Genomic DNA, 144,179 nt, shown 5'->3' with positions numbered 1-144,179 from the left:
GTAAGTAAGGCCCTATCTCGTTATTATAAGGCCCCATCGTGTAAAGCCTTGTGCCTTGGCCACAAGGCTTCACACGATGGGCCTTATAATAATTGTCTTAACTCTCAATTTTTTGAATTTTTTTTAATCATACCACTATGAATAAATTAAAAGATATTGAATTGAAGTTTCTGAAGTCATTAAATATCGATTTTCTAAATTTTTCTTTATAATATATGAAAAAATCCAGGCAATTTAAAATTTAATATTTGATTTTATTTTTAATTAATTTAATTATTATTTCAGACTTACATCATCATCATCATCGCGATCGATTAATATGCTATTACATCATATTATCTTCATATTATAAGAAATTGAAACAATTATTTTTACTTATTTTTTAAATTAAAATAGTTATTTTAAAGTATTAAAATTTATAAAATAGTCATGAAACTTTAACAATTGATGAATTTTTTCTAAGTATATATTAATAAATGATCGAAGCTGTGCATTCGATAGGTTTCGTCTGTTATTAGATACTTTCTTCGATAAAATTGCTTTTTTATTTTATTCCAGTTTGTTTTTTCATTGTTTCTAAATTAACTTCAGTAATTTTACTGTAATAAATTCACTAAATTTTAATAAATTTTCTCTATTTTTCACTAAATTTTATCAAATGTCGCTGCTCCTAAATTTTATTTGAAGCTAATTTTCCTGTTCTAAATTTTCACTATATTTTCCTTAAATTTTCCCTAAATATTAATTTTTCCTGTTCTAAATTTTCCCTATATTTTCCCTAAATGTTTTAAATTTAGTTGTTCTAAATTTTTCATTTAAGTGAATTTGAAAATATTCAAATAAATATTATCGAATTTTATTTTTTATTTTTTTAAATATAATTTTTACAAACGGAATTAATGAGAATAAAATATATTTCCATTTTTTTAGTTCTATTTTTAACCAAGACAATTATTTTAAAGTGGAAAATGTTTAATATCTTTTGCTAAAGTATTAAAGATCCAATTTTTAATTCTTAAGAGATTCGAGAGATATTGTTATTAAAAAATAATTGATTTAGATTTTGTGATTTAAACCAAAATTTTTTCAATTTAATTAAAAAAATTTATTTTACATCATTAAAATTATCGTTTCTTTCATTATAATTTTATTTGTTTTATGTTCTAAAGAACTAATGTAATATTATTTTCTTTATTTTTTACTCAATAAATATTTTAAAATAATTTTTAGTCGATATAATTTATAGAAATTTATTTTTTAAATAAGAATCTGAAGTTTTTGATGATTCTATGTGGTTTATTGAGGTTTTGCGAGAATTCTACAAGGTTAGTGAGGCCTGTGAAATTTATGTAAGAATTATCGAGGTTTTGTGAAAATTCTATGAAATGTAATGGGTCCTACAAGGTTGTTGCGAGAATTCTGTCGTGTTTATTGTGGTTCTATGCGGTTTATATAAGGATTATTCAGGTTCTGTGAGGATTCTATACGATTTATTCAGACTTTATGAGATTCTTTTAAGGATTTCGTGAGGAATCTACGAGTTTTTTGAGGTTTCTACTAATAATATCTTGTCTTTTAAAGTAAATCATTGGAAAAGAAGTAGTTGTATATAAAAAACACGACAGGAAATATAAAAAAAAGAAATGAAATTTCTCTTGAATATCAGAGAGGAGATTTATACAAAGAGGAAAATATTCTTGAACAATAAAAAGGAAAAGAATGTTATTTTGGGAAATATATTTGAAAATATTCATCGATTTTGCATTCGTATGTAAAATAAAACGACAACATGTGGAAATGTATATCGTTTTAAATGTCACCGCAATATTATTATCTTATTTTATCGATCCAATCATCTTTATAGCATTATTTTCATCTGAAATGCGCCTCATTTCTTTTTCGAACTGTCAATACGAAATAGAAGTATATCAGAAAAGCAGAATGAAAATGTCTCGATTGATTTTCTGAAAAAAAAATTGTTTACCTTTCGATTCTATTCAAACTCGAAACTTTTACTCGATTTATGGAATATTCTAAATAGAAGTATGTTTACAGATGTGCGGCTTTAAATGCTGAATATCCTTTATAAAGCGTTACGGATACTTTAAGGCGATTGAATACCTTCAAATATACGAAAATAATATTTTAAATAATTTTATTAAATTCTATACATTAGCATTTAATTATTTTCATTGAAAAATTGTAAGGCATTCTTTATACAATATGTAATTTATGCGATTAAAGTGAAGGTTTTACCTTCTTTACGCCAGCTGAATTACTGTAGATCTCGGACAAAATGTACAGAAAATTAAGAGAAGTAAAAATAACGCCAATAAACAAGGTAATCCAATTCAAACGAAAACCTATCGAGGCCTGCCAGACATCATTTTTTGGGTCTCAGACTGAAGCCCGCGCTCAGAGGGGCCCCACACTATCGAGGATTGATAATGAAAATTTTTGTTTCCCGTGACTCCTTGTCGAGTATATAACTATCGACTTTAATATTAGTAAATTATGCCCAATAAAATTATATAATTTTTCGATTAAAAAATTCTTTTCTGCAAATATTTTGGGGCGTATTAATAACTTTTTTGAAGCCCCGCAAAACCTCCAGCCGGCTTATTGACCCTGTCCTTAAACCGCTATGCGAAAGCTAACCAAATGAAAGGAATTAACGAAAAATAAAATGAAATAAAGAAGCCCCATAAAATAAACTAACACTCTAAATGCACGTCACTAGCACCGGATTAAAACTTACAAAAAGTCCTAAATCAAGAAAATCCTTTCACTATTCTGACTTTAAACCCGAAAGAAATCAAATAAAATTACTAAAAACGTATTACTTTACACCAATTTTAATTAATATTTTGTTTATATTTTGTATACAAACTTAATTAACAAACGATAAAAGTATTTATTACTTAAAAATATGAATGAGATAAAATCTTGCAGCCGTTAAATGTTTGATAAACACCGCTATAAATTATAGATATATTTTATTAGATGTCAAATAAACGTTAAAAATTATATATAATAATATATATAAGATTTATATGTGAAATAGTAGAGCCGACTCACCATAAAAACTTAATGGTGATGACAAGATATGGAAGTACATCTTTGATGTAGATGTAATGGATATTCTTAAGTAGTAAAAGATGTTACACGCACCACCGTATGATTAATATAAAAGTATCACGAAAGTTAAGCGTAAAAAGTCGCAGAAGAATCCTGCTGTATATCAATAGTTCTTAAAGAATAAGTAAAATATTTCATACGTTGCCTCACTGGTAATTTGCATAATTCGCCAATTACGAGTTATTTATGAGAATTCATATAATAAATATTCGGGAAAATTACTAAAATATCTTTGGTTTACAGATAAATAAATACATTTTTTGATTTAGTTGAGTGAATTATTAAGTGAATATTGCGCTTTTTACGCACTGATCTGATTTGGTTTATTTGGCAACGCGAAAAGTGGGCTTTCTGCCGAAAGAGAAGGGCTTTCTAAGGAAAACTGTTTCCTATTTAGGTTGGTACACACGTAAAGAAACCCGGAAATCTCCACCTAACCAGCCCGTTGGCGAGGCGCGAACCCACGACTAACCGGCGTCCTGTGGTCCACTCGACCACTGGCGGGCCTTTTACGGATTGGATTAACGGGATAAGGGAACACAACATATGGGTAATCTGCCTCCCGAGAAGTCTTTCTCCTTACGGGAAACTGGTCCCTATTTGGGCGTTCGACACACGAGAAAATCCCCCCAAAAAAAGTCCACGTAGCCAATCCGGTGATCACTCGTCAACCCGCGAACTACCAATGATCAGTGCTTTTATTCACTCGGCTACTGCTGGGCTTCAGTTTTTTAGAAGAAAGACATTTTATTTTATTCCGATTTTACCACAAAATTTATGATTTTTAAGAAATGCATTCAATTCCAATACTTAAAATAGAAACGGTTGAATGACTAAGACGGTTAAAACATCGGCCTACCGCTGTGAAAGATTCGGGATGAATCCGGATGGGCATCCGGCTACTTTTCATGGGCGGTCTGTTCTGGCTATGTTGGCCCCGGACTGGCACGATAAGACCCTATCGTCTGCACATGTGTAAAAAAAGATGCCTTTTTACTGTCCCAAAGAAAAGAGTTTTAAAAATATATTTAAAATAGAAGAATTGATAATGTAAATTTCTTTTATAAAAAATATAATTGATAGGTATTATTACGTATAGGCATAATATAATTGATGTTTTTTGAAAAAGAATCACTAACTCTATAAGAAGCTTTTCGAATAGTTCGAAAAGTGCACCAGAATTGTCAATATTTTCGTGTTAACGCTTTTAAATGAGAACTCGTTTGAAAGGTTTGTTTGTGCAAATATACTTAGAAACTACCTTAATTTTACATGAATAAATTTTATCGAAAAAATTAGCAAATGAAGATGTTTCAGCAAAACTTTTTATTTTTTATTTTTTAAGCACGAATTCTCCAAACTTTTTACTTATTTACTTGATTTTTAACATGCAAATATTTAAAAACTTAGTTTCCTTGTTTTTATACTGTATATAAATTTCATATATTATTATAATACAATTTACAACGGTTTTCTGAAACGTTTAACGATCTCGAGATTTTAAATTTATTTAGACCTTTCAGATTTTAAATAAATAATTTTATCGGGTCTTTAATACATTTATGTACAAAATTTATATTATCAACTAAATTTTATGCGAAATTTGAATCTTTTAATTCACAAATTTAGAAGAAATATATATATAAATGAGAATGTTTGTTTGTTTGTTCGCTATACACGCCTAGGCCGTTCGACTAACTCCCACGAAGCTCTGAAGTTGCGTTCATATACTTCTAAATTAGATAATGACGTATATCTCACCCCAAAATAGCTGATGGATTTCTATATATATCGATTAATTTTTGTCTACGTCGACTTTTTGGCTTTACACGTAGCGCTATCTATTGGCAAATAATTTACAAAAATAATAAACTAAATATAATTCTTACAAAAAAGATTATAATTAAATATATAAAAAATGCGTAATACAGATTACCGGCATGCATAAAATACGTGTTATATGGTTTTCGTGGCCGCCAAATTTAAATATTATGTCTATTTTTCGCGGAATTTGATTCGTTGGCAGATTACCACGTGATATTCGGCTGTGAATGGAACAGTCTGTTATAGCTAACATTAGAAAAAAAATATGATATATTAAAAAAACTTGAGATAACCTATTTTCAATTGCTGCGTAACTTGATCACTGAAATTGTGCCATTTCGTACCATCCGAATATCGCGATAAACGTGAAAATGGTAGGCTAAAATAACCCAACTCTTTATATGGTTTTTGTTTTAATGTTCGTTATTTTATAATATTTGATTTATATAACTACAAAGGTATCTTACGCAAGGATTTATCACACCGAGTAACCACTCTAACACATTTTAAATTAGAAATTCTTCTACTGTACACAATTTTAAAAAATGTTAAAATGTGTTAGATTGTTCACTCTGTGTGGTAAACCCCTAAATAATAACCTTTGTAGTTTTATATAAATCAAAAACTATAATATAATACAATAGAAGGGTTAGAAGTACGAAATAATCTAATAATCTGAATGGTTGTTCTTATTTTTTGTCCGGTCAACGCCAGGTTTACCTGCTAGTTTAATTAATATTAAAAATTATTTTTATTGGTTCTTTTCCGTGTAATTTACTTAAGTTTTTAGTTTTCCTTGTCTCTATAGCTTTAATTTATTGAAAATAAAGAAATTTTAAGCTAAAGATCTACACTGTGTAGGATTCACTGTATAAGAAATCATTAAAGATAGCTTTGTTAATCATTTGAGAGCCTTCTCAGTACCAAATTTTATGTATATTTGTCATACTTAATCACTTATTTTGTTATATATATATTAGGGCTAGGTATAAAAGGAATAATTAACCAATAGTAGTGTCATCTAATAGTAGTCGTCTATACTTCACACACACACACACGTGTGTGTGTGTGTGAAGTATAGACGACTACTATTAGATGACACTACTATTGGTTAATTATTCATTCTATTTATAGGAAACATTACTTCTATTCATAATTGTTTTGAATATAGTTAATCCAGGAAATACATTGAAATAAATTATATTTTTATGGAAATATATCATTAAATTTTATGCTTTTAGTTATAATAATATTCCTTAAACATGGCAGCTTAAAAGGATGCTATATTTAAAGTGTTTATTAATTATGACATTATTCATCCCTATTTGCAAAAATATTTATTAACGTCAAAGACATGTTCCAACATGTATTTAACAAAGTTGGAGAGTTTATTTATTTCAATATTGATATATTTGCAATAATAATTGTGAGATAACCTCATTTACTACTAGAAAAAAAGTCAAATCGTAAACATTTTTGAAACTATAGTTACGTTTCAGACATTAATCAAATAACATTAATGTGATATTCTTAAAAACTTTTTATAATTAACTAACATTAACATAAATTTTTTTTAATTCCAAAAATTTTCTAATTAACCTTTGCTTTTTCGCCATATTTATTTCGTTTTTTTTCACCTCGATGCAACATTCTGGTTGAGATAAAATTTATCGATTAAATAATTATATTACCTTTTATAGAAATTTCTTTTAAGTTTTATCTTTACGAATTGATTTTATAAACTAAATAACATTATTAATTAATTTTTCAGACTTTTTGTTTATTGGCAAGAAATTTGATTATGAAAGCATTATTGACCATGTTTAAATATTTTTATACATTAATAATTAAAAAATAATTTATTTTAAGAATTATTTATAAAGAAGAACTTAAAATATATTCAGTTATTATGCTATTAATGAGAAAAAAATTTAACCCATTATTAATGTAATTATCAATGTACAGTCGGTTCCAAAGCAGTAATATTAGTGAGCAGTCGCTTCCAATTAAAAGTAACTAACAAAATTGCACGTAATGAATTAAATTTTAAAATTATTATTTAACTTGCTTTATAACATGTCCTCAAATCTTGAAACTCAAATAACATTTAATAATACTAATTAAAATAGAAGGCTAAAACTTTAAGGACATACTTAAGTCAATGGAAAAGCATTATATTGATGTTTTAGGAAGGGGTTCTATTCTCATTTTATACCCAATTCCAGAAACTGATAAGCACAGTCAAACGTAGGATTTAATCGTACGTAAATACATTGCAGTGATGCATACGGTGGAATATGGTGAGGTATCTGCCACTATTTATTTTCGAAAAACATCACACAGGAAGAAATATAGGAGAAATTTATTAAATTTTTACTGGTAATCTTCTTCAGAATGACCAAATAAAAATTACGTGGATGGTCATAGCTGAACAAAATTACATGAAATATTATTAATTGGTGTGTAATAACAATTAATAATGTTAGACTTTATTAGTCTAATATTAACTGAAGACTACATTAACATTACTTTTTGTTAAAGACGTGTAGATGACTTAGTCTGTAATAAAGTATTTTGAAGTCTGAATTTCGGTACGAATCGTAAGAAAAATCTGTATACAAATACTACAGAACTTAAAACTAAAGCCAGCTTTACGAGAGATCTGCAATTAACCACACATGATAGAAGTGCATTAAAGATAATTCTCACATAAATAAATAAAATAAATGCCAAACTTTATATTTTACTTTATAATTGCTTTTATTCAGAATCGAAAGTCACTTTAAATATATTCTGAATGTCTTCGCTGTAGATCAATTTGTAATATTTCGTGCCTTTATTTGGTCACGCTACGATTATTTATTATGTTATTATAAAGAAGTTATTGCGAAAAACATAACAGATCTAATAAGTATATGTTCTAAAATATATTATAATATTTATATGATGTTATATAGTAAAATATAGTATTTAGTGGTAGCGATTAAGCGTACTTCATAATGCTTTTTTCTCGCATTAATAAATCTTTAATTCATCATTAATATATAATACTTATCTATGCTTTACGTAATAATTAAATTTTTATTCAATATTAAGTTTATTTATTACAATATTTAGATATTTCAGATCAAGGTTTTTGAACTAAAAATGTATTTTAATCTGTAACAGGGCAACGACGATTCACGCTTTATGTTAATTTTTACGCATTTTTTAAAACGTCCACCAAACTTTTGTCACACGAAAATGTTGTAATTTATGGTAAATGTACTGTAAAGAAGCTCCGCTAACTGTTCTGGAACCGACTATACATTTAAAATTATGTAATTAGTTACTGCTTTTCAGTACAATACCTTATAAACTATTGTGCCAGAAGCTGTTATATTTAGCTAAATAAGCATATTCTCACAGAAAAACAGAAGACCGTTGTAACTTAAGAATGTGTCTATTGTTTGACATTTATTACACATATAGGGTAAATTTACGGAAAAATAATTTCATTATACCAAATCACCAATTAAAAAATATTTGTTGTTGTAAACATACTGATTAAATATATATATATATATATGTAGGTACAGTAGGTAGTATATATAGTACAGGTATAGTAGGTACAGTAGTATATATATATATATATATATACATATATATACATATAGTAGGTACAGTAGTATATATATGTACTGTACCTACATATATATGTAATACATTTGAAGCTTTGTTATAAAATAATTAATACTGTTTCAATTTCTGATTGTACGTGATAAGGTGTTATACATCATAGCAATGTATTTAACAATACAAGTGATATTTCATTGTAATAAAAATCTATACAAGATAATTACTGTTTTAAAGGGCCACACAAAAACATGATGGGCCACGGGTTGGACATCGCTGGTCTAAATGCAGTGTTAAAAATATAAAAATAAATATTTTAATTTTATGTAAAAACAATTTTTATACCTATATTTTGGAACAAAAAATATGAAACTTTAAAAATATAATTTACGTTTCATAAAGCACTCGCTTATAATTAGATTTAATGAAATTCATAATTGAAGTGAGATTCTAGGCAATTTTAATCACAGTTTTAATAAATTTACAAATTGATTGATTGATTAATTAACGCGGCGCATCAGCGCATTGCAAGTAATTGGTCATCCACAATTACCCCCATTACCGGTGGCCTGACCTGCAGTGATATCGATCATTGTGGGTGAGGGATGAAGAACGATGTTAAACCACTTTTGAGACGTTATGGACCGAATTCGAACTCGGATCCCCCACAGCGATAGGTTAATTCTTTACCACGTGACAACGAAATTTATAAATTAATTTCTTCCATTTATAGATTTATTTATTTCCAATATTTTATATTGCTCTGTAAGATAAATTTTATAGTTAAAAGTGAATATCAAGTATTCCACGGTGAATAATTTAAACGTTATTATAAATTCAAATTTTCTCTACTTTTAACTGGTACTAAAAATAGTGGAGGAGGTTATTTTTACATTTGATTTATAATTTGTTTAAATCTGAATAATCGATAAAACTATTCAACTTTGGTTACGATCTCAATCAATAATGAGAAAAATTCAATAACTTTCTCCGTATAATGTATAAAATTATTTATTTCGATTTAAAATAGCTACAATTTTCTTTAGGGTGGAAATAACTGTGCTACTTACTTTAATCATGTCAAGAATTGATTAACGATCTGAATACATTAAAAATTTATCTGATTGCTATTTTTATACTTAAACTTACTTGTATACCATTGAAGTGTTTACATTTTAATTCAATTTAATGATATTTAAATTTAAAAAAAACTAATGATATGAAGAAACAACAAATATCTGTTTCTACGTTAAAAAATAACCATATATTTATTATGAAACATTTTTCTGAATCTTAATATGATTTTTTCTGTGAACACCTAAAAGGCTTTCTCATATCCATTATATATCTATTTAGGCCCACAATGAGCCGGCTGTGTGGTGAGGGACGATGCTCGACAGATTCGGGACTTATCGCGCATGAAATTTATGAGCCCGGATTCAATCCCGGGTTTCCAGAGCGAATAGGCACTGCTTTGACCATCCTGTTATCAGTGGCGTGTTATATGGGGTCATTTTGAAATAAAAGCCACCGTGTATAGTGTTGACTTCAGATATTGTTCTTCGGGGAATGTTTTCGGGAACCATCGTCTTATAAAAGATTGTTTTGGGATCTCCTGTTGGTAGGTGCTCTGGGCAATTCCCCTTTTTGTCCATAGGATTACGTGCCACTGCCGACCATCGATCTTAATGTATCAAAATAATTCTTTATGAGTAATTAGCTATTTCTTTTTCTTTTCTTATTGTTGAATACTGTTTTGTCTCGCTTTTCTCTATTTATCATTAGTTCATTGCATTTCTATAAGCTTTAATATTCTTCCCATCGCACAGGCAACATTTTATATATGACCTTTTGCTCTTTCCTTCGTGTCATACTTACTAAATACTTTAAAATTGAAAATGACTCCCTATTTTCATACATTCAGCTTAAATAAGCTCAACTTTATAGTAATAAAAAACTCGGAATTCATTGCCCATTGTCAATCTAGCCGTATCTTCATTGCTTCGAGATAAATTCTTTCATTTAAAAAATTCATTCTACTCCAAATTAATGTCTTTTGCATTTTATCACTTATCCTCTGACATTTCTTAGTACAGAAATGACCTTGTCTCTTATCATTCCCTAATTCTATAAACATGTCCTTCGATGCTCGAGTAAATATCTTGACATTAATCAAACTGGAGTGACTATATTTTTTTATTCATATCTGAAAAAAATAATTTAATAACTTTTTTATAATAATACATGTAATTCACTCGAAAATTGTCCACCGGTGGCCGAGTGAATAAAACATTGGTAATTAGTCGCGGGTTCGCGCCTCGACCATGTGGGGTGTTTTGGATTTTCTTCACATTTGTAACACCAAATAGCGGCTAGTTTTTCACACAAGTCCTCTCGGGAAGCTTCCTTAAAAACCTGTGAAGGAACAAATAATATGTATTTATTGTATGTATTTTCAATTTAAGTAACATAATGAGAGAATAACCCGTAAAACTACATTATAAGACTTGTTAATAAAATATTAAAAAATTGAATGATATTATTTGAGCGATTAGAATTTCGAATTATAGGTTACTGTAAACAAAGATACGAAACAAATTCGTTTTTAAAGTACCTTTACAATAGTTACAAAACAATATTTCTTACGTTTTTCCTTAATAGTACGAACATTTTTTATAAAGTTTTAAGACTTTTTGACGATCGTTACATGATGGAAAAAAATGTAAAACTCATCGGAAAAAAATTTATTGAGTTTGATTCTTGTACGGATGAACTGATCAACTGACGTTAGCAGATACCGCACTTCAGCATTAATGCTGACGATGCAATATATATATACAGTTAAATCTCTGAACGGGAACATAAAAAAATGGCCATTAATAGGAAGTGGACTTCGTTATTTTATATGCATTTTAAGAAGAAAAAATCACCGCCGTTTAGCAATGGCCGTAATTGGAGGTTCAACTGTTGTATCTTTCTATGTTTTTTTTATTAATACACTAAATATTTTATATACTATCGATTTTAATTCAATTATAATTGATTGATTTTCTTATAAATTAAGAGGTATTACATTTTAAATCATACTAAATTTACCAATAAAGGAATTAAAGTTTATTCAATAGGAAAAATTTTAATGTCAATTTATCCAAAAATTAGTCTTTCATATATTCAACATCAATTAATATATTCCCTTCTTTTAAAAGTGTGGCTTATTTTTTTTTACGGGATACTTGTCAGATAGGAAGATTGAAGAGTCATTTCACACACTGTGACCCCTTAAATTTTAATTTCACCTAAATTACTTTTTATTTGGATTAATGGGAAAGGCAATGCAACACATGGGCGATCTGCCAAGCGAAAATTCTTCGAACAAACGGAAGGACTTGGCCCCGATTTAGGTGTTAGGCACACGAAGAAAACGTGAAAAACCCGTTGTTAAAGAGCAAACCCACCATCGTCCACTAGTGTTTTATCCACTCGGCCGCTTGTGGGTACGCTTTACTTGACGAAGTTTGACTTTTTAAATAATTTTGTACGTCTCACACTTCTGAACAACACTCAATTAATATTGTTGAATAGAGACATCTCCATTTCCTCGCTAATTTGTCACGTATAGTAATCAATCTTAAAGAGGGCAACATTATTCAACAGTGTTAATTGTCGCCATTACGCTCTCGACAAGTAGAAGATTACGTAAATTACAATACCATTTATGTAAATTAAAGTTTAAAACGGCGAACGTCGAATTATGAAGAACAGATAATGTAACTGAGATAACGAACAACTAAAGTTTTAAAGATAGTTTCTCGGTAATTCTCTTTCAAATAATTCAATAAAGTCTTATTTTTAACAATGTCTTTATTTGATAAATCCAAGAGGGCGATTACAAATTACGTAAGTCGAATTGATTCCTCTTTAAACTCTTTTTATCTTTTTAAAATAAATCCTATTGTCACATAACTCTGTTACTTAATAGAGAATTCTTCTTTTGTAGAAACGTTTAAGCCATTCTAAATTTAATTAGACATTTCTTTGGAAAACTGAACTAAGTAATGAAATTAATCTTAATTTCCTAAATTCAGCCGATCCTGACGTAATTTCAGTTAATACTTAGTATTGTGTATCCAAAATTATATACTTTGTTGCCAGCAAACGGTATGTACTGTACGAGCGCATTTTTAGATGTTTTACGCATAAAAAAGGTTTTTAATTTTTAAAAAAGTTTTTATTAAATAATTGCATATTGCAAAGGAATCTAACACTACAAAAAATTTAATTATTCTAATGAAAAATTGTCTAGTATCTAAGATATTAAGAATGTGAAAGATGAGTAAAGTGACATCCTGAATATCTTATGTTTCAAGACGAATTGTTTAAGTTGAGGGGTTTGTTTAATATGAATAGATAATTAACACTTATATCATAAGAGGAGGCCCAAGAATCGATTAACCATTGTAAAGACTAATATTTGTTGTTTTATTCTTTGTTGTGTTTCTATCAAGTAAAAAAATCATTTCAAATATAAGTCGTAAAAAATTTTACGACTTGTATTTACTAGAATAATTGGAACACAATGATCGTGCACCTTCTGCTTCTTAATATTTCTTGAAGCATCCTATATATGATGTTTAACTCACTATAGTTCGTTATTTGTGTAATGAACAATTGTGCTTAAAAATATAATTTTTCTGCAATTGTTAAAAATATAGAAAGGTGATTTAGATTTGTTTGATAGTAGGAAGGAAGGAAAAATGGACATTTTCTAAAAAACTGTTCGTTGTTAAACGACACACGCACACACGCACACACGCACACAAATCAATAAATTAGTCTTCGCCATTTGTTCTTTTTAACACCACAGGAACACAAAAATAAAAAGATGTTTTGTTTATTTATATGAGTCTTCTAACTTCCAATTGTTTTTGGAAATTTCCACACTTTTTTACTAGAACAAGTGGTAAATTTTAAAAAGTTTTATCCAATACTAGAGGAACTTTTTTAAAAATCTGCATATATATGTGAAAACGGGTGACTTTTGCTTAGAGACAGAGAGTTACAGATATATGTTCGTCAATATTTGCCCTTGATCCAATACTAGCTACGATTTCGGATCTTATGCAATATCAAGTATACTGTGATAGAGGTTTTTACATCATATAAACTTATATAAAAGAGGCCTTATAAATCCACACTTGCATCCACGATCTAAACCCACCAATGGACGGAGAAGAGCTTTAAAGGAAACCTTTTCTGTTCGTGTGATGCTAAAAGTAAGGCGAATTATACAAATTCCAGTTTATTTATTTGTATGAATTTACTAATATAAATAAAAATATAAAACGTAATTTAAAAAAATATTTTATATATCGGATTCCTTATTTATGTATGTATCCGGGGACGGACTTATTTATATAGGGGCCCTAGGCCCTTACAATTGTGTAGCGACTAATGCCCGTAACTCGTTGTACAGAATTTTGTTTCCTAAATCAATCCACTTTTTTTGTTCGTTAATCTCTTTATTTTTATTATTTTTTCTAAGGGTGCCCCACAGGCACGACCGTCTCCAGTTAAAGTCTAATAAAAAGTTATAAAATTACAAACAGTTGTCGCTCTACAGAAACTAATGATCACAAAGTTTCTGTAACGTAAAATCGAGAGCATATTTTAAATATTTAGTAAATAACTTTATAACGAATAGTCTTTCCCTCTATAAAGCGAATTATATTTCGAGAGAATTTTATGAACTCCTCTCTCACGTTGCCTTATACCGAGATCGTTTATCAAGCTTTAAGTAAATTAAGATAAAGAATAAGTATAATTTTAGAGTTGTATACCATTAGTCGACGGCGACATCAGAAATTAGAAACCATAAAAGATCATCCGATCTCCTTTAAATGACAATAGTTAAAATAATAGGTTTAGCATCTTCGATGCTTTAGACACGGAAGTTTTCTAGAGATAGAAGCTAGAAACTTTCGAAACAAATTTGATTAAAATTCGAGTATACCGACATAACAAAAGGTCTTATCTTATCAAAATAGACGTAAATCTATCTATTGTAGTGGAACATTTCGTAATTGCGAATGAATAACAGATGGTATCGATTGTGCACTTTTAAACGATATCTCTTGAGAAAATAGAATAAACCCACAAATAAAAGTCGAGTTTTGTTGTTTATCTATCAGAATAGTAGAAAGTTCTCTCTAGTTTATTAAATTTCCACTGTAAATGCCAGTTAAATCAGCGTAAAAATAGACTAGAAAGAATCTATAACCTGTATTCGTTTTAAATACAAATCATGGACTGCCCGTAAAAATTCGATTTAATTTATGTTTATAGAACACTAGTAACCCGGGCCAACGATGAAATTCGTATTAAAAGTTTAGTTATTGTATTCTATCATTGATAGCTTATCACCGAGTGTGGAGGGGATTAAATCGAGAAGAGTGGATTTTATGGTAGCCCATATTTAGAGAGTAACTATGAAAAATTTGTTGTAGGTCGGTCAGAAATGTATAGAGATCAGATAGACATTCTATTTTATGTATATAAAATAAAATATATATAAACCCGAATCGAATATTTTTTCCGGCTCGGCAGGTTTCTGTTTTGAACGGCTTTTTCTTTGACAGAAAAATTGCTTCGTTTTGAAACATTTTTCTCTTTTAAACAGGTTCCGTTTAGGGTAGGTTTAACTGTATTTTAGAATATTTTATTTGAATCTAATTACATATGTGCAGTTACATAGCAGAAGTTACGTAGTGACTACCTACATGATATGTACACACTTTACATAAATGACATAATTGCATCGATTATACTTGACACTTATCTATTTATAATTGTTATCTATTAATACATAAATAAGTAAGATCCTTAGTATGATTTATAGGACAATATTATCAATATATTGTATAATGCATATTGCTAACATTGAAATTGTTAAATGTTCTACGGTTTAGAGCGCTGGGTTGTGAAGAAACTACACGTTCAGCGAATGCATATTGCAGAAATGCCGAGATGGATGAGTGGTGTCACAATAAGAGATAAGGTGAAGGATAGCTATATCGGGGGAAAGCTTGGACAACACGGTTACAGAAGAAAACCTGAGGGAAAATCGACTGAGATGGTTTAGACACGTGCAACGTCAACCAGTAACAGCGCCAGTACGAAGAGTCCTGGGAATATCAGTGGATGGGCAGAAAAGAGGAAGACCTAGGAAGACATAGAATGACACCTTTAAACGTGATATGGAGGACTGACAGAATGGAAAAGAAAGAGTCGAAGTGCCAACCCCATTTAGTTGAGAAATGGCTAAGAAGAAGTTTATACATTGTTAATACTGATATTCGTATACATTATACTTCGATAAAATTGTTTACTTAAATATTTTAGTAAACTAAGAATATAAGTATTGTTCCCCAATGACCAATATATATAAATTCGCAAATAAGTTAACTTTTCTTATAAGATATTGTTTTTAGAGCATACGATACTTAGGTTAGATGAAGACACGACACTTGCACTTGTTTAAATATTAATTTAATTATTTTCTTACTCAGTAACGGTGTCACGAATTGTGAACAGAATTGCCAAGTTTTTAATGCAATTCTTTCTAAGAAAGAAATAATTAATTATTATATGCAGTGGAGCCATGGGCTTCCGCAGAGAGGGACAAACGGGGTACTTACCACCTGGGACCGAGTAAAAAATTCCACTAATTATAATCTTAAACGTGATCGAGATAAGCTTATATATAAGCTTACTCCTTCGATCACGAAACGCTTTGTCTATCTTTTTGTATTGATACAATACTATATTCTATAATCTACTTTTGAAAAAATTCCCCAAAAATAATTAAATGTAACTATTTGTCTCTAGATTTGTCTCTCCATGCCCATGTTTTTAGTAAAGTTCTTTCTTAAGATATCTGGATAGTTTTCCTTTCTGGTATCCAAGTACTGTACCAGATACCAGAGGATGCCTAGATATCCCGAAGGCTATTTTAATATATTTTTAGTCTTAATAATGATTTTACTCATTATATAAGTCAGACCCTATTTGAGATACACGCGATTCTCTTTATCTTCCCACCCCGTCGACCCGTAATTACCAAAATTTAACAGCGTCAATCCTCTCTGCGAAATTTTAGGAATTTTCGACAATAAGCACACGAGTTATTAAGCTTCAAAGAGGGTGAACAAAATAGGGCTCCCCGCGCACACATTCAATAAACAGAAAATAAAACCCCAAATTTCTATATCGTATATTTAAAAATATACTACTATAAAAATTTAAATTAAATACTGTATATCTAATTCTTATTATTATTCTTTTAAAACATCGTAAATAACTTTTTTTTTAATAATAAAACAAATTAAATTATTTCATTTAATTTTTTGCTGCAAAGAATGTCAAATTATTTAATAACCCAAGTTTTAAATAAAATTGTAACGAGAAAGTATTATTTAATTAGCATTAAAAAGTGAATTTTTAAAAACCTCTTCATTTTCTTTGTATTTATCTTACATTTTCAACGTTTATAACGGCCGAATCAATTTAATTACTGTTTAAATTTACACTTTATTTGTAACTTTTCGAGTCAATTTTCGAAAATGCCTTCGAGATATTTTACAATCGAAATGATTTATATTAAAAATAAAATTCAATTAAAATCTAATTTTCTGGAATAAAATCTGGAATTTATTTAATCATTTTAATTTAATTTAATTTTAATAAATTTATCGGGTTACGAAAAATCTTCCCGTTGAAATAATATGAATTTGTAATAAAAAAAGGGGTAAATAATTACAAATATATTCGCGATTAAGAGCGACAAACAAGTAGATCGAAGTCTTCACAATTTGTGCTTTTTTAGTCCATCTAAAGCTGAGTGACCTTCTATTTAGGTTGTTTCTCTCCTAATTATGTAAATTTATTTTAACAAGCCCCCGGAGCCTTGATTAAGTTATAAAATTATAATTTGTATGTTAATAAGTTGAGCAAATAATTGAAGAAAATTTGAAAAAAAGCTTCTGAAGCTTCGGTTCTTTTCCACAACAGGCTGTTATATTTTGTTTTATGCCTTCCTTTTCCTAGTTTTAAAAGTTAAAACTACTAAATTATGGTCGCAGATTCGTGCCTCGCCGACTGGCTAAATTTTTTTCACGTGTAGCCACTTTTCAAGATAAAGTCCTCCAGGGAGGTACCCTCCTTGGCATATCAAAACCATACGCCTTTGAAATAGGATGCTGGAATAGGATATGAAAATATCCTCAGTAGAAAGAATGAACTATTAAGAAACAATGAGGTTAGAGAAGCTAAGAATGATGGAAACAATTAAACAGAGAAGGAATAATATAAGTGGACGTGTGTTGACACAGAGCGTGTACCACACTTTTGAAAGAGAAGTTTAAGAGAATTAGGAAAATGAATAGCTGGAAATAAAATGGTTGAATGATGTCAAGGAAAGCGAATCTTCCTTTTCCTGTCTTTCCATCGACTTATATCAACTGCTGTCCAATCGTATTATTCTTCTCTGTTTGAATGTTCCTATCAGTCTGTTTCTTTTCTAATCTCAATATTCCTTCATTAAGAAAAAGTTATGGAAAGTAACAGACATCGACTCGTTGATTTAGGATTAAGAGAGAGAACCTAAAAATTAAAAATTAACTCATATTTAGCTTTCTATGATTTGTTAACAGAGGTAAATTGAAGACTTCAATTTATTTGGCCCGAGTAGAAACCACCGAAAAACTAGTATCTGTTCGTGGTTTTCCCCTCATAACGGGTTTTATTCACGTGTCTAACACCTAAATAGGGACCAGTTTCCCACAGAAAGTATACCCCGGAGACATCTCATTGCCCATGTATTGGATTGCCGATTCCAATCAAATTAAACCAAACCTAAACAATAGAATAAGTTTAAAAAAATGTAATATAGTAATTAAATTCATTAATTAATGTAACATAACTTACATTAAAAAACCAAAAAATGTAATTTAAGAAAGAATTTATAATATTTTATAATTTTATAAAAGAATAAAAAAAAACCTAAAGTAGTTTCCTCGCAGCAGACAATTGATTTAGAGGAATCTTCTTGTTGCTGTGGAAACAATTTCTTTTCTTGAACGATAAAAAGAAGAAAAAAATTCGAAATAACAGTAATCTCGCATATTAAAAATAAGATATTTTAGTGACCTTCTGCAACATTAACTCTGTCATTTTGTCGTCTTCCTTTTCATATTAAATCTCTTCACACCGAGTAACAAAACAATCAGGTCAAGGAAGACTCTTGTTCCAATGGTTTACGACAGACACTTGTCAAATAAATATCAAAAATAATGGTAAAAAAATTTATTTTAGAAATAATTTCTTATTCTTTATTACGTAAATCGATTCTAGAAGAACATTATCAAATAACAAAACGATTATTCCAGAGCGTAACGACTTTACGAGTTACCATTCTAAAATATAAAGAGCTTTCGACTAATGATCTTTACGGTTTTGAACGGTTAAAAAAAAAGAAAAAAATACACAAAAAGATAAAAATTCACAATTTTTTGAAGTTATTTATTATTAAAAAAACAAACTACAATGGATTTTCTCCCTCGAAACCTTACAACTTATGTAAGTGCATTGTAAGTCCTATAAAAATAGAGTAACTTTTATTGTATTCTGTATTCTGAATCATCCGGTTAACTGCTAGAACTTGTGATGTAAGCTTACTTTTGAAAGGATACTCGTGTATTTAAAAGTAAATATATCTTCTGTAAATGTTTAGAATATGGTGAAAAATGTATCAGAATATCGAAACTAGATTGAACATGGCAGCTTCGACAAATATTTTCTATACTTTTAAATGTATCTTATTTGTAGCTTTCGCATCTTTTTAGCATCCGACCCACCAATTCCGAGTGGATAAAACCATTGTAGTTGGTTGCGGATTTACACCTCACCAAAAGGCTGGCCACGAATAACCGTTTTCTTATTTTTGTTATATGGGTTTCCTTGGTATATCTAACATCTAAATAAGTAATTACGATACGTATTTAGATGTAAAAGTCCTTCCAGAGGCGCAGATCGTCCAGGTGTCGCACGCCTTATCCCATCACTCCATTCCTATCTACTTCAGCATTTATTAAAGTATTTTTTTCAACTATAGCTTGCATATAGAATAGGTCTATTCATATATATATTGAGTAACAAAACTAGATATTTATAACCGGAAAGAAAATATTTTTCCTGTAAAGATCACCTTGAGATCACGTAAAATGTATTAGAACTGTTTATTTAAATTTTATAAAGGAATATTTACTTAAACAAGCGAAGATCGAGAAGTGATGCGTTATTTATTATTCTGATATATAAGACTAAACGAAGTTACGTTCGTTGTAAGATAAATATGCAACATTTATAATTGATTTGTAGATAAATATTACTTAAAATAATTTAATTTCTTTTAAATTTATTTTAATATTAGAAACTAAACAGGCCATCAAAATATTTATTTTAGAGAAATAAATGGATAAATCTTATAGGTCTTCCGCCGACATACTGCTTGAATTTTTAACGTGCTGTCTCATCCTCCCAATTTTCTTTTGTCTTATTTTTTATTTAAGGAAATTTGTAATTTTCTTACGTAAATTTTAGCTTAAATTTAAGTGCAGATTAAGCTATTAAGAAAAAAATTCATCTATGCCTATTGATCAGTATAAAAGCAACTTCTCCTTGGTTTTCCTTCAATTTCCCCTTCGACAAATGTCTACACCAGTCTGAATGATTCTTCTGTGTTTAAATATTTCTATAACCCTTTGTTTCTCTTGTAATTTCAATATTCCTTCATCAGGAAAAATATTTGTAAAGTAATAGGATGTCTACTAACTCGTTGGTTAAGGATTGAGAGAAGAAAAAGTCCTACAAATAAGTGCTATTTGTTAACCTTACGTTAGAGATTTACAGCAGAAAAATACGCAATTGTGAATATAAATTTGATATTAATACAATTTTCTTAAGACTTTATTTTAAAAAGACTCAGTTCTCAACCTTTAAGACTGAGAACAATCCCCAAGGCTGTCTTCTCTCCACAATAGAATCAGTGTTGTAGTCTTTTGTGTGTGTGTGTGTTTTTTTTTTTACTAATGAAATATGTAGAATGTTTCCTTATTAACTTAATAAGAAGTAGTTTTAAAGTTTTTGTGTGTTTTAGTAAAATCAACACTAATTTAAAGAAATAGGAACAACTACGACCCCATAAGTTTTCTGCGGACTTGAGGGAAAATTTCCTTCTCGAAACAGTCCTTATTGTAACGTGGTGCTGGTCGATTGTTTCTTTCCATATGCATATAAATTTTTCTTAATTTTGTTTGAACTGAAAATAAAGTTTATTCAACTCTAAACCAATTCATTGTCGGAAATTATTATGCATGCAATCAACTTTTACACTTTTTATTTTTATTTTTTATTTTTGAATTTTTTTATAAATATTTATTTTTTATTTTTGAATTTTTAAACAATTTTTTATTGATTTCACTTATAAATAATTCTTCTTTCGAGCCGAAAAAGTAAAATTTTTATAATTAAAGTATAAAGAAAAATATTTTAATCGATATTTCTGAATAATATTCTGTCAATTCGTTTTAATTGCATTAGATAAAATTAATACTTTTAATTTTAATTGTAAATATAAAAATTTTTCTGTTATTATTATTATTATACAAAATGTATAGTTTGTAAAATAAATATATAAAATAACTAATTATGATATTTAATGGACATTTAGATTTTATTTTATAATTTTACATATAAAATATATACGTATATTGAGTATATGACTGTCATATTTTTATGGGGCCTTACGGTGGCAAGTTTCATTTCAGTTATCTCGAAACGATGGTTGTTTAGCCCTCTGTGTGTTTATTACATACATAAAATATGAAATTTCTGCTTTTTGCAACTATCTACAACCATCTATTCCTTAATTTCTGGACGTACTCGATGGTCTAATGAGTGAAACCACCGAACACTAGTAGTTTGTCGGGGGTTTGCGCCTCAACTACAAGAGCCTGCTGAGTTTTCTTCACGTATCTAACACCTAAATAGAAGCCAATTTCTCATAGAAGGTCCTCCTGGAAGAAACCCCCCTTGGCAGACAGCCTTAACCAATAAATCTAATCTAGTTCTTAATTGCTGAGAATCCATCAGCGTTAATGGATATTAGTCCTCTTAAAGTTAGTCGTGAAAATAAGTCTTTTTAGTTATCGGCTGGGCATCAAGATTTAGTGATTGGTAAAAGTAGAATGCGATAGTTATGTCAAAAACTTTACAGTATGACGGGGCTCGCGACTGTGTGTAGTGGATTGATCCACTACAATGAACCCCTGCGTAGAGTGGAACTCTGTAGCTGCAGTATATATTCGTATCTGTATGTATGAATATGTGTTTACATGTGATATGAAGGGTGATCCATAAGTCACTTAATTAAAAAATCCAGAAACGAGTTAATTTTTCACACCAATACATGCACTCTGGGTTAAGAACCACTGTCCTAAACATACATTTATGTACATTTGTACAGTGTATGTATTTTCTTATATTTACCCTTCAATTATAAGGGAACTTTTTAATTTATTTTTAATTTTTATACATACAATAGACCTATATTAAATGCATGTATAATAAAGTGGGTAATTTATATTCAATTCTTAATTTCAAAATTAAAAATACAAAAAATCACCGTTGTTTGGAGGTTATTCTTTATGGTTTTTTTTAATCAAAAAATAAAAGCTTTTAATAATATGGCGGCCATTTTTGCAGCTTCGACTGTATTAAGATAATAACTGGAAAACTATTCGAATACGTTTTGTGTATTTTTGAAAAATTTCTACATTTTTATTGGTCAGATAATTCTTCGAAAGTTTTATTCATCGAAATTTGTATCGAAAAAGATTATTTTTAATAAAATAAGTAATTTTAAGTACGGTTACAGGTGAATGAAATGGACTGCAGAGAAATAAAAATAAATTATTGAATTCAGTAGAGTTAAATTCTTTCATAATGCATCGAAATCGAATATAGAGGTACATTTACAAATGGTAAATTACTTTTGACAAGTTAATCTTTTATAAGAATATTTTAGAAAGTAATTAAACTTAATCTCATGAGTATTATACGGACAAACAACGAAATACCCGATGGCTTTTATTCATTAGATTTAAATACTAAACTGTTACATTTTTTTATTTTTACAAATTCTAGAAAATTAAATGTATTTTGTAGTTAATTTTGCTGATAATTTTAATAATAGAAAAAATAAAAATATGTTTGGCAAACATAAACCTGAATATCATTTTTCCTTTTATCTTCTTATATCTTAGTAAAGAATAGCATGAAAAGTTTTCTCTATTGGTAGGCCTATTTACCCCTAAAATAATGTAAAACTGCTTTTTGAAGTCTTTGCTGTTTGAATCTTGTATAAAATTAATAATATACATAATTTTAAAGCAAACGTAAACTTAATTTAATCTTTACGGTATTTTCATATCGCAGGGATACAATTAAACAATGGTGGAGTTCAACCCTACTTTTACAGATGGTTCCCATTAAAACTATTGTCTATACACGCACGTTTTTTAACGAATTTTAAAGATCTGAATCGAGTTATGGTTTATTTAAAAACAAAACAGGAAAACATAAAGACTTTTGGCATTTGTTCCTGTGGATGCGATGGTTTTTGGCTGTCTCCGCTGTAGTGAACCCATAATAGGTATTAAATAGGCTCTTTGTATCTACATGGCGAAAACGATCAAGAAATAAAAAGTGTAATTGTTTTATTTTTGTTTAAGCAATTTACAGCAGTATACAGAAACGTCATATATGTCATGCTACAAGTATAAAATTAATGTTGTGTTATTTCATTGTAAATTCCGACGCAGCAGGTTGTTTCAGTGAGAGCCTACTCAGAACCAGAGGCGTTTAGTACTGGTACGTTACCATTCGGAAGAAGACCCTCCATTGTTCTCGTATTCTTCGTCGTCTGAATCATCTTCCCACAAAAAATTGTCTTCTCTTTCGTCTAAGTCATTGGTGATTAATTAAACATTTCTTGAATGGGTTAATGACTCATTCACTTGGTCCTACGCCGCTTTGATCCACCCCACCTCTGCTCCAACTGACGCGATAGTCGGGGCGAAGGCTCGCTGAAATTTTCCTCAAAGTATCAACGTATGATGTGCACCTTCCAGCCACTTCTCGTACTACTTCCTCGCATTGGCTCTGAATGGTTTATTGATACTAACGTTGAGTGGATGCAACACCGATGTCATTTCCCCGGATCATTACTAGTTTGGTGCTTTTCTTCCTAATTTCACTTTTTACTTCGTTGGTAAGGTTTCCTCTGACACATTTAATGGAAGCCCAAGAGTGGAGTCTCATAGGCGTTCTTTAAGATTAATTCTGGCGCTTATCACACATAAACCACCTCATATACAAACTCTAAGTAATTTGCCTCTGCTCCGCCAGGTGGCATTACAGAGTACGAAGATCTTCGGTCGCGGTGGGACACCCTGTTACAACGGGCGGATTGGACTCTTTTAGGTTGAACCTGAGAAATCTCAAGTCCAACCCTCTTACATGGACATACGTTTTATTGCCTGCTGCCTGTTCTGCACATTGAGTTTTCTCCCAATGAGAGATTTGCTCACGATAACGGTCGGCGGGGTCCCCTCCCCTAAAAAAGAGGCCCTGCTCAGTGCGTCCACTAAGCTTATAGGTCGAGAAGACCTATCACTTTTTCCATCAATTCCTTTAAGTTTCCTTTACTAGCTGGTAGCATTCGAAGTACTTGTTCAGGCAACTTAGACCAGTAGACTTTGTCAGCCCCTCGGGGAAACTCTCAGTAAGAGAACAGTCGAGTACATAGTACCTCGCGTCACCGCGATGGCACCCACAGGAGCAGCTACCACCTCCTTGTCGGAAATTGGAGTTAAAATGGAGAAACCATCCTTGTCCGGTCAGTATTTGCGTTGAATACCAATCACAACTCACTGGAGTTCAGTCAACTTCAGGCACAGGTCGATCTATCTATGATACTTTGAGTGCACGCTGTTGCCAGTATGTCATTGATCGTTGCGGTAGAATACCTTTTATGTAAGTAGACGAGGGTTTGACCATCCTCGTTATAAATGGTCTCCTGGCCCCCACGTGCCCTGAGGTGGGTCCGAGGCAGTGGCGTAGCGTGGGTGTCAGTCGCCCGGGGCGGAGGAAAATTTCGCCGCCCCCTTAAAATTTCGTCCCCGTTAAATAAAATACGGGGAATCCCTACAAGTCAGTACAGACGGTATTGTCAGTCGCTACAATGATCAAGATGTCATTATTATACATTCATTTAAAGAAAGGGGAATCCCCAAGTTCGTCACATAATAAGTAATGAAAAATTCTGTGCTCATTTCAATCGGTCCGAATCGTAAGTGCGACAAAAATATGAAATGAAATGGTTCAAATTTTTACAAGATATTATTATTATTTATTGTGAAATTTTGCCGCTCCCTTAAAGTGCCGCCCGGGGCGGGCCGTCCCTGCCGCTCCCACCACGCTACGCCACTGAGGTCCGGCTAGCGAAGCTTTTCGCGGCGACGGTACTATTACGGCCGTATATGTAATATATCGATATAAAGACAATGATTATATTCTACGAGATTTTTCTGTACTGTAATTGCAAATGTAGTAAAAATAATATCTCTACTTTCATATATTAACGTTTATTATTGTATTACTAAGATAATATACAGACTTATAAGCTTAGCATTTTTATTATACAGTATACTCGTCGAAATGAAGTATTTTCCTTTGGCTGTCCATATCTCGTGTTTTAGGCATCCATTATTATAATCGGGATACCTCTTGTCGTAAATATATGAATACTTTCCGATGTCTCCGATAAATCTTTCCGGATCTATTCTAGTTCTTTTCCAAGTAACCACGAGAGAACGTGCACAAAAGCTCGTTTTCGCCATTTTCGCACGTGTCACAATGACCTAGATTTCACTGAATTCTGATTGGTGGATGGTCCCGTTTTACGGCCGTATTTGCGTCGAAAGTTGAACACTGCTCAACACGCTTTTACGCTGGTTTTACGACCTGCTCAGGCGTAAAATATCTTGGTCACGTGATTAAAAGCTTTTACGGCCTTTTTGCGCTAGTGGAGCCATGAGTGAGGCCTGTCCTTTCTCAAACACTCCTCAGATGGGGCATCCAGCATAGTATCGTAAGGTTTCTACCATCACCCATATAGACAAGTGTCTTAGTGACTCTCGGTGTTCACTGACTTTTGACTACTTCGCTCTACATCATCGAGGTCTACCATCACTTCTAATGCACAAGACTCAGTATTGACTTTCATCAGCGATTGCAGTATCCAAGGATAGTCTATAGCGCTAGCCAATCTTCTTAGTCCAGCGCGCCGGCCAGGCTTTTTATTAGTCCTTTAACTTTGTGTGTCAGGCTCTTACTGTATTATGGGAGATAAACTAAAGAACATTTTTTGGAGAAACACATTAGGTGGTCGATGAAGTAAAAGGATATTTTGCATCGAACCGAAACGGTAAACTACAAACCAAAGAACATCTGAGGAGTGTCACTGAATAATTTAATAGAGTAATAAATAAATTTAGCGGTGGTTGCTTTTGAGTGTAATAACATCTCTGCCAGTCTAGAACAGAAATGAGTTCCAACATCTAAAGAGGATATAACAAAGCTGGTGTCCGAGCAAAATGAGAAAGTTTTGACTTGACCTCCATATCGGAGGTTAAAGAAGATATTTCTGCACTGGAGAGTAATATTTCTAGTGACACTCAAAAACGGGAAGAAAGTTCGATTCCTACTTATAGTGAAGCGTTAAGGCAGGGAATTGGCTCTACACAGTCCCGTATTACACCCCACCGCCGTGCTACGCTGTTCTTGTTTACAGCGATAACCCCAAGAGCACCTCTGAAGAAACAAGAGAGCTCCTCACTACAAAAATAAAGCCACAGTCACTAGATTTTGGAGTTAAGCGGCTGCGAAAAATCGGTGGAGGCGGAGTGGCGGTGGATTGCCCCAGCATGAAGGATGCAGACAAGCTTGACGTAGCTATTTCTGAGATTGGTGGGCTGGGCTCAAGAGTTACAGAAAAAAGTTGGCCACTAATAAAAATCGCGTCTGTCCCGAAGACCATAGACAGAGAGAATCTTCTAGGCTTTATTTACAGACAAAATGGTAGACTTCAGGTACCGTACACTGAGAAAGAATTCCGGGAGAAAGCAAAGATCAGATTCCCAATGAAACAGGAATTCTGAGTACGAATGTTGGGTTGTAGAGGTGAGTCCTAACCTCAGGAGTATCATGCTAGAGGAAAAAAGATTAAACATACAATGGAGTAGATGTCCAGTTTACGATTTTCTACCTATCATCCAATGTTTCAAGTTCCTCTGTTTTGGGCATCGGGCAAGCACCTGTACAGAGAAAAATAGCGCTTGCAGCCACTGTGGGGATCATCACCTTTACAAGGATTGCCCAAAGAAGCATGAGGCACTTACATGTATTAACTGTCAAAGGGGGAACCTCCCAAGGAAGGACCACAATACGATTCTCGGCGCTTTTGCGCGATAAATCTGATATGTCACGTAGGTACGATTACATCCCCTAATAGTCTCTACTCTTTTCGTCCCGCGTATTGTCGTTGTAGCCTACATCAAGTATCTTCTTGTTCTATGGTTTGTTCATCACGCAGCTATTGACTTCTGCTTGTCTGTATTTTGTCTTGTATCAGCTACAGCCTTACTAATTGTATTTCTCAGTTAGCCATTGTCATCTTACTGTGTATTTCTCCACTGTGACTGTCAATTATGCTATTAATTTGTCATTTTACTCACCAGTATCTGTACTGCTTTATTTTGTTTATTGTATGTCACGCGATCAATCTTCACGTTATCATCCTCCAACTTTAAGAGCATTTTATTATTTTGTTTAATATTTGTTATCTGTATTGCTTGTCCGTTTCATGTATCCATGAAACGGACAAGCATTGCGCCATCTACTTGTATTTAATTTTTGTATCTCTATGTTTATTTGTAGTACGTGTCGTACTTTCTTCTAAATTACTCAATAAATGCGATGCAGGCGCCACGACTTTTTCTTTTCATCTTTCTTTTATCTTTCTTTATATTTCACCTTCGCCCCTTCTGTTGAGCTACTTTTCTCTTATTTTCACACTCGGGCAATACCTTTGAGTAGTCCCGAGTTTTCACCCTTTATGCTACCATACCATACCATGTACGACTTTGGGCGCCTACTCTTATGAATTAACCCAAGACACGCCCACTTCCACTGCACTAAAAGGCGACCCAGGAATAGACACTTCCGATATACGTCACGGAGCAGGTCTGGCTGTATCATGCTGCAGATCTTGTACCATTTCGGCCGTGATCCCATCCACGTCAAGTGCCTACTCTTTCCTAAAGTCGCCAATGGTGTGGGCTACCTGAGAATCAGTCACTGCTCCAGGTCCCCAACACTATCAACCTTAGAGACTTGCGTGACTATGTGGGCCGGCAAAACATTAATAAATCAAATATGGTTTCCGGCAGTCAGCTTCTAACAACTTTTAGGCCAGTCATCACCCTTATAGATAGGTGTTTTAGTGACTTTTGGTGTCCACGGACACTCGGCTTCATCATTCTATGACCACAAGCTTACGTTTATCTTCTGATAAATCTATTATTTCAAATCATACAAATTAAAAGGAAAGATAAAAGTGCCGATGAAATTAGCGCACGAGGAATTGCGTCTGATGGCGACATTACGTCTGAGTTGTCGAAATCATTAAATTAAATGCACACAAAGTAAATAAGGTTTGGAAATTTTTAAATATAAAAATCTGTAAGAAATTATTAAATTTTTCAGTGATAAATTATAATAATAATACAGGGTTAACCTTAAAAGTTCGCGCGCGCGCGCGCACACACACACAAAACAGAACACGGTCAATTAACTTTTGGGCCACCCTATATTTAAAATAAATATATAAAAGTACGTCATATTCGAATGTTTATATTATATGGTATTTTTATAATATTACATGATGTAATGTATTCTTTTTTATTTATTATTAACATCATCAGTATATTCTATTCTCCTATCTTTCATTTTTCTCTGTATCTCTTTATATTTAATCTTAATCTTCTCCAACTCGTCATCCTTATTTCACCTCTCAGAAACTTCATTAACGTAGCTCTTATTTTGCTTCTTTTCCGGTGAGAATTAAATAAATACCTGGTATTTAAAAATTTACTGTCTATTTCGGTATTATTTTTATTTTATATTTCACGAATTTTTTGCTTATTTTCATTTTTTGTTGTATGATAACTACGCTCTATTCCAATATATACAGAATACCGAAAAATTACCTATAAATAAACAATGAAATGTATTCTAATGTCACGAAATCAACATTGATTATATTGAACACATTGAACACAAATACGTTCAATACGATCTTCCTTAATGTCATACCAAGGTTTGTTATCACATTTTCAAAAATATTTCGAAGATTCTTACTCAAGAGATGATGGAAATTCTTGAAATTTTTTCGTTTGACTCGAGGTATTTTCCACAAAAAGAAATCTTAAGGTTTCAGAACTGAAGAACATATAGGACAATCGATTCCACCTCCCGATGTTTCCTTAAAAATTCTTATTGAAATAATCATTCAAAGGATAAATGAATTCGAAAGAAAGCAGATGATAGGCAAATGGCTTATGTATTTAACTGTATTAGAAGAGTTTGAAAAATTTATCATTCTGTATTTACAAGATGGATTAGACTGAATTGATGGAATACGGCAACACAACACGTGGCGGTCTGTCAAGAGGAGATGCTTCCCGGGAGAACTTTCTATCGAAAACTGGTTCCTATTAGTGAAAAACGTGAAGCAAATCCGGAAAACTTCATGTATCCAACCGAGATGAGGCGCGAACCCTCGACCAACTATTTAACCATAATTTTTTAATTATATAAAGTTTGTGAAGTGCGCGTAGGCCGCGTAAATTACAGCGCAAAAGACATTTTAAAACTAGCAATTACAGAAATGTGAGAATTTTCTGCTTTATCTCTATCTATAAGTAAAGTTTCTGACTCAGCTGCATCTGTCATCATTCCTTCCATCTATTTTCCAGATTTACAATTGAAATTAAATTTAATTCTGTATAACTTTATTCCCCGCTCTAAATATAAAGCCACCGGATGCTCGATTCTTATATTTTCTTTTAACCTCTTCGTCATCCATTAAAAGATGCCCCAAAATACTAATTAGGAACTTTTGAGAGATGCCCGGATTTTACTCGACATTCGAAAGGCCTTGATTAATACCAGAGATATTTTATATATTATCATTAACTATATGTTTTCATTCCGTAAATAAGTTGTAATGCTACTGTATATAAAACATCACATATAAAATGTGTGTATATATAATTTTGATTTTTCTCTCTTCTGTTATCAACGGATTTTATTGAGTTGAACTCAATACAATTGCCACTATTCTTTTCTTTTGGCAGTTTGATGAAGTCTTAGGATCTAGTTTGAAACTAAATATCACATCTCTTACTTCTCTTCCTTTTACATTGACATAAAAATCAGAAGTTATGGCTTGTTTCTTTCTAATAGAAATGGATAATGCCAGTGGACAACGTGAAATTTAATTCATTATCCTCCGACTGTTAGACTATTTACTGGATAGAGATTTTGTACACTTTTTAAGCATTTGGGAATAATAATCACAAATGTCTTTATGACATTTGTGATTATTATATTTCGAAATATAAAGTAATTTGAGGGTATTACCTTCTTTTCAGTTAGTGAAAAATGAAATCAGCACAATCGTATTGAAGATTTGAAATCTTCAATACTATTGTAATTGTATTATGATTGCAGTGTGTTCTTTTGTTGTATCATACAAGGAAGAACACATTACAATGTGTTCAATACAAAAATTATTTCCTATAATATTTCGCATAAACTAATCGCTGGACTCCTCTCTGAGGTTAATATACTGGACTTATTAAAGTGTGTATATGTCTCGCCTCAACCATATTTCTTTATGCTTACAAACGTTCCGTCAATAGGGGAACTAATTGGATGCGGAGGATTTCAAATCAACATTATATTGTATATTCGATATTATTATTTAGTTTGTACAATCTTTAGTCTAAGTTCTTTTCCTTCTGAACGTATGTTTTGTTTAATGCCACGAACTTCAATCAATCTTAACAGTGTAGTTGTTTACTGTATCGTCTTCAGACTGGTTAAAAAGCGTGCAAAGCAAAGCGAAAGCGTACAGCAGTGTACAGTACAAAATGTACAGCAATGTCTGCACATACAACTTTTGAAATTTTGCGAAAATACAAATCGGAATTATTGATAATTTGGCACCACTCTGGCCCCGTAGGTGCCGGATTAACGAACTTCTACTGTATTATGATAACTCAATAAGATAAAACGAATGGCTGTGCTTAACTATTATTAATTATTCAATACGGCGTTTAAAATATTTGTAATTTATTTTAGATGTACGAAATTTTAGATTTCGTTTTTTTCTTCTTTAGTAAAATCAATTAATCCCCATACTTGAATGCGAGTCACGTTTTAAGATATGAAAGTTGAAATTTATTGTTGTAGATCACAGCTAAATTTTTCTACAAGTTAATCCCTTCGACTATAATTTAGAATTTATCTTTTTAATTTAGTTATATTCAGTTTCAGCATTAAAAATGTAGCGCACTGTTGCTGATATTGGTGGATCTAATTCGTTTAAATAGGATTTTTCGGGTTAAAAATAATTTAAAGTCAATTCAATTCTATGGAGCTTCGTAAATCTAATTCTAAGCTTCTTCGTGTCACAAATATTATGGAATTAAAGTTTCATCGTTAATGGAATGTGAAACCGATCGCAAACATTAAATCAGTACTTAAATTTGCTGTTAACGAAGCTTTCATTATAAAATAATTTGAAGTTCGGCATACTTTATGGATATGTTACAATAAGATCTGAGAAGTGGCTTATGAGAACTTCAACAATTAATTATACTTATAATTGCACCTTTGTTGAAGAACAACGCCATTGAAGTCTATAGTTACTGTTTCCAGGTTGAGAGAAAAAATGTCCTCTGGTAGATTTCATCTAAAAATTTATTTTAATAATTATAAAAAGTGTTTCTTTTGTTGAATAAAATTGCTCATTTCTAGGGCATTCCTCATCTTCATCTAATGTTCTTCATTTACAAGAATTCTTCGATGGACGACTGAATTTTCTTCATTTCTTCTATATACATTGTGCGTGACACAGAGAAGTTCGTATTTTTGAAAACAAAACCTGATAATCCGCCGTAATTGCTGAAAATAATTAGTTCAAAATGTATTGTCATACTTATTGGAATGTGGCTATCAGGTGGTCCCGACTGTAGTGCACGTGTGTTACCCAGATGTTATATCTAAACAATTTTAACTGGACACTTGGACTGGACATTTGGTTACTTACTTGACTGGTTGTTTCCACGTAGAGAGAAAGTGTCTACACCATTGCAATATCTTTTCTCGTCTTTTTCGTATGTTGTTTTTCAACCTTTAATTTTGTTAATTGTCCCACTTTAGGGGATGCGACGTCATTATGGCTTGCGATAATCTTGATAATGACGGAAGATTCGTCTTAAAAATGATATCTAGCCTAAAACTAAAGTTTTATAGTTTTGTAGAATAATTAAGATATTCGAATATCCACAGTCGTATCTCTAAAAACTGTATAACTTCAGATCTTTTATCTATATACTGTTTTACACACAGCACCACCGAGAACTTTTATGGGTCTAAGGATAGAGTGGACCTTTTTTGCCTCTTACTAGATCCCTTCAAGCCTTTTTTTCTTTGGTTTTTGTTTTGAACAAGTGAACACGTAGAATGTACCTTTATTAATAAATATTTTATTTTTTGTTAACAAAAATAACAATAATTTTTTAGAGGTATAATAGGAATCAGTATGGGTCCAAACATTTATCTGGACTCGGGGGAAAATTCCCAATTTTTTCTCTCAATGGTCCTGCTTACACAAAAGTACAAATTAAACAATTCATAATTTCCCCCATAATTTAAACTTTATACAATGTCTTCAGTTTTATGCTCCCAATGAGAGTGGATAATAAAAAATAAACATTGTTCTTGTTGTTAATGTATTTTGAAGTATCCATTACGTTAGAAAGTCCATCAGATATTGTAATTGACTGATCCAAACTATGTTACAAAGTTATAATATTTTTACCTAATTTTATTATTCATTATTTAAGAATAAAGTTTCAAAATTTTGATGATATAAACGTGAATATTGATTCATTTTGATTTCAATTTAATTAATTAAGTAAATTTTAAAAATAGGTTTGATTGATGGGAATGTAGGGGCAATTTGCCAAGGGGATGCCTTCCGGGTGGACTTTCTAAAGAAACTTCCCCCTATGTAGATGTTAGAAACGTGAAGAAAATGTAGAACTTTAAAGAGCTAGAGTCATTTAAGAGAAAATAAATTGTACAGCTGGATTTATAAGATTTTATTTAGATTAATCTGAGAATTTTGTAATTATGAAAACGGATGCTTATCTGCAGGGCTTCAGCAATAGTCCACAAAAACAGGCTTCTTAAGGGTTAGTATATTTCAATTTGAAGAATTATTTCATCAAAAATAGGAGTTTATACTATTACAATTTATAATATGCCTAATAATTATAAAGAAAAAAATTTGTTAATGTAAAATCTACGAGTTTTGTTTCCACTTCTTTATCCTATCGTCCCCGTCACCAGGCCTGGCCGAACTTACTGTGGGCTTAATAAAAAGGTCCTCCTAGTTTCCACAAGGCAAAAAGAGCTTTAAGAAAGTTCAGAAAGATTAAGGTAAAATTATTTTGTACTTTTATATTGAATAACTTGAAGAGGACTGAAAAATATTCGTTAGACGTTTCTCATTCGTAAAGTTTCAAGACCATCCTACGAGAAGAGTGCCCATCAATGGCCGAGTAAACCCCCGAAGACTAGTAGTTCTGGCTTTGCGCCGGATAATGGTCTGGCTAACTGAAGTTTTTCAGATTTTCTTCACGTATCTAACACCTAAATAGGAGTAAGTTTCACGTAGAAAGTCCTTTCGGGGGCAGATCACTCTTGTGTTACGTTGCTTTATCCCATCAATCAAATTCACTCTTACGAGATCGGATGGAATTAATTTTACACAATTGTGAAAAACTTATTTATATCTCGAAAATCTTAATAGTGCATTGAAATTTGGTAAAATCTATAAAGAAATTCTAACTGTTAAGTTGATTTATGAGATTTTTACGTAATAAAATTAATTCAATACATATTTTAATTATTAATTTATAACGTTTTACATTTATTTAACATTATTTAAATGTATTATTAATTAATAAAAGCAGACGAGTACAATTAAGGTAAAGCTTTATAAAGGAGTGTCTTGTTTTCAAGAGAAAATCAATAATGTAAATATGAAAACCGTTTCGTATATCCCACTTAATATTTTAAAATGCAAAGATATGTATGGATTATGTATAAAAAGTCTACTTTATCACGAGAAAATATAGAACATTTTTCATTATTTAATGTCATATCTATAAAGATTAGCTTTACTGTATATAAAGAGTCAGTATCACTGTATATATATATATTGTATAATATCATATAAATTTTCGGTCAGACATACTATCGAATGCAAGATTTTGTAAGGTTTACATTGTGGTTTACTCGATTATTTATTCCCTTCAGACACCCACAAAAGAGCAAAATATGCCAAAAGCCATAATCGATACGGGTTGACGAGAACTGACATTTTCATCAATTTTCTGCTTCGAAAACTTTTTGAATTTTTTCTATAAAAAATTGTCTAATACGGCAGATTAATAATAATAATTTCTCTACAACTTTTACACGGAAATTAAAGTTAATTAAAATACGGGGTGGGTCAAGAGTCAGTTAATCGTTATAAAAATTCATTGGCTGTCTTATTCGGGTAGTTAAATGCAGTCGAACCTCCGAACGACGACCACTGACAGGAGTTTTAAAAAATGCCCGTTGTTTGAAGGTTATTTTGTATGTATTTCGAAATGTTTCCGAAAAACTGGCCGCCGTTATTGAAGGTTCGACTGCACCGAATATATTTTCCACTAATTTCGTAAAATAAACCCTACGATATTCTATATCGAGTGTACGTACGATTCATAATAACTAATGTACCCGAGCACACCGATAAATTAAATGTGGTTAACTGGCTATATTCAGAATATAAATTAAACAGGCAATGAATGAATTTTTTGGTCTTTTTTTAAATTTTATTACACGTATCACAGACGAAAACATTAACGATCATCAAACAAACATTTCGTACTCGACAATAATATAAAATATTTTCATTCTGAACCCGAATATTTAAAGAAAAATATATAAATTATTATACATCAATGAGGAATTCAATATCTGACTTAGAAGGAAACGTGTATAATAATATATTGATGTTAAAAGTAATTAAAATGCAGGGTGGCCCAAACGTCGATTAAACGTCACTATCTTATTTCAGTGGAATATTTCTGTCATGTTTTCAATAATCTTGTGATAGAAAAAAGGGCTTTATTCTAAAGTTTACGTACAGTACATAATATAATTAACAGGTCTTTGGGCCACACTACGTATTTCAATTTCAAGCAACATCGGTAATATTCAAATAAAGACATAAGTAGTTTTTTACAATAAATAAATAAATAAATAGTAATTGATTTTCTCTAATAAAACTTTTAAAATGATTTTCAACTGATTGAAATATCGTTTACAATAAATGTTTTTATATATAGATACAATACTTTAATAGTTTTTTTGCTGTTCAATCTTCTTTACAAAGTCTATAAAAATAAAATATATTATATTTCGATGTATTAATTTTTTTTCGAAAATTAAATTTATAAATGTCTTTCTAGATTTAGATATATGTTAGTTTTTATACACAAGTTAGTCCAAAATTCAGTCAACCATTGTAAAGACTACTAAATTGTCATCTTATTCGAGCACTTTCCATAAAACTTATTCAATACGCAATTACAGCACTTTAAATTATTGTTTGCTCGAGCAGTTTTTCGTGATTAACTGATTTTTAGGCTACCCCGTATAAAACTTTTTTTAATTGTTAAATTACCGTATTTCTGTGCGCACAACCCGCAGAAAATTGCTAGAAAGGAAATAAAACTTTCGCTTACTTCGCCAAAGAATTAATTACCACCCGACCCTAAGGTCGACCTCGGGCTCCTTCTGACCTTTTCTTCTGCCTACCCTTCGTCGGGCTGCAGTTTTCAAAAATTGTAGACCAATGTCATATGTCTGTCTATCCTTCCTTAATCTCGATAACAGGGTTAGGCAGATAAAAGGTAAGACCGAAGTTGCAGGTCCTGATTAATTACATACAAGCTTCCGGTTTGGACCGGAAGTCGCATTATTTCGATTCAAACTATATCTCCAGAATGGAGTTGGTTGGATGACTCCGTTGTTAACAGGAAAAGTGTGATATACAGGGGTAAGATATTACTAAAATTAAAGCATGGTGAAGATGTCGTAATAAATAATTGCTCGTAAAAATTAATTATTATTTTTTATTTGTTCTCGTCTCCACCCTTATAACTCGGTTTAATGATTAATCCGCTCCCGCACATGCCACATATAGGCATGTTTCGTAGTTGCAATTTTAAATTGTCCCGTAATAACCTTTCAGTTTACCTTTTAAACACAGATGACCCGCGGGTAATACGCACGTGAATACAGTCAATAAATTTGACTTAAATTATCATTGTAATTTATAAATATACTAAAATGATAAGCACGTAACATATACGTAACTAACTAACTACAAGTTATAAATTATTTCGACTAATTACAGTACAATACAAATGCTTACTTGTTCTACGAAAGTTTTGTCGAATAAATTATTTATCTACATTTTACTTATGACTATTCATCTAACAGACAAACAGACGTTCAAAAATTGATAACTTGCTTCTAAGATCTTCACATGAATTATGTGCACTTAAGAATTAACAATTTAAACATAAAGCACGTCGATAATGCGGATGATCTTTTTTATTTTGTACAAAGTAAACGTGTTCGTAAGTCTTCACATATGACACATTAAAGCAAAAACATGCGAGGAATGTTCAAATCAAAAGGGTGTGTGTGCCATATTGATCTAAATCTAAAAATAAATTCAGAAAAATGAACTAACTTAAATCATTTTCTTGAGTTTTTAACTTTCGGAATTGCCAAAATTTTTATTTTTTTAAGAATTGAAATTTCTTTTAAGTAGAATGAGTTTTATTAAAATATTCAAATATTTTTATCAAAATATTTGTGGGAATTTGTATAAAGTTTACGACTAGCTTAAATTGTGTGTTTTAATTAGAATATATCTATATAAAAAGCTTTATGTGGTTATAAATAGCATTTTTTTAATTCTTACAATGCTCACGACAATTAAAAAATTGTTTTATAGCAATTTTATTAATTATTATTGTTATTTTTCCTTGCTAAAGTGTTTACAATTTCAAAGCTTAATATGTACTATTTTTTAAATTGTAAATTAAGTTTATGAAATATATTTATTATATTTTATCCATTAAATATGGAAATTATATTAATTTAAAAAAATAAATACAGTCAAACCTGTAAACAACGGCCACCGACGGGAACGCAAAACATGGCCGTTGTTCGGAGGTTTTGTTTTGTATGCATTCGAAAAAGAAACGTTCCGTTTACGGGTGGCCGCTATCGGAGGTTCGACTGTATATATTTTTCTGTATATCGATTGTATTTATTTTTATGTTTTATATATCAACAATAATACCCAATTTATGTTTCGTATTAGAAATGAAATTTTCCTCTTTCTTCCATGTACAAGATTTTTCAAATATAATTTTCTTTCGGTTGATCTAATTAACTTTTTAATCTAATAAAGGCAATTATTTTCCATTAAGTGAAGTATAGCGCATAATCACCCGGCTATGCACTTATCATCACCAGTTGTGCCACGTCACCACAAACGGAATCTTCGGATTCTAAGAGGTCGGTCGTGAAGGATCTTGTCATTTTGCAAGTTCCATCGCATTGCTCCATGGATCCTTCCGCAGGAACGGGGTGTAAAAGCTTAAAAGGAAGATGTACAGTTATCGGTTTGTCCATGCATCCTAAGATTGCTTTGACTTTGACTTCGTAAGACACGACGACACCGTACGGGTTCTTGTCTTTCGGATCCACCAATAGTGTTGAAGATGCCAGAAACTTACTTTCTTCGTGAAAGCTACCTTCCAGCGCTAAAGCTACCGGATATTTTAAACAACTCATGGGCTTTATGCCGAAATCACGTGATATACTGGCCCCCGGTGGTATCGGATGTTTATCTTCGGTTTCCGTGCTTCCGATCAGATTCTTGAACCTCCCGTTGGTAAACATGCAAACGTTAACGTGTTGCAATGCGTATACTTTAACTTTGTGAACCGTTTTGTTGCTGTTATTATTAACAGTGACGTGAATATGCATGACGTCGTCGTGATGATAAATCTCTCTGTCCAATAATACTTCGATTTCTAATCTTCCCGGACTGAAAATAAAAGTTTTGCTGACTGAAGCACAGGGGGAAGCGGTCGAAAGTAGAGTTTCGGGTGCAACGTATTGCATGCAACGAAGAGTTATACGCACACTACTTCTTTTGTGTGGTTTTTCTTCGGGTCTTTCACCTGTAAATATAAATTAATAAAAATAAATTCAACAAAAATCACTTATAATTATTTTTTTAATCTTTTATATCTGGATTTTTCTCTCATTTTTGGATCTTTCCGCCCTGTGGGCACTTAGAGAGCCTTTTCGTCCATACGCTTTTAGTTTTAGCCAGACCTACACTGGGTAATGATGGAGGGGAGCCCAACATAAACTTAAATAATACATAAACTCAGATAAAAAACATTAATTGTAATTCTACAAAATTCATTATTAGGTAGCAATAGAATACATAAATCGAAAATTTATATAAAATTGTGACACTAATTTAAATTACATGAAATTCTACATTAAATTAACTGAACGTCTGGAAGAGAATGAAATTTAATACATCGTTTAAACAGGATATAATATAAACATTTATAGAGCAAAAGCTTTATCTTAAAAGCCGTGTTTATTCGAGAGATTTTTCAATTATTCAACGTACCAACAAACACTTTCAGATCGTAAGTGACTCCCAAAGGACTTCCATTATAAGGTCGAGCGGGTTGTAATCTAACAGAAGGAGGTGCGTGGGACGATATCCTCAAGGTCAAAGGATAAGCATCCTTTCCCAGTTTCCTGATAAGGTTACTCTGTAATACGCTCAAGTCTTCTTCTGAGGGAGTTTCGCAAGGATACACCTGAAAACGTCACCAACAATCTAACGTCATTCAATGTATACAAATATATATTTTTATTTTTATAAATTTTTTAAAAACTAAAGGTTTTATTTGCTACTTTTTAAATTTAACAATAAAATTAGAAATTCAGTCAAACCTCTGAACAACGGGCACTAACAGGAACATAACACACGGTCACTTTTCGCAGATTATTTTGTATTTACTTAAAAAAAATCTCGCACCGAGTTGCTTAACTTTTCCGGTAATATTTAAAACCGCGCGTGGCACCATCTATTGTGATATTTTATTAACAAAATAACTTTTATGTTTTTAAGTATTATAAATGGTAAAAAGCTTAATTTTGAGGATAGGGATGGGTTTTATAAAAAGAAAAAAAAATTGTAAATGCGGATAAAATCGTCATTAAGTCCGACTCTACTCCAGATATGACCCCCTTTATCTCCCCATCCCCTCGACCTTTAACCACCAAAATTTAACAGCATTAATTCCCCTAATATACAAACTTCCCTGCAAAATTTCAGAAATTTTTGACGCAAAGCACAGGAGTTATTAAGCTTCAAACAGGGTGAACAAAATCGTGCCCCTCCACATACTAACGTCCATACATATTTTAAAAAAAACCGAATTCTTTTGCATTTCTCGGCGTTTCAAAGTGAAATGCTTCGAGTCCAAAAATGTAAGTCTCGGGGTCATTTTTGACCAATCGCTATACTTTCCCTGTGTTATATATAACAGAGTCAGGAAAGTAAGTGCCTATACAAATGGACTCCATTTACAGGTGACCGTTATTGGAGGTTGGACTGTATTTAATACGTTCATATTTTTAAAATAATTTTGTACTAAAACATGACTAAAATTCGTGAAATATATTTTAATTACAACGTAAAATTCACCTCATCGTTAATTCTAAACGAAATTCTTAATTATAATTAATAGTCAATACGCCAATGATAAATAGCTGCTCATAAGAATAAAGAAATATTAATTAAAAGCAGTAATTAACTGATAATTAGGAAATCTTACTTTTAGAAAGCACTAATTGTTATTATTAAAATTAATTATTATAATTAATTACGAAGAAAGTATCCTTGTTAAAAGCGCAATTTTCATTACTTCCCTTCTCCAAAAACAATAGAATTATTCCGAATAGAGAATTCTCCTCGCTAAAATATTATTTTAAATTTAATCCCATTTACGTCTACAGACAGTAATTAAGTTTGAGGATTATTTATTAAAATATGGACGAAATATTTTTAAAATTTAATTTAATAAATAAAAAATTTAAAGTAGGAAAGTGAAATTATGTTATAAATCCTTAAGTTCCATTAATTTATATTAAATTGAAGAAATTCGCAGTGGCGTAACTACACGCGAGTGGAGCCTACGAAACACACCTAAAACGGGTTCTACATTTGGGCCTAATTGCAAAGTGATAATTAATGGCTGCCTAATTTTTTTTCTGGACTTAATTGCAGTGAATATGTTTATTGTCTTAGACAAATCCGGTTTCCTCGCTTCTGAATTTTCGATAGAAAGTAATGATAAACCACTTAGTCTGTTGATCTCAAATAATTCTTTATAATTGCGACTAGAGTGAGAGGACGAGGGCCCTAGCTGCTTTGAGCCTTCTTCCTCTCACTCGTCTAAGAAATTTGTAATTAATGTCAAGTAACCCTTTATTAAACTCCTTTTATCACAAATCCTCGTTGCTTTACTTTGATCATACCACAGGATACTTCATTATCATCGCCTTCATTTGATCACGAATAGTACATTTTATCCTTACAACAGACTTTAATTTTAGGTTTGTAAATTATCAATACGTTGTAATTGTAAATTTTTCAGAGCGAATAAAGTAAAGGTGGAATTTGTAATACCAGTGGTCGACGTATAATCTAATTGGCAATTAATCAGTTATTCGTATTAGTTAATGGAAGATTAAAGGGAAAACGCATCAACAGAATTTACTTTTCGTTCGATGAAAGCAAATTTAGTGATTAATATAATGATATATTTCCTCATCTTATCGATTTATGCCAGACTTTTCCAGTGGATCTAATGCCTTTTCTAGAAGTTTCTCTCTATCGATTTAAGTTATGTTGACGATGACGATGTTCATTTTAGTAAACATTGAAAAAACCAAGAAGCTTTTTTAAGGAATAAATTATAAATAATTTCTTTCGTTCTTAATTAGAAAATTATATTTAAAAAGCGGAAAAAACAAAATTAACGAAAAACGTGGCAAAAACGAGCAGAGTTTTCTGCCAATTCCTAAAATTTTGCTTATCCTTAATTAATTTTTAGAATTTTAATCACGTTTTTTAAATTAGATTTTATAAAAATTTTCAAGTTAAATTTTACATTTAATATTAAATAAATTGTAGATTTTCGTTCAATGGTAATGATTATAATTAAATATCTGAAGACAAAGTCCTCCCAAAAAGGAATGTATTTTTGTGTTTTTAAAAGGACTTTTTAGCTTTCTGGAGTCCAGTAGCCTAAAAAGAAAGGTCAGTCGCCGAGAATATATAATCGGGGATACGAAGATAATAAATGGCGCTTCTTTTTTGGGAGGACTTTGTCTTCAGATATTTAATTATAATTATTACCAATTTCTTAATTATGATAAAATGTTATTTGCCGAGTGATCAGTTAAACACTGCGATTGTGTTCCACCAATCTTTGCGAATTTATTTAATTTTGTTTTAATATAAATGGTTTTAAAAAGTTTTTGTTCTTTTCTAATCTTTTACATATAAAGAAAAATTAGCGTAATTATCTTCCATTGCCTTCTTTTCAATTACAAGAAAACTCTTCAGTACTTTTGTTGCTGACGTTGCGGATAAAAATAATTAGCGATTTCGTTTAACGTAATTTAGAATAAAACTATTGTAGGTAATTTTCCTGCTATTCCTCAAAAATTAGCTCATTTCTATTTATTCTATAAACAATAGGAGTCGTTCGTGCGAAGGATAAGAATTATAATGACTTCGGCAACTTGCTTCGTGTGTTACTTCAATAGTTAATTCATCTGTTCAGTAGTTGTTCAATTATAGTGAACTTTATGAACTTGCATCGGATTTCCTTCCCAAAAGTTAATCGCATAGTAAAATTCGCGTACTAATTTTCTAATTTACACCATCATTAATCCAGAACTGAGCATCAAAAACTGTGATTTATACGACCACGTCTCATCTTGCGCTTAAACAAAGTTCAAATACAGGATAGAACGTAATCGATTCTACCCTGTGTTTAAAGTCGGACTGCACATGATACAGATATGAATGAAACTTCATTCAAATTCAAAAAATTATATTTTTTTCATGAATTCTTTAAATATTCTTTAAGAGCTAAGATAAACTATAGCCAATTTGTTGCTACAAACAAATCACTCGAACAATATAATGTCCGACTTCTGTCTTCATCGTTAGGTAGATTGGAATTATCAGAATTTATTAATATTGTATATAACTATTCCAGCCATCGGGATGCCTTCTTACACTATTCCTACATTCTATCATTACATTCTCTACTGAATACAACTAAATAAACTTTAGTTAAATTATCAAATATATTAAGGAATATTTCATCATTCATTTCAAATGCTGCTGTAGTGTAAAAGAATGGTTTACTGCGAGTGCGTGGATTCATAAACGTGCATAGTGTCGAATGATAGGGCTCGTACTGATCTTCTGGATGCTTAAGCAGCAATGTAATAAATATAATAGCAAATAAATTGTGCATTACCTCGTATTTATTCTACTGCGCTACATTATGTTATTTTATTCAGGAGTGACGAGACTTTCTGGCTAATTGATTATAATGAAGGTATATACGTTATAAATAAAGTTATACTTTTTTAGTTAAAAATGTCTTGTTTTATAACTTTTTATTCAGATTTTTATTTTATATTATTTAAAAATGCGCAAGCAAACTGTAGAAGACTCACGATTAGCATCTTCAAATAATCCCAGACTTATATAAAAAGAAATTATTAATTTTATAATAATTACGATTGTATTATTGCTTAGAAGAGTATTCAGTACGTATTTTTATTTTTATGAGCAACGAATGAAAACTTAATTGCAATAATTAATAAAACGTAACTGAACTTTGAGAAATGAGTTATTTTTTGAACTCGTTTCATTTCGAGTCCTTGGAGCTCGTTGCTCCATTGTATAAGGGATGGAATTAATCTTCTTCCTTGAAGGATTGCATCGTTTTCAATGGATCTTTTATAAATTTATTCAATGCATCCTTTAAGGAAGCATGCAATTAATATAAGTAAGAAGTCAAGAATCCTAATTCTAGAAACGTTAAAGAAACGTTTTATTAATTTTTACAAAGTTTCATGCATATATTTTAAATTTGTATTTTACTTAATAAGAATATAATGGAATAGTGTGTACTTTTTTAATTTTTAAAGTAAAATATAGAATTTTAATAATAAAAAATTACCATTTAATTTGCATTTTGTAGTAATTATAATAATAATTTTATTTATAATAACGTCGATTACTTGGAATGCAAAAGTATCTGTTACCATACGACAATCCGAAATAATAGAATATATAATGTATAATACAGCAAAACCTCGGTTATACGGTTTTTTTTTAAAATAAGGTGTAACTAGAAACTGCCTTGATGAATGAACCAGACTGGATAGTCAATCCGTATTTAAGGGGTGGCAATGTACACTGCTACTAGAGATTAGAGTGCGATACACCTCTCAAATCTATTGCCGAACAGTCTGCAAAGTCACTCCACCAGAAAACATAACATATTTTTCAGAATTAAGAGAAGTACAGCAGCAAAGAAGAAATGGATAGAGTGGAAGGAGGAGATCCACGTTCTTCTTGACTGGCATATTATATAAAATAGCCGTATCAGCCATAGGTATAGGCAAACTCAGCCTCCACACCTCATGAGAAAGTAGACATCGAAAAATTGAGAAGAGCTTCAACGGCCTTCGGGGGGAAGTCTCGGTTGTTCTTATTCTTTTAGATCTAGAATTTAATAAAGTAAGTTTAAAATACCCCATTTGTCAAAATATTTTAAAACGCAACTGAAGGGAAATTTGGTCACTGCAACGTAAGTGCGATCATCGATCCGAAATCGATAAAACGTTTATTCTATAGCAAATATTTCCTCAAAATAAATAGCCTATACTTTCCGTCAGAACATAAAACAAATATGACCAAAATTTCATCTGTATTGGACAAATATTGCAGGAGTTGTAAGGAATTCACACACCTACACAGACCACGGCTTTTATATTAGTAATGGCTCCTCATGTATACTTTAAACATTTTTTAAATACAATATTATGTAAAATTAGAATTTAAAAAAATTCGTAATAGTGAAAAAGTAAATACAGTAAATAAAATTGTTTCATTTACATTTATTCCAAGTATTTATCAGGTTATAAATAAAAAACACATTGTGACAAATAAAATTTTATTTATTTACTATATTTATTTATTATACACATATAATGTAAAGCCAAAATGGTTGACGATTACATCCCCGAAAAGTAAAAAATAAAAAAATAAGGTAAAAGTAGATAAAATACAAAAATTCGATTGTCGTTATATCCGAAGATGTCGTGATCAACTACAGAACAAAACTTATATGAAATATAATAAGAGGTACAGTTTATATTGAAGTAAATAGGAGAGGAAAAAGCACTAAACTTCCAAACAGAGACGTAAACATTAGCTAATGGACATTTACACGAACTAGCAGTGGCTATTTGATATTGTACTCTACTGTATTTTCACTTCGCTAATGCCTCGAAACAAACAGATTTAGTTCGTTATATCAAGGCCCTTAAAATCGAGGGTATATAAAAAAATAATTTTTATTGTTATTTATTGTATATTTTGTAAAATTAAATCTGAATACGTTTCTACCAGAGGTCGAGTGGATAAAAGTACTGAACTTTCGCGTGTTCCCGCCCGATTAATGGTCTGGCCACGTGGCGTTTTTCCCGTTTTCTTTCCGTGTCTAATACTTAAATAGAAACTAGTTTCCTATAGAAAACCTTCCCTAGAGGCATCTTCCTTAGCGGATCGCCTGTGTTGCACTGCCTTATTCCTCCAATCCAAATCTGAATATCATCTACATTCACAATAAAATTAAGTGTAATTGATTGTAGGATTGATGAATAAGTTAATGCAAACCAGGGCGATCTATCAAGGGGACTGTCTCCCGGGAGGACTGTGGGAAACTGGTCCTTATTCAGATTTTAAACGTGTGAAAGTAAACCTGGAAAACTCCACGCGGCCAGCCCGTTGGCGAAGTGCGGACCCACGACTAGTGTTCGGTGGGTTTATCCAATTGGGCACTTTAAATGATTACTTCGTCCAGTGGTATCCAAACTTTCCGATCAACGGTCGCGAGTAGGCGAGCACCCGTAAAACCCATAAAAACGATCAATTATGAGGGATCATATCCAGATCAAACCAATCAGGAAAATTTGGATATTCAGCTCGAGCTTAAACTTCGGTCCCCGAAGTAACAATCTAAATCTATAATCTATTCGTCAAATCATCCATGTAATTTATAATATAGGAATAATTTAATTCATATACTAATTTTTATATAAAATTACAATTCAACCAAATAAAATTGATCTTATACACAAAGATATTTGTTATTTTTTCTCAATTTGGAAGTTTATTTTTAGATTTTAGTTCAGTAAATAAATTTAAAATAAAATATTTTTCATAAAAATATACAGATTTTTATTGAAAGAATATAAAAGGATTTTCTTATAATAAAAGTGTATTTTTCCAATAACTATCTTTGTACAAAAATATAAAATATTTGGAAAGTATGTTACAAATAATTTGCTATTGAAAGTTCAACCAAGAAGATGACAAAAGTATCGATACATTTCTCTGTATTCTGTTGTTAAAAGACCATTTTCTATGTCGTTTCTTCCAAATTATTTACATTTTTCTTAAAGAAAAGTTTCAATAAATCTATATTTTACAATCTTACGACAATAAAAATATCGGTTTTTATTCAATATAATAAAACTTTTCCAGCCACAAAGATGTGAATTTATGTAAAAATTTCTCGATTTTCAGTAAACATTTGCATCTTATCAACAAATAAGTTTATAAATTTAGTAAAATAATATTAATTTCAGGTTTTTTTAAAAAAATATTTATATATAAAGCTGCAACTTAAGCCGATAATGATGTTGATGATTATTAGTGGCAGCGTTTAACCTAGATATGCCGTCAACCCGACGATGATAATTTACAATCTACTTGTGACAGCGTTGATCCTAAACGAGCCGTTAAGCTGACGATAATATACATTTCTTTTAGGCGGCATTTCACGTAGATAAGCCGTTAAGCTGAAGAAGAGGATGATGATGATGATTTGCATCTTTTATACGTAGCATCGTTTAACCTAGATGAGTAGTTAATATATATATTATTATTTAATTAATGTGATGAAAAAATATTCCAAAACGTGAAAGGAGTTAGTGTTTTGGAATGTTTGTATCGCATTAAATAAAAAAGTATTTTATTAAAAATAAAAAAAATAATGGTGCAGAAAAGTAGGGAATGCTCGAATGAATATTCGTTGACGTTTATGATATTCTATAAAATGAATAATGCATGAACGGATGATTAAACGCATACGTAGAGTCGAGTTTCGTGATATTGAAACTTTTTTGTGGTTATAACAAAAAAAGGAACATACAAACAAATATGATTTTTCTTTAAATCTCTCACGAATAATCAAATATTGCAATTTATTTATTTATTTTTTGTCTCTTCTTCCTCTTAACCTTTCAATGTGATGGAAAATATTCCAAAACCTAAGAAAGGAATTAGTATGTTGGAACGTTTGTATCGCATTAAATAAGGAAATATTTTATTGAAATCGTAATTTACGAGGAAAAAATTTAATTAAGTTTAAATTATAACGATTTAAATGATGATTCGTTTCTTCCATTATATAATAATTTACATCAATGTGACAGCTTTGGACTTTTGAATCGTTAAACTTGGTGATGGCGATGATGACGATTTACATTATTTGTTTGTGGAAGTATTGAACCTAAATGAGCGGTTAAACTGATTATAATTGCGATGATGGTCAGCATTGAATATAAATAAACTGTTAAGCGGATGATGATGATTTACACTCTTCGTCTACGGCAGCTTTGGATGTAAACGACGATAATTATCATTATTTGCATCTTTACATATTAAAATAATCAATCCAGTTCATTTTTATTTTAGAAAAACTCTAAATTATTGTGTAATTTTTCAAAACATTCGATCTTTACAACAGTAAATGATTAAAGTGTACAAAGAATCGAAGTTATTATTATTATTATGCATGTTTATTCGTTACACGCTTTCCCGCAGAATCGATTCTTGATAATGGAAGGCGCATATTCGATGGAAAGTTACGTAAAATAATTTGAAGATTCGAACGTTTTTGGAAACAAAATGCAAATGTATTCTACAAATGCCGTACACGCGTTAAAAACATTAAGTTAAGTACGTATTTAAGTATCATAGAATATTTTCAATATAATCCTCGGACAATGACACAGCTGCGTGTTTTCTACTCGCATCAATTTTAACTGACGTTTATTAACATCCCTTCGTACAAAAGTCTTTAAACCTTCGCAGAGAAACTTACATTTAAATAAAGAAGAATTAAGTAAAGAAAATGAAAGAAAAATAAAGAAAAATTATCCTTTAATAAACTAACAAAACTGATCGTTCTTAATGCTTAATATTGAAGGTTTTCAACCTCTCTTTTTTGTCTACTCCCTTTTATACTGATTATAAACGCGCATAAAATTTAAAATTGTGTTTTATTTTAATAAAATTTAAAGAAATGTCAATTATATATTATTATTTCTATTACATTATTTTAATGTAATGAAAATAAATGCATCTAACGACCTCTAAATAACCTCTATAATTTATCGACCTCTCGGCTATATCGACTGAACCTTCGAAGTCGTGAAGATTAGACTAGGAATCTTTGCATTATTAAGAAATATACATTGAGCTATACTAATGAATATAATAGTATTTATCTGCAGTACAGTGCGTATCGTGAAATCCTCACCATGCTCCTTTTGCATTGAGGAAAAGCATCGGCACCGAACGAAGGGGGCAAATCTCAAACCGTTTGCATTAGTTGGTTTTTGAACCATTGCAAACAGTTTAAGAATCCTGCTGCTCGTATATAAACGAAGCGAAACGTTAAAGATTAGGCTTTTATACGAAAAGATTAAAAATTAGCATTTTAAAATGATTTTCTATAGCTTTGTGTCATCTCTACGAGGAGCTCGTGACTGTTCCGAGACATACGGGATTAAAATCACCTCCAATAACGACCATTTTTAATATTCCTTTCGATGTCCGTTGTTCAGAGGTTTGACTGTACCTTAAAAATATATTATTCTCGATATACCGTACTCTTAAGCGAACGATTTAAGCAGTATTTATTAATTTGCCTTTACTTTTATTATATATATTTAAATTATAAAATGTATAACAGAATAACTTAATTAATTTATCTGATAACTTATTTTTATAAGGATTTATTTGTTTGTCTATTCTTTGAACCCAGCTTCATACTTCATCTGATATTAATGCTATAAATCTTTCATAGCAGCATCTATCGCTCTCGTACAAACAGATATGATTAGTTCTATACACGAAACGTCACAAAAGAATAAATATAAAAACAGTTAATAAATGAACTTATTTAGGGATTATATATTTTTAAAATACTCATTTTTATAAACTTTATTCGGAGAATTTATTCGTCGTAACAGCTCTTTACTCCTCATTTGTGATTGTGTTTTCTATTTATTTCAATAACAGGTGAGAAATCTTTAAGTATACCGAATAGATTTTATCATTAAAAACACAAATTAATGTCTGAATACTTTAAAAAATTCTGTTTTTCCTTCCGTTTAAAGAATAGAAGCCTCACTTTATTTAAATTGGTTCTTGAAGACTGAATGGTGAAGATAACCAAAATCTTTAAATAAGTGAATCATTTCTGTGTTTTCTTCTGACGTTTTACAAATAAAATATCAAAAACTACTTATAAAACTTAACTTTTTTATAAATTAAATTGTTTTTAAAGCTAAAAATACTTAAATTACTCGAAAAACTTTGTACACACTCCGGTTATAATAGGATGTAGCCCCGTATGGTTCGTACGGGAGTAAATACAAATAAAATATAAAAAACATTGCAAAAATTAGTTTATTTTTTAGCTTAGAATACTTAAATGGTACTTAAATTACTCTTAAAAAGTTGTATACACTCCAGCTATAACAGGAATGCGTGTATGTACTTCAAATGACGGTATTAGAGTAATTTTTGATGGACATAAAATTAATGAAACCCGACTGAAATATAAAAATATTAATTACAGTTTCCTAACTATTCAAACGTATATATATTCACTTTAAAGTCGAAAAAGAAATGTAATTAAATGGACGAATGAAGGATATTCATGCGTTAATTTAATTTATAAAATGTCGAATTTATTTAAACAAGTAAAATTTATTCCAATATTTACGTCAAGAACGTAAAATATATTAACGTTTTATTTTTCTTACATGTTCTACAAGTTTTCGAAAGATAAATAAAAAAGTTATAAGTAAATATTGGAGTGTATTTTGTATATTTTTGAATAAATATTCATGTATTTAATTATTATATGTTCTAAATATATTTACATTTCTTTCAGTTTATGCGTTGGCATAGAACACACAATTACACAGCAAACAAAGCTCTATTCATTAAATTATGACAACCTTTAGATTTAATTATATAAATTCAATGCATAAATATCAAACCGAACCGAACTTTAATTAATTCTTTTCATTTATTTCTTATTTTTATTACTATTCAACGTTTACTAGAATTCAATAATGAACCAGTTCATAATCAACTTTAAAGAAGATGGCCTAAAAGTATGCATTATCGTGTAATCACTCTACATGTGCGTATCGATATAGCGCTACCCTTCGGCAGTCTCGTCAGCAAATCGCGCGACTTTCAAACTCAAATATGTATGCAGATACCATTATTATATTTTTGGTGTAAAATAGTAGCGAGAAGTGTCCTAGGTTGTAGTGCTGTAAGATTAGTTCGGTGGTAAATTCGGGCCATCTGCCAAAGGGTGGTGCCTCGGGAGCAATTTATACGCGAAACTGTCCCCTATTTAGGTGCTAGATAAGTGAAGAAAACCCGAAAAATCAGAAAATACGTGGACAGCCCGTTGGTCAAATGCGACCAACTACAGTGTTCGGTCAATGGTAAGTGAATGGTGGTACTAAATCGAAGTTTGGCTCTATGTACGTCTTTTTTCTGCTAATAAAACTGATTCTAATGCTTCGAGATCATAATTTTAATATATTGTAATTATTTTGTTAGATAAAAGGAATGTAAAGTTCGAATATATAAATTAACGATCTTGTGAAAACTATCGCGGCACTCAATAAACGTAAATAAGAACAAAGTTTTTGTTTCTTTTAGTAAACAATGTCGTAAATGTTTTTGTAATAATGAAATTTTGACTTTTTAAAGAGTAAACAATTAATAATCAAACACGCAAAATCTGATTATCACGAAATTCAGACACGGTCACGAAATGAATTCGATCTTACGAAGAAGGATACAGAGAATCGTTTCCTTACATAAATAGGAAATACATATCTTAAATAAGTAATTTAAATCATAATTACGAAGAAGTTTTCTATTGTTATTTATTATTACCAAAATCACTTTTAAAAGGAAGTATATAAAAGAGAGTCCTTTATAAAGGAAGTTTAGACGAGACTATGTCACTTGAACTTTTCTTCTGTTAAAGGAAGAGAAAGCCCGTGTTACATAGTTCTAAAAGAAGAAGAATCGCACGTTATAAAGTCTTGAAAGAAGGGGAATCCTACATTTGAATCCTGAAAGATAAAGAATCCAACGTTACAGAATGATGAAGAAATTCCTACAGAGTCCTAAAAGGAAAGTAGCTCTACGTTACAGTCTTATGCGAACTTTTTTACGAAGGACTTGCTTTTATATTATTTCTTTTTAGAATAATTTAGAATCTTGTATACCTTATTAAATAATGCAATAATTATATTATTTTTGAACATATATCTTTACAATATTAGGCTATATTACAAGTAATATCTTAATATAATCATATTAAATATGTGTCAATATCAATATATTACTTGTAATATAATATAGAGTAAGATATATTAAGAAGAATGACAAAATATTTTCAATATTTATAATTATTTTACGCTTTTTCATTGTATACATCTAAGGAATTCTTATTATTGTTCCTAATCTTAATTTTATACCCTTCGAAGCTTCCAGCTACATTCCAGCTACACTACCGTCTTTCAAGCTGTGTCGAATGCCGTAATGATTGAGCTATTTTAATTTTTAAATTTCAAGATCATTCTCTGGTAGTAAATGTTTTTTCTAACCCCGAATCTACACTGGAGTATGTTAAATACAGACAATCAAATCGATACGACCTCTGCTGTTTGGACCTATATCTGTCGATCTGTACTTTTGTTCCCGATCACCCAGGCATCCCAGAACAGTGATTTCGAAGTAAAATATTGATATACGCTCTCCCAAAGCCTGCCTCAAAAACTATGTACTAATTCATTGCTGGAACACACGATGGCTTCTTTCTACTTTCTCACTGGTCATCGTTATTTCGGCAGCTACCCGGATAGGTTGGTAACACAAATACCAACACTCCGAACACTATTCAGCATAAAATTTTTGACTGTCCTATGCACTGCGCAGTTAAGTGACTCTACAACTGGAGCTTCAAGAGCTAAATTATAACTGGACTGGATTAGATTGAGGGAATAAGTAAACACGACACATTGGCGATTTACCAAGGGGAGAGCCTTCCTGCAGGATTTTCTACGGGAAACCGATCCCTACTTACTGTTACACAGGCGAAGAAAGCCCCAAAAACTCCATGTGGCTATCAGACTTCAGTAGTTTTATAAGGCTTTGCATCTTTATCTTACTGACGATGATGCTTTACCAATAATATTGAACTTTATTAAGGCTGTATTCAGGAGAAAATGCACCATTATTTGTAATTAAAATCTAAAATTATTAATCCATTTTACGTATTATTTTACGCCGCGTGATTACTGATGGCACCACTCGGTACGAGTGATAACGTCAAAATCATTATCTACGTGTAACTAAACGCGAAACGTGTTTAAGTACTTTAAAAGGAAAATATTCCCATTAAAATCTTTTATTTTTGAAAGTCATAAATTTGCAAGAGTTATTTATAAGAATAATTATCAATTTATTTTAAATTAGTATTCTCATTAACGTCAAGACACTTTTTTCTATATATTTTTGTCTCGAAGAATACGAATTTCTTTTATTTGGCATTTTGTCGAGGATTTTTTTTTCATATCTTCCAATTTTCTCCACGTTTAATTTAAATTTCTAGCATCAATTTGCTATTCATCAACGAAATAAGCGCAAGGCCGTGTTTAAACGATCCTATTTTTGGAACTAATTACAATATCATAATGCATTCTTCTATTGAAAATGAAAACTAAGTAGCATTTTCTAATGCATTTTAAATCAGTTGAACTTTTTACGAGTATAAAAATGTAAACACCTATTTATTATTTTTAAAAAAATGTGTACACTGTATACTGTATATACATTTCCATAAACCTCTGTAACCCGAACGTCCATTAAACGATCACCTCCATTTTTAGGAACTTTTTTTTTAATTAAAACAAAACTATTTTACGAAATAACCTCCAAACAACGGCCACGTTTTCGTTTCCGTTAGCGGTTGCCATTTAAGATGTAAGCTTTAATTATAACTCGAACTATCGAAGAATTTCATTAATTTCTGAACATTTTTGAACTGTTCTAATGATAGAAATGCATTAAATAGGCTAAATATATGAGTACAATGACATTTTCGGATTAATTTTGACATTATTAGATAACTAACGAATGACATCTGCTACCATTCATCAATTGCCGGATGAAATCGTTGCTGGATTCTACCATTAAATCCCGCTACTCACAATAATTATATCCAAAAAAAACTTCAAAAATCATGTAGAAAATTCTAAAAAAACCATTATAAAGAATTATGTAGTGATAAAGTCGAGTAAAATTTTACTAAACATCATCTTTAAACCTTTAAAGAGCAGAAAACAAGTTATCGATTTGGAAGTTTCCTATCCAAAGATACTTTTATCACACTTGAAAAGGATTTTTTATCATCAGCAATAAATAAAATACTATTAAATTTTTTCAATTTTTATCCAATTTACACAGACGAATTCCAGAAAATTTAATTTATCTTCAATTTCTGAAGTGATAATCCGTAAATAAGATGCGAGAGATGCCGATGAAGATGGTCGTTCCAAAAATGTTATCATTAATTTATTCACGTAAAATGATATATATTTAATATAAAACTAATAATATATCATTTCTGTACTCAGATGTTAGTATTTTTTATCATTTTAAAGTAAAATTTAGCGTGTAAATAGGAAGAAAAGATGAGGCACGATTTCACATTGAGACAGCAAATAAGTTCCTATGTTTGGTTAAAATAAACTAAAACTGTTTACTCTTACAACTGCCGATGTTTAAGTTTCATCAGTGAGACGTGCCTGTTCCTTTTACTAACAATAAACTTTAAAAAAAATAATAATAAAAACTAAAATTTTATAAAATATTATCGAAAAAATATAGAAATAATAATATTAAGTTTATTTATTATTAATATATTTTATCTGTTATTGTTTAATATACAATGGACTCCCTGTATAGTGAATTCTTATATAATAGGCTAAATCATTCCGCGTATCAAGACTTCCTTCGTAGGTGAAGTATAGAAAAGGCCAATAAATTATTCACTATATCGAGTTACTATATAGTGAACTCGATATAATGAACTACTAACAATAACTTGTAAGGAGTAGTAAAGCCTTTCAATGTATCGAATTCACTATATACAAAAGAAATAACAAGGATAAATAAACTATTCGCTATATCGAGTTAATTTATACAAAACCCAATAAATTGTTCGTTATATCGAGCTAACTATTTACCAAGGACCGATAAAATTATGTATAAGTGAAAGCAAAGGACAACAAAGTTCTTTACTATATCGGGTGTCTACTGCATTAAGAGTCCACCGTATTTACTTAAAAGACACAAAAATGACGTTTAAATGTGTGCAAATTCTTATATTTTAATGTCAATGACATTTTTACTATTTTAGAATTTTACTCTAAAAATAAAAAATAAATTTATAAATATTAAAATAATAATAATAACAATTTCGTTTCAATTCTTTTAAATCAATTTAGTAGAAAATAATTTAATCACAAGATCCAAAAAATATAATAATTTCATTAAAAAAATTATTTTACTTATTTTTGTGTTTTGTTTAAAAAGTAATTAATTGTTTTTTCTTTTATAAAATTAACAATTAAAAAAACCAATGAAATTCTTATCTTTTTACAATTTACAGAATTTATTTTTATTTTATTATAAAATTAATTTTTTTTAAAAAATACAAAATAATTGACTCGAATAAATCGATTTAAATAAAATAAAAATTCTTTTTTCCTTTTTTAATATAAAAATGAATTAAATAAACTCCCAATTTCGTGATAAGAATAAAGAAAAAAATTAAATTTCTTTATTTTATTTTATTATTATTTTTATATTCTTTGATTTTTTGGAGCGATTTTCTTTGTTATTTTCGACCTTTAAATAACAAAAACGAATAAATAATATATTAAATAAATTTACGAAGTTAAATTTAATTATACCTGTTACAATATATACCATATACCATACACCGTTAATATAATAATATACCAATTATTATTATTATAAATGTAAATATTTACACGGAAAAAATATTTAAAAATTATCTAAATAAAACAATATTGTTTATATTTTAAATATATTTTTATATGAAAAACTTTTAAATTTAATTGTAATGTATAGAAACCTCGATATAGCGCTGCCACTCGTTCTCCTCGGACATTCGCGCTAAATCCAGTGTGGCGTTAAATCGTGAGATCTACTCACAAGTTTGATGTCCTTTACGATGCAAAATCCAACGTTTGGTAATTCGGATATAACGAAATATACCGTAAAACCTTCATAAAACGGCAACCTGCCTAGACGGAATAATACGGCCCGGTTTAGACAGGTTCAACTGTACTACTATGTTATGAAGTGCATCGGAGTTATACGACGACGGCGCTATATCGAGGTATAACTGTGTTTTTCTTTCCCGTACATTTTTGGTTCATTCGGCTCCGTGGGCAATCGGAGGGTCTTTCTTTCGTATTCGGGCCTACAATAGGGGGCCGAGGTATCGAGGGACGGGGCCCCGACAAATTCGGGTCGACTGCCCTCGAAAAATACCTAATGGGGAGACCGGATCGATCCTGGATCCCCGGAAAAGTAGGGCAATATTTCAACCGCCTCATCCGTCTGTATGTTAGCGCCGAGTACTAAATATCCATTAATTAATTTGTTAAAAATTAATGAATTATTTTTATATAAAATAAAATAACTAAATTACATTTACTTAAAAGAATAAATTTTAAATATATTCTTTATAAAATAAAAAACAAAAAAAAGTGTAAAAGTGTATTTTTTTTAGAAAGGAAAACGTGTTTAAAACACCAGAAAAAAACCTTTTTTTCCGTTTGTTTTCGAAGTTTTAATAGTTTTTTTACTTTAAAAACTCCTCTTAAAAACCCTTTTAAAACTTTAGGACATTAAATTGTTTCAAACTGTTTCAAATACAAAACAAAAAAATCAATTTAAAGTGTTTATATTTATATTAAAACAATATTTTTTTAAAGAAACAAAATTTAATAATTAAAAAAAAATAATAATAATAAATTTATGTGGTAAGGAAATAAATTTTACTAGTTTTATTTATTTAGTAGAAGAAAAAAAACAAACACACAAACACATAAATTATATTTGGAAACTACTGTAAATTGTTTTAAATAAACATATTCAAATATAAATATTTGTAGAAGTAAAATTTACCATTAAAAAAATATAACAAATTGCTTATAAGAGGAGTTTTGATTATTGATTTTTGTCAAATGTAGATATATTGAACATAAAACATTCCTTGGCGAACTGCGGGACATATTTTCCTACTTTAAAATTATATCTAAAAAAACTCGACCTAGTTTATTTATTTATTCTATAAAAATCAACGTAAAATTTCTTGTAAAAATTGCAAAAAAAATTATTCATATTAAATAGTTGAAAAATTTAAAATAAATTTATTTATTTATTTTACGACAGATCGGTTTCTACTCAAATGGAGACGATAGGGTTTAATGGGGGCAACACTTACGTCAAGGGCGACGTTCTATAAAAAATGATCCCTATTGTGTACACGTGAAAAAACCCCGGTAAATTCCTCGTGGTTGAGGCGCGCGAACCGGTGTTCGGTTGTTTTAGGCCCACCAGCGGCCAAGCGGTTCCGTTCTCCGAACACCGGGAGTTCGGTCGTGGGTTCGGGCTCGCCAGGATGGGCCGGCCACGTGGAGTTTCACACTCGAATAGGCAGATCGTCCGAGTGTTGCTTTGCCGTAACTTAACAAAACAAAAGCAAAAAAATCAGTTGTTTTATCCACCGAGCTAGGGTGGACGGGGTTAGAGGAAAATAGGGGGAAAGCGAGTGGCAACACTTAATAAGAACTGTACAAGACAGGGTTAACCAGTGGGAAGTATAGAAAACTGGTAGTCTAAAGCTTTATTTATTTATGTAATAATATATGTTTATTAAATATTTATATAAAATATTATTTATTTATAGCATATAATATTTAGTATGTTTATCTATTAAATAAATGATTTATTTTACAAAATCTAATGTAAAATTTCTAAAACATTTTGTGTTTTGCAATTTTTATGAATTTTTAACAAATATTTTCTAAAATCATCTGAAATTAAACTTGTTACTGATTTTAATATTATTTTCATAATTTATTTGATCTTTATAAAATAATATTTTAAAAATGCTACTTTTTAAGTCTAAATGACATTTAATTTACATTTATTTGATTAAATATTTTAATTAAAATTATTCTACTTTTTAACGTTAAAAACGTTGAAATTTATTACGAAAAATATTATTTAAATTAAATAATTTTTATATTAAAAACTTAATTAAATTTTTCTTATAAAATACTCAATCGCGTTATTAAATCCTTTAATTAAACGAAAGAAATACTTATTAAAAATCGATAATATTAAATATTAAATTAATAAAACAAAAGAAAAAATAGCGCACTAAATTTAATTTTCGTAGTCGCCATTATTTCATTTTCTTGATAAATTAAAGAAGATTTAATGTTTATTTAAGTAAGAATAAAATTGAATTATATTTGTGGAAATTGTTTTTCTTTAAGTAAAAAAAAATCTTTCTCTTACCTGCTTAAAATCTAAAACTGCTTCGGTATAAAATTTTAATCCCATTACTTCTTCGTCTTCTCTTCCATAACGAAAGACTAGAACAACTATGGCGTAGACCTTTCGATCTTTCAGATAAAGTGGATCTATATAGACAACACCATCGATAGGAGTCACCTTTCCATGGTCGTAAACAAATTCCCTGCTGCTCAGATATAAGGTGATTTGACCGTTGGGAGATTGTTTCTTGAAAACCCTAATTAAAATATAAGGAAAATCCTAATTACTTGTCCTTCCTTAAGAATAAATGACTTAAAACGTGAAATAAAAATCGTTTGCATTTTTAATTTCGATTTCAACAATCGAATGTCGTTCAAATTATATCTTAAACATATCGCGGAGGACCACCTATATTAATAAATCAATTTATATTTCATTTCGCATACACTACAACTCCCAAACTTGTCGTATTCGTTAACACATTTCTCGAGTTTTTATTAAATTACAAGGTGGCATCCTTTTTTAAAACTCTTTCTGCCCCGTAAGCATTAAGAGGCTTTTTTTAGCATGTTTGGCCAGGCGCGCAATAGAGCTGCAGGCTGGCGAGGGACGGACCACCGCCCGAAAAATTCCTGGGGTGGTCCTTACAGCGGTAGGGGTTGTTACTCTAATCCCTCGGCCGTCCGGATGTCTAACCGGTTGAATCTTAAAATTCATAAATTAAGTAACGCGCATATGCCCAGGGTGGGGTGTTTACAAAAACATTATGCTTTTGTTTCTGCGGTGTTGATTAGTTATCCGTACTGTTTTGTACGTTATACATGTAATTAATTAATGTAATGTTCGGTTCCCCGCGCTTTAGTATTATTCCTAAGGCGGTTGATCGAGAATATGCATTACGTAATTTTGGTGGTGTGTGCAACCCCATTACGATGTTTTACAGTGGGAAAATATAAAACTACGCAGTTTATGGACGATCCAGACGATGAGTCACTCGAACCTACAATAACGTCCACCTTAAACGAAGGCCATTTTTCGGGCATATTGAAAAATGCACACAAAATAACCTCCAAACAACTCCCGCGTTCGAACAATGCCCATTTTTTACGTTCCCAAAAAGGGCCGTTGTTTAGAGGTTTGACTGTATTTCTAACTTAAATAAACCAGAAACACACACGTTTTTTCATATTGTGCTCGTTATAACTATAACACAACAGTTTAAATCAATTTAGCTTTGTGAAAATGCTTTTGAAATTAAAATATAAGCTGTTTTAAAATAACACCGTCAAACTTTGATGTAACGCCATTAGTTGAAGTAGAGTGTGGCGCTAAACCGAAGTTTGATGGAACAATTGTTTAATACTTAGGGGAATATCGGTCCACAAATCTTTATTGGCGTTTCGCGAGGGTGGCATTATTTACGATGGCGCTAAATCGAGATTATGAATGCGTTTATAATGTAAACTTGAATAGAAACATATTATCTCACGTTGTTTTCGTTGTAACTGTTAAATGTCAGTTTAAACGTAAATAATGTTAATGGATTTTTGTATCACATTATTTCAAAAATACTGCTTAAATTCGCGTTTTTCTTGATTAATTTAGTAAACAGACTTTTCGGAAATTCTGTTTATTTGTTAAAAATAAATTAAATTAGTTTATTTTTGCACTATTTTTCCAATAAATCAAAAAGTAAGTTCGGTTGATTTTTTACGAAAATTCACGTAAAATTTTGTGTAAAAATTGTAAAATATAATTTAAAAACTAATTTAAATTTATTATACGTGATTATTAATTAAGTTATGTGTTAAATCATTGCAAATTTATCGTAAAAATGCAAATTATACGACACTAGTCGCCTGTTCGAACACTGGTCACGTGGGATTTCCCAAATTTTCTTCACGTGCTTAATATCTAAATAGGACCAGTTTCTCATAGATTACGTGTTTATTTTAACACGTAAACAGGGACCGGTTTCACATAGAAAATTTAACGCTTATTAATTTTAATAAGAATTAAATGAAAATCAAGACAAGGGAAGAAACATTTTTAAACGACTCTTCGTTCTTTTCTTTTATTACATTTAATATCGCAACCTTGGGATTTATTTCTAGATTAAATCAACTGGAAAAATTCAGTTACAGTTTGACGTTATTGACAACAACAGAGTAACTCTAGCTATTAACATGATTTGGAGATTACCAACGGCTTAATGAAGTCCCTGTGGTTTGTTCCAGAAATTTTATTTCATCCAAACACATAATGGAACTAATTCCACAACAGGACACACGGCATCTTCTACAAAAAACCAATATATATAATAAATATATAAAATACAGTTAAACCTGTAAACAACGGCCATTGAAGGAAACAAAAAAAAGGGGCGTTTTTCGCAGGTGGCCGCCATTTAGAGGTTCGATCGATTCGAGTACATCGTTCTTTTTGAATATTTTAAACGAAATTCCAAAAAGAATTACTCAATGTCCGCCGTTAAGAGGCGGCCGTTGTTACAGGTTTGACTATATATTAATTTTTGTCCTCTCTTTAAAAAATCATTTACTTATTTTTTTTTTACAGTAAACAGGCAATTCTTTGTGTTTGTTTAGGGTGTTTACTTTTTTAAAAAAATGCTTGTTATTACAAGACAAATGAATAAATTAATTAATAAAATTTTTTTATAAGTACAAAGAATAAAAAATAACGTTTCCGAATACGAATTTTTATATAATTTTAATTTTAAAAAATGAAATTTTTATTATTTATTGTAATAAATGCCTCAAACAGCCAGGCAATGCCCAAAGGTATTTAATATCTCTCTCGAATAATGATACAAGAATCCCGATAAAATTTACGAGTACAAACACAGAATGAATATAAAATAATTTTATTTTGTTTTTTAAAGTAAAATTATATATATAAAAAACTGTATGTATTGTTTTAATAACAATACAATTTTTGCTGTGATTAAATAAATTTTAAATAAATCGATTAATATTAAAATTTTTAACAGTTCAAATGCAATGAAATTTGCTATGGTAGCATTTCAGGACATACAGAAGATGGTTCTGTAAAAAAATGATTAGTACCAAAACTGACCACTAAGGCATTTTTGGCGCTTTAGGTCTTTTTTCAAGTGAGTTTTGGTTATGGGGACACGTAAAAAGTGTAATTTATCGAGGGCACGTTACAAATTTTATGTTCGAAAGACAATATCACACTGCATGCGAGAAACATCACAGAAGATCAATTACATTCGGCCGTTGAACCACAATGTTCATTACTCTCAGAATGGTGCCACATTGAACAGTATACCCCGCATCATTCATATTGGTAAGGTCTCTATACAGCAAGAATGTCTCGTACAAATAAAATGTTTGTTCTTTGCAGCGCTAAAAGTGCCACGGTGGAGAGTTTTAGTATAAATTTAGTTTTTTACAGAAATGTCTTTCGAATGTTTTGAAATGGCACCGTATCAGACTTAGTTACACGAGGAATGCTAAATATCTCTGTAGATAGCGCTAAATAGGGGTACTTTAATTACAATCACTTGGTCGAGAAATGCAAAAATTTCAGGGGTAATTTCTGTATTAGTGTGTGGGGTGCACGATTTTCTTCACCGTCTTTGAAGCTTAATAACTCCCGTGCTATCAGTCGAAAATTTCTGGAATTTTTAAGGGAGGGTTGACTATTAAAAGGATTGATGCGGTTAAAGGTCGACGGAATGGAAAATAAAGGGGGTCGTGTGTATCTCGAGTAGGGTCGGACTTAATAATGATTTTACTCGTTATTAGCATTTACAGTTTTTATAAAACCCATTCGTACCCTCAAAATTAAGCTTTTTGACATTTTATAATAGTTAAAAATATAAACATTTTTAATAATAAAATATCGTAACAGATGAAGCCATCAAATGTTGCCGAGAAAGAGAAGCAACTCGTTGCTGGATTTTATACTTTTCCTCGTCAATTACCAGCCACGAAATGAAGTATAAAGCAAACATTTAAGCGAATTATTGCAGTGTATAAATTTACAGTTTATTTATCAAATTTAGAAATTATTTTGTAGCTTTTTAAAGAAAATCTCACGCAAATTTTCTTAGAATCAATTAATAATAACATTTTAATTATTCGCAAAGAATATTTTGGAAAATACTATTGCGGACAGCCGGAATGGAAAATGAGTTTGCTGCTTTCATGGTGAGTTCGGGTTCGAACCCGGGTTTGTATTGCATGATAAGCCCAATTCCTCGACCATCTGCTCTTACATTGTGGGACTTTGACTCTAGTCGAATCCATAAGGAGCACGAAGGAAGGCCTTCTTAAAACTGAGAAAGCAAACCTAATTTAAAACTAAAATAAAGGAAAATATCTTAAAAATTTCTGCAGATTTTTATTATACCATTTGTTAGCAAAAATATTTTTAGTATGTTTATCATATAAGGAGCTTAGAAGCAGTAGCGTATTGATAAAGATGATAAAAATAGACATTTCTGTTTGGAAAAATAGGTAATTCGTTCTTATCTCGCTCTAGGTAATGAAATGTTGATCTACAACTTTCTCGAATTTGTTTTCTAGAAGTTGATTTTGTTTGCTCGGTGATTTGTGTTATTGACAAAGCAACAACAGGTGTAGAACCAAGACAAAGTCCAGGTTCTTCTTGTAAAGAAACGTACTAAACAAGAAAGATTGGTGTTTTTCAAACACTATCACGTGGCTTTTTAAAGATTAAGGTGACAAATCGATATGCTTTATACTAAATATACTAGATACATTAAAGCAGACGTATAATTCTTAATTAATGCGTTTAATCGCATAAAAACATCGTTCCAAGATACTCTTACCTAAACTAAATCGGCTTATTTAAGCTTCTTACGCTTTAAACGTGACTACTTTTGTAAATCATTTTCTAAATGCCGTCTTAACAACGAAATTTAAAAAGTTTATCTAAAACAACCCGAAAGATATAAACGGGGTGATAGAATAAAGCAATTAAACACGTGACTACCTGCCGAGGAAAGACTTTTTATGGAAAACTGGTCCCTGTTTAGGTGTTAGACACGTAATTTAAGCCTGTAAAATTACACGTGGCCGAGGTGAAAACCCGAAACTAACTACCAGTTTCGGTGGTTTCGTCCACTCGGCCATTGATAGGCGAAAGACTTTTACGATAAAAGATATAAATTCCCATTATGTATATTTATAAAAATCCAGGTATTACTAGGAATTAAATGAGAGATAATATATACATTCTAAATACCGTATAATGCAATAGCTTCCAGCTAGAGTTTTAAGAGTCATCGCCCAAGAATTCATGATTTAATAATTGAAACTATATTCAATAATATAATTCAATTATTTAAATATTAATTAAATTTACACAAAATTGTATATTTTTAATTTTATTCATTTAAATCCTTTGTGATAAAGAAATTTGCTCAACTAATTAATGGTATAGATTTATCGCCATCTCATCAATATGGCTATTGCATGTTTAATTAACAGAAATATCGAGATGATTCTAATTAGCAAATATAAATTAATAATTAATTGGTATGTACAATGAAACCTGTGTGAACCGGACTCGTACAGTACCGAATATTTTTTCCGTATTGGCAGGTTCCATTAAGGTTCCGCTTTGGACAGGTTTTAGTGTTTATATTATATACCAAGCTTTACTAAGTTTAATATACGGTAATACGAAATTTCTTACAGATTTCATGATATTTTGTACAAATTGCCTTAGAAAATAAAGTGCAATTTATCATATTTACTGGAAATATCTCCGTCTAAACAAATATTACATCTAGAAAATAATAATACTTTTGTTTGCAATATTTATAATCGCAGGAATTTCTCTCGTGACACCGTAAGTCTAAAGAATCGGGAGATTTACTCTCGTCTAGAACAATTGTTCTTAATCTGGGATGCACGCATCCTGGAGGAATTGGATTGGATTAATGAGATATGGATTGACAATAAGCATGCGATCTGTCGAGGAGGGAGTGCCTTCCGAGAGGACTTTTTATAGAAAATTGTCCCTCTATTTAGGTATTAGACGCGTGAATAAAATCCGGTAAATTTCACGTGGCGAGTTGGTAAAGCTCGAACCCACGACCAGTTTTCGATGGCTTTATTCAGCTAGGCAGTTTAAAAATGACATTCTTGTATATTTGAATAGTGAGTTCGTTGTTCAATTTACCCTTTGTTTGCTTTTTTTTTTAAATTATAATTATTAATATATTGAACAGCAGAAATTCCTACCGAATTCTGGATCCGCTATTGAAGGATTTTACCCGGCTTTACTCGGGAAAAATCTCTAGATTGGGGTATGATAAACAAAATTTGAAAGTTCATTGATTAATTTAATTTGTTTTACCTGATTGTCATTATAAATATGCTTTATCTGTTTTACATTTCACACGATAGTAATTAAAATTAATGGTTTGCATGTTGGAAAGTCGAAGAGCTTGAGGCTTTGGAAATCTGGTTAGATTGGTTATCGATTTTTCTCACGAGAGACAGCGCAGTAACTTTTCTTTCTAACAAATGTTTGGTGTGTCCGTTTGATAAAGTTTGAAGGGAGTATGATGGGTGCCATCCAGTTCCCTCGTCGAATTACTCTACTCCTCCTTACGTGACGACTTTTATTAAACGTAATACAATAAAAGACTGCATTTTGTGGAATTATTAGCGCAATTCTTCGCTTAATTAACAATATAACTTATAACAAGAGTGTAAAATACAATTATTACATATAAAATTGATGGAAACAGGATTAAAAATACGATTAATTATTTCAAGTAAGGTAAATTAGCCTTTATACGGTTAAAATTAATTTTACAAGTGATCCAAAAGTTAACCAAGGCAGGACTTAGACTTGTGGCACTAAGCTATGACACTTCTCTTCCATCAAATGATGTACAGGTACATAAAAATGACAGGCCCCGAGCTACAGATTTATAACGCGAGGCCCTAAGCTGCAGCTTGTTTCGCCTCTTGTTTCGTTTTGTGTATCCCGTAAACACGAGTCATGAACCGTGTTTAGAACGGATGTTTCCATTGCAAACTTCGTATAAAATACTACTACACCATTTATTGTTAAATGACTTTTGGGCCATCCTGTACTTAAATACCATTAATCACGATACATTAAAATAATCTGAAAGATTTTTATCAACTGTATAAATTGTTAAAATATGTTAAAAGATTATATATTAAATAGGATTTTTAAGGTAATTTTTAAAAATTATCTTGGAGTAATATTGATTACAAGTATTAAATTTAGTGGAGTATACACGACCATTTGGGAAAGGTAATCTTACTTAATGATAACTGAAATGATCATCCTTCGATAATGAGACTTTTGACAAGTTGAGTATTAATAATCACTTTATTAACACCTAACTTATCAAAACAGTGTTTCTAGCCTGTAATTTTATCAATAATGAGATTAAAATTATTATAATATTAAAGACTTTTATCGATGAATTATTTAAAAGTTAAATGATTTAACCATTTTCCTTCGTGATAAAAGAATAAATTATTTTCTGTTTACTCTGAAATTTTAATCAAGTTATTTAATAGAAATGATATGATGTACATACAGTACGTACGCTTTAATAATGGAACGTTTATACATTCTGAAAAAAGAACACACACACATTTTGTAGCGTTTGAATATAGAATATGTACCCAACCGACAGACATTCCTACAGGCAACCGTTTTTATCTATATACTTTAGTATGTGGGTAATTCATTATATTAAGTAAGATGTAAGATTTTTACGAGTCGCCATTTTCTTTATGGATGATTGTCTTAGAAAATATGAGATTGTGATGTCGATGTGATGTTATGAAAGAAGAAGAAAGTGACCGGAATGTAATATGTTGCATTTGTCTGTATTACTGGACATTTATTCGATTGTAAGAAATATAAATGAAGTCAGTGAGGAGAAGCGATTACTTTAATTGTTCCAACTGAATCATTTTTACTTGTCTGATAGGGTTGTACAGTGTTTTATTAATAAAAATCACTACGATATTAAGCTTTTTGTATAGTTATAATACGTAATGTACTCTATGTAGTGAATGATTTAAACAATTGATAGGTATGCAAATTCCTGCAGCAATCAGCGAATTTCGTGTCGTGTTTAAGATTGTAGTAATTAATGCACTGTCAATAGTTCGCGTTTATATCAAGACGTATCGTACATGAACTTATTTAGATGTACACGTTCATCCTTGCATCCCTTTTGCGCCTCTCCTGGAGAAGCAAACTCACAGGTTAAAAACCAATGAATTAAGAGAACATTAATGGCAATGTTTTCATTTTACACAATAAATAATCGTGTTTTATGCACGAAAAAACATATTTAAGTATTTGTGTAAGGAATTAATAATTAACATATTCATTAATTGCATCTGCTTGTCTTAGTAAAGATTTCGGGGTAAAGAAATTACGTAAATAAATACTACAATCGACACAAAATTAAAAATTTCTAGTATTTAAATTAATTGTATTATATATTTATTATTAAAAATAGCATTTAAGATTTAATTTATGAAATATTAACATATACAAACATTTAGAAATTACGATTTTCTTTGTGTAAATATTAACTTATGGAATTCTCACTTGAATTCCTAAAATAAATATAATCGAGGGAAATGTTTTTAACAATTAATTTTGATTAAATTTTTTACTACTTTCTAAAGAAAGTATGTTATTTATTTATTTATTTTTTTGCAATAAGCAGGAATTTATTACGCTAAGCAATCCAATTGTTACGACTTTATTGTTCTTACTACTAAATGGCAAGAAATAGGCAATTTTACATCACATCTGTTAATAGTTTCTGCTTGTTCAACTGTTTATTCAAGTACTCAAATATTAAAGGTACACTGCGTACCAATGATCGAGTGGATAAAACCACTGAATAGTTGGTCGCGGGTTCGCACCCGACCAAAGGGTATCTTCACGTCTGTAACACCTAAATATGGGCCAATTTCCCGTAGAAAGTTCCTCCCTTGACAGATACACCCGCACTGTCTTATCCCATCAATCCAAATACTGTATTTAAAGGCAATTAATTATGGAAAATAAATGACTTTTTATAAAATTATAAAGCTTAATTTTTAAATAAATTAAATTAAAATTGCTTTATTAAATATTCATACTTTGAGTAAACGCCACAATAAAAAGTATCTTAATACCCTTTAATTAATAAACTAAGACAAATACAGTACTTATATTTTGTGCATTTAAGTTTCATAAAGTTTCAGAATACCTTATTCTAGAATATGGAAAATATGAATACACAATAGGAAATCTTAATGCAAAGTTGATTCCTGAAGCAATAGCGAATTTAACTCTGAGGTTCTTAACCTCCCTTCTGTGCTTTCTGCCAGTTTATGATAAATAAATTCGTGTAGAAATTTAATTACGATGCTTTAGAACGCAAATGTCTAGTCGACTTTCTTAGATAAGGAATGGCAAAATTATATTGTCCCGCACTGTACGAACTTATACAGAACTCTGGATTGACTTTTCTGTAGGGATTTTCATCCTTTCATTCTCTGTAGGGAAGAGAAAAGGGTTGAGGAAGCATCTCCAATGCTAAGTTTGGTAACTTTTGCTGAAGTCTCAAATATTGTTCAAAAATCTTTGTGTCCGCTATTCTTCCCTTTGCTTTGCTTTCCTGTTTCTTGGAGTATGCACTGAACTTTTGGGAGATTTGCGTTAAGTTCTGCTATTCGTAATTGCAAGCCTTTTTTCGGAGAACAAAACTGATTCCGCTTTCCTTTCTTCTCTTTCTTACAAAAGTAAAAGAAGAAAAGGAAGAAGAAAGATCAGGAAGAAAAGAAATATGATGACAAGGAAATTTGTAACTTAATCTTTAATGTAAAGTTGTCATTTCACAATTGTCTAGATCAGTGATTCCCACCCTTTTTATGGCATCTAAAATTCCGATGTCCCTCTGTGATATATAATTCTTATTATTCAAAAAGTGAACTCCTATTTACGTGGAGGAAACCTAAAAGGCCATTAATTTGGTTTAAACACGCTTCCAAATAACACGGCATTTATGAAAAATAATAAAATAAAATGAAAGAACGAAAGGACAGTTGAAGTACTGAGAAAGATGTCGCTAAGAAATTGTTTTAATAATAATAATAATAATATGAAGAGATATGAAAACACAAGAAATAAAGTTTTAAAACATATAATAGCAAAATGAAACGCATAAATATAAAATTATTTATAATATAAGTACATACATTTATGTATAAAGGCCCTTCAATAATAATAACTGAGTGTGCACACTAAATACTTTTTAAATTTATTATATTTATCGATGTACAATGGAGTCTCGAGGCATTTAACTCGCCCCAAGTAACAATAGAGAGGTAAGGAGTAAAGATTATCTAAAGTTTTGATTCTAAACAGAAACGACACTGAAGATGGCATGGAAAGAGGGAAATTTAAAGAAACATTCCTAGCTAAATTTATGAATAATAAGATATAAGAACAATTAGCAGGTTTTCAAACTCATTCATTCCCCCTGTGGCGCTTGGAGTTTTCCATGTTTTCTTCACTCGTCTAACACCTAAATAAGAGCCAATTTCCCATAGAAAGTCCTCCTTGGAGACAGCCCATTGGTAGACTGTTCATGCATTGAATTCCCTTCTTCCACGAATCCAATCCAATCCTTAAAATTTCACAATTTGCATTTTAAAAAATTGTAAATTTAAAAAAAATTTTAGGTTTAAATAGCAAAAAAAATTGTTCATATTCTTGTCGACGTAGAGAAATTATCTTTAATTTTATACTGTGAAGTGTTCTTAGTTTGTGCTCGACGTTCCTTCGAAAACTTTAACGTGAATGACATTTCTTTCTATTTACTCAAAATTTAATTATCTAATTAATAACAGATGAGTTTCTGATAACTTTATTTTAAAACATTAAATTAATTATTATAAGCAAATGGTATCCCTCATTAGGTTTTGAATCTGACAATTAGATTTCGAATAAATTGTATGCAGCTGTCGATATAATTTCCTAAATACAATGTAAAAATGATAGCATTCGAGTTAAATTTCTTATTAAATTTTACAGATATAAGGGCCAAAAGTTTGTTAATTATGTTCTATGCGTTGAAGACACACTCGCGAGTACAACGTGTGTTTCTGTTATAACACAGTTGGTTCTGTTACAACACAAGGGCGATTTGCTCCTCGAGGATTTTCTATGAGGAAATGGTTCCTATTATTAAACAAGACAGCGATTTAGTTTGTAGAATTATTTACTGACCTTTGAATCTTAACTGCTTAACTGAAAATTAGTGTTTTTTTATGCCGTTATTGATAAATGTGTCATTGAAATATAATTGAGTTCTTGAACTTTTTTAGACTAAGAGAGCGAAGAATTTAATTAATAACGTTCATAATTTGCTTCGATATTCGTCTAAAAATGAATCTTTTAGAATATTCGTCCTTGAAAGAAAATATTTACGATCGTTCTAAGTACGTTCTAACATGGTTACACCCACATCCAAGCGTAATAAGTGACAAAATTTATGGGCACGAGTAACATCGATATGCATAAATCATTAATACTTGATAACATTGTAGAGAGTTGCTTTTATTCTATAACTTGATAAGCTCATAAAACATATTTTTAGAATTTTCGAAATATCAGATTAATAATACAAAAGGGAAGCGATAAAACTTGACATTTTAATCTTTACAAAATCTTATTTTTAAGCGCGATAAAGGCAATTGGATTTTTAGAAATTGAATATCGTTTAATCAGCTTCCGAGATAAACAGTTGTTCCTATGAGAACGTGGAAGAGGACTGTCGAAAACAGGATCCAAGGACACAAAATTTGCCTTCGTAACTGATAAATCGGCACAATAATATCTAAACATAACGACAAAATATCAAATATTGAAGTAATTTCCGGGATAATAGATATAAATTATTCATTAAATGCAAAATTTGACAGTTAAGAGATGCGAAAGATATAAAATTTAAGCACTGTGATCATCAAATATATGTTTATTTACATCTTGAAAACGTAATTAATACATTAAAATTATTAAATAATAACTTTAATTCTTGTTTAATATAGCAATTGATAATAAATTAATGAGTTGTAATAAATTTATTTGAATATTTATGACATTTTTATAAGCCATTTTATCATGTTTAATGTAGTTTGTTGCAACAAGAGCTAAACGCTGGAGAGCCATTTAGTGGGGAGGAGTACACTACGTACTGCTAAATATTGCACGAGGCCCACTATTTACACCCTTCTGTCCTCATATTTTCGTACGTAAAATCCGCATCAGCGTATAACCTGCAACGGCGTATAGTCGGCAAAATACTGCTAGAAGGAAAAGAAAACCTCCGTATAATCCCCCACCTATACCCTGTGCTGGAGAATGGAAAATTTGTAATTGCAGTCTAAAATCGGCAGATAACTCGCCCAATCGCGTAACCACACCCCTTTCAAATTGTCTTTTAAAACAACATAATTTCTGATAAAATTTTAAAATTAAATATATGTAATAAGTTACGATTTACAGTTCTAAAACTCTTAGCTTATCTGTATTTTTATATATAAAAAATTATTAAAATATTATTAAAAATTAGCATTTGAAAATCTTCTTGGATCCGCCCAGTGGTTGAGTGGCTAAAACCACTGAACATTACTCTCGGTGGAGTCCGTTGGTCGTGGGTTCTCACCCGACCAATGGTCAGGTGGAGTTTTCCCAGTTTTCTCCGCGTGTCAAACACCTAAATATGGCCAGCTTCCTCATAGAAAGTCTTGCTGGGTAACAACTCTTCCTGGCGGATCGCTCGTGTGCTGTGCTGCTTTGTTCCGTCGATCCAATCTTCTCGAATCATTCAAGGATTAAGCAATTTCATCTGTTTTATCTTTAAAAGTCCCTCCACCTCTTCCCGAAATTTCCCACGTCTTTTCTTCTTGGTTTAAAAAATCAAGAAGAAGAAGGGACATAGGAAAACCCTTCTTCCATTCTAAAATATTTTTTCGACGTTTTAATGCAAACTTACGAAACATTCGTGGTACACACCGATGTGCCGCAGCAAGCCAGTTAAACCACCGATTTACTAACGAATGAAGCAATATATTAAGTATTATGACGTTGCTATTGTCCTACAAAACAAACTTAAAAATTAAATTATCTGAAATATTGTAATAATTATTTTCTGTTTTATTATCATGTTTATTGTTTATTCCAGCTTCAGCGAAAGAAATTAACATTTTTCTTGGGTTTTTGAAGCTTTCTAACTGTTTTAAATTGTCTTTATTTGTGATCAGTAACACATGAAAGGTATCTTTAATTAGTAGTTCATCGACTCCTATAAAATTTACATATAAATGTAACGGTAATACGTGGCTAAGCAATGATTTAGTTTGTAAAAAAAACCACAGAGAAATTCTTTGATAATTACATACCTTTCATCAAAATTAGAAAAACGTTCATGCGAAATAAATGATTTCCACCTTAACAGTAATTCAACCTCGGCTATTTTTCACATTAATTAAGTTTTCGCTACCAAAAAAATGGAGGGACGAGAGAAAAATAGGAAACGTAACATTGGAAATTCCAAAAAACACCGTTACAATTTATATATACAATCAAATCTCGATTTAGCGCCAGACTTTTTGTTACTAAAACTAGCGGTAAATCGAGCGTGACACTAAACTTAAGTACTTAAAACAATAAGTAGTGAAATTTGGGAGTTTGGAATCACGTAATTATACTGCAAAATCGTACATTTAGTAATTTAGACCCTTTATTGTGAGGCTCGATGACCAGATTAAGGCTTCGTCCTATTGCTCTGGGGAATCCGAAATCGAATCCGAGCTAGCACTCCCTACAAATTTTTCGGGGGTGGTCTATTACGTTCTTCATCCTTACGTTGTAGGGACTGACCTAATCCATGATGGTTACGATTAAAAGGTCCTCTTAGTCCATTTTCCCTGTATTTTATCACACGTTTATTGATGAAAAGTAAGTAAATCTAGAAAGTTCAGTGCATTAATACGTGGTTAAAACAGCCGAAAATTTCTTAATAACGTATAGAATGAAAAGAAATAAATAATAGAAAAGTCTTTGAAGTAGAAATTGCCAAGTTGATACGAAGAAAATTTACAGCAAAGGCAAGTTATGATATATTTTTGCATCGTCAACTTCGCTTTGCAGGGAGCAGCAGTCGCTTCTCACATTCTACTTCACAGAGTATCGACAGATCTTGTATAGTTTGGAAATTCTTTCAGGAAATTAATTGAGTAGCGAGGACATAACGGATCGATCAGTCTAACAAGATTCGTAAGTCTATAAAATGTTTTACTAGAAAAAAAAATGAAAACTTAGTTTTTCTACAAAATTTATTCTTTATTTAAATGAAAATCTGTCAAATTCGTGGCAAATATTCAAATTATACTTTCTTCCTGCATCTACATTTTAATGACGTATAAATTTCGGATCCTTATCAATTTGTGTCGAGGCTTCCCAATCTTTATTACTCGCCATTCTCTTAAAATATAGTTTGTAGGTCGCGATCTACCGGTTGGAAAATATAATTTTAAAGTATTTAAAAACATACTTAACACTTTAGATTTACACTTAATATTAAAATTTTATATTAAATATTTAAATTTAAGAACTAAATACGCGTTTAAAATATAACTTTTGTTTATGTTTTGATTATACGGTAGTTAGCGCTCGAATTTTATAAAACAATGTAATATTTTTTTAAGACAATGTTGCATAAATAACTGTAAATCAACGGAAAAAAGTTGTATTTAATAAATCAACCGCTAAACTTTTACAACAAATTAATAGCATGAGATTAGAAGTCCAACACGTGATCAATATCGTTGTGTTCCCTCCCTTGACACGCCACACCCTTAAAAGATGATTAAAGTATTGAAGCAGGTTTTAATTAGGAGCTATAAAGATCGTGTTTAGGCAAAGATAACATTCTAAAAATACACATTAAAAGGTTAAATTCCTCTAAAAAAATATCATTCTTCAAGAAATCGATACCGTAATATCATACGTTCTTCTGTTACAAATCAAACTTTTTCTTTGATTATATTCTGTAAAAGTCTCCAAGTCGTAAGAAATATGGAAATAAGGAGCTTTTAAATTGTGTTTTAAAGAAAAAAACAAGCACTTTTTCGCTTAAAAAACACAATTTTCTGGTTATATTGGGTAGGAAAAAAATCAATAAAGTGATCAATGAGTGAGTTGATAAATGATAGACGTTAAGTCAAGAATTCTTTGATATAAATTTATCTCGTTTTAATTAAGTGATAAAATAAATAAAATTCCTCGAATAAGTAGCTTAAAAGTCATTTAAGATAATTTTTATATTATTTTTTAAATACATTTACGTTAATTCCCATCTGCATCGTAAACTCGAATATTGAAGATAAAAGACCTCGTTAGTAAGTTGGAAAAGTATAAAAACTATAATTTGAATATATTAATTACTGTAAATTTATATTTATGTACGTGTATAATATAATTTTATGCATTAAAACACAATAAAAAGGGCTATTTAAGTAAATAAAGCCTCATCTTACGTTGGGAGATGAAAACACTACAAGCAATTGATGACCTTGCCAGAATGACGAAAAAAAATTGTAAAAAATGAAATAAAATGGATAAAAATAAAAATATTCGATGAAAAAATAGCCTGTTATTTTAACTTTATTTTAAATGCAAGTAAACAGAATAAAACGTAGAAGAAAAATAATTTTGATTTAATTTTGAAGACTCAAATCTCTTGAGAATTCGAAAAAGAACCATGGAAAAAAAAGTAAGAGTTAAAATCGATAGTTAAGTGTAAAATCCATTTATTGTTACACTAATGGATTTTAAATATAGTTTTTTTTATTTTTAAAAGTAAAAATTCTCAGAAATAAAATGTCGCGTGTGAGATAGATTATGAAAAATAGAACTTTGCAATTGGTTTATTTACATCTTGTATGGTTAGGTACGAATGGATGAAATTCCACTCCCTTTAAATTAGAAAGTAATTTTATAGACTATTTTACTTACTTATTAACTTACTTATTTATAATTTTAATGTTTAGATATTGGATTGATAGATAAGGCAATGCAACATATGAGCGATTTGTCTAAGGAGAGTGCCTCCAGATAGGACTTTATATGGCAAGTTGGCCCTTGTTTAGGTGTTAGCCCATAAATTACAAGGCTTTAAAGAGTTATATTTATAATTTTACCAATTCTTCGAGCGATTCACACAGTTAACTAAGGTTTGGGTGTTAACATTTAACATTTCTCAACCAATAACGTATTTATTTTCCACACTTTCTCATTCTCTCTATCTCCCCTACAGGGAGCTTCTCTCCTCTTTCTCATCCCCTCACTCTCTTTTTTTTCAATCTAGACCCTTCAATAGGCTCCACTTTCTAATAATAATATATTATGATATGAACGAATATTACTACAGTAGAATGTACGTATATAACGCTCGTATACATTCGAATAATTAGTTTAATACAGTTATTTCCATAAAATTGAACGCGCGTTGGAATATGGCAACGATAAATCAATACAAAGAACTTGTGTCTAATGATTTAGCTATCAAACTTTGGTGTAAATTAATATCGAGACTCCGACCCGTTTGATCAATATCGCACCACACCCTTTTAATAATAATTGTTGGAATATATTATTAGATTTAGGTCCTATCTGAGAGACAACTTTGCCATTTAGTAAGGCCCTCGTAAGCATCGTGGGTTCGGCAAAGTTCAAAATAGGTCTGGTGAGGGACGGGAACGGGTGACTCCCATTAAATTATTTAGGGTTTTCGACCACCCGGATGCCCTACCTCTACTAATTCTAGGCATAAGCAAAGGGTGGCCCATCAATCAGTTAACAATTTTAAACTGTAAATTTGAATTTTTATTTCAGACAGGAGGATTCACATACACAGTCGAACAGTTTAGAGGTGGCCTTTATCGAAGGTTAGACTGTGTACGTGAATCCTCCTGTCTGAAATAAACACTAACAAAACATATTGAGCTATTTTTCATTCTAAAGAATTTAATACAAATCTTTTCGCTGAATTATTAAATTTATTGGACGGAAAATTTTTCATCTCAACTTTATTTTTTTTTTATTTCTTATTTTTCTGGAATAAAATCCAAGTGAGTTCGGTATCTATTTTTATCTCGCATCTTTCTGATACTATTTACAGGTTGAGATATATTCTTCTTTTTCCTTTTGGTAACTTAAGGTATTTTCTGGTAGAGCCTTATCAATTTGACGTTAGAAAAGACGAATGAATCATCTAATAACCAAAAATAAATATTTTATGAAGATGTTTCTACCATAAAAAAATTCCTACCCCCAATTGTCGTGTTTACTTTTATTGATATAAATCACCAGGATAACATTGTTCAGGAGCATCTATTCGATAACTCGTATGTGTTTTAATGTGGTTTCTAAAACTAAATTCATTATAAATGTCTAAATTACACAAAAAATGTATTCCTAATTAAATCGATGCACTTGTTCGATTAAAATATAATTGTAATTAGGCTGCAATTTGAAAAAAACTATTGACTTATAAATCCCCACTATCTGATGTCTGTCCTTCGTTAATCTCATTAACGGTGTTAGATAGATGGAAAGATTAGGAGCGGGAGGGCCAGTTTAGACCGAAAGTTACGCGAATTTAATTCAAATATTTCTTCCTGAATAGATGATTGGCACGACTCTATTATTATCAGGAATAGCATTATGTGCAGAAGCAAAACACTACAGATTTGAGATGGAAAGAGCATTATTTATAGGAAAATGAAAAATTTAATTAATTAAAAAATATATATTCTTTATTAGAATTTCTATTAAATACATTTTATTATATTTTTTCGAAATTATTGAATGTATATCGATGAAGAAAATAGAATCGAGTTCATTTTCTTTGATAAGTTTAATCGATTTTATGGAAAATATTACTTAATACTTAATAATTTTGTTAGTAATTCGAAAAGAAATTTTATTAATGAAGACAGTAAACATTAGTGTAATTACTTTAAGTGTGTTTATAATGGTTTTGATATGGTCTTAGATAAACAGCGATCATTTGTTATCTCAAAAACAATAAAAAATGGGAATAAAATAAAAGAAAAAAACCAATTTTAGAAGAGAACTAAATTGAATAAAACCAAACTGAAAACGTTGATATTATTATTCAAAATTGAATAATAGTGTCAACATATCTTCTCTTCAACACCATGGTAATCTCTAGCTTATAGAGTAAGGAATCTTTATTTTTGGAATTATTAGATAAATTATTGTTTAAAAATTAAAAATATTTAATAATTTTTAACTTATTTAAAATTATATTTTCAAATTTTGTTAGGTTTTTGATTTATAACAATTACTAATTTCTTTGTACTCGTGAGAAAACTTTGTATATTTAATTGATGTCTTCGCTCTTGAATTATGTTTAATTTAGAAAATATAGTTAAAAAATATATATATATATTTTAATTTGTTCCAATTTTTATATACCTACCCAGTAGCCGAGTGGATAAAATCACTGGACCCTAGTAGTTGGTCGCGGGTTCGTATCTGGATTGGATTTATGAAGCGAGACAACGCGATACATGGGCGATCTGCCTAGGAGAGAATGCCTTCTGGGAGAACTTTCTATGAGAAAATGGCTCTTATTTAAGTATTAGACACACGAAATAAACTCGGAAAACTGTACTTCTCCAGCCCATTGATCGGGTGCGAACCCACGACCAGTATCCAGAGGGTTTATCCACTTAGCCAGTAGTTGGCAAGAAAATTGAGAAAAATAATTTGTGGATTATGACTACACAAATTACATAAATAGAAGAATATATTGTAAAATTAAACGATGTTTTCCCTCTTAAATTGGAATAAAGTATCGAATTTTCGACATTTTAATCGAAATGTAATTTAATTCAATATAGGAATCATCAATAAAATTTATGTTACGTCAATACAAGAAATTCACTGAATTTTTTGCGATGTTTCTATATAAAAAAATCGAAAAAATAATTGTAAAATCTTTGAAAATCATTTAACAAAATAAATTATTTTCAAAAATTAAATTAAGTATTTAATAATTTTCGATTTTTCTTGGGTCTGTCCATGCTCAAAAATTGTAAAAAATTCGGCGAATTACTTGTATTGACGCAAGAAAAGGAAAGAAATTTAATTGTTGTTTTCCCCTCTTGAATTAAATTTAATTTAGAATAACATATAAAAGTTATATTGTACATTTATTTCAATCTATACATTCTTTTCACTTGTCTAAATGTATTTTTTAAGAGTAAAATGCTGTCACAAGAGCTATCGATTTTTTCGTGACGGATATATTTTTGATAGGAAAAGCAATTTACAAAATACTATTATTTAAATGTTAATATTACAAATTATATGATTTCCTTTCGAGTACCTATTTTTGCAAAAAATTGCCTTCACTTAAATATCAAAAAGAAAATTATTAATGATCTTAATATATTCAATTTTCTATCGAAAATTATAAATAAGAGCCGAGTTTTATTTTAAAATAAATTATTCCAATTATTTATAATTTATGGTAGTTTAATAATGTATTATTACAATTATGACATGGCCCACCAGTGGCGCTGTGGATAAAACCACTAAATACTGGTAGTTGGTTGAAAGTTCAGAGAAGAAATCCTATACGTGAAGTTTACCGAGTTTTCTTCACGTGTCCAGTTGGTTGAAGGTTCAGAGGAGGAACCCACAGATTTCAGAGGCGCAAACCCGCACGTGACATTTTCCGGGTTTTTTTTTCACGTGTCTAACAACTAAATACTGTCTAGTTTCCCATAAAAAATTTCCGAGAAACACGCCAAACGCCCGGGTGTTAAGTTTCTTTTTCCCTCAATTAACAAATCAATTGGGTGGTTAAATCCCCAAAAATATGGAGTTTGAAAGATCAGAATCGTAATAAATGGGGCGTTACGACATGTTTACTTGGTTTAATTTACTGTATTAATGGGGCAGGAGTAAAGTTTTGTTGTAGAAAGCAGAAATGGAAGATAATTACTAGTGAGAAACTTCAGTAACAAGTAGTTTCATTCACAATAATAACAGAATAGAAAATTATCTTCGGATAGGTTTCTCGTTCGGATATTCTCATTAAATACAACTGCATTTATCGAATAAAATGCACTAATATTGATTTAAGATGAGAGAAAATACGTGAATTCATATTCTTCACATTCGTGAACGTTATCGATAGGTTTATTTATTTATTACAAAGGTAATGAATGGCATCTTCAAAAGACAATACCAAGAACAATAAAATCGATAGTGAAAATACAAAGAAAGGTTAAAAATATTAATGTAAAGTAATCAATAATTTAAGTATCAATATGTTATTAAAGTTGGTTCTCGATATAGCAACCACCCGATATAGTTCGTGTTCTGTATCAAGAATCCACTGTATTAAGATATTAGTAGTTAAATTAGCAAAGATATTAAGTATTATTAGAACGTTTGTAGAAAAGACAGACATACGGACGGACGACAGTGTGAATTTTTAGGTTTACAATTTTTTCAAATTGCAGTCCAATTTATATTGATGATGTAGATAAATTTTATTATTTATATCGCCAATATGTATGCATGCAATTAGAGTGAACTCGTGCAAGTAGAGATTATGTATGCAATTAGAAAGAATATATAGTGTATGTATGCGAAAGAATGTATGCAAACAGAGGATATGTATGCAACGAAAAAGAATATATGCAAGTAGAGTATATGTATGCGACAAAATATATACAAGTATAACTATGTATGTAGGCAAGTAGATAGTTAAAAGAGAATTCTGGCTATTTTTAGAAAGTTATATACAAAATATAATTTTATTTACATAAAAATGACAATTTTGCAACAAAATAAATCTAAAAGATAGAAAAATTTATATCTTTCGATTTTAACTGGAATTTCAAAATTCGGAGAAATATAAGTTAAACTGGAGTATTTTTTTAAATAAAATCTTCGATAATATTCATACTTAATCTTCTAGTGATAGATTTCTAAGAAAGGAATCGAGAAAATACTTCAAATAATCTGTTTGTCAAGTCTTAAACTTAAGTTTCCCATCTTATTTTTCAAGAATTTAAAATACGACTCGAAACGAAAATATTATCTTTAGTTCTACTCGGACGACTTTTATCTTAAATAAACTATCAACTAAACGAAAAGCAATAGTTTTTTTGCGTATGTTTTTGATGCAGAATCAATTCCAGATAAGAAAACATTAAAAAAAAAATAAACTTCATTTCTTTCTACGGATCTACGAATTAAACATTGGATTATCCGTCACCGACAATCACGGAGATGAGGATTTTAAGCATCTTTATTGAATCAAATAACTGTTTTAAAATTCCTTTTCCAGGTATTTTAATGAAATAAAAAAAAGAAATATTAAATTATCTTCTTATTTAGCACGAATCCTTTCTCTAAAAGTTAGAGTAAGCATTTTATTGTCCATCATCAACAAACGTGTTAATATTACGAAAGATGTAGACTTCGAGAACTTTTAAAAATACAAATGACTGTTTTAAAGTTTCAAAAATAACTTTTCATGGAAATAAAGGGGAAATATATTATATTACTTTCTTATCTGATGTAAATCTATTCTTTAGAATCGACTATTCGTAGTTCTAGAGAAGACTTCAACGAGCAAACGTCTTATCGCGGACATTGCGAATTTCAGGAATCTTTAAAGAATATCCGTTTCAAAATATATTTTAATGAAGTAAATTAAAGGAATATTGAATTGTTTTCTTATTTAACACGAATATTTTCTTTAATTTAAAGTAAGAAGTAAATTCGTAGTTCTAAACAACACCAAGAATCAAACATTTCATCATGGAGAATGTGGATTTCAAGAATTCTTTAATGAGTCTAATATTTACAGAAATTCAAATATTTGAATGGAGTAAAGATTTTCTTGTGTAAAAGAATCTTTTCTTTAGTTTAGAGTGAAAATAAACAATTTAGTTCCAGAGAACGTTTTCCTTATCGTGCCCATCACGGTCGAGTGGATAAAATCATTGAACATTGCTCAATGATTTTATCCACTCGTGGGTTCGCACCTCACCACGGAAAGAAAATTTCGCGTGTCTAACACTAAATAGGAACCATTGAAAGTTCTCTCGGGAGGTACCCCCAATGCTCAACTGTTGTGTTACATCACAAACAATAGAAACTTTAAAAAGTTAAAGATCTTTCTAGAATTGAAAACTCTCTCCCCTAATGATTTATTGCAGTAAATAAAAGAAATATTTAATTACTCGTATTTTGTTATCTAATACGAATCCAGGATGCATTTTTATTATCCTTTACTATCAATTCCAATATGGAGGATGTGGCTTTAAAGAATCAAAACCTTTTACAAAATTCTAAAAAGTAACCTTTTTCAAACGTTTTAATGAGGCAAAGTGAAGAAATATTTAATTATTTTCTTATCTAATGTAGATATTTACTTTATTTCAATGAACATTAACCACGCTTATGTGGAACATTGTCATTTTTCCAGTTAAAAAGTTCTCCCATTATTTAAATAAAATGATATATTAGTTTGTTAGAAACTTTCTTCATCTGAAATAACATTTATTTTATGATTTTTTTTAGATTTAAAAATCGAAATTCTCTTTGAAGTAATCAAGAAAATAAAATAAAATAACATCTTGCCACGGGAATTTACTTAATTAAAATATATATATATATATATATTTTAGTAAAGGAGCTTTAAAAAAATAGGTTCAGAAATGAAATGGCACTTCCAAACACTGACAGGAACATACAAATGGCCGTAATTAAAGGTTATTTTGTACCCATTTTTGTTCAATGTTCCTGAAAAGCTAGCCATCATTTAGAGGTTGCCGTTATTGGAGGTTCGACTGTATTGTATGTTACTTCAGTATAGTGAAATGATTGTTTCGTGCTTAAATTGTTCACGCTACTTATGTAAGAAAAACCTACGCTTATCACGTAGTTTTACAGATTTTCTTCGCTTTTCTAACACGTAAATAGGGGCTAGCTTCCTGTAGGTCTTCCCAGGAGTCAACCCACTGACAAGAAGTCACGTGAACAAATAGATAACAATTGAATGTCTTTTAAAAAAAATGGCGTAGAAAGATGTTATTAATTAGTACAAATTTTAATTTCAATATAAAATCCTTTAATTAACACAAAAATCGAATATGAATAAGAATAATCAAGTTATTTAACGTTAATCACGTTACATAATTTTATTCTTTTTCTAAGATTATTAACCTGAATAAATCACTTTCTTCTTCTATTAATTCGATGTAATCTTATTGAACTGAAGTGAAAAATTAATGTTCTACATAAATAAATTAATAAAAAGTTAATTATTTAGAAAAAACTTGATAAATTAAGACGATTTCGTATATAAAGCGCACTTTTATTTACACTTTTTATATCACGCTACATTACTACTGTCGTTCATCTGTCTGTCTGTGTGTCTGTCTGTCTTTCGTTAATCACGAGAATGAAATTAGAAATGAAAAGTTTAGGAGCCAGAGGCCCGATAAACTAACTATACACGTACTTCCTGTCTAGACCGGAAGTCGAGTGACTTTTTTAAAATTAAAAGATGAGGAATCGCGGGCTGCAATTTTTAACCAATTTGGCGTATAATGCGCATTTTAACTTACGCTTTAAAAGCATTCTTTTTTTTATTTAACTGGGGATGCTTTTATATTTTTTGTGGTATCTTACATTAAAGAAGCTACACGCCAACACGTTATAAAACTTCTGGAAAGTATAATGAGTTTTGGGGTACAGTGACCATATCGATCAATGAAATGTTACTATTGCCAATTGCAGCTTTCAAAAATGTAGTACTTGACCTCGTAAAAAAGTGACAGAAAACGTGATGTGATAGAAATCTGGTGTTGGCAGCTGTTCTTACTCTAGCGAAAGATCGCCTTCAAACTTCTTGAAATGTTTCCATTTTTTTTCCCCCCCTATAAAATTTAAAGTTTTAATTATCGTGTTTATTATGTGTTAGGTTTGTGTATTGTTAATAAAGGAAACGTTTGTATTTATGTCTTACATAGTAGCTACTATGATACTGTGTAGAAATGTAATTTCTTTCAGTAAAAAATAAAAGATAATACATACTCTTCAGTGTGTATTCTCTTTTATTTTCAGTAAAAACGCATTCTTTATATAAGTTATATAAATATAATAAAAGATAAGAAACTCGTAGATAATTAATTTTAATTCGATTAGTGGGCATACAGCATGCTTATGCCGAAAACAATTAGCAAGCCGTATGCTCACTAATTAAGCATCACTGGTGAAGGAGTAGATAAAACTACTGAACACTAGTCGTGGGTTCGTACCTCACCAACGAGCTGGCCATTCCACGTGAAGTTTTTTCGCTTTTCTTCACGCGTATAACACCTAAGTGGGGACCATTTTCTCCTTGAAAGTCTTCCCAAAAGGTACCCCCTCTTGGCATATTTGCTGTATGCTGCGCTGCTTCTTCCCATCACTCCAAATACAGAAATAGAATGCTGAATCTTTTAACATTATGCAGTCAAAAGAAAAATATGCAAATTAGCATTTTCGAGAAAAAAAGTCGCCGCTTTCTGTTGACAGACAGACTAAAAAATGATTTATGCGCTATTATAAATCATCTTAAATCCTTGAAAGATATATAGATTTTATTAAAATTCGGTGTAATTTTGCATCTCTCGTTTTCAGAATATTCCTCTAAATTTTGACTTGATAACAATTAAAACAATTGATATGTACTGTACTTTAAACACTTCGATCGTGTACGAAAGTTTGTATGTTTTATAGGAATAGCATCATGTATAAACATCAATCTGTATTTCGAAAGGCTTTCAAAGTATAAAATCTCTAGCTATATATGGCAATAAATGTCAGTCGTATCGATCAGAGTTATTTCTCGCATCAACAGGAAACTACTGATGTACAGGGTGATCGTAATTAAAGAATAGGTGTTCTTTATAGAAAAATCTATTGAGCAAATCTCGACCAAATTTGACATACATACTGTCCTGATTATAGGGTTTCGGAAAAAATTTACTTCCGAATTCATCCGCTAGGGCGAAATTTGGCGTTGCTCTTCGCTTGCTATACATATTAAGTATCTTTTTCTAATGTGTTTCGGGTGTTTAGAAACTAAGTGCAATAATTTTATTTCGATAACAGATGCGGAATTGATGCACAATCAGGAAAAATGAGCACCATGTTTTGGAAAAGTGTTTTGCTACTCCAGCGCCAAATTTCGCCCTAGCGGCTAAACTTTGGAATAAATTTTCCTCGAAAATCGAAACCGCATACCCAGGATACTACGTAGACCAAATTTGATTGAGATTAGCCCAGTGGTTCTTTCTACAGAGTTCTTGACACCTGCTCTTTAATTGTAATGATCCTGTATCTTTGTCATCTTTTCCTCATTTTTCTAGTGATCTGTGTCAAACAATGGATGCAGATATTGCAGATACAATCAGGCACAGAAGTGTATAAAGAAGGGTAAAGGATTGAATTAATGGATAAGGCAACCCCACGTTGGCGATCTACCAAAGTGGGGTGCTCCCTGGAGAACTTTGTATGGGAAACTCTGGCACTAGTTTAGATGTTATACATGAAGAAAATCCGGAAAACATAAAGGTGAGGCGAACCCGTGACTTACTTCCAGGTTGTATCCACTCGGCACTGGTAGGCACAAGAGTATAGAAGATGGAAGGAGGCATAAAGCAGATTTTAATGGCAACCGGACTTAAAATCGATTATTTCGCTTCATTTCGTAGTGTAAACGACGTTAGTAATAATTACAAAAGGTTAAATTCACATTTAAAGTTGGAAAATAATGGAATTTTTCATTTTTTCTTCAAGCAAGAATGGCTTTCTTCGGATCAATTTGATCAACGTATACTATTGGAAAGACAATTTCCAGTTGCAACGTCTTGCCGTCGATTATATTTATTCGCAGTGTAAAATAGTTATAGATGTTACTTTTGACGATTTCATCGTCTGAATAGCTGCAAGTGTAACGACAGATAAATAAAAGAACAGAAAAAATAACATAATATTTTTCGTAGTAACAAGACTGTATTTAATAAAAGTTTCTGCCGAGTATAACTAAACAGGAATTTCTTTCCTGCCATCTTCTAAACAATTGAGCAATATTCCATCTGTTATAACGAATTAAATTAGGCCGAATGGCCTAAGGTATTAAAGATTAGGTTGATGGGATTCAGCATCGCAACACGCACATCGCTGTAAGAAGACGTATTTTGCTTCTTCCACGTATTTTCAATATTTAATAATATTAAAAATAAATAAATTTTACATATTTTAACATACTTTTGTAATATTACAAGCAACTTAACGTCTTTCTTTTTAAAGATGGCAAAGATATGAACCGAACTGTATTAATTATTCGAGTGAATATCACGTAATTTGCAACGTGTTTTTTAAACGTATAAAGGTAGAACCGTAATTTAAAGTTTAATAACAGTCCGAATAATTAATTGTTCATCAGAATTGTTAACTAAATTCCAGTGAATAGTTGATTTAATGTTAATTCAGTAACAGTGATAATTTTCTACTACAGTAACTTGAATAACGATGCTGTTTTCATTCATTTTATTATCGTGCAATCCCCAATTTCAAAAGTCAGTTAATTGTTTTGTTGGTTAATGTTACCTATGGTTCCAAGATGGCGGCTCGTCTGATCCCAGCAAATAAAAGAAAGGAAAGAGTGGGAACGCACGTTCTAACCTAACCTAACCTATTCTAATAAATTACCATAATTATTACCAACAAAATGATTAGAATAGGTTAGGTTAGGTTAGAACGTGCGTTCCCATTCTTTCCCTTCTTTTATTTGCTGGGATCAGACGAGACGCCATCTTGGAACCATAGGTAACACTAACCGTTTTGTTTAGTGTGCGCGCAGTTAACGAAATTTTATATATATTTGTATTTGAATATGTGTAAAGATCATAACATGCATCCTTCAAATTCATGCAATTATAATAATTTTAGATATAAAATCTTGTTACTTTCCCTGCTGTGGTATTGCATATAACAGAGGGAGAGCATGGCTACCTGTCATTTCCCTAACACACAACTGTAATTTTATAAAATTACCTCAGGTGTTATTAATCATAATTTTCCTCGAAATTAGACCGAAAGCTCTTTCTATATTGAAGAGGTGGGGTGGGTAATATTTAAATAATAGTTAAATGACCCCCATTTTACGCGTATTCACTCTTATGTAATTTTATGTAAATCTGAAGACTTGAGGTAATGATAGCGATTATTAGGGATGAAAACAAATAAAGAATGCAGGGAAAGTCTAGCAACAATGTTGCCAGCGTTTTTGATTATTTTTTTGCATTATTCTTCTACGGCTTACGAGCAACAAAACTAATTTACACGCGATTTATAGAGTAAAGTTCATTTAGAATTCAAATAAAAGCAAATATAGTCAAACCTCCGAACAACTGATACTGTTGTTTAATAGTTATACACTTAAATCTTTTGCAGAAAACCTTTGACCCGTGTTTTAAGCTTGTTAGAAGTATGATAAGAATTTCTTTCAGAATAAAGCTGATAAAATAGACTAAAAAGCGAAGGTGTGACAAATTCTGCACACGGTTGAGAAGCCAACATTTTCTTTTTTGACTTTTCAAACCCGAATATTTTGTATGACAACAAATACTTTATCTAGTTTTCACAAAGTAAACACCTCTGATTGACAGCACCAGAAAAAATAATACGCTGCCATTATCTATAATACTATAGTCTGGGCGATTCGAAAGTCTCCTCCCACCAGTGGCCGAGTGGATAAAACCACCGAACACCACTGAAATTGTGGGTCGCTAACTGCTTGCCGTGTGGAATTTTTCGGTTTTTTCACGTTTGTAACACCTAAATGTGGTTCAGTTCTACCATAGAAAGGGAGGCATCCCTCTCGGCAGATCGCTCCCGCGAGTTGGATTGCCTTATACAAACAAAAATCTCCATATGTAGACAAAAGATTCGCCTTAAAGTGCACTTGTAAGTCACATATGATATTTATGGTAACGTTAAATTGGATGGTTACTGTCTGATGCTGTTTATACGTCCGCACCTATCAGGAGAGTCGAGGTGACCGAGTGGATAAAACCAACGAACACTGGTCGTAGGTTCGCATCCGAGAGAGTTTTCTTAGTTTTATTCGTGTAACTAACGCTTAAATAGGGTAAGTCTTCCATAGAAAGTTTTCTTGGGATGGCAAATCTCCCATGTGTTGCGTTGCCTAATCTCATCAATACAATCCTATCAGGATGTGTCTTGTGTATAGGCTTGAATTATCTTGTTTAAAGAAACCAACACAATCTAATCAAGGAAAAAGTGTATTTATCAGATAGTTTTGTGAATATTTGATGTTGTTTTCTTTAAAATAGCTGTACAATGCTGAAGAAGGCCTCACTTTATGCTCGTCTCCGCAGCTGATAATTCAAATATGTCCTATTGTTTAATTTTGTAATTTTTAATATTTAATTTAAATATTCAAAATATTATCCATTATTATGCACATTATCATTATCGGCACTTACTGAAAAGCGAATATTTCATTATTCTAATCACCAAATTCATTGACACGTAATAGCCTTAATGCATCTCCGAATTGTCTTGTTTAATTGAAATTTCAAAAGCTCTCGTAGCCATAACATTATAGGGAATATAATGCAACTATACAGATAAAATCTCTCGGTATGCTGTAGTTTACAACAATAATACACAAGAGAACTACTTCTAGAGTTAGTTCTGAATTTCATAATTATATTACACAATTATCATAGAATTTATTAGGAGAATTTTTGTGGCGTATTGTACATAGAAAGGATAATTAAAGAATTAACATCATCTTTATTTTCATTATTTAATTATACAGCAGTACGACGTGGGCCATTAATGCTCGAGTGGATAAAAATACTGAACACTGGTAGTTGATGGCGGGTTCGCACCTGAACACGTGGATTTTCCTGGTTTTCTTGACATGTGTGACACCTAAATAGGAGCTGACCAAGTGGATTTTCTGAGTTTTCAGCCCCTAAATAGGGGCCATTTTTCCACAGAAAGTTCTCCAGAGTTATGAACTGTAGAAAATCAGTTTATATAATTTTAAATGCATAAAGGGAAGAAAAACATGTAACAAATCGAGAATGTAACGTAAAAACAATGCAAAATTGCCCGGTAGAAACCTAACTACAGGGCCAACTCCTGTAATTTTGTATATATTGTATATGTAATACAAATATGGCGCATATGTAGGCACAGGGCGGTCCAAAAAGTCAATTAACAGATATAACTGACGATTATTTAAAAAAACAGGCCGTTCTAAACAGGTTTAACAGTTCTTATAAACCTTAAATATATCCCTGTTTATTGACTTTTAAGCTATCTTGTATGAAGGAATGTTTACAATTTCTACGTAACTAAACTTTACACTAATTAAAAATGTAATAATTATAAAAGATATTATTTTATTTTATTACTTATAGACAATAAAACAAATATAAACAAAATTCTTGTGATGTAAATGCAACTACAACTACCAAATGAAGGGATCGGTTTAAAGTGTCAAGAATTCTTGAAATATTGTCAACAACACTAACATATTAATTACACTTAATAAGAATCTTATTATTCTGCATAAAATGAATTCTAACTGTAGTTTCATTAAAGCAAATTGCTTATATTTTGAATTTAGATTCTAGAGCTTCACTAATTACACGCACGAACTTTGACTTTTTGACCTTTCTTACAAGACACAGTGGATGGAGACTGGGCAGAAAAACAACTAAAAACGTACAAAAATTTAGTAGTTAATTACAATTAAACTTGATTTTTAATAAAACCTGTCATTTTACAAAGTAAAATTTTAATGTGTTCGAGTCTCAGATTAAACTTTTTAAAATAAAAAATTCAAGCAGAGAAAAATTCTGAATTAGATTAATGGAATAAGAAATCACAACATACGAGACATTTCTTTTTTATAGGAAACTGGCCCCCTTTTAGGTGTTACACGTGGAGAAAATCCGGCCTCCAGCCTTTTTATCAGGCGCGAACCCGCGACCAATGTTTACTGGTTTTATCAACCCGACTACTGATGGGCTCATAAACTAAGAGTGAAAAACAATTTTCTATTTAATTTAAACAGAAAACATTCAAATCTAAACGACAAATTCCTGAAAATTTTCTTACAACGTATCTTCAGCTTTAAGTATTTGCAATTGTTTTCTACACCCAATTTTATCTTTGTATGCTCTGCTAGAGAACGTTTAGTTGACGTTTATTCTTTACAAAAATAAATTAAATTGAAAATAGTTATGTTAATTTGAGTACTAGATCAAAAATTCTTTTGATTAAATTCCAAAGAGACTTAAAAAATAACATTTCGAACGTAGAAGCTGCCTAAAATTTTATTATATAACATATTTCTAGACTGTTTATATCAGTTGCTTCAGTTTCTAATCTCCAAGGAATTTATTCGAAAGTAATTTTGTCAAATAAATTGTCAAATTTACTTAAAAAATGTACATTTTTTAAGGTAAAACATTGAAGAAGTAATTGATTTTATTCATGATGATGCATCGAAAAGTACAGCTAAGAACAGAAAAAGAATGGCAAGAAGCCGAAGAGATCTTCATCTTGCAATGGATCAATAATGGTAAATTTGATTACGTTAACCATGATATTCTTAATTCGATTTAATATATATAAATTGTAATTAAAAATAATAACAATAATGAGAAACGCTGTGTTTTAGTACTGAAATTATGAAATTTTGAGTATTTTAAAGAGTTTTTTGGCAATGCAAAGTGAGTCTGCTCTCCTGAAAGATCCAGGTTGGAATCCGAGTTAGCTTATAAGTTTTTATGAGTGTGGGATGGGCACTTTTCCTGGCTGCTTCCGTTCTGAACCTGTTGAATAGAATGACGAACAAGGGAAAAACACTCTCTCTTAGTGCCCACATAACGAAAAAAATGGAAAAATATATATCTGTCTTTGAATATATTGATATTTGGCAAATTCCCTATAAGTAATTTTCTTCCTTATCTTGGGATAACCTTAATTACTCGTATAATAAAACTCGAACTCATTTAAATGTGTAAAATTAGATACGGTATCTTAGAACCGAAATGAGGCAGGACCCGTATTAGAACGTGCAAATATGCATTCACCCCTATACCACTGTGGATGAAGAATGAACTCCTGGATATTGTGTATATGCATGTGTATAAGTGAGTTTGACACATTTAAACCTTTTTCTTCTACTTAAGTAAATAAAGAAAAAAATCAAGAAAACCAGGAAAACGAGAGGCGGGTTTCATCTGGCCGAATAGAGCGGGTTCAAACGAGGAAAAAGTCCGAGGAAAAAGTCCGGAAATCAGGGGTTCTAGGCCCTGATCACATATCTAACTCCGTTCTCGAGATTAAGAAAAGACAAACGGACGGACAGACAGTCGAAATTTATAGGTCTTCAATTTTTTCAAATTGCAACCCAAGAAGGCAACTGAAATAATAATTCATTACGCAAATTTTAATGTTTCTCGGCGCGTTATCATAGTCGCATTATTTTCTAATCTATCGATAGGAAGGAGCCAAAGAATGACTCTAGAAAAAAGATTAAATCTTGATTCAATAAATCAATTGATTGTACTTATGCTAATCTTTGATTTAAATCGAGCAACAATCACGTTCAAACCATACAGTTTTGCTGACTACCAATAAATGATAATGTATACCTTTCATTCACCATTATCAACCTTATACAAAGAATCTTTCTATCAAAAACATCTCTTTTAAGTTAATAAAAATCTCATTGATTTACAAAAAATTATATGAGTTTAATATAAAATTATTTATTTAAGTATAAACCTGTATTAAAAATAAAAAATAAATAAATGTTACATTAAAATAATTTGTATTTAATTGTTTCTTACGAGAAAATCAATGAAAATTATTAACAAACTAAGAAAATGGTTAAAAATAGAAGCAATAAGATGACATTTCAAAATAACTTTCACGTAATTATTTTGGTGTTCAATATGACTTGTATTTAATAGTTATAAACTACATAAATCTTATTTTTTAACGTAAATTTAACAGTTTTGTTATTATAAATACACTCATTGATAATAAAGTTGCGTACTCTGAAGGAGACATTGGAACGGAATAAAACTATTAGTGTGAACGTCACGAATACGATGCTAAGTGATTACAATATTATTTAACGGGACAATTCTACAGAACAACAGTACAATTTAAAACGATGTTTAATACCTTGTAAGACCTCATCTTGCCTGGGATAAATGTGCAATATTATCACGGAGGTATACAGGAACCATATGCTACCCTGCAGATTTTTCAAATGACACTTCAGATGCTTACATTCGTAGATGGCCAAAACTGGCGTTACATCTGGATTCACAAAATCTGGAGACCAGAGAGGTCAAGAAAGTGTGCAACGTTAGAGGTATTCCTAGGAAACCCTCGCTGTGGGTGGCCGAAAGCTACTTCGCTGGAAAATGATAGTTTGTAGCCCTTCTATAAAGGGCAACACACGAAGATGCCACGTATCACTGCGCCATAAATGTCCTTCTCACCACTACTAGAATGATCGACTTTTATGCGAAGTAGCCCCTCAGATCGGCACGCCAACAGTGGGGGCAGTGTGCCGCTCGTCAGTAAAAATATTAAAACGCTCAGATGTGCGTAATGTCTTTGACTATGTCGTAAAGACAGGCTTGGCGTTCGAAGACCTCAAACATCAGAAAACTTACACGTAAATTATGACAACAGTGAGCCGCTGAAAGACTTTTCATAGGAAATCGAAGCAGTGACTTTATGGTACTATCTGGCATGCAATCGGACTATATCTGTAATCGCTTACATAACTGTCTGAAACAGAGTTGTATTCCGAGTTTTAAAGTAATCTGACAATTCTATCTAGTGGCATAACTCCCTTTGTCAATGTACGTAACATGAATCTAAGTTAAAAAATGAATCTAATAATTTATATTGTTATAAACAACACGAATCCAACTTTTTAACATAGATTCTGTAGTTTGTATTATTATGAATAATATAAATGTCTGTTAGAAAGTTAGATCAAATGGTTCGTATTGTTGCAAACAACATTAATCTATTTTAAAATATAAATTTAACAGTTTATACGTTGAAAGTAAATTAGATTCAATAGTTTTTAGCCATTAAAAAACAATTGGGATTATAAACTATTGATTTTTTCATTTCAAACAGCCAGGATCCAATCATTTTTTGATGTTCACCAATGGTCGAGTGGGAAAATCTACTGAACTCTGAAAGTTGGTTGTGGGTTCACACCCACGAATAGACTGGCCGCGTGAAGTTTTCCAGGTTTAATTAATACCTAAATAGGAACCGATTCCTAACAGAAAGTTCTTCCAAAAGGCGTTTTCTTTGGCAGGTTGCCTCGTGTTGCCTCGCCTTATCCTATCAATCCAACCCAATCATTTTTATATTTAAACAGGAATTTCTAAAAGTACAAGAGGTACGGATGCAACAGTTTTTAGCATTAAGAACCAAATAAATTCTATGTTTTTGTCGCTCAAAATAAATTCAAAACCTCAAACGATATAAATTCAATAGTTTATGAAATTTCAAACCACTTAAATTAGGCTAATAATCTCACTAAATAAATGATTTATTTTGAATTTTTTAAAGAATTTCAATCGATATATATCTCGATTTTCTGTTTTAAAAAAGTAGGTTATTCAGAATGTAATCTTACGTTTGAAATTTATCCTATATTAAATATTTTTGTATCTTGGTTTCGTTTATCGATATGTAAACAAGGCAAGCATTTCAATAAATTTGTTGGATAACATATGTTTCTTGAAATAAATAATATAAATATCTTAAAACTATATAGAAAATAATAGAAAAAATTCCAGTTTTCAATGTATTTTTTGAAATATTTATAAAAATTCCTCCGAATGTAAATTACTGCAAAATAATGATTTATAATATACAGGGTGTGCCTCTACGGGAGCCTACCAGTGGTCGCTAGTAGTTTGTCGCGAGTTTGCACCTCTATATAGGTGTCAAACACCTATATAGAGGCCAATTTCCTACGGAAAGTCCTCCCGGGAGTCAACCCTCGTGGCAGATCACCCACGTGTTGTGTTACCTTATTACATCAATCCAATCCTTTCCAGGAGGGGTGCAAAGGGGATACAGCGGAGATGTGAGATGCCTCTCCAGCATTTTTATTGAAGGAAATTGCAAAAAATTTTCTACGAGACAAGAGAGATTGCTATGGTACTGGATAAAATTCTAATTTACGGAAGGATGAATGATGTAAACATTAACTTCATCTTCGAGTGATGCGCGAGAGCAAAATAGGTCAAGAATCGCCGCTGTAAGGAATAATAATAATAGTTAATATATAAAAGAATATCCGTAGATGAAATTGTCATTAAAATTGGAATTTTTAAAATTTGTTTCTTTCCTGTGGATGCCGGATGGTTTTTACTATAATCATCTCCAGAACAGGTCTTTTTCAGATTATCAGATTATTAATACTGTATATATAATTCTGGTAGTATTTTTTCATTTAAAAGCTTTCTTAATAATTTTAACGTAAATTTTTACTTGAGATTGCTGTAGATAGCTTCAGAACAGACTTCATTCGAAATGGTATTGTTCTGTACGTCGTAACAAGAGACAGTTTTCAATCTATCGACGTCTGTTACGATATCATAAATAATAGAAAATCTGATCGTAGATGAGATAGGCCAAAGAAATTTTTATAATTTCTACAATTCTGTTCAAAAAATGTTTTAAATGTTTTCATGAAATCATTATTTTCACGCTCTCACAAATTGAGTTCAATATATTCTTTCATTTAATCTTGAATTTATCTGTCGATACTTTCAGTAAAAACTATTTTTGTAAGTTATTTAATATTGTTTGTTATTGATTTTTATTATATTTTTTCTTGGCTATAAATCAATTTTTAAATTTCTCCTGTTAGTAAATAAATAAAGTACAGCCTGTTCTTTATAAACGTTATTTTGCTGCAATTTTACACAGAAAAATAAGATAGTGTTTATCATCAACGAAGAATTAATAAGGAAAGAATAATTTAATATTTAATTAGTTAAATTTTCTTATTCCAAAGTTTTGATTTGAGTTTGTAACGCATGATACTAGAACAATATATACTGTAGATTGCATGGCACATGTCAGTTGTGCTCATTATGAATGGCCAAATCACTGTAGCCATTTGTAATGGACAAAATTATTTGGATGAAGAAACTGGACTTGACATTCCGATCAATTTATCTATAATAAATTAAAGGTTCTGAATAGGATTCGAATCCGGGTTTATCATAAATGTTATACGGCACAATGAAAAAGAATTACCAATCTGTGATTATTATAGTACAGTGGTGCCTCATATAACGTACTTCATCCGTTCCAGGTGCACGTCCGTTAAGTGAAACGTCCGTTATACGAAACGCATTTTCCCATAGAAATACATGTTAAAACATCTAATTCGTTCCGCAGCATAAAAAAATGAACATGGGGTGCGTTCTTTTATTCCTCCGCGTAACTCTGCGCGAGCCACATCCGTTTAAAAATTCCTGCGGAACGCGTTCCTAAATTCCGGTGGGAGTGCGCGCCGTCGAACGGCAAAAACGGCCGCTTGTAGCAGTAGTTTTCGGTGGAAAGCAACACGGCGCCCTCCATGGCTCAGATAGTTTCGTTTCCGGGCCCATTATGAGGTTTTATGAATGAGAATTTAGAAATTGTGAAAGCGCGAGTTAGCGCAGGCGGTGATGTAAGTGTCTTTACGAATTTTTTTTTCGAGGCTATTTTGAATGCTCTTTTAACAAATAATCCATTTTATGGTTAAATTTTACAATTGGGACTCTTCTTTTCCTTTTAAAGCTCATATTTTAGAATTATAGATTCCTCCATCACGATACTATCGATAGTGCGGGCGCCGCCATCTTTCTTTCACCGTCGTTCCTAAATGCCTACAAACAGCAGCGCACTCCCGTAGTAGCGGAGATGCAGAGCGACCGCTATTAAAGAACACACCCGTGGAGCAGTCTCCAATTATGCCGGAAAGTCCGTTGTTCGCAGCCACTCCGTTGCTCGAGTCACGTAACGGCCAAACAGAAAGTCCGTTGTTCGCAGCGTCCGTTATTCGAGGCGTACGTTATACGAAGCACCACTGTACTTTTATTACGCGGAATTCTTTTCATTTTAAACTTTCTTTGCCCTGGGGAATTAAATGGCATTTTTTCCATACTCCTTAGTGTTAACGGTCAGATGGCCGAGCGGTTAAAGTAGCAGCCTATCATTCTGGGGACCTGGGATGGGTCGGAAAACCCCAAGAATACTTTGGGATATGTCAGGACCCGTACCTCGTCACCCGGCCGCTTCATTGTGGGCCTGGTCGAACCCGTAACGGGCTCGCTAAAAAAGCTGCCTTAAGCCCACAAGGTGGAGAAAGTCGAAAAACAAAAATACTATCGTAGGTTCGGCCGGGCTCACAATGGCATCGACTGGGTAATAAGAGATGAGCTTGACACAACCGGAGCAGACCTATGATAAAAATTCCTGGAAAGTTGCTCATTCGGATTCGATCTCGGATCTCTCAGACTCCTCGATCATCTGACGGTCTTATTACATGGATTATAAAAAGTTCGAACAATCATAACTATACAAAGCAATATTATTAATAAGTTTTTGTTTGAATGAATAAAACTGATAATTTTAATGAAATTATTCGTTTCACAATTAACTATAATATAGTTTTTGAGTAACGTTCGTTAAATAATAGTAATTAAAAAGCATAAATCATAAAAATATTAATAAGAATGTTCTGTATAATAAACAGTACACGAGTACAGATGGGAGTAATTAGAAGTTAGCTTCGAACGTATTTCGGGAAAGCCACAGAAGGCAGCAAAATATAAAGTAATATCGATAATATCTAATGACAACCTTATCCAGCCAATAACAATCAATATCAATTAATGTTACGTCCACCAGTCGTAATAATAAATACTCTCCACGGAAAGATTAATATTATATCAAGACTATTTATATATATATATATAAATTTCCATTTAAATTCTTTAAAATATTTATATACAATCCATTAAACCTCAACGAATTGCAAATGTCTTGTTCTAAGAAGCAAGAACTCTTAAGCATTCTCAATCGAAACAAAAGTTTTAAGATAATAAAAGTGACTTTATCAGAGCATAAATAATTCAAAATTGGGTATGAAGCATATTTCTTTATTAAAAGAATAAGTATAAAGTAACTGGATATCAACTGTAAATCATCGTGCTAACAGAGTAGCACGATGATTTACAGTTGATATCCAGTTACTCCGTTAGCGAACAATGCTACTTTTATATCTAAGACTTAACGTATATCATAATTCGAAACTGATATCATGAATATTTTTTAAAAGTAAGATCAGAAAGATATCATTTCGAAACAATGTATTTTAAATTCTAGACGTTAAGCAGTTAAACTTAAAAACAAATACGCTGAGAAACTATGCAGAATAAAAATTAAATGTTTAATGGAATGAGTGGCTGTAGCCTGTTGTTCTAAAGGATCCGAGTTCGAGTTCAGTTCGAGTTTCTGGCCCAGGTATTTCGGACCCGTTACTTCCCAACTTGATCGTTTTAATGGGGGTTTGCCGAACTTACCGTAGCTTAGGAAGCGTCGAAAGTCCGAATGATTAAGGCTTCAGTCTGCTGCTCTGGGAGGCTTACATTCGAATCCATAATAGAAATCTCAGTAAATTTTTATAGGTAGTATATATTGAGCCTTATTTCTCGTCACTTAGCCACCTCCGTTGACGGACAGATAGTCGAGATTTAGAGTACCGCTCTGAAAGATCCGGGATCGAAACATCCCAGGAATTTTTCTTTGGAAGGGGTTCGGTCGCGAATATGTCCGGCTTCGTCCTTCACTACCTGGCCATTTCCATTGTAAGCCTGACCGAACCCATGGTGGGTATGAAAACAGACCCTATTAGTGCCCACGGCGGAATTGAAAAAAAATGCTGTTTTTATTGTGGGCCTGTTGTCCTTATTATGGGTATGACATAAGGACTTTAGGGGCACAGAATCAAAAAGAAGTGAAGAGAAAGCTGAAAAAGTATGACCATGCGCGTATGGCCTGATTTCATAGTGCTAATGATTTATACAATATTAGCTTAGAACTTTAGGAATAACTAACAATCATTTTTATTCGTTTCTCTATTGAAAAATATTGTTGTATTTATGACATACTTCCCTATCGATTCTTTAATATGGACTTTGAAAAGTCTTATTACAGTTAGTCTATGATTACTCTTTGATGTATTAAGTTATTTTGATAGATATTGTCATATATTGCAATTCTATGAAAAAAATATATATATTTTGCTGAAATCTCTGCTAGGAATTTGCACATGAATATATTGTATTGCACCATTTCTTATTAAAGTATAAATTATTATTTAATATATTGTTAAATACTGGAAGATCAACACTAAGTTATATTTTCAAAATATTTTAAATTATTATTCAAAACAACAATAAATTTGAAACAAGAAATTTTCATTTTTAACAAAATATTCGCCGAATTTTTATGAATTGAAACAATTTTTAAGGATATATTTTTAAAAAGTGCATAAAATGTTATCGAAGCAAAAACTTTACAAAACTATTTTAGATAATAAAACCTCGTGTGTTTGTATTCTCTTTCCAGAAAATCCGCTGATCGATACAAGCGCAAAGATTATTGATACCAAGAAACTAGATAACTCGTTTTAAACTTTTCATGATAAATCTTTAAAACATTCTCACTTTGTAAGACAGTTATGAATGAAAGTGAGGTACTGTACATAAACATTATCCAAATTAAATACAGTAAATTTTGATTATTCATCAATAAAATTTATAAATATAGTTATAAAAACTGTTTATACAAACAATCTAAGATTCGTCATAGATCCTTGCACTTTTAGGTGCCTCGGATACTTCCAAATAGTCTTGGTCCTGTACTCAGAATCCTGGATTTTGTACATCGACAACTATCGTGTGATACGAAATTTATATTCTAACTTATCTTTCCTATACGTTTTTATTAGACCACGCTTGTCTAGGACGTTATAGATTATGTTATAGCTCATCGAGGAACAATGAAAAACGGATAATAATTATAACAAAAGACGAGTATATTCCGAAGTTAAATGATATCGCATGAATTAATTTAAGTAACAAAATATCAATATATAAAATATTAAGACGGCCAGATGGCTGAGGCGGTTCCCTTTGCAGAACACAGGATACAATTCGGCGATCAACTCTCCAGGAATTCTTCATGAGTGGTCAATCTCGTGCCCCCTCCCACACCATCTCTCTTGAAACCCGAAAAACTTCAGAAATTTTTTGGGGGTGGTCCGTACGAATATGTCGCGCCCCGTCTCTCACCATTATGGGTTTACCCGAACCCGTGATAGACTTGAAAAAAAGCCATTTTAATGCCCACAGAGCGGAAAGAAATTTAAAAACAATTAGTTAAACTAACAAAACAAAGCGTCTAAATAAATACATTTCATAAAATATAAATTAGATACAAAAGTATTTTTCAGAGCAGGTTATTATAGAAGATTATCATATTTTAATTAATTACTTTAGAGTAAAATGAGCATCGATAATTTCATTTTGAAATTTAATCGTATTCAACAATGTCGAACAACAGATAAGTAATACATAATTATTATTTAATCTGTTCAAAACTATTATCAGATGTTGTGAGATATGTAGTTTGCTTCGTTATCTAGTGATTGATGAATGAATCGCTGGTAAATACCTTTTCCTTCCCCCAAACATTCCTCACTTATTCTTTAATATATACGACTTTATATACTATAAAGAGAAATGTGTTTACATAATATTTCACCATCGCTTAAAAGTTATTTAAGTCCAACCATATTTTATTTAATAAACTTATAACACAAGCTCCAATCTTGAATTTTCGATCAATTTTCCTATTTACACGTTTTCCGGATTTAAAAAAATTTTAATATACCAAAGAAAAATTCAAAATTAAAGAAAGATGACAGCGCTTTAATTACTTTTACCCTAAGTATATTGTTATAATTATTTATTTAAAAAACATATCAAGTTCTTCAATCGAAAGATAATTTATTATTAGATTTTTTTTAAATTTCCAATTATTTTGTGCTAAATTTGGCTATAAACTAATCGCTACTTTGATGAATATGGTAATGATGCGACGGGAACGCCCCTAATAGCAGGATAATGAACTAAAATTTTAAGCTTGCAAATGTTCTTTAAAGAAATAGAAATTTGGAGACGTAATGATTAAAATTTAATATTTTCGAAGGAAACAATGAAATTTTATCAGTTCACTGTACGTTAAACAACATTATGTCGATATATTATTGTCGAATGCTACTTCTGCAAATGACAAAATATTAATAACCTCATACATTTTAGGGTCATATGTTCCAGATTACTACTACTTTCCAATTTATTTTAGATAAGATACGTAATAAAAAGTAACATGAAAGCATATTGTTAAATTAAACACATTTCCCAAGTTGCAGCAGTAAAATTCGGATTGCTACAGTAAAATTTATATGTCGTGTCTCGTAACGTCGTCATTTCTGCTCGGAATACTTTTAAGAAAATTTGAAATTTTATGAATATTACTCGGCATTAATTACACCAAAAGGATTATCTTAAAATAAAATCAATTTATAACGCTTCCGTTAATTGTATTTACATTTAGATTTAATTAAAAACAACATTAAATACGTTAATAAAAATTTATAGATAATATATATTAATATTTTAAATAAAATTTTAAACAATTCTTAATTATTTAATTTCGAAAAATACTAATTTCATTCTGCGCTAAATTTGGGCTATAGATTCATTTGTATTCTGATGGATGCGATAATAAATTCGATAGAAGCGCCTCTGATGGCAGTACTATGAATTAAAATTTCATAACAACTTTAAATTTCGTATACGATAAATGTTATTTATTTTCTAAAAAATCTAATTTTATAACTAAAAATATATTTTACAGAAAGAATAAAGAAAAATGGGAACTTAAAACTAGAAAACATTTCAATCCAATTTGAAAAAGTCCACTCAACAATCGAATTTTCTTAATGGTCGAAATTTTATTCCATCCACTATTAAACTTAATTTCTGTTTATTTTTTCCTATAAAACATTAAGCTGTGATTATTTTTGTATTTTGGAATGTTTTTTCATTTGAATTACAACTTATTTACTGTTTAACAGCCATATTAATTCGAGATTAGGCTGCATCCCGACCTTTCATAAAAGGGGGTTTTTTTAAATGATAATTAAGATTAAATGAATTTAAAAGAATTACCTAAAGAGCAAAAACATTAACAATATATTTAAATCAAAATACACCGAATAACGGCCGCTGACGGAAGCATTAAAAAAATGGCCGTTATTCGGAGGTGACCGTTGTTTGAAAGCGGTCCTTATTAAAGGTTCGGCCGTACAATTATACAACCGAGCCAATTTAATAGAAAATGGCAGCAAGCTATGTTCAGAAAAAGCATGAAACTGTCTTGACAGTTTATTCCCCTTTCACATTTCGGCATTACGTAGTATAGTCTAAGAAAGCTAAAGAAAAATCGACCGTTATTTTGAGGTTATTCCGCCTCAATGTCCGAAAAAAATATGTAAAAATGGTGGACGAGAGCCTCAAAATAATGATCGACTCCTCCGCAGCTCTCCTTAGACTACATTATCCAATCACTAAATGTGAAAGGGAATAAACTGTGAAGACACTTTTACTATAATTTAATGCTTCTTCTGAACTTGTAAATTGTGATTATAATTGTCATCCTGGTGTTTTAATGATACTTTTTTTTTATTAAATTAAAAAGGAAAATACTATAAAATTTTTGGAAAGTAATGAAAAAAAAAACTACAATACTGGAGTCACTTGATATCCTCTTTTACTGCTGTGTACGGTGCGCTTTTAGAAAGTCCCCTCTACTTTAATTATGTGTACAATGGTTCACGAACTGCCCTGGTATTAAAGAAATGACTAATTAAAATGTTCTGCAAATATTTTCTAATAGTTTACTCATCTGGCTTATAAGAACCGAGGCTGGACTTGTGGCTCTAAGTTATAACCTAACAGGCCCTTCTCCAGTCCTAAATAATGATACAATTTGAAGCTATAGACGAGGCCCTAAACTGCAGCCTGTTTAGCGTGTGTCCTAATACAATTAAAAAGAAACCACGTAGATAAGGCCTCGATCTTCTTCTTACACGTAATTAATGAACGGGCCATAAATAATACTTTAAGGCGAAAAAGTTTTAAACATTGGCATTTATCGCTTAACAAAATGTATACAAACCAATTAAAATTAATTACATTTAAGAATTAAACAGTATTATTACCATATTATCTTTTAGAAAGTGATAACCCCTTTAAAGTCTTAACGATAATTAAATTTTGTTGTCAAAAGTTATAGAATTATTAATTTTAGCTTAATTACTTTTCGTAAACATTAGCGCATTAAGTGATTGTTTATAGTTGAAAATCACTAAAATTTTCTAATAAAACTAAGTAAATTCGATACAAATTATCCACACAGTAAGATAATTTGATTTATGAATTCAGGCTTAAATCTGTTGCTTGTGATAATTAATTAAATTTTTGAATTATGAGAATTCTAAGTAAGAAGTTGATTCAAATTGAATAAAGTGATTAGTTTACATCACAAATAGAATAAATCGACGTTATACAGTTGAACCTGTCAACAACGGCCACCTCTTAACAGCGGCCATTCTTCCAGGAACGTTTTCTTTTCAGTTTGTAAGAATCCAAAGGGCGCTGTTTAGAGCTGGCCGTTGTTTGGAGGTTATTTGTATGAAGTTTTTACGTTTCTAAAAAAATGGCCGCTGTTTAGAGGTAGATAAAATATATTAAATATTAAATAAACTCGTTAAAAATTCTTTAAAAAATTTTAAAATTTTTAAGAGGAAAAGTATATATATATATATATATATATATATATATATATTAAATATGTAAATCATAGTTTATTCTATGCTATTCTACAGTAAATTGATTTTCAAGATTATCCTAACTTTTCTAATAAAATTATAAAATATGTAAATTCATTAATTTAAATTAATTTAAATTAATTTATGTACAAAAAATAAGAACGTGAACATCATTAAACTAAGGTAAAATATCATTGAAGTAATGTTAAGTATGTTTTATTTTTATAAAATAATAAAAATAAAATGTTACAAATTTTTCATTTTAGATGACAATTTAAATGAGTTTTTAAAATAAATTTAAACAATTATAATGACTATTAAGCAGATTTTTATTTGAATTTTTTTATATTCTCGTGCCAAAAATCAATATTTTAAAGACGGTATTTTAATATAAAAATCACTACTTTTTTAAATAAACAAACAAATAAATAAATAAATAAATAAATAAATTCCGCTTAAATTTATAATTTTTTTAAATAAAATAAAATTGAGTGAAACCTCGTTTTAACGCATCTCGATTTAACGTTATCCTCCATTTTTTATTGCTGCATAAAATATGAAACCTATTGTAAGCTGGCCTCAATTTTAGGCCGGTCCATGCTTAAACGTTAAATAGGGGTTTCCGTATTAATCATTTTTCAGCGAATTTTATATAATATAATTTAAATAATATTTTCTAAGAAGGAAAGTTTTGACAGACTTTTCACTCAAAAAAAAAAAAAAAAAAATCACTCACCCCAGACAACGACTTATTTACACCTTCCTATATTTAACTTAATTAATTATTAAGAAAATAAGTGAAAAAAATAAATTTATCAATTAACAAATTAATAAACTTTAATGTTTTCAAACTCATTAATTATCCTCTTAAACTCGCTGATATTTTAACGAATTTAAGTAATAACGCGCAACCTTACGTCAAGTGCTTCCGTTACATTCCTTATTTACAGTAAAATAAATTAGCCATCCCATATTAGAGATATTTAATTATAATTAAATAACTTTTTAGAATTTTTAGAAAAAAAATTGGCATTTTTTAAATGCTGTTCGATGGAAGTCGAGTACATCCACCCCTGGTATTATTAATACTATTATTGACAGAGTTGTAACGTATAACAGGTAACCCCCTCTACTAAATAAATATACACGTAAAAATGCCAGGCCCTAGTCAAAACGCGAGACCCCTAATTGTGTTAGCTTACGTGTAATGGCGAGGGTGGAGATGGAGAATATATGTACTGTACTTACGTCGTTGGCATCGTATGCTGGATATCTCCAATCGACAGATCACTTTGGGGTAGTGAGGAAGCCACCGTCTACGTTCCAGACGCGAAGGTGTTCGCGTTCGTACTGACTGTCGAACACACCAACGCAGCCTCCACTCCACTTGGTGCATGCTCATCAACGTCACCCCACTGTCGATACCGGTTACTCTATTGTTTACATTCTACACTCCACCTCCGACGCTTTCGTCTTAAATGCTGATTTTATTTTTCTTTTCTCTTAATTCTAAACACCTATATCTTCGTCTTTCTTTTTTCGATTTACAATTTACATGATTTGTAATATGTACAATTAATTTTTTTTTTAAATTCAGTTTAACGAACCATTCTTAAATTGATATTCCTGTTAGAAAACAAAATGTTTTATCTGGAAAAAGAATTTAATTTATTTTATGTACTAATTAGAGAATTTTCTGTGGAGAATAATTAGTGTATTGCCATAAAAGGACAAGCTTTAATAAATAATATTATTATTATTATTAATTTTTATTAAAGTCAACTTCGCGGAATTTTTGCTTAAGTTATAATAAAATTGTGTTTTACCTTATTAATTAATCTAATTAAATTATTTTTATAAAATCGTGAGATTTCTAAAAAACGTTTAATTAACTTCCATTCATCCAACGATAAATTTTCATTTATTTATATATAAAATTTCGGTATTTTACTCCTTTTTTTAAAAAAACAAGGTAAACGAAGAAAGTATTAAAGTCCAATTTGTCGAGAAGAAAATATTGATGAAAGAGTCAGCCTATCGCTCTGGGGGACCCGGGATCGAATCCGGGCGATCGATAAACCCCAGGAATTTTTCGGATGTAGTGTGTTTTGGCCCATTGTGGATCCGATCGAACATGCTGTGAAATCGAAAAAAGGCATTCTTAGCGCCCACAGATGGAAAGAGTCTAAAAAAGGCCCTCGTGGTACATACAGGGTGAAAATAGTTCGAAAACGCTCTCCTAGGGCCAACAGGGTGGAGAGAGTCCAAAATTAGGGTTCTTCTCCTGAAAAAAAATCCAAAAAGGCCTCATAATGCTCACAGTGGAAAGAGTCCAAAAATACGCCATCTTAGTACTACTGGATGATAATAGTGGAAAAAAGGTCCCCTAATATTTACAGGGTAAAAAATAACACAAAAAAGGCCCTCTTAGCGACTACAGAATGGAAAGAGTAAAAAAAAATCCTTTTATTACTTCCATATTATAAATAATCCAGAAAAGATCTTAGTACCTATAGGCAAAAAGAGTTCAAAAGGGCCCTCCTAGTGCTCACAGGATAGAAAGAGTTAAAAAAAGAAAACTTCTTGTTGAGGTTTTGCATGCAAAACCACTTGAAATGTTTGATGACGTGTATATAAGGAATGAGAAAGACGTGAGCCAGGCGAGTGTCTTGACAGAATTAACATAAAACCGTTTTGAGCCGCATCTTTTAATCATGAGTTACTCCACATAATTTAAATTTAATTATATCTTGAAACTTTGAAATATTTACTGCTTTTAAAATATATTATAACGTATAATTTACTGTTTAACTTATTGAAAGTATTTTATTAATTCATAAATAACACTTTGTATGTATATATATATATAAATTCAAAACTATGTTGCCAACCACTCTAAATATTTTAAAAATTAATTCTTGGATATCTGAAAAAAGCTAGTGCGTAAGTATCTGATAAATAATTCTTAAATAATTTAAAATTAATTTCTAATAAACGAAAAACCAGTTGTAAAATACCTTAAAATAATCCGTAAATAGCCCAAAATTAATTATTAAATATCTAAAAATCCATTAGTAAATAACTGAAAAATCATTCTGTTTACCTAAAAAATCAGTTCCCAAAATGCACACAAGTGGCCCAACGGATAAAACCACCGAACACTGCTAGTTGTCGCGGTTCGAACCCGATGAACGGACTCGCCAAGTTTTCCAGATTTTCTTCACGTGTCTAAAAACGTAAAGAAAACCCGGAAAACTCCACGTTGAAGAGGCACGAACCCACGACCAATATTCGATGGTTTCATCTGGCTACTAGTGGGCTTCATTTTTACTCAAAATTATTATTTATATTACCACTCTGGGGGATCCGGGATCGAATCTAGGCAAGCAACACCCAGATTGTCCGTCTAGGATACGTCGGGCCTATCGTCTGGTCGAACCCACGATGGGCTCCTAGTAAAGGCCCTCTTAGTGTCCTAAAGGACGGAGAATCGAAAAACATTGTTTATCAAACATATTTAAATATATGCAAATATATTCTTTCATTTTTATAAATTCTGTAAATAATCGAATATTTATAAAAATGAATATTTTCATATAAAAAATCAGTTTTATTAGAATATAAATTTTATTTTTCTATTTATATTTGATTTGCATTACAAATTTCACCAAGTTTTTCACGATGAAATTCGTAGATTATTCTTATTGAATATGAATTTTCAACGTTGAAAATTTCTTTTATTATTTGTATTTATTGACATTTTTATCAACCGCTTAACAATATTATATATCTCGTAGTTGATATAACTTTTCGTAACGACGTAGACGTTATATCGATTGTTTATATACGATCAAACACGCGATATAGCGTCCTCCTGGTAAAGCGCCAACGAATACTTGTATACATCTCTTTCTAATAAATATTAAATAAAGAACCCTTTAGGATATGTCGGGCCCTGCCTCTGACCGTTCAACGCCCCGTCCGAAACCCCATTGTTTAAAAGGCGCTTTTACACACTAAATATGGGATTTTTCATTGCCATTTGGTCGCGGGTTCGCATCTCAATTTTCCGTGTATCCTTCACGTGTCTAAGACGCTAATTCCCTTTAGAAAGTTCACCCTTGGCAGATGCGCCCTATTCCACCGACCTTAACCTTACTCCAGAAGGACTCTTTCTTTTCTCGACCTCACAGAATCTTAAATATTAAATAACATAGGAATTTAATGTACTTGTTGTAAGCTGAAAATATTAAAGAGGAGAAATAATTTTATTAATAATTTGTAAGAATTATTAAATTTGTGCCAGACTCGTGTGAAACTATCGTAGCGTCGTAATTCGTATTAGTTTTGGGAAGATGCGCGCGCACACACACACACACACACACAGGATACAATTTCTTTTTATACTAAGGATTTGTAGACAGCCTCTAATGCCGTTGTTGAATGGTATTGATGTGCGTTCGCCGTTATAACTTTGCTTTTCATTCTAACAATAAGACGACATTTATCATTTCTGTACGAGCATACCTTTAAAAGACGTCCCGAATTATACGGCGAAATATCTCATTATCCAAACGCATTTTTCTGTATATTATAAACTATTTTATGATTAAAAATGAATTGAGTTTTTTTTCAGCTTAAGTATAAATTAATAGTCTATATTTGAAGGCAAAATTCAAATTAAAAACTGTATAGAATTTATGTTCACAATGTTTATATCTTTCGGATGTTAAGTTATCATTAGTCAGGAGAGTAACTTTTGTGGATTTGAGAACAGATTAGGTTATTATGCGGCATTAAGAGAGGATTGGGAGTTGAATAACCCCGGATCAAGTTTATTGATTCAAAGTTTTAGTAATAGAATTCGTTTCTGTACATTGTTGGATCGGTTTTTATTTATTTATTCATTCTCTGATCAATTTTATTCGGTCAAATCCTTTCTACTATTATAGATGCGCCCCTAAGTTATTATTTTTTTTTAACTAATAATAAATTATATTAACATACGGAACCAAAATGTGTTAAGATACATGAAAAGTTTCGTTGTTTTCGCACTCGTACAGTCGAACCTCTAAATAAAGGCCGGTGACTGGTAGATAAAAACGGACCTCCGTTAGCGGTGGCCGTTGTTGGAGGTTCGACTGTATGTATTTGTTTATTTTTTATAATAAACGTATGTGAAACGAGCTGAATCTTAGAGCGAAGAGATTCGAAATTGCGGCCTTCGAATAATAAATTTATGCAATATTTAAATTAAATCTTTTACATATTTGCAAAGGAAAATACATATCAATTATATATTGTCCTTTGCAAACTTTAATTTACAAGTTCTGTTCTGTTTAAAGAATTAAATTTGCAGTAATTTCGGCTTATCGTGTTAATATAAATCACTTAAAATAAGAATTATTTTTAAGTGAATGTGAATGAAATTTCAATCGTATTTCTAGCTCATTAAAGTATATATATCATATACTGTACATTGATGTACTGTATCTACGGTTCAGACACTATAGTTGGAGTACTTTCTACATAATAAGACTTTTATATGCATATAATTTATGCATAAATTACCTAATTTTTAATTTAACTGCTAGAAAATAATTAAATATTATCTTCATATATTCATTTTACATTTTTGCAGGACAAGCTATTTTCATTGAGTCTATAGCATAGGGCCTCACACTTTTACTTGTATTTGATGGAGGGATAGGGATTGTTATATGTTACAGCTTAGACAATAAGATAAATGCCTATTTGTAGGCACTCAGAAATTAACATACGTTGCCAACCGGTTGGTCAGGTACGAACCCGCAGTGTTCGGTGTCCGTGTGACCATTGGCTGGTTCCATTATATGTTTTGTGGTCTACCGGCAGTGCCGTAAATAGAAAGGTGTAACCGGCCTCCCCGCTTTGCTTTACTGTCTTCTGTTATAAAATTGAGGAAGAAAAACGTAATTATGAGATAATTTATAATTTTAATGTCAAATTCTCGAATACTGAAGATGTTTTAATTGGTTCAACTTTAAATAATATAAATACACGCGCATGCATAAATTAAGATGTAAATTTTAGTCACTACTCCTCCTCTACCGTACGTTAATACGCAGAATTATGCGTGTAGAAAGTTTCAAAAACGAAATAAAAGTATCGAATATAACATTAATTACACCGAATTTTATAGAGGATCTACTTAAGCTACGTAATAATAAAACGTATTTATTGTTTTACTATACAATTTTTATACCGGGTGATCAAAAAGTCACTGTGCTCTTATATTACAAACGATACTCAATTAAGTGCACAGTGACTTTTTGTTCCTCTTGTCTATATTTAAACATTAAATACTTAATTATCGTATTTTTTTAAATTAAAACTATTTACACTTTTATAAATAATTAAAATTTTAGATCAGTAAGAATGAAATCGATAGGGTAAGACAATACAACACATTCTGTCTACCTGACTTTCTATAAGAAACTGGCTTTTATTTAAGTGTTAGACGGGTGAAGAAAATTCGAAAAAATCCACGTGGCCAGTCCAGGACGGACTGGCCACGTGGATTTTTTCGGTTTTATCTACGCCTAAATAGGGACCAGCTACCCTTAAGAGACCTCCCTGAAGGCATCCTCCGAGTGTTGCGTTGCCGTAACTAACAAAACAGAATTCACAATAAATATAAACAAAATTTGAATGCTAAAATAAACTACTTAAGTTAGGTTAAGTAGGCAACTTTCTAAGTCAGAATAATACACAATACCCTCAACCCATAATTATTAATCAGATAAACACAGAATATCGTATACAGAAGTACTGTTACACGAATGTTAATATATACATAACATAGTTATAGGAACAAATTGGAAAATCATTGGACATTTTTAGTTGCAATTAAGTGTTGGTGAGTAAACAAGCATTTCGTGTCGACTCATCCATCTTCATAATAACCCAATTGATATACCCACCACAAGATAATGCTTCGTAATTTAATCAATAGTTTCATTAATCTCGTAAAGATCACGTTTCTTATTTTGTAGTTACATTCCAAACAAAAGTTTCCATTATTTATTATCTAAATAACATCGAGACTTTTTCTCTGTAATCTATTTTTAATGGACAGTTGAAAGTAAACGTTAATTTACTTATTTTTTATTTATTTTTTGTGTGTGTAATTATATTTAAAGAAGTAATTTTCTACTGTTTTTAAATGTAGAAAATGTAATTTATAAAAATTAAAAATTATTAATATACAGTCGAACCTCCAACTCTTAACAGCGACCATTTTTGTTTAAAAAAACCTTCGAAAAGCGGCCATTATTTCAGGAATTTTTTTAAAAAAATGCCTACAGAATAACCTGTAACTAACGGCCATTTCTCTGAATAACAGCCATTTTTTATGTTTCAGTTTGCGGCCGTTGTTAACAGGTTTGACCATCATTTTTCAATATTTAATTGTTAAATTTTTATTTATAAATGATATAAAATATAAATTAAAATTATTCTTTTCTTTAACGATTGAGGTACCAAAACGTTCCGCTATGGCATTTTTGACGCTGCGAGCAATAAACATTTTATTGTACAAGACACTAATCTGTACAGATTAGACCTTAGAGGCGCACATGTTGAGAAAATATTAAGCTTTACTGTTCAACATGGTTCTCATTCAGTTGGTGATGAACAGTGTTCAAATCCGACTGTAACTGATCTTATGTCGCTTCTCGCATGCAGCGTGATACTGTCTTTCGAGACTTCCAAATTTCCAACATGTCCTCAATAAACCACGTTTTTTTAGATGAAAAACCATAAATCACAGGGAATTGAAGCTCCAGACTTCTATAAAGTTGGGTTTTAGTATTAATAAATGTCTTCCGCGTGTCCTGATATCTCACTATACCACATTTGCTTGCATTTGGACATCACTGTACACAGCATTAAATAGGGGCATATTGCAATATTAATTGCACAGAAGTAATCACAAAAGTGTCTTCTTTTAAATTTTAACGTCCTTTCCACTCTTCGGGAACTAACTGTCTTTAGAGCGGAGTCGACCTTCTTTTGTAGGCTCCTTCTTCTAGGGGTATATTATTTATGAACACCAAGTGTATCTACCTAAATACAGTAAAACCTTTGAACAACGACACTTGAGGGGAATATAAACACGGCCATTATTTGGAGGTTATTTTGTATGCATTTTGTATGCATTTTATGCAGGGACAGACTTAAAACTACTGAACACTGATAATTAGCCGCGGGTTCGCACCTGATAAATGGGCTGGCCACGTAGAAGTTACCATGTTTTCTTCACACGTATTTCATGTGAAGAAAATAGGACAAACTTCACATGGCAAACTTCGGTTTTCCATAGTTTGTCCTGTTTTCTTCACGTGTCTAACACCTAAATAGGGACCACTTTTCCATAGAAAGTCTTCCCGGGAAGCATCCACTTTGTTAGATCGCCCATGTGTGTTGTTTCATCAATCCAATCTAAATCCACGTGATAAGCCAGTAATTCAGGTGACCCGCGAAATGGATGAAACCAGCATTTAATGGTTTCATTCGCTTCATCCCTGCTGGATTGTCAAGAAGTGATATTAAATCTTTTTTTTTAAATACATTTTTATTATTAATGATTCACAAAAATAATAACAGTGAAGTATATTATGATAAAAAATTACTTCCAAAATCCATCACTGATGGAAATAAGCATGTATTTTGGCAGAATCTTCAGACATCACGCATTTTGGCAATTAGACTTGATAAATATTTATGGTGTAAATAAATCACAGCGAACACGTTCGGTAAAGTTTCCTCATTAATATGTAACTTGTTGCAGTCATGGCATGTCATGTTATACTGTACATCTTTACGTCTTACACGATGTTGATGTGTTATGTTTATTTTTAGATTCACCACTACAACGATGTTATTATAATGAGATACAGTTAGAATGCTATGAAACCAGAATCTGAATTGTTATATCTATACTATAGAAACATGACGTAAAATGTCAAGATTGTGGGAATTGCAGAGTGGGGGAGTCATTCAGTACCGAATCTTTAAAATCTGCCCATTGTTCCAGATTGACGAGAAGTTGAGAGGCGAGGATCAACCTGTATGGAACTCGCCCAGCTGAAGACCCAAAGGCAGTCGCGGCACCTGAAAGGTCAGGAAAAAAGGGCAGCAATCGTTATTTAGTTTCTTTATGCCCCGTGATACTGATAGGACTTCTTCAATACCCGTTGCGGGTTCGGCTAGGCGCGTGAATGGTGAGGAATACGTCCTGATATATGAGGGACTGACCATACATGAAATGTCGCAGGGATTGGTTTTAATGGTTTCGGGAAGGCAAAGAAACACGAACCCGCGACCAACTTCTGTTCAGTGTTCATGTTACTACCATTCACGAAGAAATTGTGTTGCAATTTCTTCACGAATGGTAGTAATTTGCATACATAAATCAAGTAAATATTATCGAAATGCTCATTCTTTTCATTAACTCCTTCAACTTCCCGAAGGTTATAAATATCCGTAAGTCACTCTCCTATATTTTTATAACAGAAAATAACATATAATTGTCAATATTATTAACTTGTTGCAAGTAGACAAGCTTTCACAATTTGTTGGTTAACGCTGGAAGCAAATCCAAATACTGATTCACAAGTTAAGCCATAATTAATTGATAACATTTTTCTTGGTATAAAAATAAATTTTATTTATATTTATGAATTATTTCGTAAAGCCAATTAATTTAATGACGTACTGTTTTAAAAACAGCACGCCATTAAAGTAATTTTAAAAAGTTTAAAGGTTTATATTTAGTGAAAATATAACGATTTAATTTTGAAAAATAAATTTAATAAAGATAGAAAAATTCTATAATGAAATTAAAACATTCAAACCTGTGAACAATGGCCAAGACGGGAACATAAAAATTGGCTGTTTTTCGGAGGGGGCCGTTGTTATAGAGGTTAACGATTAAACTGCTAATATGCACACTTTCTATGCTAATTTCAACCTTAAATTTCAGTTTTTAGCTAAATATTTTGGCAATTAAGGCATAAATAAATATAAATTTTTACATGTTTATTTGTTTGTAAACCATTTAAGACTTGATTTCTTCGTTATTTTATAAGTTGTGTAGTAATTTGGATTGATGGAATAAGAGAACGAAAGACATAGGCGATCTGCCAAGAAGGTGCCTACCGAAAGGACTTTACATGGAAAACTGGCCAGTATTTAAGTGTTAGACACGTAAAGGTAATTAGGAAAACTTCACGTATCTAACACCTAAATACTTAGTTTTTAAAGCCAATTTGCAACTTTCAGTGTTCGGTGATTATATCCATTCGGCCACTAGTGGACCTTTCTTTTGCTTTTTTATACGGTAAGGAGAGTTAATCTTTATCTGGAAAGCTTTCTTTATTTGGCCTCTTGCTTCAGACTTTACCTGATTGGGTATCTTTACTAGCAGTGTATGTGATATCATTAGAAAAGGAATGGGTTTATACGTAAATAATAGATGCAAACACATTTATTTACATAAGCTCCTTTAATAAAAATACTTTTGGTCAAGGAGAGGCATTTGCGCCTTCTGTATCACCCCGAGTACGCCTCTAATCCTTACTACAGGCCCTATGGTTGTAGCTGTGCTCAAGCTATCCGTGAGAATTTTTTTCGATTGTATTTTAAAATAACCCCAAAAATATAATATAATTTTAATATTTTTCAATTATTATAAATAATCTGACGAAATTCATTATAATACCCACTTGTAATTAGAAAGATATCCAAGCACTGTTAACGATCTGCAGAAATGATAAATTACATTAATTATAATAAATTATTGTTTCGGCTGATCGACCTTATTAAATATCACGTCAAGTCCACAAAATTCAAAAATTAAATTTATTAAAAGTTGCTTCGAGTCGAGGAAAGAACATAGTTAATAACTTATTTCTGGAATGATAATTTATCACTTAAACTAGGCAAAATGTAATTTATTTATTATGTTACGCTTTGAAATTAATTATTAACCCACCAGCGGTTGAGTGGATAAACCACTGAACAATGGTCGTGGGTTCGCTTCTATCAACGGACTAGCCACGTGGAGTTTTCAAGGTTTTCTTCACGTGTCAAACACCTAAATAGGGTCAGATTTCCACAGAAAGTCCTCTCGGGAAGAACTTCCTTGGCAGATCCCTAACGAGTTGCATTACCATACTCCATCAATCCGTTCGTCTTATGGGATTCAACAGATCGATATCAGTTAAAAGTCAAATTAGGTCAAAGACACGATCGTGGAAGAAGAATTTATTTACATACGAAGCTATACTTAATTAACTATATCGCATAAATTAATTAAATTGTAAATAAACTGTGGCATTCTCGTGTCCATCGCTTGTTTAACATAAATCTCTTTAAATAGTAAATGTGACTTTCCTGTAAAATTTCCGAAGAGTTAAGATACTGATTGTTTATTGTATCACTCGAAATAAAATAGTTTATAAAATACTTTAAAACATTTGTAACGTTAAATGTTTATTTTTATAATTTTTACTTCATTTGAATTTAATTTGGTTTAGAAACGTTCAATAATTGGCTTCGATACAAATGATAATATTATGGGGTATTTCACTTTTGACTCTTTCCGTCCTGTGGGGGCCCACCAGCGGCCAAACCCGAACACTGGAAGTTCGGTCGTGGGTTCATGCCTGGCCAGGACGGGTTAGCCACGTGGAGTTTTCTGAGTTTTCTCCACGTCTGTAACGCCCGAATAGGGGCCAGTTATCCTTAAAAAGACCTCTCGGAAGGTATCTCACCTAGGCAGATCACCCAAATGTCGCGTTGCTGTAACTTAATAAAACATCAAACACCGTCCTGTGGACACTATGAGGGCCTTTGTTGCATGTTAAATGAATAACAAATGTAAATAATATGAAAGTAAATGTAATTATCTATTTTTTAAATGTTAAACTTTGTCACCAATAGTACAACAATGATTTCATGCCTCCTCGGTGGAATACGATAACGTGAAAGTGAGGAATCTCCCATAGACGGATAAATAAATAGACACATAAATTTTATTTTGTTTAGTATGTAAAATATTTATGTATTAATCAGATTACCGTATCATTTCGGAGAAGCAACGCATTTTTTGTTTAAATTTTTGACTGTATTTTTTAAATTCTTTCTGCCCTATGGGTATTAAGAGGGCCTTTTTTACTCACACCGTGGGTTTGGATAGGCTTACGCAGTGGTGAGACAAGAGGACCAACATATCCGGAATCAACCACTCATAAATAAACCGACCATAGGATTTAGGGTCGCACGGACTAGATTCCGGATTCCTTAGAGCAGTAGACTAACGCATTAACTGCCTTGGCAATCCAGCCATTTTAATTTTTGAATTAACAAAACGCTCTTAATAAAAATATTATTATTTCTAAACAAAACATTGCAGATCTCTTATTATTCTTTTTAAATGTGTACAGTTAAGAACTTGAAAAATGCTGAGACAGAAGTAATGTTTTCTTGAGTGTAATCGAGCGTATTTTTCCTCAATTTCTACGAAATTTAATTACTAATTCAATCTTAAAACATCGGATAAGATCAAAGCGGTCTCCGAACTAAATTATTTAATTTTCTTGACTACTTTCGCTTAAAGTAGGTTGTATTTTTATCGAATTAAAGAAATAGATTTGTATTCCAAACTAATCTAATATACTATTACAGTCAGAAAAATTCTTGCAAATATTTGAAATTAGATACAGAACAAAATAATATTTATTGTTGGTTCGTTATAATATATTATATATATATATGTCAGATACAACGTGATGCTTCCATTAAAACTGTAAGGCATGCCATCCTGTTGCCATTACAGCATCAGTGGGTTCGCTCTTCTCCAATCGGCGGGTCGCGTTGAGTTTTCTGGATTTCCTTCACGTTTGTAACATCTAAATAGGGGCACGCTTACCATGGTAAGTTCTCTCGAAAGGCATCTCCTCGGCAGATCGCCCATGTGTCGTGTAGCCGTGTGAAAACAAGAGTTAATTTTTTATTTCTTATTGTAATTTTGTATTATTTTGCTTCTGTATAGAAAGCGGTTGACTAACAAAATATTAGAAAGGAGTTGATAAACAAAAAATATTGAGAACCGTGTTCTAGAGCTGTAGTATAAATGTGAGAGGGAGTCACCACCATTGAGAACTGAAAGGCTCGTTGTACCGAACGATCGGAAGCTGACGGTACCATCTAAAAATCACGGTGGCAGTTACAGCCTCTTCGACTGGATCGGTGACCGCCACATAACATAGAATACCGAGAGGGCAACCACCCCGTTCTCAGTCGAAGTACCGGTTTTAGCAGAGTCGTGAAGGGATCAGCTCTGAAGTTATTCCCTAGTAGAGCTGGATACTATAGGTAGTGAAACATTTTGTAATTCATATTATTCACTTCTGCACCCTCTCTAAAGATTTCTGGATTCTCTACTATAGGATATCATTAACGTTTGTACAAAATCTAGGCAGTCGTAGCACGAATTCGATCCCGGAACCCCCAGTGCCTAAGCTAAGCTGCCGCGACAAAGTGGTGCGCAAATTATGAATCCAGACCACCAAAGGGGTTGCAAAAAACTTTCAAATATAATAAAAATATGACTTAAAAATAAAAACTGATGGAATAAAACTATAAAACACTGAAAAGCTAACGGAAATTACACTAATCTTCTATCTAAAATAGAGGTGTAGCCAGTAAAAGTAAGTTTAAAGTATTCTAGAATATAAAACTGCATTTTATTCGTATTATAGTTTGTTTCGAAGCAATTTCTCCCTCTAAATATCAAAATTTCATCCTTCCACGAGATGTAATTTAATCATAAGGTTGATATGTTGTAATAATTATTATAATTAATATATCTGCAAGTGATGAGACTTAATGAATTTATTGAACTTTCTAAATAATAAAGCATCGTTCAGCATGTAAAAAAATTATAAGTTTTTCATATTTAAATGCTCAAAAGTACATTAACATTTGAAAAAAATTGATTTTTTTACAACATTAAAATAATAAAACTTTATTTATTTTCTCACTTTTACTTAATTGCTAATGTGTGTTGTCAATTTTAATTTATGTTCATTTTAAGAAGAAAATAATGGATTTAATAATGAAAATTTATTATTTTAAAAGCTGTTTTTTTCTCTTCTTTTCTTCTTCTAAATGAATTTAATTCTTAATTACGGCATCGTAATTATTAACAAAGCAATGAACTGTATTGAAGCTGTAAATTACTTTTTCTTTTTAAGAAATTACTTTCTAAATTTCACGACTAATAATTACATTTAACATAATGATCTTCAATTAGTAATCAATATTTTGAAGTGCGTAAGCGAGAATTAATTATTTTTATACAAGCTTTATGCACAAAACTAGTTAATTAACACTTAAAGAGGGACATAATTATTTTTTTAATGGGGGTTCGACGTTCTCTTCGCTTAATTGCAAATGCATTGCCATCAAATTTCTCCTTAATTCGTTTCCGTGTTAATGTAGTTATTCATATTTAGGTTAATTTCAATCACAATTTAAACGAATAACATATTTTTATTGAATTATTTTAGCAAATGCTTAAGAAAATCCATCAACGAGTTGCGTAACTTTTCCGGCAAAAACGTTTAAAATTGCGCGTGGCGCCATCTGTTATGATATTTTATTTTTAAATTGTTTTATATTATTATTATAAAATGGCGAAAGCTTAAGAGGTATATAAATTGTGAATTCTAATAACGAGAAAAATCGTCAGCTCTCCCTATTGTTTATGTCACTGTTTGTACGTTATACATGTTATTTATAAAGTAATATAATGTACGGTATATCGAGTACTATATTATTCCTTAGCACAATTGATCGAGAATATGAGTTTCGTAATTTTAGGGGTAGGTCTATGCGACGGCAGGTTACAAGGGGGATATGGTGGCTGGAAAGTATAAAAATAGTGTTGCTTTATGAGCGATCCCACGTTAGCTCGATTCATAAGGTAACATAACACATGGGCGATTGCCAAGGGGAGGTGTCTAACTTTTTCGGGAACTTTTTATGAAAAACTGGTCCCTGTTTAGGTGTTTTTGACACGCAAAAATCTCAGTAAACACGCTGCCAACACGTTGGTATGGAGTGAACTTTAGTGGTTTTATCCATTCGGTATTGGTGAGTTGGTTTTATAAATACTGTAAGCATAATGTAAGTTTCGCTTTAAATATAGAATAAATGTTTAAAAAAGCTGCTAAATTTATGAGATTTCTCGAGCATTTTAGATTAATTTTGTTAATATGATGCATAATTTTTATAAGAAAGATTAAAAAGGAAAGCGTAATTTTGGAAATTAAATTTCATTTCGGTCATAAAGTAATTAATAGAAAATTTATAATTTCATTATGGATAGTAATAATTTCTTTAGGGATTAAAGAAAATTGATTTTCTATTTTTTCGTTACTAGAAGTAATCAAATCGACTAGCTTCGTGCAAGGAAGTGCAGTTGTAGTGTCCGATAGTTCCATATTTAAAGACGCACATGAAGGATTCAAAGTAGAGTTTTCACTTACCGGAGCAGTCGATTCCACTCTTCGTGGTTGAGTATACTCGGTAATCAAGTTGCTTTCACTTTCAGTTGATTTTGTATTAAAAGAAGATCGCGTAGTTCGGTTTGCTGGTGGTCTACCTCTTTTCGTTGGAGTTTTTTGAAGAGGACCTGGGTTCGGCTCGATACCGGACATTAGTGGTAGTAACTGAGTCAATTTTAAACCAAACATTGTTGAGACATAAACAGAAAAAGGGAAATGGTTAAAATAATTTCTGACGAAACAAGGTGCAATCAAAATCTCACTAGTCGCCATGACGAACGAAGCGCCCCCCAGAAAATTTATAATTAATTTTTATTAAAAAAATATTTAAAAATAAAATTACAATCTCCATAATTAAAATTAAATTTTTTATAATAAAATAATTATTGAAAAGAATTTAAAGTAATTTCTGTAAATTCAAAATGACAATAATTAAACTTAATTTTTGTATTATGACAATTGACTTAATAATGAAAATTAATTTCTGCGAGAAAATTGAAAAAGAGATGCCACAATTTCCTTAATTCACATTACATAATACAATTCGACTAATGATATTAGATGCAATATAAAGCAATAAATCAAAATAAATCATTGAAAACCAACAAAGATAGAAGGACGAATGACTAAAACGGTTAAGACGTCAGTTTACCGCTCTGGTGGATCAGAAATCGAATCAAAGCGAGCGACTCCCTAAGAAATTTTGCCTATCAGTTCCTAGACACTAATAAGTCACGGGTTCGCACCTGGCTAAAGTGTTGGCCTCAGGCTTTTCTTGTAAAATAAGACTCGGTTCCCATAGAAAGTCCCCCCGGGAGGAATTCCCTTGACGTGTTGTGTGGTTTTATTTTATCAAACCAATCACACCTCAGGAAATTTTCGTGGATTCGGGAGCCATTCCTCACCGCTCGTGGGTCGAAACGAAATGACAATGGGCCCTGTTAATGCCCACAAAGTAAAAAGAAACTAATAAAATTGCCAAGTTAAAAAGAATAATTGCTTTAAAAAAAACACTTAAATTTCTTACAGTTTTGAGCATTTTTATAATATTATATTAATTATTCTTTCCCGAAATTCAAATTCTAAAAATCATGAATATTTTTCAAGTAATCTCTATTATTTAGAGAATATTTAAAACGAATCGTCTGAATTATTTTTTACTTGTAAAAAAAGTAAAGAAAGTTGATGTCGTGTTGAAGTTTGAAAAACATTTCCAGCAGGAAATGGAAAAGGAAGTCGATTACGATTCTTTCTTTATAGTGTATTACTTTGTTTGACGTCACGCTAATGCTTACTTCTCTACGATATTTTTCAGATTTGTGGAAGGTTAATAACTACATATTCATATATATTGCACGCAGTTGTTTATTTCTCAATTTTCTTCTTACTTATGTATATGTATATATATTATCATATTTTTATAACAAAAAAAAAATAATAAATTTCAATGATAAATCATGTCTATTTTTAAAATTGAATTGGATTGATGGAATAAGGCAACGCAACATTTGAGCGATCTGCCAAGAGGAAATATCTCCCGAGGCTCTTTATACACGAAATTGGCCCATAATTAGGTATTCGACGAAAACCTGGAAAACTCCGGGTGGTGAGATGCGAACCCGCGACTAACTAAAAGTGTTTTATCCACTCGGCTATCGGGAGGCTTATATCGAACTTTTACCAAGATTAAATGTGTTTAGAATTGTTAAAATATTCGGTTTATTATACAAGATTTGAAAATGAACGATGATGGCTTTTGTGAAAGATTCCTTAATCACTTTAGAAGTTTTTGTGTTATAATCAATAACTCAAACAGATTTTGTACAGCATTATGTGTAGATTTAATCACTATGCTTTATGCATATTGCGCGTAATGTAAATACTACATTTCCAAAAAGGTGGAAGGCAGAATGAACTCATCTAAAGAGATAAGGTTGACCTATAAGAAGTCCCAACCTTATTTGTATTCTTGTAAAAATCTCGTGAAAAACGTAGTATGTAATGAAAATTCGGGATTTACTATCTCTTAAGAGGGAATAAAATCTATGATGCAAGTTCAACATTATGCCAAATATTCTTCAAAGAGTTTGGCTCGAAATCGCTTTTCCATATATCTATGCCATATACTTAACGGCGAATACAAATAACCAGTTTTAATCACTGATTGTAAAACAAAATCTTCCAGAGTACAATAGTCAACTGTATTACACAATAGTCTCACGGAATCACGTCATTCATTTTTGGAAATCTTGTATTTACAATTGAAAATGTGATTTTTAATTTTATAGTAAAATAATTTGTCCTGGATATTTCGGGACTCGTCCTTCACACTTGACCATCCCCATCGTAGGTCTGGCTGAATACATGATTGATTAAGAAGGCTTTTAATGCCCACAGGAGTATCGGTGAATAATCACAAATTCGAACGTAATAAGAATTTCTTACATTGATTATAAAAACGCAAGGCTAATCAAATATTTATAAGCTTATTAAAATATAAGCTACGTTAAAATATAACGTAGTAGGCAGTCATTATAGGTATTTTAGCGAAATTAGGCAGAGATTTACGCCTGACTGACGAGTTAGCAACGTAATGTTTTTGGGTTTTTTTCACGTGTGGGCCCACCAGTGGCCAAGCGGTTCCGTTCCCTGAACACTAGGAGTTCGGTCGTGGGTTCGTCCCTCGCCAAAACGGGCTGTCCATGCGGAGTTTTCCGGGTTTTCTCTACGTTTGTAACGCCCGAATCGGGGCCAGTTACCCTTAAAAAGATTTCCCGAGAGGCATCCCCCTAGGCAGATTGCCCACGTGTTGCGTTGCCATAACGTAATAAACAAACAAACAAAGATCTTCACGTATGTAATTTTCTAAAAACTTTCTAAGGAAATATGGCCCCTATTTGAGTGTTAGAATTTAAATAGAGGCCAGTTTTTCTTTAAGTTCTTCCTGGAATACCTCTTTTGATCTTGTGCGTCGCCTTATTTATCGTATTAAACCAAACCAATCTTGATTAGATAAACAAGATGGGTTGGGTCAGAAAATTTTTAATTGCCGGTAATTTGTGATACATAAAAAAGTATTTTCATCTTTTTAGTTTCGCATTGGGATGCACTCCATCCCAATCTGGCGTGATGGAATAAACAACGCAACACACATGCAATCTGCCAAGGAGTGCCTCTCGAGAAACTTTCTACGGGCAACTGGCACCTATTTAAGTATTAGACGTGTGAAGAAAACTCGAAAATGTCAGCATGACCAATTATCCGGTCATGCAAAGAGTTGAAAACTACTAGTCGAGGGTTCACGCCTGACCAGATAGTTATCTGGTCGTGGCGTGAACCCTCGACTAGTGATTTTATCCACTCGGTCATTGGTAGGCAATGTCATATTGGGTAATTTTATTTTTGATGTCAGATCAAGGTTCAATTTATGCTCAAGTAAAAATGGATTACAATGTATTTAGACGTTTACGGATTTTGTTTTGAAGAATTTATTTAAAGGAAGATTACCATTATCTTTACATTTTATGCGATAATTACTCATTTAATTTTAATTTTGAAACAGTTGACGGCATTGTTTTAATCAAAAAATAGCGATTTATGAAAATAAATCATCAAAAATTTATAAACTTTATTCAATGTTATTTGAAAAATAATTAAAAAAGATCTCTTTACAAGACACATCATATTACAATGTTATATTTAATAAATAAATATATGTAAAAATATCTAATTGATTTTATTAAGAGTAATTCTAAAGTTACTAAATTAAAATAAAAATATATTTTATACAAAATCTTCCTTAAATTTTAAGTAAATGTAGCTGCATCAATATAAAACTTGAAGTTTAGTCAGACATATAATGCTACATACTGTAGTTTCTAGTTTTAAGGTATTTAAAATATCATAAAAATCATCTAGATCAAGAAAATAAATTCATTTTATAAATAATTCTAATAATTTCTTTACAAAACATCATTCGAAACATAATTATGCTTGGATGATTGTCAATGATTTACTTTTTATTGTCACAGTTTGCTAATTTCTCACACACTAATATACCTATATGTATAAATGGTAGACACATGCACGTGCTCACACCCAAGGATCAAGAATTAAAAGTTAACCAAAGCATTAATGGTAATTCGTTAGCTTCTAACTCTAAAACCTCGTTACCACTTGCAAATTACCAGTGGTAGCGTCGATTTATAATGGCAAACGTTCGGCGTCGAAATGTAGAAGTTTATTCCATTGTTTGTGGTTATGCAAAGAAGCCAATTTGCTTCGATAGCCAATAAGATGATAGCATATACCCTACGTCAAAACAATAGAATTTATCCCACGTTCGAAAGTGTTACAAAGCAAATTTTCAAACATAGGGTACATTCTATTGTTTTGACGTCAGATGTATGGTATCGTCTTATTGACTATCGAAAGCCACGAGTGTAAGCGGCAGCAGAAAATATTCGACACTTCGGGAATATTCCTTAGTGGCGCGCCGAGCCACTAGAGATGCTTTGTGGAATTGTTTACCGTGAAAAGCCTCTATCGCTTGTCATTGTCGCTGGAAATCTTGTAAGTGGAATCAAGGCTTAACTCCTGATCCTTGGTTGTGAATGCGGCCGATCGTGACGTATTTTACACATCCTTTTGCATATTTGTGCCAAAATTATTTCATTATTTAATATTTATTTTTAACCATCTTTCATTTTTCAACCATTCACTGATATTTTTGGCTATATCATTCCACTTAGACAGCAATTTAAATTGTCCCTCCATGTCTTTTTCAATATTCGTTCTTGTATCTTCATTGAAATCGCTTTTTCTTTCTTCGTAAAATTCTTTCATCTTTCAAGCGAGAAAATAAAGAATTTTTAATAAATAATTAAAATTGATATTTTGTAATTTTATAAAAATTTCATTTCTAACTACAAGCAATTGTTTAAAGTCACACATACCGTTTGGAAAGAATCAAAATCTTTTATCTGGGAAATAAGAACGAAAACAATTCTTTCATATCTGTAAATAAAAATTTCATTTAAAATTATTTAAAGGATAACATATACTTTAAAACAAATAAATAAACGAGTTACGGGGATTTTTATTTCTATAGTTTTTATTTAACTCTTTCCACCCTGTGAGCACTAAGAGGGCCTCCTTTAGCAAGCCCATTATGGGTTCGGCCAGACACTCTAATGGAATCTTGGGCGGCCTGTTGATGAGACGGGGCCTAGCCATATCCAGATGGACCACCCCCGAAAATTTTCTAGGGATTATTTGGTCCGGATTCGATCCCGGATCTCCCAGAGCGATAGGCTGCCATCTTGATCACTCGGCCTTTCGGCCGTCGATTATTTTTATGTTAATCTATATATTAAAAAATCTTAATAAAATATAATCGATATAAGACTAAAGAAACGCTGTAGATCTGAATAATATCAACAAATTTATGGTTATAAGCGTTTCAAAATAAGCAGTAGGCGCGCCATCTGACGTTCGACGCCATTTTGTTATTAGTCATCCAACTTTAACTTCTCGTAGAACGTAAAATATTTAATATTTTCGAGATTTCAAATTTTCCTTATAACGTATTTGAGTTTCTTTTCCCATTGGACTGTTTACTTTTTCGTCAGCAATTTGCTCCCTCTCAAACATTTCATATTGGTGGGTGAGTGAGTCAGTGCTGATGTCAATATAGCTATGTATATAATTTTTATATTATACACAATTTTAACTCGAATTGCTTTAATTTTTTGGTTAATTATTAAAAGAATTTAATGAATTTCCTTACGATTCAATTAGTTTCATTCAAGGCCGGATTTGCACAAAGTCTAAACAAGATGAGTCTATAAGAGGGCTTTACATCTTTACATATGTCATTATTTATTTAATAGTAAAGGGAAAAGGCCCGAAATATGTTATAGTTTAGGGCCATAACACTGGTTTTATTAATTTTTTTAGAGTACATATATATTAAAAGAAATTAAAGCAATTCGTGTTAATAATTTTAATTAGTTAACCATTTATTTATAAGAAAATCTTACAACGATTTCGATAACGAAGACCATTTTTCTTGCAAACGTTCAATGAACACGGTCCAAGATTTTAGAGTGAAAAAATTCGGGAGTTTTTCAGGATTCCACACATCATCAAAAAATCTTCAAAAAATCAAATTATAATAGATTTTTAAATATGTATAAATAAATAAATAATTATTGAAATTTTAAGTTTACCTTTTAAGTAAGATCTCATCGTTTGTACAAGGCAAAATTCCATAAAGCCAGTCATAACTTTTGCTCTCTTTGTAACGTTTATAAACGTTTTCCCAATCTTTTCTGTTGCCGTACATGATGAAAGTACATCCAACAATAAAGTTATATTCTCTGAAAATATTTTTACAATAAAAATTTCATTTTTTATACCATAACTTTATTTAAAATTCAAGTTATTTTATCTTACGTTTCTTCTGGGTCCTTTCCTTTCATAACTTCTTTCATCACTTCTCTTGAATTACTTAAACAATTTTTATGACCGTGCTTACACAACATAGTAATGTATGTATCTTTTGATAATCTAAATTGAAGGAAAAAATTATTCAAAGTTGTAATTATTTTTAAACATTTTATATAATTCTTGAATATTTATACGAATTATTATTAAATATATGATTTGTTATCACGTAATCACGAGTTTATTTCTATATATATATTTTAAAAATATAATAAAAGATGTAATTCATTACAATAGTTCTTCTTCAATTTTTTCTTTAGCCCAATTATGCAAATATCTAGCATAAATCGATCCCAAAGCGTATTGAATAAATTTCTGAAATAAAAATAATAATTAAAAAATTAATTTTCACTAATACCTGTAAGACCTGTCTAAAACGGACCCTCTACAAAACGGAAACCTGCCTAAGAAATCGTCCATATGTTACGTAACGCTGCCGCATTCCTAAAATTACGTATCCTTCATTGTATTAAGGAATCGTACAGGTACGAAGTACTAAATGTTACAATATTGTGTTAATTACACGTATAACGTACTGTACAAATCAATGACCTAAACACAACTACGTGTAAAATGCTCCACCTCTTTCCTGGGTAATGATCCCAGGAGATTACTGTACTATGAGAACGGGTTATTTATCGGGTGGTATTTTTGAAAATTGCAACCCGATAAAAAGTAAAACTTTCGTGAAGTTCGACCCCAGTCAAGATATGACACGTGACCCTCTTATCTCCCACCAACTTGACCTTTAACCACCAAAATTTAATAGCGTTTTAAACAGGTTTTAATGCATTGTATTATATTGTAATTTTGTTGTAAAAAACAATAAAAATTATTTTAAAAACTGTTGAAAAGATATATTAAAGTAGTAAAAAGAATGTAATTTTATTTAATGCTGTAAAAATATATAGTAAAACCTGTTTAAACCGAAATCTTGAGATACAGAATGTTTTTTTCGGTTTAGCGGGTTTCCGTTTTGGAGAGGATTTACTGTATTACAATGTACAATTAAAGTAACAGAATCAGCAATAAATTTTAAAAATGGGGAGCAAAAATGATTGTAATTTAGTCATAATGCCGGATTGCAAGTTTTAATCATATTCTTAATTTATCTAATTTAAAATATGTTGTCGATCTCAATTTTAGTAGTGTCTTGCCCCTGTACATCATACTTTTCCTGTAAACAAATTATCAAAAATTGTCGAAAAATGTATTTTAAACTAGTGAAAAAGTCGCGTAATCAATACTTCATTAATGTTTATTGCTTCTTTAACTGGGTTGAAGGCATTTTATTTGAATTTTTGATAGAAAAAATAAAATAAACTAACAGAATTATTAAGAAATTAAACTCAAGCTTCTTAAAGGATTTTCATTTATAAAATGGAAATTTTCTACACTAATTTTCGAGCATTATAAATAGGAAAGAAAACAAATAAATAAATCTATTTGAAAATCCAATTTAAATATCGAATGGAAAAATCTAAAAATTCAATAGAAAAAGTAATCAATGGAAAGATTACTCTTTATATTTCTTTCAAAAACTCCGTTTATGTTTCTACAGAAGTCAAATAGTTTCTCATTTGATTTTATAATGATTTTTTTTAAGTCAGTGGTTTCCAAATTTGAATAAATGTAACGACAATGCCTTCTTCAAACATACAACATTTTTTAGAGTTCAATAAAAAGAATAGAATATGCTTTAACTACTAAAGCAAAAATACTTATGTATAACTAGAAAAGGGAATTTATTATTTATTAAAAACTTTTGTTAATAACTTTTTGTCGATATTTATTATTTATTAATAGAAATTACTCGAAGCTAAAATTCTATCGATGAAAAACTTTACTGCAACAAAATTAATTATATTTTTATAATTAATTGGAGTAAAGAATTGTTATTATTTTAAAAAATTATCAGCGAAATTCTGTCTTTATCTTTAATGCCAGTAAGCACTACGTTGATATTTGTATTAAGTTCTGCGTGGCACCTGTGCCACACCGGCAATTCAGGGCTCCAGATATGGTACCAAATTTAAATTTCGATATTCTTACTACTGAAATGAGTTTATAAAAGATTGGTTTGCCTGCGATCTCCGCCAACAGTGGGCCCAAACCAATATTTTAGGGTGGAGATCCCAGACAATTTTCCTTTTTTCCCGTAGGATAAAGCGCCATTGCTCTCACTACTATTTACCAATGGTCGAATGGATAAAAACACCGAACACTGGTCGAGAGTTTGCACCCGACCACCGGTAGTTGGGCTTTTTACTCGTTTCTAACACCTAAATAGAGGCCAGTCTCCCTTAGAAAGTACTCTTAACAGATCGCCCACGCGTTACGTTGCCATATCCCATGACATCGGTTCATTTCGATTAATTTTTTATTTATTTATTATTGCATCTTTTTATCTTTTTAGTCGAACTTACACCTGTAAGTTAATCTATAAAGCAAATGACTCTATTGAGAAACTCCTAAATTTATTATAGGGTGTGGTTAGAAGACAGTCTCCCTGTATTTAAATTAGTTAGAATTTTCCTGAAATGCTGTACGTGGGTTGTGATCATAACTGAGAAAAATGACCACCATAAAATCAGTTTTCCCTCCTCCGCCTTTATTTTTTATTATTTGTTTAACTGTTTAAATCCCTTAATTCATTGACAGTTACACTACAACCTTTCGAATTATGATTATGAAGCTGAATGAGGAGAATATTCTAGACAGTCGGAATGAGTAATGAGAAGAGTACAAGAAAAATAAAGACTAAAATAGGAAGAATTAAGCAGAGAAAGAATAGTTTGAATATTATTTAAGGTATTCAAGCCAGTGTAAGCCTATCATATTTCTCGAGTCTAAACAGCATTGTTCTAAACAGTTCAATATTCGGGATATTATTGAGTGTTATCTTACTACATTGACTATTAGAAGCTCACTACCTTTTTCTATTTTCTATTTTTCAATTACCTTTTGTTATTTAAAAAAATTAAAACTAATCTTATAGAGTCTTGCTTTAAACAACGGTTTTAATAGAAACCCGTGTTTCGGAAAATGTGTAATTTATTGGGATTCTAATAGGGACAGCACTGCATTTTTCAAATAAAAGTCTCGCAAGACATTACAGACGGAAGAGAAATAAATCTATAAAAATTGAAATAAAAATCTAAAACAGACCTTTCTCATTATGATTGGCAGGTCGATAGCCAATTAGGTAAATCGAAATCTTTTTTCCTTTAATGGATAATGACTCGTCAATCATGTTTCTTGAAATGACGGATTCAGTCTAATGGTTCTTAGACCTTTCCTTTACTCACACCCCTGAATTTTTAAAATATACTCTCTCACTCCTATATTCTCCTATTCGTTAAATATTTTTATTTAAAGGCTAGAATCATATCACTGCCTTTTTGTATTTTAGTTTAACGTTTTTTAAGTATAGCTCAAGCTCTGTTCGTTCAGGTCGAAGTTACGGATTTATAACAGGAAGAAGTACATAATTATGCATTTAAATGTAATATTGGTATACTTTTATTAAGATATTATTTTTAAAATGTCTCTATTGTCAGTGGAAAAGGAGAAAAAAGAACATTAAGCTTCATAAAATATGTCTTGCACCCCAATGTTTTCTTGAAATTTCCCTCTGAGAGACTAAGAGGGTCTTTTTATACATATCCATTATAGGTTTGGACAGATCCACAACGGTGGAAGACGGGACATAACCGGTAAAGATCACTCCCCGAAAAATTCCTGGGATTTTTCGATCAGGCTCAGATTCCAGATCCTCCAGAGCGGTAGGAGTGCCAAACATCCAGTGGCGCGTCATCCTATGAGCTAAAAGGGCAATTGCCTGGGATTCCACCGTCGGAGAGGCTCAAACCAATTTTTTTATAAGAAAATATTTTCCGCGAAGAAAAATACCCGAAGTCAACAGTGCGTAGTGTCCTATAATTCAAATTGGCCCGGGCCCCACGAAGATATTAATATAACGCGCCATTGCATACATCCTCGAAGATGCGTGTATCCACATTAAGAATCGCTCATTCCGCATAAGTGCAAAATACAAACTTAATAGTTTTAAATATTAAAATGTCTTACTTTCCATTTTTCTTCTAGATCCGTTTGAAAAACAGCCATTTCATAATTTCTCAGAAAGTATCCGATCTGTGGATACTCCACTACATTTAATACCAGAACATCCTTTTCGTAAGGAAAATAAGAGAAGATGTCAAGCGCCAAGGTATGAGGAATATCTCCTTTGCTAAAACGATGACAGGATAAAACTATTTTAATGAAATATGAGTAATAATAATATTATTAAATTTGAAAAGTTTACTTACTCAGCAAAGAACATGGCATCTCTTAAAATTTGAATTCGATTTAATGACGGTATTTTCTAAAATAAAATATAAAATAAATCAAATTTAGAGTGAATTCAGTTCCGAATTTAAGATGCTTTCGTACACTATTTGCAGCGTTATGATATATTTTACAACATACCACACGGTGGATAAAATTTTAATACTTTATTTTAAAATCTTTGTGATATTCTAAACGATGTGGACTACGCTTTATGTGATGTGTGGCTACAATAATATCTGTTGTAAATTTATATACAACTGGTTTAAGTGACTAAGTAATTCACGATTACGATCTCAATTTTGTATATTGTGCCATTTTTCTTGAAATTTTTTCCTCGTTTTTCTATCGAGTCATTTTGTTGGATCGAGAGATCGATAGGTAAGCTACTGAACGTATCCACTAAAATTTAGGTAAATAACAGAATCTGTGTCTCTTATTCATCTCTTAAGCTGACTACCAACACGAAATTTCACTTTTAAATCATCAGAAACATATTTAAAACTTCGATTTTGAGTTATGACCATCTCTTCGTATACTTTTCCATGGCGTTGAGTAAAGAGGAACAAATTGAAGTTATTTTAATGGTGGGAACACACAGACAATGCGAATGCCAAAGAATTTTTAACTGGCTGCATCCAGCGCTCTGGATAAAGCCTATTAAACTGTTGCATTCGCGCTCTCTGCGGGTTCTCGCCATCGAAATAACTTGAATTCGTTCCTTCTTATTCAATACCAAGCTTTATCTGTAAAAGAATAAACAAAAATGAACACTCGGTTCCAGACTTAGAAAGCGTACATTTTCATCTTTCAATATTCCTACAAGACCAAAATCTGTACGCAATATTCTTGTATAAAGTTACTCGGATCTCCAGCTCCTAAGCTTTCCACATTTGATCCATATTTTCATGTATCTAGCTCTGTTCTTGAGATTAACGAAGGACGGACAGACGGCAGCGGGAACGTATAGGTCAGCAATTCGAAAATTGCAGCCCAATTTACTTTACAGACATCCCGATACCTTAAATGAAATTCCTTAATTAATGACACTTCATACAAATTAAGTTAGTACAATACTTTCATAAGCATCTTACTAAAGATTCGAAGCATTCTGATACTAACTCGAATTTTTAATAATGAGTTTGGAGTAGTATCTTCTGTTTGTTATAGATATTCAGGTTTCAGATAAAACATTTCGAGAGCTCCACAAAGAAACAAATAGGATCTAGTTACTGATCCATCAGTAAATTGAAAGCCACGTACAGAAAATGCGTATACAAATCATTAGATTTTCAATACTATTTTAGTTTTTTTAATTTAAAATAATGCGATACCTCGTGCTTTCTGTCAATATAGGACAGCGCAAAGCTCAGTTAACCATTGTGAAGATTTAATTGCTGCAAGTGGACCCAGAATGCTATCGAAGATATGTTATTGTTTTGATTACTAAATATGTTAACCGAATTACCGAATTAATTGAGTTTTTAATGTCTCGATTAACTGACTTTTGGCCAGTATATTCGGTTATTTTCGATTATAATTCCAAGAAATAACTGCAAAGGCGAGCGCATGTTTCTATTGGTTTTGTTGACTTTTATTGATTATACAGTACATTTCTACTAATGATTTTTCAACTTAATTCAAATTTTACAAAATATCGAATATTTTTGTAAATGTGTATCGATAATAATTTGTTTATTCCTGATTATGTTTACCTTATCTTTACATTAGCGCTTTGTGAAGATAAATGGAATATAATGTGGGTTAACCATAGTCTACGCACGTTTATCTCCGAGTTAATATTTTACTATTTATCTCGACGATAACTGTCGAATCTGTAATTTCTTCTCAATTGATTTCTATAAAAGTCATAATAGCAACATTTGATCAAAGAAACTAGACTAAAGGAACTATTGACGAATGACTATTATTACTTATAATACATCATTAAATGCAACAAACTGACTTGTTACGGACTTAGCTTTTTGAATTGTACCCGTATAACTGTATGTCTGATATAACATTTTCCCATTAAATAGTTATTTTATAGTAGATCTACACAAATTTCCGTATGCCTAAATATTTGAATGTTAAATCTATGGCTTGGAAGAATGTCGTGACAGAGGTCTTTCTTATTCCGATCCAAGAAATAATTTTAATAAATCAGCCTTCTATCTTAATTACAAGCGTTTAATAATAATAATAATAATTCAATAAGCTTAATAATGAGAATTAGCAATTAAATGATTAGGTAAAAATCATTTAATACGAGTAATAGTTAATATTAAAAAAATTACCAAAAAATAATGCCTCAATTGCCATAACAGTAATTTCCAATTAGTTTCATCGTAATTTACTCGAAAATATCCTAATTGTTCTACATTGAGTAATGTCCAGTTTCTGTCATTTGGAAGATCCTCGATAACATCTAATAAATAAATAAACCAATATATATATGTGTGTGTATATATTTGTTAGATTATATATTATAAAGTTATTTAAAAATCCGATACCGAAAATTTATAAATCTAATAACAAAATGACAAATGATCGCTGCTCGAGACCATTAATATTCTCTTATGTAATTGAAGATGTCTTCTTACCTTCTCTTTCAGTCAGCCACTTCGTTACTTTTAAATTGATTACGGGTCGACTTCCGTGCATTACAGTAATTGGAACATTCCACAGTCTAAAGATAAAATAAACTTTACTAAATAAACTCATAAATTTCTTCGCAAACTGAATTTTTTCATGTAAGATAGACTCCACTTCCTGTTATAAGAAGTATTATCTTAAAGTTCTAGCGCTTTGCAAACCACGTGATTTAAGTGCACGGTGCTTGAGAGAACTCTAAACTACTTTTTAGTGTCTAAACTATTGCTAAAATAAATAAAACTTCAGAAAATATAAACGTACTGTTCGGAGGATTTGTTTTCGTAACTGAAGCATGAGGTTTGACTTATCTTCAGCGTGTTCTTCTCGTAATTTCGAATTGCTGTTATAATTGGATAGCCTGCTTGAGATAGCCATGGTTCCATTACTTTTTCGAGGTTAAGACGAGCTTTTTTAGGCTGAGCCTGTTTTTGTTGAGTTAAAAAATTATTATTTCATTGAATTAAACGGTTATAAATAGCTACTTTAATAAAATTATGTATAATGTAATTACAAGTAATATTAAATATTTTTAATATAATGGACAGTTTACTAAAGCAATTAACAAGCTTTACAATAACTTAAAACAGATTTAAATCGGAGCTTCGGTCGACACTGTGACGTCATACACGGTTAGAGCTACTATATAGGCTTAGAGGATTGTGACTCGTCCGCCATTTTGGATCTTATTTTGGAAAAATTATTTTTATCCCGAAATAATTAAATTCCCAAAAATGTTATTGAACTTTTAACAATTGGTAAATATAATAGACATATTAAAGTATTTAAACACCAAACGTCGTAAAGATATTTGCATAAATTACAAAGAAAGAGTTGAACTTATGTATGAAATCATGATAAACATTAAAGAAAAGTATGGAATAAGGATGATTAATGTATTGTAGGGCCCCCTTTCGCTTTAATTACAGCCGTAATTCATTGTGGTATTGTAGAAATAAGTTATATAGTTTTGGATCGACCCGTAACCACGATTCTTTAATTCTTATATGGTTGAAAAGATACATCTTGAAAAGATACATTAAATTAAATTATAATTTACATAATAATTGATAAAATCGTGAATTAATTCTCGCCTTGCAATTTATTATCGACTAAAAGTCTAACATATAAGAACCAAAATGGCGGACAAATCAGCTAAACATTAAGTGTTCTGGTTGGTTTAGATGGCCACTCTTTAATACAGCTGGATAAACCAGTGGCTCGCTTATCCGGCTGTATTATGGTTTATTACCAGAAATTTGCTCAATATTTATATTTAAGATAGAATTTAGACATCATTAAAGGAACGACAGTATGGGGCTTCGAGCCACGAGGGCCTTCGAGCTTTAAAACTTATTTGGTGGAAGGGAAAGTGCGTTTTTTATGTTATAATTTAGAGCAGCCACCGGTCCTGTACCTATTATTTGTACACGAATTCAGCTGTAATTCAAGACATCGAGGATTTAATTAGACTTGAAATTATAAATTTCACATTCTTTATTTACTTTTTAATTAATTTACTTATTTAATTGTTCCGAAACATTCTAAACTCGTCATACCGAGGAACGAACAAGATCAATATTGATAAACCGAAATTACTTTTCAAACAATTATTATTTTTCTTACAATTTTATTTCATACGTCCCTTAGAAATTTATTATAGATTTTTAAAGTATTCATTACTCTAAAATATTATTTTTAAATTGATTTTTTGGAAGGTATTTAATAATTTACATTTATAAATGCCTTTATTTTTTCATTTTAAAGCAAAAACTAAAAGAATTCTGCAATATTTTTAATACATTTTAAAATTGCAAACTTAATTTTCAGAAAGTTCTTACAGTTTTTTATGACATTTACTTTTGAAAAAACCTTTTCAAACCGTGTAATGTCCTAAGGGAAAAAAGCCAAAAAGTAATTATTGTTATTATTTTTTTTTCAATTTGTCGGGCGATTTAAAGCAAAATACACATTCTTTTATTCTATTTAATATTTAATATGATCAATATAAAAGCAAAAATTAAAGAAAAACGTATTCTAAGTTTTTAAAAAGAATTACCGAGTTTAAATGCTTCCAGAGTTTTATGTGATCGACATTTTTGTACGAATTTTCATTTAGATACGACTATAAAAAAATTACATAAATATTCTCATTAAAAATAATATATATAATATATAAATAATATGAATACGAGATGATCCAAAAGTTCAGGAACAAATTTATATTCGTATCCTAGTGAATTTTGAGTCTAAATATACACCGTTTTTACAGAAATATTCAGAATAACGCATTTTTTTAAAATTAAAAACATTTTATAAAAATTTTAATTGTGATTTCCTCTACTAGATGATGTTGGCGCAGCACCTCACCTCCAAGGTCTATATAAGAAGGCCAGGACACGCGTACTGGAGCCGCCATTTTGGGCCTTTTTGAGTGGCGTGTTTAAAGCAAACTTGTACGAGCAATCAGTTTTATACAACATTAATTAAACTAATTTATGCAATTTTAGTTTAATTAATGTTGTATAAAACTGATTGCTCGTACAAGTTTGCTTTAAACACGCCACTCAAAAAGACCCAAAATGACGGCTCCAATACGCGTGTCCTGACCTTCTTATATAGACCCTGCTCGCCTCCCGGACGCCTCCATTGGGGTTTCTACTCGAACCTGTTCCGCATAAGATTAAAATGGCCATTTTAGTGCCTCAGAATAATTTAGTTTTAATCAAACAGTAACAGTAGTTGCTGCTGTATTTAAATATATTTTCCTTATTTACGTTATATTAAGTTACTTATCTCTGTAACAAAATTTGTAGTCTGTATAATTTCATATACAGTGCTTCATAGATTTCCCAATCTTTCTTTTTTCCCGTTTCTATCTATCCCTTTCTTTTTTGAACTTCAGAAAAGTATTCTGTAACCAATTAAACCACGTAGGCATGCGACAACGGGCGACCTGTTGATGGGGGTGCCTCTCGTGAGGACTTTTATGGAAAACTGGCCCATATTTAGGTGTTATAGACGTGAAGAAAACCTGGAAAACTCCACATGACCAGCACGTTGGCCAGGCGCAAACCCACGACCAACTAATTACCAACGTTACTAATCAAAATTCAATTATATATGACATTTTAAAGTTGTTTCTGACTTTTAGATCACCATTTATATAATTAATTTAATAATAATAATATATATATATATATATATATATATACATTAAAACTTACAATTAATCCTTTTTTAAAAGTGTCGTCTCCTAGAATTAAATGCACCATCCTGACCATTAGTCCTCCCTTCAATTCAATTAAATAAAAATTTTACAATATTTATGTAATAAATTATTTAATATTTCAATTTTATGAATTATTCTCTAATGTTTTATAATTAAATTTTATTTTAATACCTTTGAATAAGTAATAGAAATAGGTTTTAAAAAATCTGATGGTTCGTTTATTGGAATTATAACGGTCTTTTCGGGGTGATGACAATCGAAGTGCATCATTCTACTTGATTGATATGTAAATAGTTCTTCCTATTTAAAAAAGTTTAGTGAAGATATTATTTATTTTTTACTTTAAAAAAAATGTTTGAAAGAACAAGAATTCTTTATTTATTTACCATTCTCCATTCCGGGTGGATGCCATGAACTCCTACTGATGAAAAATACCGCGCGAATCCTTCATTCAGCCACAAATCATCCCACCATTTAGGAGTTACTAAATTGCCGAACCACTGTATATACATATATAAGACTTGTATATAATATTTTATATTGGCAGTCAAATCTCGATATGCGCCCTCCCAAATAGCACCCCCTCATTTAGAGCCAATGATTATTTGTTAACGAATCTTCTCCATAAATAAAGAAGCCTTTTAACAACTATAAGATTCATTAATAAATTAAAAACTTCTCGCATCCTCATAAATTTACATTAATTATTAAAGTTACTTTAGTTTATGACGTGCTATGAAATATAATTCGAAGATTTTCTTAAAACACGTGATAATTTAAAACGGTTCTTATACTACTGTGTATATATTCAATTAGCAGATATGCCCAGCGCTGCCTGGGCAAAAATGAGAAAATATTCAAATGGAAGCCATATTAAAAGCCTCACTTTGTCTTGTTATTATTATACATATTTATCACTTATAATCAAAGATATGAAATCAGGGGAGGAATGGGGTGTTCGAGTTTTATGGTAGCCTATATTTTCCGCAGTGCCTAGAGAGCTGCTATAAAAATTTTGGTGCAGATCGGTAAAGAGGGGTTTAGAAGTGTATAGAGAACAGATAAAGGCACGCATTTTACAAGTACCACGGTGTGTTAAAGCTCAGCCACACGTGTAATGCTAAAGCGCCAACTTTGATCCTTAATATCTCCACGACCAACTAACCGGTTCGAATGAAATTTAAAGTATTTAGTGTCCACGATGAGTACTGTGGACGTGTTAAATTTTGAATAAACTCGTTGGATCGTTTCGGACGTACGCGATTGGGATTTTGTCGCATAGATTTACAATAGCGCAATATTTGCAATACACCAATCTATTGTAGAAAGAATCTGCATATGTTTAATAAGTCGTTCGAGAGCTGACCGCCTCCTGTTAACTATAGAAGGTTTTATTTAAAAATACTGAGTATTTATATAATAAGAGCCGATGATTTTACATTTTGACATATTATTCGTCAATCTGTTATCAAGTGATATAACGTACTGCAGGCTACCGAGTGAAAATAGAATTATTATGAAGTTATTGATGACTGAAAAGTACTTGAAATCCCATAAAAAATTAATAGAACCAGGTTGAAAAGTAAATCTCGGCGTAAAAATTTAAATAAGGAAAACGTTTGAAAGTCGTGGCATAATAATACAGGAACAGATTTGAAACGTGAATAAAGTGCACATTACACAGACTACAACAACAGGAAGTTTTGGATGAAGGAATGTCGCCGCGATAATAAATCGGGAAAACAAACATTGTCACCGAAAATAAAGGCTTCAAGTTTTACTTTCTGACTTAAATTCGTTGCAAGTGCAATAATTTGGCCAAACTTTAGAGCATCATGAAGCAATATTAGTGAAGGTACAGTACTTTAAGGCACAATGTAGTCTGTGTAATGTAATGTGCACTATACTCACATGTTAATCTTACTGTCAAATCTGGTTCCAGTGTTCACACGCAACTACTTTCAAAAGTTTCCTTTATTTAGATGTTTATGCCGAACTTTACTTTTCAATCCGGTTCCATTAGTTTTTTATGCAATCTTGTAATACATATATGATGTTATAAGCTGACATCTAAGCCACTTCAATAGTTAAGCTTCTCTGTAAAGGAATTTTTTGTTCGGCAGAAAAGCAACACCTCACTTAAACTCGCGTATTTTTGATTAAAAATCAATTCTACATTTTTTTTTATAATATAAATTATTAATGTTTTTAAATTAGAAGATAAAAATTAACTTTCTAGATTAATTTAAAATTGAATTTTCAGAAAATTTCATTAAAGAAATTATTCTTTTAATAAAAAGTAAGGAGCGATGTGCAAAACCAATTGATGTTCACTTCATCCTACAATTAAGCAATTATTTAAAACCCTTTTCTCGTATTGAAACTAAGAATGCCTCAATTAAGCCGTCACAATTCAGCACTAATTATATACAGTTGCTGTTTTAGGTTGTGAAATTTTAGGTAACCTGTGCGGCCCCATTTATATAACTTTATGTAATGTAACGATAATATTAGATCTCTCCTCACTACTGATACTTTTGTGTGTATCTACCCGTGTAATTCCCCTTAAAAGTTGGATCGGGGGCCTCAAAAATGCTTAAAACGGCCCAAAACCGGTAAAATTTTAACTAATTTATATGAATAAAACTTACGTATAAAGCCTGAAATAATATAATTATCATTTAATTTTTTTATTATACATTTCTAATTAGTAAAATATTTTATTGATAAATATTTATTTTAATTATTATTTATAAAAAAGAAGTAAAGCAATAACCTGGTGTACATTCTCGTGAGAAATTAAAGCAGCTTTTGTTGTCCTAGTCGCTTCAGGATGAAACGCATTTTCTTTATACATGATCAAACCCCAATTTTCCATACCATAAGAAGGATATTCGGGAATAATTACATGATCTGAAAATGTAAAAGTTTTAATTATGAAAAAAATTTAGCAACGAGTTACTTAACTTTTCCGGCAGCATTTGGTGGCGCCATCTATTATGAAATTTTACTTTAAAATTTTGTTTGTATTTTTAACTATTCTAAAATGACAAAAAGCTTAATTTTGAGGACGGGCGGGTTTTATAAAAAAATTATAAATGCTAATAACTAGTAAAATCGTCATTAGGTTCGATTTTGACACACGAGGAGATATGACACACGATCCCCCTTTATTTCCCCACCCCGTCGACCTTTTATCACCAAAATTTAATAGTATCAATCACCCTAATAAACGAACCTCCCTGCAAAATTTCAGAAATTTTCGACAGAAAGCACAGGAATTATTAAGCTTCAAACAGGATGAACAAAATCGTGCTCACCCCATATACACTAACATTCATACATACAGGAAAAAAAACCCGAATTTTTTTGCACTTCTCGGAGTTTCAACCTGTCCTAAGTCCCTTGGAGGTCACTTTTTGACCGATCGTCATACTTTCCCTCTGTTATAACAGCCGGAAAAGTTGATCCTAGCTAGTTTTTCAATTTACGGGACGATGAGTAATGAGTATAAACCATGAAAAACACTACTATCTGGGCTTTAAGTGTTATAAACACTTTAAATCCTGGTCATGTATGTATTAAAAAAATACTCTTCCAATTAGATTAGGCGTGCTGTTGTAACATAGAGATTAAGAATTAGTGTACTCGCTATTCTTCTAAGAGTGCCACTAACGGCCGAGTGGATAAAACCACTGAACACGGCACACAGTTGGTCGCGGATTCGCACCTTATTAACTGCCTAATCATGTAGAGTTTCCCCGTTTTCTTCACGTATCTAACATCTAAATAGCAGTCATTTTCCCGTAGAAACTCCTCCCGGAAGGCATCCTTCTCGGTAGATCGTACATGTGTCGCATTGCCTTTTACCCCAAGCTCCACAGTGGATAAAATCACTAAACACTAGTAATTGGTCGATGGGTTTACTCCTCGCCAAGTAAAATTTTCCGGGTTTTCTTCACGTTTATAGCACCTAATTTAGCACCTAGGACTTTTATGAGAACTGGTTCCAAATAGGAGCTAGTTCTCATAAAAGTCCTCACGGGAGGGATCCCCACGCGGAGATTTGCTGTGTATCAATAAACTGGCGTCTAGTTCACAAGTAGTCCATAGTTAATAAGCACATTAACTTTATTCAAATATATTTTAACTTATATAAGAAATAATCGCTCCTTACCCAGTTTAGGTAAGTCATAATCGATTTGAAAATATCTTTCGAAATAATTGAGCGTCCTATGAGCTATATCCAATATAAATTCCATATCGGTGTTATTTCTTAGATACCAAACGGCAACCTAATTATATAACAATAATATTAGAATTTAATTGTAATTCTTTTACAATAAAATAATAAAATAAAATCACTACTTACCTTCCCTTTTTCGATACTTTTAAACTCACCAATGCTGAAAGCAACTAGGTAAGTAGACATGACTACTGACGTTTGAAATTTGTCAACTTCCCAGTCGTCATCTCTATAAAAGAAAGTCGTGTAAATTCAATATTAAAACATTACATTTTATAATTTTAATTACAGTCAAACCTCGATATAGTGCTTCCTAATTAATGCCACCCTGGTAAAGCGCCAGTAACTGCATACATATTAGAGAACTTTTCAATGTACACTACTTCGTTACTATATATAATTCCTATTTTCTGAGGTACTTTAATATAGCGCTACACACCAGTTTCGAACAAATGATAGCTTATATTAGAGTTATCCAACCGCTAATTCGCGAGCCACCGAAAGTTCACTAAAACTTTTATACATAACGTCATGGTTATTTAATTTAGTGGAAGAGGTCATCAACCAGAAAAACGTTTGATAATGATGATTTATATCAACGTTTCTGAAATTGTGATACGTGGAGACGAAAGAAAATCTGGAATTAATCAAAGTGAAATTCCAAATTTTCTTCCACTTTATTTATTTATTTTTAACTTAACTTTTGTAAATTAAATAAAAAGTCACGTAAATGTTATATGATAGCTTTGTGTAGATTGCAAAAGTGATATCCAACTAATACCTCAATATAACGTCCTCCCGAATGACGTAACTCGCGCAAAGCGCCAAAAAACGCCGAATACTCGTAAACGTAAATATTAACTAGAGAAATTCGTTAGTATTTGGCCCGCAAGTGGCTTAGTGGGTAACACCACCGTGTAACACCACGTAGTGGTCGCGAGTTCGCCTCTGACCTGGCCACGTGGAGTTTTCTGGTTTTTATTCACGTGTCTAACACTTTCCCATAGAAAGTCCTATATATACGGTAATTCGTGTTGTTTGAGATACTTCGGCTTAGTGCTAAACCCGACTTAGCACCAATTTCAGAGGCAAACGAATAGTGGCGTTAAATCGAAACTTCACTGCATAATCTTCTATTAAATTAAATCTACTTCGTTCACTTGTGTAGATGTATACGTACTTTTCAAAATTCAAGTCGTAAAAGTTGTTTGCAATGTGCATTGTATCAGGCATGGCACATTGCTAATCTTAAACATTAATGGAATAATTTACTAATTGACACATACTGAAGGGTTTTCTATTTAATATTTATGTGAAAGATCCGTTTACGAGTATTCGTTGGCACTTTATCGACCCTCTTAAATGGCCTCGCCCTTATGAGGGTGACGCTATTTAAGAGGGCGTTATATCAAATTTTCAATGTAATTTAATTACAATTTAGTCTTTACAATAGTAGTTAACAGACTTTAAGCCACCCTGTACTTATTTTATTAACAAAAATCAACAACTTATCGTATCCACTTCACGAACTAAAAATGTACAGTACTTACCGATACAACGAATAGATTTATAAAAGGAATAAATGAATGTTAAATGAGAATGAAAGCGTATTGTAATTCAATCAATACGTTTATTTATAATATATTTATTCGAAATTTTTATGTAATATTTTTGATAAACAGACTTTTATACTTACCGTCGATCCCTATTCAGTGTACCAATAGGAAAAGATTGCCGATTGTCAGGGTATAGACTACGAGGTGACCATGTAGCGGAACTCAGAATTTTGGACTAGAAGAGCTTGAGAAGGGCTCTGCAAAGCGAATAGAAGGGCTTGAGGAGTGCTAGAGAGCGAACTACAAGGCCCCAAGGAGCTATAAGTGTCCGAGATATGAACTAAAGAGCTAGAAGAGACTAAGGATTGTGGCTGCTCGGGCCTTCCATCCCTTAAGAAAAGCGCATAATTGATAACAGTTATAAGCCCTGAAATAAGTGTACAACCGATAACAGAATTACATCTTATAAGAGTGTACAGAACACGCTAGTACCCTATAATGAAGTATATATACAGTACATCCTATATGTAGAGCATGCAGAGTAGTGTGTAAGGGTGTAAACGCAGTAACATCTTATATAATAGTATAATAGTACAACGCGTAACTCTACATTTTGTACTATTATGCGTAACTAATAACATAGTTACACCCTGCATACTCTTATAGGGTCAGTAGCTGTAACAGTGTAAAGAGCATGCACCAGTAATGATGTACAGTACATACAGTACATCCTGTACTTAAAAAGAGTACAGTAAATAGAGTTATACATTGTATAGTTAATCGTACAGGGTGTAAATTTGTGTATCTCTTGTATTATTATGCGTAATTGATAACAGAAAGTTTACAGAGTGTAAGCGGCAACGGAGTTACACTCCGTAAGGATGTAACTCAGTTATCTTATGACTAAGATTTTAAATAAAAATCAAATAATACTCTTATGTAATTCAAGAAACAAAACGAAATATGTCGAACAGCTGTAACTATAAATAGTCGAAGTTTTTATAACCTAATTCGGGTCAAATGATGTAAATTTATCGCGCGTTAAAGTCAAAACAAGACAAGGATTCATTGTCATCTACATTTTTTTATATCGAGATTAATAAATTTAAATAAATCGTAAAGATAAATATATTCTCACGAAAACATAATTTGAATATTTTAATGAGGTTATTAAGTTTAACAAGGAATTAAATCATGAGAGAAAACCCGATACAACCTACTGAGTTAAGCGAATAAACTTGGTAAATATTTATACAGACACTTTAGAATTATGCAGCATGGCAACAGCTGGCATCAAACGTATAAAATGTCAAAGAGGTGACAATTCCGTCGCTTCTGTACACACGCTTTAGAATGGTCATATTTTAAGTTATCGCCTCTATAAACTGGTTTATAATTTGATGCCCGTTCGACAGACTGAAAGCTGTTTTTGTTTTTTTAATTCCCCGACAAATATAACAGTATTTGTATACAACAGAGGGAAAGTATGGCGAATGACCAACCCCAGAATTTTTACATTTTTTGACTCTAGGGACCTCGAAACGTAGAGAAATGCAAAAAAGTTTGGGGGGTTTCTGTATGTGGGGTGGGCACGATTTTGTTCACTCCGTTTGAAGCTTAATAATTCCTGCGCTTTTTGTTGAAAATTTCTGAAATTTTGCAGGGAAGTTTGTTTATTAGGGGGATTGATACTATTAAATGTTGGCGGTTAAAAGTCGAGAGGGTCGTGTGTCGTATTTCGAGTAGGGCCGGACTTAATTAATGACGATTTTACTCGTTATTAGCATTTATATATATATATATATATATATTATAAAATCCGTTTTATAATAATTAAAAATATAACAGGTTTTCAAAATAAAAATTTATAACAGATGGCGCCACGCGCAGTTGTAAATGTTGCCTGGAAAGTTAAGCAACTCGTTTTTGTAACTGGAGTATGTGCGTAAGAAGCGTGGAAAAAACTATCGGGGAAGAAAAGTTGTAGTAATTATTATGAAATGAACATTTTGTTAATGATAAATCTGACAGAATTTTGCGTTTATATACGACAAAATTCATTGTTTTTGAAGTTTGATGAATTTTTATAAGTTCCAAACTTTCAGAAATGATCATAAATTAATTTATAAAACTATCAGAAGACATTTCTCGTTATTCCTAACGAACTATTAAAGAACAAATCATTCTGTTTTCCTTCTAGCAATCTTCTGCGGGTCGGGTTATCGCGGATTATAGGCACGAAGATACTGTACTTCGACGATTTCTATGTAGTTTTATAATTGAAATTTGCATGAATTTTTGATATTTTTTAATTGTTTTTACCTTTCCGACGTTTCCGTAAGTGGCATATTCGATAAAGACACGTATTTTTTCCTTCTTACGATCGAAATCGTGAATCTGGCTTTGTAATGAGGTTCGTCGAAACAAGGAAATGCTCTTCTGGCGTAAGTTCGTTCGAATTTTGTGACGGCCACACTAAAAGAAAGATTAAAAATTAATATTTATCTTTATAATTTTATAAAAATATGTAATTATTGCGAATTTCTTAACGTGTTAACGATATAAACCAACGTACCACGAGGGATCGATCGATAGATACATCGGGGGTGGTTAATTAGAGTCGTTATATTTAGAAATATAACTTTAAAGTATGTAATAAGAATTTATGTAGGTTTTATAAAAGCAAAATACTTAATTCTGTAGCTCGATTTACATTTAATATAGATATTTTCGAGTATTATTAATTAATTATTACCCGTTGTTTTATTTTTTATTTGTAAGTTATTCTTATTTTGTGTCAGTACACAATGGGATCGCCGAAGTAAATTTAATACCGAGAAGACAACAAAACTCAAAAGAGTTAGGAACTCCCGATCAACATATCTTATGAATTCCCGATGTGAACGAATATTAAAATAAATAAGTATTTTTATAATTTTCTCTCTGTTTTATCTCACCCAAACACACTTTTTCAATAATTAAGCCAAGAAAATGATGTCTTTCATCCGTTTAACCCAAGATTCTTTCCGTATGTTTCGTTTATTTTTTTCTTTAATAATTTGTTTCTATTTACAATAAGATTTAAAATAACTTAATTTTCTTTAAATATTAAATGTTTTTATTCCGCCAAAATAAATACTTTACGAGTGAAACATTTTCAAAAGTACGTCCATCGATGATGTTTTCCAGATAAAACAAAGTCGAGTTGGTTAAGAAAAAAGTTAAAAAAATAAAAAGTTCCTGTAGTTAAATGACATTCTGGATTATCATTATCATTCCTCTACACTCGGATATTATGTTACTGTTGAAAAAATACATATTTTTCTAACTCTTCTAACGTTACTCCCTACTCTTATACTGCACAAAAGCATCTTTAATGACATTTTAAAGCAATTTCTCTTAATATTAATCCACGAATTTATATTCTTTGCCAATTAATTTTTATTTTACATCGACAAAAAACGGTAATTAGGCCAAAGAATTTATTTAAAAACCTCAATTTACATTAATTCATTCCGGAAATTATGTAACATTCAACAGTTGTTTACTGTATATATATATATATATATATAATTATTTTACGTTAATATAAATGAAAATAAAGGTTATATATCGGACAAAATATATTTCGGGGTAATTTCTATTGAGATTTTTTATTAATTTATACGATTTATGCTAATTTATTTACACTATATTCGAAGATTTCGCAACGAGGAAGTATGCGTGCCTTTGAATCAATTAAAATTCATATAAGAAATACCATTTAAAAATTCAAGGATTCTGAATAGTAATTATAAAGAATAGTTGTATCCATTTTATTAATTATTAAATAAAATACAATATCTGACAGATAGGCAGTTAATTAATTACGTTAATTGTCGTTAAAATGATAAATTATTAGAGATTTTCGTACGAAACTTCTCGACCCGTAGCTCGCGGTCTAACTAATTAGTAAAAATACATTCTACAGAGGGTCGCCAATTAAAAAGTTGAAAAGTACTGACTTAAAAACTGCTTTCTGAATACATTTTAAAGAAAGTGAAAACCATACTTACTACTTTTCAACGCCGTTATCTTGGTATTTAATAGCAGAAAAGCCGAGTGAATTCGATAATTTTCCATCGTACTTTATATGAATATTGTACTTTCGGCCAACTTCTAAATTTTGGCAAAGGGTGAAGATTATAAATTCGTTTTCTTCGTCGTAACTGACGCGGATTACGTCCAAAGTCGATTTTCCATCGGTAGAAACCACGTCTAAACTATTTTCACGAACGTCCAATCCGTTACCGTGAAGGATTAACGTATCTGTAGTATTTACGCAAGTGAAAGTGATGATGGCAACCCCTTCGAATCTTAAATCTTCCGGTTCCAGGTGAGCCCGAATCTCTAAATCGTAATGATCGGGTGATACGTTCGGAGGTAATCTAAAATCTCTCTTCACCTCCCTCTTCATGTAAGGTATGAGAAATACAAGAAGAAGGATTATACACACGACGACTAACAAAACGAGGAATATGACGAATAAAAGGAACCATCTTTTCCTAAAAAATTCTCGAGCTTTCGATGTGGGTTCCGAGGGGTGCTCCTTGATTTTTCCGTTCAATGCTCCGTTTTCTTCCACGTTGTTCGCATCCATGATAACATTAATTATTGTATGACTTCATCGTGGTTTAAAAACACCGTACGGACGTGTAATTGGACGAAGGACACGTGATGTAAACAGAAAATACAAGTTGTGAGAAGCGTAATGTATCTCGTATCGTACGGTCTAGCGAACATGTTCCACGGTTCTCTTCTTTGCTTTTTTTTAATGGCCAGAAAAATCCAAAATAGAAAAAACACCCTCGTTGCTACGACTAATTTCAATTTGTATGGCTATAAATGTAAATAAATTATTGAGATTTTTATATCTTCATTGTTTACACTTCTCACATTTCAACGTTATTGAATGGTAAAGTATGTGAGACGTTATTAACGAAGTTGAGGAGTGATACGGAATGAGCCTTAATTAATTCTACGATTAAAAAAACACGTAAAATCTACAATATTTCTGTTTAATTTCGTGTAAAAACATAATTAAAACACTTTAAATATCAGCACAATGTATTACTGTCGAGCAATATCATTAAAATTTTAAAAGGATTTATTTATAAACACAAACCGAGG

At 31.2% G+C, this 144,179-nt stretch overlaps 2 protein-coding genes across 2 annotated transcripts; both read right to left on the bottom strand.

The window, feature by feature from the left end:
• Positions 1-37,459: 37,459 nt before the first annotated feature.
• On the bottom strand, positions 37,460-102,200 carry LOC136990926 (arrestin homolog). Its single transcript, XM_067289398.1, has 4 exons — positions 102,102-102,200; positions 57,620-57,854; positions 38,897-39,092; positions 37,460-38,429 (listed from the first exon to the last, which is right to left on the bottom strand). Exons 1-4 carry the CDS (start codon positions 102,110-102,112, stop codon positions 37,696-37,698), a joined length of 1,176 nt encoding a protein of 391 aa, XP_067145499.1. The 5' UTR covers positions 102,113-102,200; the 3' UTR covers positions 37,460-37,695.
• Positions 102,201-120,104: 17,904 nt separating this feature from the next.
• Positions 120,105-143,796, bottom strand: LOC136990908 (aminopeptidase N-like). Its single transcript, XM_067289368.1, has 20 exons — positions 143,066-143,796; positions 141,333-141,485; positions 137,581-137,683; positions 137,386-137,503; positions 135,985-136,121; positions 133,595-133,708; positions 133,380-133,508; positions 133,204-133,269; positions 132,036-132,101; positions 130,241-130,401; positions 129,928-130,013; positions 129,622-129,752; positions 127,306-127,361; positions 127,064-127,226; positions 123,207-123,289; positions 122,924-123,037; positions 122,698-122,847; positions 122,509-122,622; positions 121,423-121,483; positions 120,105-121,312 (listed from the first exon to the last, which is right to left on the bottom strand). Exons 1-20 carry the CDS (start codon positions 143,647-143,649, stop codon positions 121,142-121,144), a joined length of 2,760 nt encoding a protein of 919 aa, XP_067145469.1. The 5' UTR covers positions 143,650-143,796; the 3' UTR covers positions 120,105-121,141.
• Between the last annotated feature and the right edge of the window lie 383 nt (positions 143,797-144,179).

The sequence above is a fragment of the Centruroides vittatus genome, unplaced genomic scaffold, assembly GCF_030686945.1.
Source record: "Centruroides vittatus isolate TY-2023 unplaced genomic scaffold, ASM3068694v2 contig_1381, whole genome shotgun sequence".
NCBI lineage: Eukaryota > Metazoa > Arthropoda > Arachnida > Scorpiones > Buthidae > Centruroides > Centruroides vittatus.
This window is presented reverse-complemented; position numbering and strand designations above follow the sequence as displayed.

What these genes read in the sequence shown, in the direction of transcription:
- LOC136990926 (XM_067289398.1), bottom strand. An exon ending in CAGTTTTAGATTTTAAGCAG is followed by an intron (nt 39,093 to 57,619) that starts GTAAGAGAAAGA and finishes TGACGTTTTCAG; the next exon opens with GTGTATCCTTGCGAAACTCC. An exon ending in CGATCTGAAAGTGTTTGTTG is followed by an intron (nt 38,430 to 38,896) that starts GTACGTTGAATA and finishes TTATATTTACAG; the next exon opens with GTGAAAGACCCGAAGAAAAA.
- LOC136990908 (XM_067289368.1), bottom strand. Translation starts at nt 143,649, where the DNA reads ATGGATGCGAACAACGTGGAAGAAAACGGAGCATTGAACGGAAAAATC. An exon ending in TCCACCCGGAATGGAGAATG is followed by an intron (nt 133,509 to 133,594) that starts GTAAATAAATAA and finishes TTTTTTAAATAG; the next exon opens with GAAGAACTATTTACATATCA. An exon ending in ATCTAGAAGAAAAATGGAAA is followed by an intron (nt 123,290 to 127,063) that starts GTAAGACATTTT and finishes TTTTTATTTCAG; the next exon opens with AAATTTATTCAATACGCTTT.